The sequence below is a fragment of the Meles meles genome, chromosome 4, assembly GCF_922984935.1.
Source record: "Meles meles chromosome 4, mMelMel3.1 paternal haplotype, whole genome shotgun sequence".
In the NCBI taxonomy this organism is placed as follows: domain Eukaryota; kingdom Metazoa; phylum Chordata; class Mammalia; order Carnivora; family Mustelidae; genus Meles; species Meles meles.
This window is the reverse complement of record NC_060069.1, coordinates 69667782-69811960: the sequence shown is the minus strand read 5'-3', so window position 1 is coordinate 69811960 and position 144179 is coordinate 69667782. Positions and strand designations below refer to the sequence as shown.

The window sequence follows — 144179 nt, the reverse complement described above, 5'->3', positions numbered from 1 at the left end:
GTTCCTGTTTCTCTACATTCTCATCAGCATTTGCTGTTGTCAGGGTCCAAATTTTGGCCCTTCTAATAGGCAAGTAGTGGTATCTCATTGTTGTTTTAATTTGCATTTCCCTGATGACACATGATGTCAATGGTTTTTCCATATGCCTACTTGCCATGTGTATATCTTTGGTGAGGTTGTCTGTTATGGACTTTGGCCCATTTTTAAAACCAGGTTGTTTGTTTTCTTATTATTGAGTTTTAAGAGTTCTTTGTATATTTTGGATAATAATTCTTTATCAGATGTGTCTTTCGTAAATATTTTCTACCAGTCTGGGGCTTGTCTTCCACTTTTCTTCATATTATCTTTCACAGAGCAGAAGTTTTACAATTTAATGAAGTCCAGATTATCAATTATTTCTTTAACGGATTGCTCTTTTGGTATCTCATCATTTTAGTTATGCCCTTCCTCCATGCTCTTGTTGTTATCCGTTTACACGTAGCATAGACACACACATTTTTCATGCAATATTTTTAGTTTTTTTTTTTTAATTTATGCACTGCTATTTGTACATTTCTATCCTGGTAGGATTGCTATTCACCTCCACTAAGAAGATTAACTTCAATCAAAAGATTTAGGCACTGGGTGTTGTGCAAAAAGAATGAATACTGTTACGCTGAAAAAATAAATAAAATGGAAAAAAAAATTAAAAAAAAAAAAAGATTTAGGCTTTCCCTTACAAGAGTGAGGGGCAAGTGGATGGAGGAAGCTGGGGACAGAGAAACATATTTCTCATTGAATATTTGTGAAAATGAAGTAACATAACAGACATAAAATGCTTACCATGTTTTCTAGCACACAGGAATTATATAACTAATTATTACTTATCTAAAGGTATCTTCGCAAACTGGAAAAATGAGTAAATTAATACAATCAGATATGGTAGTAGTAAATATAAGTTTATATACCTAAATTTAAAAAGTGACAGGATAACTCAGCTGTCATATCGGTTTAATGATAAAAATGTAACTGATTTATTAAATGTAAGGTCATTAGTATGATGTGTCTATCAAAAAAACCCCCAAATATGGCCTGTGGCTGCATTAGTAGAAACATCATATTTATAATAGGGGAGGTGATAGTACTGTCTTACTCTGTGCTGATCATACCATGCCTGAAGCACTGTGTTCAGTTCTTGACACAAGGTTTTAAGGAGACTGGGGTCAGGGATTGGGATTAAATTCTATTTTAAAAAATTTGTTTGTTTAGATGGTTGGGATTTTTCTTCCCTAGCAAAATGATTTTAAAGAAAGAATTAATAGGTACGTTTCATGTGGAAAGGAAGTTTAGAGGGATATGATAACTATCCTTAAGTATTTGAAAAGATACCATCTGGACAAGTTATAAATTTCCTTTGGATACAGGTGATAGAAATTAGGAAAGGATGGGGAATTCACAGGAACTAAGGAGGATGTGGACCACGAGGCTTTCGTGAGCCAGGAATCAAGGCAGTTCTGGTGTTTACGCTCAGTAGTGGAGCTTGAATCTCCTTTTTCTGGGTGCTACTCTTGATACATCTGAACACCAACATCCCAGGGCCTTCCCAGTTCTCTGGAGATAGAATCTGATCATCTAATCCATATCAAGTCTACTCTTGGACCAAGCAGGTTCAGCCAGGTAGTAAAGTCAGCTTCAAATTTAGGCTTGAGAATGGACATCTTTTGCATGGTCACAGCTCAGATTGCCTCCCTCCGCCTGCATTTTCTACCTTCTCTGAAGTCCAAGCTGTTGGAAAGACTTTTAAAGAAGCTTTATTGACATCCATGTCCTTTTTTTGCAATGCATTGCCCTGAATCCATTACATGATAGTTATTGTTGATCTGGACTTAAGACAGAGCAGGAGGAAATATTCTTTATCGAGAGATTGCTTTTCCTTTGAAATTAATGATTACCGTGATGCACCCTAAATCGTAGAAGACTATGTTTACAAATCCCTGTGTAAAAGATGACTGTTAGGTAATGGATTTATTTTAGATAGGGGCCTTGCAGGCAGTTCCTTTTTAGATTCATAAGTTAGGAAAGTGGGAGTATATCGTATTTAACTCATGCAAGAGATGAGCTTTGGCAAACCAAAGTTGGAAATGCAACTTAACTCAGCTAATCTATTACTATGGCAATATAAACACAAATTTGATGCAAAAATATCATATCCATTTTGATAAAGATAAACATTTTAATCAATATCAATGCCTTTTAATAACTAAAAGCAGTTGTATTTTTTTAAAAAACTCACCGAGCCAGTGAATTTTTAAAAATCTTTTAGATGCTGTAACATTGTAACTCTGGATTTGGCAAACTTTTCCCTTCCGGTCATACAGTCTCTGTTGTAACTACTCAATCCTTCTGTTGTAACCCACAAACAGCTATAGACAATATAGAAGCAAATGAGCATGGCTGTGTTCCAGTGAAACTGTTTACAAAACTAGGTGGCAGATGGGATTTGGCCCACGGGCCATAGTTTGCCACCCCCGTTGTGAAGCATTTGTGTTTATTTTGGCTGTTAGAAAGCTTATCAGCAACTTTGCGGTCTACTCCTAGCATGACCACACAGCCTGCAGACTATACACCATGATATCCACGATGTCTTTTCTTTATGCCAATGTGCTCAGTCACATTTAAAAGATTCTATTGTGTTGTTTGTGTCTTAAGCCATTGTGTGAATTTATTTTTGACAGAAGATTAATATAATTAAATTAAATTAAACATAGCTTTTATTTTATTTTTAAATTCTAAAGATTTTTATCTTTGAATAGGGATTTGAGAAAGGGAGCACAAGCAGGGTGAGACGCAGAAGGAGAAGGAGACTCCCCACCCAGCAGGGAGCCCCAGACTCTGGGATCATGACCTGAACCAAAGGCAGATGCTTAACCGACTGAGCCTCCCAGGTGCCCCTAAACATAGCTTTTAATTGGGATTGATTTTGTATTACTGTAGGTGTAGTTCTCAATTTATAAGGTGTAAATGTGTCAAGCAAATACCAAAATGTCTGTATTTCACATGGGTTGCTGACTTTTATCACATCTTTTTCTAGCTCACATTTAAAGTTGTCGTAGTTGGACTGATGTTTTCTGATTCTTTGTATTATTCATCTTCATTTTGGATATTGGAGAAATGATATCTTTTTCTGTTTATTATCTGTTAGACTATTTTACAGGACTTAAAAATTTAAATATACAAAGGTAAAAATTAAAATCCAGACACACACCCACCACCAAATCCAATTTCTGACAGGTCTCAGGATGTCAATTCACATGCCCAGTGCCTCCTAGGATTAGATGTATTTCAATTTAAAAAGCTATCTGCCTTTTTAACTGAAATGAATGAATGTTTCACAAACCAGTCATTCATACAAGCTTCGTAATTTTTGGCATGTTTCATGAAACTTCACCATTTTTTAAAAACATTTTTAATTTAAATTCAATTAATTAACATATAATGTATTATTGGTTTCAGTGGTACAGGACTGTGATTCATCAGTCTTTTTAGTTTTTAAGTAGTTTTTATTTTCTTTAAAGATTTTATTTATTTGTCAGAGAAAGAGAAAGGGAGAGAGAGAGGCAGGCGGAGGGAAAAGCAGACTCCCTGCTGAGCTAGGAACCCAATGTGGGACTCAGTCCTGGGATCCTGGGGTCATAACCTGAGCCAAAGGCAGGTGCTTAACTGACTGAGCCACCCAGGTATCCCTCATCAGTCTTATATAATACCCAGTGTTCATTATATCACAAACTTTTCCACTTTTTAAAATTAAAAGTTTTTTCATTTGACCAAATAAACGTAAACAAATCATATGTTGTCAATATAAATAGAAAGTCAGTATAAATTAACATAGAAAATATCATTAAAATATTAATATATCATATATACGTAACCTAAATTCATCTGTTTAACACTAGTAGTAACTACTGTATTTGGAAATACTAGTTTAAATAATTTCTGCCTCCTGCTCTCCTGCTACATCATAGCTTAATCAATCAGTAACTAGGACCTCACTCCCCACAATTTTGTTTCTACCCCTGTTGAATCAATAGCTTTATTAATTTCTTGAGTCTCAGGATCTAACAAAAACTGGCTCATCTTAAGTTTCCTGCTTCCTAAAACTACTGGGTCCAAATCTGTTCTGTAGATCCACATCCTTCTTGTCAACATTACACCTACTTCCACCCAAGTCAATGATCACTGAAAACCCCAAGAAACAGATTTAACATGGCAAACCCACGCATCTCATTTATTAAGAGAGAAATGACAGTGTCAGAGTTTATTTTCTTTTCTTGGGTAGACTGAGTTCTAAAAATCAGACTTTATTCTTCTTAACTAATTCAAGTCAATTGTTTAAATAGAAATACATTTAACTTCTGGAAATGAAGTTAGAATTTTATCATTAATGTACATAGAGCTAATCAGAAAGTAGAATTTTAAGGAGCTAAAGACGCTCCCACTCCTTATTTCACATTATACAGAACACATTGCATCTCAAAAACATGGAGATTATTTAAGATTATAAAACAGCTAGGACTTGGGGTCATATCTTTAAATCTTTCTTTATGATGCAAAATTCATTTTAAATAGACCAAAACATTGTTTGGATTATGGAGGTATTGGTATAATTCCCTATTGGTCTTAAATGCTCAGACAATTACCAAAAATATTTGAAAAAGTTTAATCTAAATTCTGTCAAATCAACAGGCGCTCCTGAATTTTCACCCTCTGCTTGGCAGAGGACTTTATGGAAGAGGCACAAAAATTTGACCTACTTAGTCTGACACAGAGATTGTCCTTCTCAGTTTGAGATCTGTCCAGTTGGCAGTGTGACACCGACAGGCTTAATCCCTCCACTAACTGCCATTTCCACAACTAAAAAGGATTACAGGGGGTCACACTATCCATCTGTCATCCTTTCCAATGAGTAAAATTATTTAGATTCAATTTAAAAGTCCGCGACCATTCCTCTAAACTAGTGGTAAAGCTGCTTCGGATACTCTTGTGAAACACACCTCTCGCCTTCTATCTAGGGTCTACTAAACCATTTGAGGCTCTGCTCTACCAGATTGTGGTGTTCTACCTGCACCAGCAAGGAACAGAAAGACAGGCCAGAGAGCAAATGTCTTTCCTAGGAGTATTGACTTAAACTTCTGAAAATGAAAACAAAGACAAAAAATAACTCTGTTGATACCGGTCTCATTATTATAATAATTCATACTTAATAATTTTTATTTTGTGCCAGATATTATATAAAGAATATCTATCATCCTAACTCCAATCCAGCACAATGGGTAATTATACTCATTTTCTCATGGAGAACCTGAGAGTAAAATGTTAAGCATCAAAGCAAAGCTGTCTTTCCACTGAGTTCCAATGGGCATCATCTCTATCATTATTCTACTTTACTCCGTAACTTTCTTTTCTCTTCTTTTTTTTTAATCTTCCATGTTTTGTAAGTCTGCAGTCTACCTGATTGCCACTTTTGGAGTTCTCTATTCTTTACTCTCTAGGACTTTCTAGACACTGGGCTTAGCTTTCTTATTGAAACCATGATTCTAACAGGTTCTCTCTACAGGGTTCTGTGTCCTTGACTGGGTTTATGAATATAGTGATCTAGTTCAATTGCTTGTCTTCCTAGAAAACATCTTTCCAGGCCCCATCTTTTAGTTAAATTCCATCTATAGCCTCTTCTGTCTTTTCATATCAGAATATTAATAATATCAGCTATTAATTAGTGACTGGTTGGCCATACCTACCCTAATATGTTAATCTAACCCAGTATTGTTGTTCACTCGTTCTTTTAGCATTTTGACCACATTTAAAATGGAGAGATTTCAGAAGCCAGGCATAAAAGATCACATATTGTGTCATTTCATTCACATGAACTGCCCAGAATAGGTAAATCCATACAAATAGAAAGTAGATTGGTGACTTTTAGTTGCTGGAAGGAAGGAGGAGTGGGAAGAGCTGTGTAATTTTATTCTGGAATGATGGAAATGGTTTGGAACTAGATAGAGGTGCTGATTGAATAACATAGTGAGTGTACTAAATGCTACTGAATTTTTCACCTTAAAATTGTTAATTTTATTCTATGTGACTTTCACACAAATGAAATGAATGGAGTGATTTCAGATTATCTACCTTTCCTAGGAAACTATTCTCTTATTCTCACCATGTGAGAACTAGAACTGAGCTAGAACTGAGTGGACACTGTTCCTTTAGATGAGAAGATGTGTTTTAAGGACCGCCATTACCAGACTCTATTGTTGACTTAAGTCTGAGAAGAAGAGTTGGGGCCAAGTTTCTACATGCTCTGGCTGTTAGTTTTACTGTATCAGAGAACCATTTCCCTGCATGCTCCATCAACATCAGGAAAAGAAAAGATTTGCCGAAAGATCTATACCTTTAAAGAAAAAACCAAACAAACGGGGTTCAGCGGAGAAGTAAGGAAACAGATTTCCTTTCTGGAAAAAAAAGGATATTCTTTTATGTGTAATGTGCAAACAGAGCATAACAATGTTGAAACAACATCCCATCCCCTATTCTGACCTTTAACCTTGGCTCCTTGGGGGTAAACACTAAGCCTTTGGAATGACAGGTCAGAAAGGAGTGTCTTTGTTTTCCCGAGCGTTGGTTCACCAGATGGTCTAACAATATGTTGCAGGAGCCAGCCACACCACACAACCCAGCAATGTCATGTAGGATCATGCTGGGTCAGACAACCTGGAGACTGAGTTCAAAGAGTGGGCGATGAGCCTATCAATCATACCTACGTAATAGAGGCCCAATAAAAACTTTGAGCACAGGGGCATGGGTGAATTTCCTTTGTTGGCAATATTCCATGTATATTGTTACACACATGTATATTGTTACACAAGTGTCCTAACACTCTAGGGGGGAGGACAATGGGAGCTCTATGTCTGGTACTTCCCTGAACTCTGCCCTATGTACTTCCTTTATCAGGCGATTTTCATTTGTATCCTTTCCCTGAAATAAACTGTAACCATAAGTATAATAGCTTTCAGGGAGTTCTGAGTCCCAGAAAAGTTTCAAATCTGAAGTTGCCTTTGGGATCCCCACAAACTTATAGTTGGTGTCAAAAGTGAGAGCAGTCTTGTGTGGACTATGTGTCTACTAATTTTGCAGTTGGCTAAAACTCTTCACAAAGTCCCACTCTTTATTTAAAATACACACATGCATGTGTGTGCACACACACAGACACATACACGTCATATTTTGATTACTTCATGGGAGTAGAATTCATGGTTTCACCTCTTATTTCACCTCTTATAAGTTTCACCTCTTATTTTACCCACTTTGTGCTGTCTTAAATTTTTCTAAGTATACATTGTTTTTAAAATAAAAACATTTAAAAATTTAGAATCTCATCTTTTTGCCATTACCCTTTGTCAAGCAAGAAATACCACGGAGTATACACTATGGAGTATTATGCCTCTATCAGAAAGGATGAATACCCAACTTTTGTAGCAACATGGATGGGACTGAAAGAGACTATGCTGAGTGAAATAAGTCAAGCAGAGAGAGTCAATTATCATATGGTTTCACTTATTTGTGGAGCATAACAAATAACATGGAGGACATGGGGAGATGGAGAGAAGGGAGTTGAGGGAAATTGGAAGGGGAGGTGAACCATGAGAGACTATGGACTCTGAAAAACAACCTGAGGGTCTTGAAGGGGTGGGGGGGTGGGAGGTTGGGGGAACAAGGTGGTGGGTATTAGGGAGGGCGCATATTGCATGGAGCACTGGGTGTGGTGCAAAAACAATGAATACTGTTACGCTGAAAAGAAATTAAAAAAAAAAAAAAAGAAACACCATGGAGAAGAAAGATGGTTTACAAAGAAAACAGAAATCGTAGAAACTGAAAACCAGTCATAGAAATACATAATTAAGGTGAAATTACAGAGTATACATGATTATTTTAATCCCTTGGAATGTTTTAAAGAAGTCTATTGAATTGGGTATATGAAGTGTTGTTTTTGAATAATAATTAAATCATTTAAACTATAATTAGAACTTTAAAGAATTCATAATTTATCTAAAAATGCATACTGAGTCATAATATTGCTTTATGGGAACTATATCAAAGATTTTTTTAATACCATTTTAATAAAACTTGGAAAGTTTCATGAATTTATGTCCATGCATGTATTGGACAAAATAGAGATCAGTTGGGGAAAAAAAACAAACCAAACCTGAACTCTAAGAGTAAAATTTGAAGGTCAAGTGAAATAAGTATTTGGAAATAGTATTGAGAGATAGTAGATTTTAAGAAGCAAAAAAGATACAAAATAAAATAAAGTAATAAATAAATAAACAAAAACATTGATGATTTCTCCCTCTTCTCTTCCCTCTCCATTTCAGGAGCTGGGGAAAGGGAGGGCCTGTATTTAGGCCAAATGTGAAGTCAAAGACAGAACTGTGTCAAAGACAAAATGAGCAAAGGCTGCTTCTCCCTAAACGCCGCAAGGGAACCCGTCTGTCAGCAGGTTTGTTTTAGCAGGGTTTCTAACGTGGTAGAAAGTAGAGTACGTTTGTAGTGTACAAAGAGGAAACACATTCTCTGATTGGCAAACATCCTATTCAGGTGGGATTTTTTGGAAGTGGGGGAGAAATTCTATTTGAACTTTAGGAACACAGCATTCCTTGGTTGGCCTCAGGGCAAGTGAACCACCCAGGGAGGTTTCAAAAAGGCCAATTGCTCAGTGCTAGGGATGGGGCTGTACCATAGCTGGTCATTTCCTGGAACAAGTAGGGGGTCCACCGAATCCTTTTTTTGATGTCATACCATCATAATGGTCCTTCAGTGGTAGATGGGAATGGCTACCATGGCAGGCAGTTGCTCAGTGAAGATAGGGTTGGCCAGCTATCGAATATTATTTTAGGTGGGGTCACAGGCCTTTTCCCTTCCTTTCTACCTTTTCTCCTGCCACACTCTACCTCATGCAGTCTGACTTTCCTTTGATCTTTCCTTTGAGCCTTACTTGGGCATTCTTCCTTGCTTTGACCTTACTTCTGATCCTTAAACACATGACAACCGTTCCTGCCTCGGGGTCCCCTGTCTCTCTCTTTCCTCTCGAACATTCTCCTCCTGGATCTGCATATGGCTGTCTTCCTGCTACTCAGGCCTTACATTACCACCCCACTTAAACCAATCTTTTAAAGGAAGGGAAGAGAAAGAATCTATATTCAAATTTGCTTCGGTATGGATAGTGATACTCTGAAAGTTACATGAGAATCTAACAACAATGTTTACTTCTGGAAATGAGCAATAAGGACCATCTGAGATTATGGGCATGAGCACCAGATATACCTTTCTATGTATTCTGATTTTTGAAGCATGTGAATGAATTACTTATTCAAAATATTTTTAAAAATTGAAAATACATGAACATAAACATCAGCCCCTTAGCCAGCCACCATCACGATACCTTGTGTATGCCTATGTATTTTTCTGAAAATGACTTTTTCCATTTTCAGGGTTAGTTAATGTGTCTGAGTACAGAAGGTAAGTTGAAGATAATTTCAGCACAGAATTTTGAATTTGAATTTTTTCTTCCCTGTTATCTAGCATCTGGGGTTTCTGATCAGAAGCTGAATGTTCTTTTTTTGTTTTTGTTTTTCTTTTTTGTGGGTGACCTGTCTTTTGTTTTTTTTCCTCCTCTTTATGGAAACTTGTAGAACCATCCCTTTATCTCTATATTTTTCCCCCAATTTAAAACATTGTGGTAAAATACAAATAGCATGAAATTGACCATTTTAGTCACTTTTAAGTGTACAGTCTGGTGGTATTAAGCACATTCAGATTGTGTACCCATCACCACCATTCACTTCCAGAAACTCTTTTCCTTTTGTTAAACTTACACTCTGTACCTGCTAAATAATGATTCACTATACCCTCCCTGGCAACCACCATTTTCTTTCTGTCTTTATGAATTGGACTACTCCATGTACTTCACATGAGTGGAATCATACAGTTGTGTTTTTTTTTTAAATATCTTGTGGTTTTAGATCACTTTTCAACATTTCTTTCTTTATTCATGTGCTTATTGTTTGCCACCTCCATTGTATTTTAAGTTCCATGGGAGCACGGACAGTGCTTTCCTGATCATCCCTGTATCCTCAGAACTGACAGTGGTACTTGCAACAGAGTCGGAAGTGAGTGGGTGAATGTTGAATGGTACCAAACATGGCAGTTCCTCCTGGGGAGGAATGTTTTACATCACTTTCCCAGAAGAGCTGTGAACCTGGTAGGTATTTAACACGTCACCAAGAGTCAGGGATATGGGTGAGCTTAGGTTTGGTCTCAGTTGCCTGAATTTCTGACTCACTCTCTGTCTACTATCATAATGGAATAACCCAAATAAGTCCCCATTTAGTATAATTAGGGTCCAACTACCACTATAAGACAATTTGGGAAAATTCTTATGATGAATAATCCTTAAGTAGAATTTCTTAGCGGGCAAATAATTGGTCTTTCTTTCTTTCCTTTTTTTTTTTTTTCTCTTGTCTTGAAGCAGAAGATTATTCTACAGTCATCAGATAAATACCAGCTTATCCTCTGCTTAATAGAACCTTGCCTATAATATTGTTAGTGTGCCAATCTTCTGTTCTTTCTGGGATAGATTTAGGCTAGGCTAGATGGGGTTGGGGGGTGGTGTCAGCAATATTTTCTTTAAGGGCTAGATACTAAATATTTTAGGCTTTGTGGGCCATATGATTTCTGTCCTAACTATTGGACTCTGCTGTTGTAGCATAAAAGCAGCCAAGAAAATAGACAATATGTAAGGAAATGAGTATGGTTGTGTTCCAATAACACTTTTTTAAATAGATACTGAAATTTTAACCTCACATAATTTTCACATGTCACAAAATACAATTCTTCTTTAGATTTTTTTCTCTACTCATTTAATCAAAACCATTCTTAGTTCATAGGCCAGCAATAAGCTCAATTTGGCCCATGGGCAGGAGTTTACCTACTTCTGGGCTAGACTATTATCACTTTGAAGGAAGAATTACCTGTGAAAGGTAAAACATAAACCCAGGTCATGCAGGGCACACAGAAGACAATATATAGGAGTTCACATTTCATTGAGTATGAATGTTCTTGAAACCAACAGGAAAAAAAGAGTTTTGTTAACTCACTTGTAGCAATAACCACCATGTGTATAATAAACACACGGGTACACTAAAACGTGCTACTTCAGCTTCACTCCTAAAAGAAATCATTATAAGACTAAATTTAGACAGTAACCGAAAAGCTTACATTGAGCCAAGCTGAATAAACTATTACCTTCTTACTCGAAAGGAAAAATATCATGTCAAATTGGTTGTAGCAAGAGTTCATGCACACGTATGAATTCTTCTGCTGGGTCTCATTATTGCTCTTTATGTTCTTTATTTGTAATCACTCAGCTTAAGGAGAAATAGGCAGCATTCTATGAGAGTTTGTGTGTCTATACCACTGAGTTTAAAGATGAGAAAATTGAAGTACAGAGTCGTTGAGAGACTTGCCTGAAGTCACACAGCTACCACAAGCAGACCCAGGCAGTATGACCCTAGAACTTGCTCTTTTCACCGCTCTGCTATTTTTGAATCATCACACCTTTTAATTTCCATGCTAATAATATTCTTTCTCTCCAAGGGAAATTATTCCCTTAGTAAAGAGAGAGTGAGAGTTAAAAATATTTCACCCACTTCAGTAAATAAACTGTGATATATAAATATTCAAGTCTTAAGTAAAGACTATAATAGTCTCATCGGCCTGGCAAAGTATACTACCCAAGCCCTACTCAGGGAAACCACCTGGGTTATACACATTAAACCAAAATAGCCTTTTTGGAAGGAAGCATGTGTGTGTGTAAAAAAAAATAGGATAAGAATACATTTGTCTGTAGAAATGCTCACTTTGCCAGGTTTCAGTATATATGCAAAGCATAATTAAATAAATACAATTTCAAATTGGTGCTTGTAAAATACCTGTAGATGGAAACGTTTCCATCAATATAAAAAACTAAGCAAAGTCCTTGTTATTTAAAGATACTAATTGCAATATATACACTGCAGGCACCATTGTCTCTTTTGAAGGAAGGCTTTTGGTGAAAGTCTGTTTAGAATACTACATATTGGGTCTGGCAGGGAAAATCTTATGGTGGTGTAGGTGATTTTTCTCTTCATTAAATTTACCTGGGAAGACAAACGATAGAGATATGAGACCCTCTGATGATTATAGTTCCTTCTTTCCCAATTTCCCAATGAGATTTTAATCTCATAATTGATCATTGCTGTCGATAAGTTAAAATAAAAAAGTGGTGTAGTTTGACCTTAAGTAAAAAGGATAAAATTACACAGAAAGTGCCACTTTTTGATGAGGCAGTTAGTCAGTGTTCTTTATTTAAAACTACATCCTGTATCTTCACACCCTTCTGTCCCAAAAAAAAAGAAATAAAAATATCTTGAACTTAATTGCATCATGTAATTTTTAAAAGAAGATTTATTGGGGGAGGTGGGAAAGCATGAGCAGGGGGTGGAGCAGAGGAAGAGGGAGAGAGAGAATCTCAAGCAGGTTCCATACCCAGCAAGGAGCCCCATGCGGGGGGCTGATCTCACCACCCTGAGATCATGACCTGTAGCTGGAATCAAGAGTGGACTCCTAACCAACTGAGCCACCCACATGCCCCTGCATCATGTAATTTTTAAGTATTTTCACATATAGAAACTGAGTTTATCTGTACAACACTGATAAGTGTTGTTGCTCCTTTTTATAGATGAGGAAATTGAGATATGTTAGATGAACTTGTTAGGATAACTTTCTTTCTATCCTCTCGTTTTTTTGAAGTGAATCATTTTATTACCCAAGGTCACATAAGAAGACATTGTGGAGAAATGAGACAATGATGAGTATTCTATAATTCTTCCTGGTAAGTGGTTAAAGATATTTAACTCTTGGTGGGAAAAGAGAAAAACTGCTGTTTGTCCTTTGAATTACTTTTCTTAATAATATTAGGCACCATCTGCTGAGTTTTTGCTCTATGGTGGTCTGTATAAGAAGCATTTGATGGACATTAACATTTTAATCGTCATAATACCTTAAGTGGTGGGTACATACAGATGTGGAACTGAGATTCAGAGATACTAATTTAGCCAAGATTATACATCCAGTAAATGGTTAAACAGGGTTCAACCCAGGTCAGCTGATCACAAATCCCAAGCTGTTCTATGCTCTTTACTAATTCTTTAGAATTATAATATATAATAATATATTCTATATTTTGCTTAGCTGTATCATTTCATGGCCCTTGTATAGAACTAAGTTTCCTGTATCTTATAAAAAAAATTAAGTAACTTGAAAAAATCTGAGGTTGGCTGTTTTTGTTTTTTTTTTTGTTTTTTTGTTTCTGATAACATTCTATACTGTGGAGTTTGGAGAGATGAGTCAATGAAAAGCCACAGAAGCTTCTTCTACTTGCTGCTGTCCATTCTGGGACATAGACCTGGGGTGACAGCGCCCACAGTGGTCTGTCTGGGTACTCCTTATACCTGTTGTGGGTTCTGCGGGGGCAGTCCTAGTGTAGACAGGTGCCCAAGTTCTTCAGCTGCAAGGGGAATTTCTCGAACCTCTGATCACAGTAGACGATTTCCCCTAAAGACTTCTTCATCTTCTTCTGAAGTGGGACTTGGTGACAACATGATTCAATAGAAAGATTTGCATGCGATGTGTTGGGGGGGAGTGCTGCATTTGGGGGTATGCGGGAGGTGCCACACCACCTTGGGGTACTCTCGCAGTGTGGCAGGGTGCCCATGGCCTTCGCAGCGTGCTCTCGGCTCTCACAGTCACCCACAAGACGTCCAAGTTTTCTAAACACGGGTTTGAAAGTAGAACATCGCTTTAATGCAACCAGTACCAACTGGAGGCAAATCACAGGGGGTGCATTTACAGATTAACATTATTACCGCTACCTGCCACCGGCAGCCCCGCTTTCCTGGATCCTAGGCACTCAGGACCCACCAACTTCCTTTTCTGAGTAAGAGGGCTGTGCTCTGCCACCCTTCCTTCCAGTGTCTGCCTTGTCAGGCACTTTGGTTGATCTAGTTCAGCTAGTTGTACACGATGGGCAGGCAACTCAGGCACAGTTAGCTCTGAAGGACTGGCAGCCAGCGTTACCTGCCTAGCTGTGCTCTCGAGCAAAGGGAGAACTCTGATGTTTGATTAGCAATCCCTCTCCCCACAGAAAAGAATTCTAGATGGGATTACCATTGTGGCTTCGGGCTTAGAGTGAGAAATGGGGTATGAGAAATGGAGAAGGGAGAAATCATTTTTTCCAAGGAGATTCATCTTCAGGCTGGAATCGGCAGAACTAGATTTGAACGGAGGCTGTGCAGTCCCTTAGGCTATGTGTTCTTATGCAAGTGATTTAACTTCTCCAATTCCTAGCTTCTCAACCTGTAGAATGGGACCAGTAATGAAATCTGTCTCAAAGGGTTGTTGTGTGTGATTAGGTGAGGCCGATTAAGTACTTTAGATAATTAGACAAAAAGGCCTACGTACACTTCCAGCTCTCAATAATGCGGCCACAGCCAAGGGTGTGCCTTGAGGCTAATGGCTCAAAGGTTTTGTGTGTGTGTGTGTGTGTGTGTGTGTGTATGTGTGTGTGTGTGTATTGAATCCTCAGGATCTTACATTTCTGATTTCATTTCGTCCCCCAAGCAAATACAAGAACAAAGCATCTTCCTATCTCTTACTCAAAAGTCATAATGCCATGACCCTTCTCTGCACCTCCCTGGAGTGTTTTAAAGGCACCAACAAGGCCTGGGGTTTAGGGATACATTGTGAATTGAACCATGAGTTAAAAGCAGATGAGATGCTTTTAACTCCCAGTTCAATAACTGTGTGACTTGCAACAGGTCACTTCACCTTTGTGAACTTTGATTCCACCTTTATAAAACATGGGTTGTAAGAATTGATGAGAGAATATTTAAAACACATGCAAAATATTTAGCAATCGATGGCTAATCCCTGGATGCTGTTGCTACTATTACCTACCATTGGGTTCCCTGAGCCCCGCTGGTCAGCCGGTCAATGTCTACGGTAAGGGATCCCAGCTTCCAAACAGCAAATGAAGTCTGAAAATATAATGGCTCCAGCATTTGTTCTTATAAGCTACCTATGATTCAATCCTTGAAGTATTTTGTCCTGTGGAAAAAGCAAAAAAGCTAGAAGGAAGGTGGTTTGGAAAGTTGACAGTAGGTCACTTTGCTGAGCTACACTAGTAGGAAAAGCCAGCATTAGAGAGAATTCTTGGAGAAGCTGCCTATAATTAACTGTGAGGGCAAAAAATCCTTTCAAACATCTTATTTTACAGAGTGCGCCTTGATTTTGGCACTTCCCTGCTCTCCTTTGCTCTTTCTTGGGTCCAGATATACACACGATGAATTACTTTGAACAGTTAGCCAAAGAGCATGGACACGTCTTTTCTTGATAAGTCGGGAGCATTGTTACCCAGAGGAAATCCCAGGTTACTGAATTTATCCAGCTCACTTTTCAGAAGCCTTTGTTACTTTATGTAGGTCTGAACCCATACAGATGGCACATCTGGGATAAAGTGACAGCTTTCTAAAGATTCCCTTTTAAATAATGTTCTAGGGCCCAGAGAACTAATTACTTAGCCAGCAATCAAAGACATCATTCTCACTTGTATGCTTTGCAACTCCAAAGGATAACAGTTGGCAAATTTCTTAGTGCATGTGAATCTAGATGGAATTAAAATTCCTAGAACAAATTCTTGTTTGTGTTTAGGCATGGATGCTGAACTTTACTATTTTTGTGCTAATCTACTGGGGAATAGTCAAACAACTTGATTCAATAAATATTTATTAAAGGCCTACTTGGTTCATTGCAGAATGTTGAATATAGCCATTAGATCTCAGTAGGAGCAGGTGTGCATTTCAGACAACCAACTCAGGTGCAGGAGAATGGAAATATATTTTCTTTACTAGGGAGAAGTAGCAAATCAAATTTGGAGGTTCCCCCTGCCCCTGAATTTTTTCTTCCTGTCATCCAGAAAGGTAGCTTGTTTTGCTTAATCCCTTACAGGGAGGATTATGACACTTTCCAAAGAAGAAGTCACAACAAACCTTTCTGGATTTGGTCTGCAAAAACCCAAGCCAAAGTTAACAAATCCAAACGCTTAGAAGGGTCTGGCAGATAAAATGATGGGAGGAGTGCGCTGGAAGGGTCTGTGGTGAGCTGGAGGGCATGTGGTTTGGATAAAGAAGGCAGCTGCTACACCGTCCCAGCTTTTGTTTTGTGGGATGTGTGCCCAGAAAGTCCAGACTTCCAATTTTTTAAAGGGAAACTGAAAACCCAACTTTTTTAATACAAAGAAATTCTAGCCCCAGCCTTCTTGGGAGAAGAGAATTAGACAAAGAGATAGGTTCTCTAAGACTAAAAATGGAATTTCCTGGGTTCAGAAAGATATATAATTTTGTGACTTCCATAGAAACAGAGACCTTTAGCCAGAGCCCCGTGGCAGCCCCTCCATGGACTGAGAAGAGACCCCAGGCATTGGGATTTCCAGGGAAGCCTCGGAAAATTTCAGCAAACCAATAAAATGAGTTTTTGGTGTAGGATTCCATTTTAAGGAAAGAAAAGAAACTATGGATATAAAAAATTAACTTAAAATGTTTAATGTGATTGCATAAGATAATATTATTGCTATGAGTTTAACTACTTATCGCAGAGTAGTTTAACATAACCTTGGTTCAAATACAGAGTTCAAATCTTGAGTCTCAAATTTACTTGCTGAGTGAGCATCTTGAGGAAACTTATGTAAGCTCTCAATGTATCAGTTTCCTCATCTTATTATTATTATTTTTAAATTTATTTATTTGAGAGACAGCGAGAGAGAGCGCAATAGCAGGAGAGGCAGAGGGAGAGGGAGCGAGAATCCCAAACAGTCTCCGCACTGAGCGTGGAGCCTGACATGGGGCTCCATCCCACGACCCTGAGATCAGGACCTGAGCCAAAACCAAGAGTCAGATGCTTAACTGAGTGAGCCACCCAGATGCTCCTCAGTTTCCTCAACTTCAAAGATTCTTATTTATTTATTTGACAGAAAGAGACACACAGAGAGAGGGAACTCAAGCAGGAGGAGTGGGGGAAGGAGAAGGAGGTTTCCAGCCCAACAGAGAGCTGGATGCGGGGCTTGATCCCAGAACCCCAGGATCATGACCAGAGTCAAAGGCAGATGCTTAACGACTGAGCCACCCGCGCACCCGTTTCCTCAACTTTAAAATGGAAATGGTGCTTAATAATACTAGGCTTATCCTCACAGTATTATGAGAATTAAGGCAAATAATAGTCTATATCTGATATCTAAACAAGCAAGACTTGAAATATAATCAGAAATCATCTTTATTTTAAACTCCCGTTGTACTTTTAAAATTTATTTGGCAGGAAAGTACTTCCTCGGCTGCTGGTTGAAAATACAGATTGATCAGTGAATTTTTCGCTTCATTTTAGAGATTAAGAGATTTTTCAGATATTCAAAATCACAAGTGCTATTTCAATTCTGAAAATGGTCTGATCCCAAATAAAAATAAAAGGTCCAAATTTGATTTATTTATTTATTTTTTTTTAAAGATTTTATTTATTTATTTGACAGACAGAGATCACAAGTAGGGAGAGACGCAGGCATAGAGAGAGAGAGAGAGAGAGGAGGAAGCAGGCTCCCCGCCAAGCAGAGAGCCCGATGCGGGGCTCGATCCCAGGACGCTGGGATCACGACCTGAGCGAAAGGCAGAGGCTTAACCCACTGAGCCACCCAGGCGCCCCTCCAAATTTGATTTAAAGTTGGATCTTCTCCCTCATCTGGGAGGATGGGAAAGGGAAAGGAAAGCTCTTGGTCGTTTGGCACTGCTGTGAGATGGCATTGTGCCCATGGGGCCTGCAGGCAGCTAAATATGGACTGTTTCTTGGCCATTTTTGTATGTCCCTCAGGGGCTTCCATTGAGAGAATCTCCTAGAGATGCAGGTGATGATCTCTCTTTCTTCTCTCCTTCTCCTTCTCCTTCTCCTTCTCCTTCTCCTTCTCCTTCTCCTTCTCCTTCTCCTTCTCCTTCTCCTTCTCCTTCTCCTTCTTCTTCTTCTTCTTCTTCTTCTTCTTCTTCTTCTTCTTCTTCTTCTTCTTCTTCTCCTTCTTCTTCTCCTCCTCCTCCTCCTCCTTCTTCTTCTTCTTCTTCTTCTTCTTCTTCTTCTTCTTCTTCTTCTTCTTCCCGCCCCCCCACAGGGCAGACTATATTTCTTGCTGTCCTGTTGCTTCCCCTCCACAGTCCTCTGAGGTAGGTTTTACAACAGTCCCATGATGGCACAGGGGAAGGGTTTTAAAAACGCCATTATTATTATTACTGTTTGGAAAGAACAGTTTAAAAGAATTGCACAGAAAGAAATGTTTACCTAGTTGCAAATTAGACACCTTTTATTATAGATACATTTTAGGTATTTTTCAAATAAAAGTTCACCAGTTGGGTGTTTTCCCCTTGTACCTGTTGTAAGCGCCATGCAAGAGTTTACAAAGTGTGAATGGGCCAACATAGGATACATTCACTGAATATAAGTGGATTTTTTTGAAAGGGGCATGAGAGACTTTTGAAAGAGGCAGCATTTGAGTTAGGCCTTTGAGGGCGAGGAGGGTTTTGGCATGATGCGCCCAGGTAGCTGGAAGGGGAAGGAGAGGCAAACAGAAGCAAATGAACTGTGTCTATAGCTGAAGCCCATGGGTGACAGCATGTTACAGGAGAATTCAGTTATGGGTGATGGTAAAAGTGGTAAAAAGTGTTGATGAAGGATTTACTGAGTGCTTTACTTGGGCTACCTGATTTCTTCTCAACTCTGTAAGCTAAGTACTGTATTATCTTCCTCTTATGCAGAAGGAAATGGAGCCACAGTGAGGTGAAGGTCATTGCCTCAGATCTCCCAGCTGGGTTTGGAACTCTGGCTTTCTGATCTGAGCAGCACCATGATAATTACTACATTACCCAGGACCCTTAGATTTTAGGGACCACAGGAGGGCATTCATACAATATATACTGGATCATAAAGACATAAAGAAGGTTCAGGATGGCCTGCTTAAGAAAAAATTTTAGTTATATACTTAAATATTAGAAAAACTTTTAGTTTGAATTATAGTAATCATTTTTCTAATTTCCAACCATTCCTTCTTCTTTTCCTTCTTCCCTCCCTTCTTTCTTCCCTTATCAAGTATGTGTTAATTCAGAGATGGTGTTAGTCCCAGGATACACAATGGTGAACCAAAATATATGCCGTCTTTGCCTCCATGGGAATTATATTCTAATGGTGGAGATAGATATTCAAATAATTTCAAAAAGTAAAATTGCAGGCATGATTTTTATCCAGATAAGAGGAATTTGGAGCTATTAGAACTTAACATGAAGGACTTTGATTTGATTCATCCTGGGTTGATTCAGTGACCTAGAACTAAGTTCTGAAAGATAAGAGTTAGCTAGATGAGGGTGGAAGAAAGGAGTGCCCAGGTGGTAGGAGCAGCATATGCAAAGGTCCTGTGGTAGGAAGAAGAATGGGCAGTGAAGAAAGCCTGAGGGGTTAGAGCTGAGCTGTGTGCAGAGTAGACAGTACAGTAGGAGACTGGTCATGCAGAGTTTTGCAGTTTACATTAGAGTTTAATCTTTATCCTAAAAGCAAAGCATTCTGGTTGTAGTATTCTAAGCAAGCAAGGGCGGCATCACGATCCACTTACATTTTGAAAATACAGCTCTAGGCACGCCTGGGTGGCTCAGTCAGTTAAGCGTCTTCCATCTGCCTTTGGCTGAGGTCATGATCCCAGTCCTACATGTGACTCTCAGTTTAGCGGGGAGCCTACTTCTCCCTCTTCCTGTCACTCCTCCTGCTTGTGCACCCTCTCTCTCATTCTCTCTCTCTTTTTCCTCTCTGACAAATAAATAAATAAACAAATCTTTGAAAATACAGTCCTAACTGCACTGTGGAGAGAACATTGGAAGTGAGAGAAGCAAAAGGAGGTGGAAGGGTTAAGAGGTAATCAGTCAACCAGGTGAGAGATTAGTTGCTTGAACCAAATGGTGGGAGTGAGGAAGAGATGGGCAGATTCAAGAGATACACAGAGGGTGAAATCATCAGAACTTTCCAATTGACTGGATATGGGGAGGGATGAAAAATGGGGGCAACATCAAGCAGACTCCGTATTTCTGACTTGGACACTGGATGGTTTGGCATCATTGAAAAGGGTAAACTAGAAATAGGTTTTTGTTTCATTTTTATTTTTTTAAGGATTGAGTTGAGAATGGAGGGAGAAGCATGCAGTTTGAGTTAAGACACCTTTGAGACCTCAAAGATTTTTGGTAATGAAGTTTTATTTTATTATTTTTTAGAGATTTTATTTATTTGTCAGAGAAAAAAGGAAGGAGAGAGAACAAAAGCAGGGGAAGCAGCAGGCCCTCCGCTGACCAAGAAGCCTGATGCAGGACTCGATCCCAGAATGCTGGGATAGGGACCTTAGCCAAAGGCAGACGCTTAACCAACTGAGCCACCCAGAAATCCCAGGAATGAGGTTTTAGCTTTGACTTTTCAAGTCAGTTCCTGCCAACACCTACCTCTGATTTTCCCATTCATGGTTCAGTTTTTATTGTATGGGATAGCTTGATCTTCACAGACCATCAAGGTTGCTCCCTAGCACCATTTACCAGATATGCCCTTGAGCCTCTCAGATGTGACTCCTCCCTCCTGCAGACCCAACAACTAACTAACCATTATGTTGTTGATGATGTATGTATTTTAAGAAACTTTGACCTTTTTTTCCTTAAGCATTATTTCGATGACTTAAAAGAAAACCACACGCCTTATAAATGGACATTTTTACTGGGCGGTCAAGTATGCATTGACAAAACTTCATGTAAGGAAGTAGCTAAAGGAGGCGGTCTTTCCAATTTGGAGATCTGGGTTCCTAAATGATGGCTTGTGGAGATTAACAATTCCTCCCTTCCTCTGGCCCTTCCTTGCGTCCTTCCTCAGAACATAGCAATAAATAGTTCAGTGAAGCTGCTAAACTGTCAATTATCCACCAGATGGCACCAAAACATTATATTCCAAGTGTGAAGCCCTCTCCACACCTTCAGGGAAGAGAGTCCAAACTGCCTAGAAACTCCGAGATGATGAAGCACAGCCCCAGGAGCACGTCCAACAGAATTAAAAGGTCTTACTCCAACTCCTCGGAATATTTGGTGTTGGATTTTATCAGGAGACGGAGAGAGAGAATGAGACTTTCTCAGGAAAAGATCATTACTTCTTAGTTTTTCCTCTTTATATTCTGGCCAACAGGCTGATGGACCTTGTACAAGGAGCATGAATATTCCCAGAGACCTGTCATTTTCACTCACTGTTCGCTTCACGATTCCTTCCCCAGTGCTAAAGCTTGCTTGTTACAGAACTGAGTGTCTCAAAGAATAGAAATACGATGCCTCCCTCTTATCAAAATAACAATTGAGATAAGTGAAAACCAGTCTATGCATCCAGTAACCTAGCTAACCAGAAGAGAAAAACTAACCATTTCCTCCATTTTTAAGAAGTTATTAATCATCTTTTTTCAATTCCGAAATGTAATTATCATTGACATAGCAAAATAGTGTGGGTGACCATTAAAATACATTTGTATTAATTAAGACAATAATTAATAAGACAATAATTAATATAATATAATTAATTATATAATTAAGACAATAAAATTAAAATATATCCTCCTGGTATTATGTTCTAAGTGCGGAGTAGTTGTTTCTTACAGCAACGTAATTAACAATTATGTTGCTGATGATGTGAACAGTTTAAGAAACTTTGTGGGTTTTTTTCCCCTAAACATTATTTCAGTGCCTTAAAAAACACCACACACCTTATAAATTAACACTTTTTACTGGGTGATCAGGTGTCCATTTGGCAAAATTTCACGTGAAGAAGTAGCTAAAAGGAATTGTTCTTTCCCATTTGGAGATCTGGGTACTAAGTGATGAAAGACATTACCAGAGTAATTAAAAATGGATGAAGGAGGGGCGCCTGGGTGGCTCAGTGGTTTGGGCCGCTGCCTTCGGCTCAGGTCATGATCTCAGGGTCTTGGAATCGAGTCCCGCGTCCGGCTCTCTGCTCTGAGGGGAGCCTGCTTCCCTCTCACTCTCTCTGCCTGCCTCTCTGCCTGCTTGTGATCTCTCTCTGTCAAATAAATAAATAAAATCTTTAAAAAAAATGGATAAAGGGGCAGTAGATATTAATTTTTTATTACTTTTCTTCTTCTTTGGGGAAGGGGAAGAAATGAATAAATACACAGGATGAAGTGAATTTTAAGAAGGAAATCATGTTTAAAAGCAATTTGATGTTATTAGTTCTATGTGTGCACTTTTATAATATTTTACCTGTGTACTCTCTTGTAAAATTTTGCCGGCAATGGTAACATGCACATATGTATACACAGAGTACATAAATACGCATTGTTTTACAAAGGTGTGTGTGCACCCGGGTGAGTGCTGTGTTTCTGCACTGTGCAGAGAAGAATGTGTCTCACTTGAGATCTTGGAAGAGTGTTTGACTGTTTTCCTACCCTGGGGAGTCACCTCAATGTCCACAGTTCCTAAAGTGCTTTGGGATCACTTAGGCTAAAAGGTGCTATTTATTGTGGAGCTATCTTTATTCCCAAGGGAATTTCATCATTTTTGTATTTGTGAAAACTGTCAATGTGTCTTTCTCAAAATGCAATTATCTGCAAGAAGCAAACCAACACAGAGTGGACCCCTTGTCTTCAAAGTCATTTTATTAAGAGTAAATTAGACTGGAAAAATGATAGTCTAAAATGCATTTTCAATAGATTGCTGTCTAAAATGCATTTTCAATAGATTGCTGTCAGGCTCGGTACCTGTCAGACAGAGAGGCCTGAAGCTTCATAGTGACATATGGATTAGCCCAGTCTTCCCTGCAGCGTGAAAACAAAAGACAATTGGTGATGCATGGGGCAAACTCATCTTAAAACAGAGATATCAACAAAGGAATATGACAGCATGAAAAGACAGAGTGCAGTCTGCTGTCCACATTTGCAAAGAGATTCCCGTCTGAATCCATAACTTCAATACGCGATGAGACAGAAAAAGAGAAAATACATATTACATGTAATTGTTCATAGGGTGCTTCGTTTTATTAAATACTGAATTTCATTCTCCATCGTGAGGAACATGTGGGAACAATGGATAAAATCGCTGCTGTTATAAAAAGCCATTAAGAGCCATATGGAATTAGAATTATTTGATTTTTAAAAATCATCCATCATAGAGACTTTAAATGAATGTTCAAGTTTCTCTTCTGCTAATCAGCTGAAAAATAAAGCCTGAAGTCACAGAAGAATCTCAAGAGCAAAAACTGCTTCCCCAGTTAGAGCTTTTAACTAGACTGGTGAGGTCACTTCGTTCAGAGTTGGTTCGGAAAAGAAGGGCATATCAAAGTTAAAGAAAACCATACAGATCTGCTTATTGGGAAAATACAGTATAGATTGTTTTAGCATCCCATGTGAACAATTACACAGCACACTTGTCTGACCAGTGGCTTTCAATTAAATAGAAATGAAAGTTTCTCTTATAGCCATTTTAATCCATATATCCTAAGGGACTCTGCAAACAAGTGTAATAACATGATGCAAAAGTTAGTGAAGGAAAATGGTGCATTGAATTATAGAAGCTGCTGAGTTTTTAAGCTTGAGATCAAGCGCTAAGAAAACAAAGCAAGATAGTTTCCCAGTTAGAGTGCCCGCCAGAGAACCATGCCGAGCTCACTAGGAAAAGTTCTGGAAAGGGCACCTTTGGGGTATCCTGAAGGAGTCTGTCTAGAGCACAAGGGTCAGTGATGCCTGCTGTTTTGTCAAGCTATCATCTGTGCGATGGCCTCTTTTTCTGGTGACAGGGCTGGCTCTGCAAATAAGAATGAGCAGGTCCCTACAGAGGGTCATTTAAGGGGAGCTGGAAGGCTTGTTGGGGTACCATGGTATCTGAGACTCCTGTGACTAGCTGTGTCTTAATGGCCTACCAGAAGCATGTGTGTTAAGGGTTCATGGATATTTTATGTAAGCGGGAGAAGGGCATGATTTCTAGTTAACACATTAGGGGACTTTAGCATATCCATGCCCTTTCTGGCAAAGTGCAGGGTCGGGAAGGTTTGAAGAATGGGGCAGATAAGCTTTGATTGTTATCTTTTGCTGAGTCAGAGGACACACATAAAAGGCAGGGAATTGGAAGTCATGACAGGCACCGAGGTGGTTCAGTTGGTTAAGCCTCTGACTGGTGATTTTGGCTCAGGTTATGATCTCATGGATAATGGGATCGAACCCTGTGTCAGGTTCCAGGCTCAGGGCTAGTCTGCTTGAGATTCTCTCCCTCTGCCCCTCCCCCAACTCGTGCACGCACTCTCTCTCTCAAATGAATGAATGAATAAATAAATAAACAAATCTTTAATAAAAAAGAAATCATGAGATTTTGGAGGGGGTTGAGAATATGAAAAGTTGGTAGGGAAGTGCAAAAAATTAGGGGTACCAGTGAAAGCATTTTTGAAATTCATAATTTTGTCTTTATAGAGCTCTGTCTGGATAATTTAGCTTATTGATATTTGCTTTAGTAATACGCAGGGTTAAACCATGTGTAGAAAAATTACATATATAAGTAAAATAAACATGTTTGTTGTCCATTTTAGATCACTTTTTACACTTGTGTTTTCATTTAACGTCTCTTTGTTTTCTCTATTGATTGTATCTCTTGTCAATAAATGTCTCTCTCTCTCTCTCTTTTTCTTTCTCAAGCCCATAGGAACCGGCTTTGATTTCTTATTTTTGGAGGATAAACTCACACCCTCAAAACCATGGTGTGTACTCTTCTGATGAATTGCTGTTGATTTTGTTGCTGTTAGATGTGTTTTTCCTGTTGTTGTACCGGTGTGGTTACACTGATATCTGGACATTAGCACACTGTGTCAGATAAGATTGCTTTCCACTGCATAAAACAAATCACAGCCGTTATCCAAATAAGGGTTTATTTTTCTTGTGCAGAAAATAGACTAGGGTTCAGCCCTCCAGGACTATTACGGTGGCTGTTGTTGGCACCAGAGCTAGGTGCTTTCTCTGCTGTTATTCCATTTTTGGCCCATGACTTACCCACATGTCCACCTCAAGAATCACAGACATTTGATCTCCAGCCTTCCCTGAGCACTGCAGGTGAAAGAAGAAGAAATCTACAAGGTGAAAGAAGAGTAGTGTTCTTCCTTATCAGGAAACCAAACTCCCCCAGATAGCCCCAGTCACCTTACCTACGTCTTGTTAGCCTGACGGCCGCCCGATAACCTTCCTTACTCTAAGAAATAGTATTGAAGTGGGGCATGAAACCAATGTTCTATTTTTTAGAAGGAGAGGCTTAGATACTGGCAGGTAACTGGCAGACTCAATCCCACACTGATCTCTCACAGAATGTGTGTGGAGTGGAATAGGATAATGCATTTTTAAGAAAAAAATTAAATATTTAATTGCTTAGGGTATAGAGGAAATACACTGAAGGGATATGCAGACCAATGGAAGCATGGTTGGAAATTCTAGTTGGGGACATAAAGAGGTTGGTGTGTGGCCCAAGTACATTAAGAAAGTTATTTTTTATTTTAAAAGGATTTGAGGTTGACTTGCGTGGAATGAAGGAAAAGGAGCAGCAAAGAATACTAAAGTAAAGAAATAGAAAAAGAGAGCCGTCTTATTCCTTCCTGATGTTTGGAAACCAAAGATGGGCTGATGAATTTTACCTATCTGCACTGCATCCGGGAGTGTAATGATGAAGAGTGAGGGCAGGTTAAAGCCACTAGTTCTGGCTTCTTGACTCTTTGCTACCTGGGTGAGTTGGCCAAGTTACTCCGCCTCCATCCCCTCGTCTGTGAAGTTGAGGAAATGGCTATTCCTATCCCATTGGTTTGCAAATGTTATAATGCCCAAAATATACCAATCTATCACAATAGATGAAACAATATCATCATTAATTTTGTGACTACAGGATGGGAATTATTTCATTGATTCTGGCCTAGTCTTCATATAGCTGTTTTGTGTAAACTTGGACAAGTGATGTGTCCCTGGGCCCAGATTTTTTTTCTTCAGTAAAATCAACAAAGTAACCCCAATCTCGTGGGCTGTGCCTGTAACAAGCAAATATCAGAATCATGTTAAATATCCTTCAAATAAGAAAGTGTTATATCCAAGTGGGAGATAGTATTAGTGTTATCGTATTGTCTGTATTTCCTGCCTGCCCCCTTTTCTATCTGTTCCTTCTTTTCTTTCCTACTCTGTACTCGCTCTCTCAGATGGAACTAGCACAGGGTGTAGTAGATAGTATTTGGGATCTTTCTAAAAATCAGAGTTGACAAGTATGGATGGTATTCCTTCAGCCTGTAGTCACGAGTGCTCAAATATTTATCTATAAAAAACTGAGCCATGGTCTAAAATTTTCCTTGTGATTTTTTAACTCAAATGGAAAAATTGTGTTTTCAAGCTGTGCATGCCAGAGACCCACATACTGTTCTGACATGTTACAACTTCTAATTGCTTCCTCTCAGCTTTGAAGTATTAAAATCATCTACCTTTATAATAAACAATTCCCATTAAAAACAATCTCAGCTTGGGAGAGTCCCCAGAGGAGAACAGAGCAGATTACCTGCCTCTGAGTGTGGGTTGCCAGGATCTTCTTTACATCGGCCTCAGGCCGGGGCAGTTCCATATGCAGTTGGCCTTAAAGGCACCAAGGTTCTCAAGTAGATTGTCGCTGTAGTCACTTTAAGCAGTCTCTGGTAAGTAGTAAAGAAATGGTTTCAGTAGGATATTCTTAATTTTTAGAGCCTAGGTAGATTCCAACATGTTCCTTTTATGCCTCCTACATAATTTTCTATTTGTGCAGTATATTGAGTTTCTATTCCAATTTTCCATAATTTTACTTAAGGGACACTTAGTACTTGATAACAGCTTTTTCCAAATTGATGCATTAGAACTTTTGCTTTTTTGCCATTAACACTAAACCTTTGAAATGAGACTGAGGAAGAGCTGACATTTTTCCTTTTTATGAGTTGAAAGAAGAGTTCTTTGTATTTGGCTTCGGCTCTCCTTTAGTTTATCCTTCTTTTGTCCTATTCCCTCACACCCTTCTTAAAGATAAGATCCGTGTTGTCCAAGATGCCACCCAGCACGGAGGCAAATTCAGTGGGTGCCACTGTCTTCCTATGGTCCCTGGGGTTTGGATCGCATTCTCAAGGATACAGGATTAGGGAGCTCATTAGAATGCATGATGATAAATTGGTTTATAATCAGGAGACTCACCACAAATTTATTTATAAATAAGAAAGCCAATACACTAATTTATAATAGAAAATCCTTCTTTTTTTTTAAGATTTTATTTTTATATTTGAGAGAGAGAGAGAGAGAGCAAGAGAAGAGGGAGAGTCAGAGGGAGAAGCAGACACCCTGCCAAGCAGGCAGCCCGATGTTGGGATCGATCCTGGGACTCCAGGATCATGACCTGAGCCGAAGGCAGTCACTTAACCAACTGAGCCACCCAAGTGCCCTAGAAAATATTTCTTATCATGACCAGAATATTTATAACTAACCATCCCTGGTATTAGCAGGCCCACCCCTAAATTGTGTGTGGGCCTCACGCAAGAAGACAGATTAAGGCCCACCTCTAAGTGTTTATAAATAATGAACTAATATGTTATTAATTATAACGTGTTCTTTGATAAAGAACTACTTTGATAAATATACATTCATTACTATTTTGATAAATATACATTTATCAAATGTATACTTTGATTACTACTTTGATAAATATACATTCATTGTGATCTAGAAGGCCAGTGTGGGATTAGAATTCTTCACTTTCTTGTGGGAAGGAGTCAGCTTCACGGCTCCCAGCCTCCATCCTATGTTCTTCATCCCTGATTCTGTCCCCAGCTTGTTAAGGGTCTCACATCCATGTTGGGAACGCCTCTGCTGACACGAAGTTCCATCCCCCACCAGCAATCAGTCACCCATTGGTTGTTTCTCTCCCTGTCCTTGGGGCATGAGACCCAAGGAGAACTGGAACAGACTCTGGAGGCAAACTTGGAGCCATTTGGGTAGACGACTCTAGGGTCTTGGGCACTTAGAACATGATGCTACAGCTAACCCAGTTGCCCAGAATAGATTTCAATCGGCTCAGGTACCTTAGGTTTGGAACCTGCCTTCAAACCAGAGTGTGTGACTCCTCCCAGCACTGATTAGGGTCTTGGGCTACTGTGTCCTTGTTTCAGCCTTTGCTGGTTTGGCTGCATCACCACCTGCTTTCTCCCTCTCCAGTCGTGACTGCCACCTCCTCTTCACCTCCTTACCAGGATTCCCAGCTTCCCACACTCTCTCTGCCCCTTTGCCCTGCCTAGAAGTCTTCACATACACAGTAACATTTCGTTCCTAGAAAGGACAAAATTGATTAAATTGAATCAAACGAATGATAAGTCTGCAATCTTGAAATTGCTGAGTCACCTTGCCTGGATTTGGGGTGGGTTTCTCAACTCCTTAGTCACCTGCTTTTAGGAATTTTCTGGGTTTATATATCTATTGTTAATTTCACTTATTATGTATGCTTCCTTAACCATTATCAGAAATCATTAACAGATATTCTACTAGTTATCAAGATACTTTTAATATAATCACTTTCCATATTCTTAAGTAAATACAGCATAAATTCCTCCTCATTATTAAATAAACACCTCAAGTTCATCACAAGAACCAATAGTTCTCAAACTCTAGCAAGCATCAGAGTCATCTGGAAGGCTCATGAAAACCCAGACAGCTGGGGGATATGTGTATATGTGTGAAAATTTGCATTTCTAACAAATTCCCAGGTCATGTTAATGCTGCCTGGTCCGGGGACACACTTTAAGAACCAGAGCTCTCCATGTGCACGGCTCACTTCCTCTCCTAGTTCATCCTTCATGTGGCACAATCCATCTTCCAATCTCGCTGTCCACTGGCATTGCTCTGACCGGAACCACCAATGCTCTCCTATGGCTAAACCAATGGCTAAATCTGAAGAATGCTTTTCATTGTCCATCAGTTTCTTAGAGAATTTCTGGTACATTTGATGGGACTACTCCTTCTATATTCCCTCTTTTTTGAGTTTTATGTCACAACTTTCTGGTTCTTCTACTTCTCTGGATGCTATAGTTCTCCTGCTGTACTCTCTGCTTAGACGCCTCTCCCCACCTGTCTTTTTAGACTAGGGTCTGGGGTCACTTCTTCAAAGAAGCCATTTCTTTTCTTGCCCCAAAACATGGCTGACCTTTTCCCCCTCCCCCACATTCTAATCTACTTGGGCTTCTATCGTTCCATCTCTAACACCTTTAAAGAAATATATATATATATATATATTTTTTTTTTTAAAGATTTTATTTATTTATTTGGCAGAGACACGGCGAGAGAGGGAACACAGCAGAGGGAATAGGAGAGGGAGAAGCAGGCCTCCCATGGAGCAGGGAGCCCGATATGGGGCTCGATCCCAGGACCCTGGGTTCATGACCTGAGCCGAAGGCAGACGCTTAACGACTGAGCTACCCAGGTGCCCCAAGAAATATATTTATTAGTCTCCTTGCTCAGGGAGAATTTTGACCAGATTTTATTGTTGTTGTTCTCATAAGTATTGCTAAATAACAGATGTGAAGATTTTTTTATGGTCCTTCGCAACCCTGCTAGGTATCCGTGCCCATCTCATTCTTTGGGATGTAGCAAAGGTGTGTTTATGTGAGGCACATCAGAAGGGTGAAAGCCAAGTCTCTGGGTTGGGACTGATGTCAGCTGCTGGGTGTCCCCTTGACAAAGTGCTTGTTGCTCACAAAGGGAAACCCTCCATGGATGCAGGGGCCAGTGGCAGTGTTTTGCAGGCCTGGTAGTCTGAGGATGTCAAGTAAGCCCCCACTCACCTCTTGCATGCCTGAACAATGTCATGATTGTCTTTTACTGAAAATAGTTTTCAGTTTACGTGGCTTTCACGGAGTTGGCATTCTCTTCCTTTTCTCATTAAACTCTCTGCCCTCATCTTTTCCCTCTTTCATCTCTCCTTCTTGCTTCGGAAAAGAAGAATCTGTCTCGTATCTTCAGAAAAGAAGCATGTGTTTTATCCATTATAGGAGTTCGCTGTGTCCTCTAGGCTTAAATCTTTGGAAGCGAAGTCAGGAAGAAGAAAGGCTTTTTTTTTCTTCTTTGCTTTTTTCACCCAATTATGTCGCTTTCCTGAGTAATGTGCCAGGTGCTTCTCTGTAGGATGACGTGCAGGTGAGAAGTACTGTCTGCAAAAAGGAAATATGTTGGTTATTATGCTGAGAGATAATGATTATGTTGGTAGCCTATGGTTCAATTCATCATGCTGATAGAGAGCTCGACTACAAGCCCTCTGTGGCCAGGAACTTGGTGCTATTCACCCTCATGGCCACTTGGTCTGTCCCAGCTGTCACGCTGTTCTTGTTTACTAGGAAATCAGGAGACCTCATCATCCTACACAAAATGATAGCCTCTTGCCACATCTTTAGAATTTCAAAGAGTATACAGCTAACCCCTAACATTAATGCACTCTTAGGGATTTTAGGTCCACAGGTCTGAAAAGAGCCCCTTGAATAATGATCCCTCCCCACTCCACAGTCCCGTTTCTCCGCATAATCCAGGGTCAGTTGCAGCAGTCGGAAAGCCAGCAGCAGTCACATATGTGTAAGTCAAGCTTCTCTCCATCTGCCTCCTCCTGAGGGAAAGTCGGAACGCTAAAATGACTTTCTAAGGGGAGGAAGCACAGCTGCTGTCACCACCATCTCTGCAGAGTCGCGGGATAAAAAAACCTGCTTCCTCTCCCCCTAAGCCCTGCTTTCTTTTGGACACGTTCTGAATGGCAGCGGTGATTCACTCTGCTGCTGGCTCCCGCATGCAGCACCTCCCTCGCGGCTCTGGCCTCCACCCATTCGTCTTCTGGCCCTGGGAGCCAGGAAGACAAGACTATTTCTATCTCAGGCATCTGTGTTTCTGATCAGCTGGCGTTGTAGGCCAATCGAAGTGTGAGGAGGAACTGGAACTACCTCACATTTCTCTGAAGTCGTGCTTTCATTCCGGCGAGGGGCGGAGAAGGGTGTGCTGCTCCCGAAATGCCAGAGTCCACGGGGAGGGAATTTAGGGGTGAGGCCACTGACGTCTTTGGGAATTCTGCTGGAGTGCAGGACACTTAGAATGTGGGCTCTGGAGGGCAACTTTGGACAAATCTGGCAAAGTCTTTATGTTTCTCATCAAAAAATGAAACTGTCTAAACAGAATCACTTCTGATTTCTCTGGCCCTGAAAATAAGACTGCCAGCCTGAGGAAATGATCTCAGGTTTGTACTTTAGTTAACCCCTCCATGTGGAAGTCATGATTTTCCAGAAGGGCTCTAACTTTAAATATCAAAATTTTATATTAACAACTCTTAGCTTCTTTCATTTTTTTTTTAAATGTAATGTCATTCTTCTCAAGAAGGAACATTTACTGTGATGTAGTGGGTTTAAACGTAGGACCTGGGCATCTGTATTGTTTCAGCCCTCCCCCAGGTGATTCTATTGAATAGCAAAGACAGAGAACCCCTGATTGAAAATCTCTAAGATTATCTCACTCTAAAATGTTATTTCATGAGTCAAAGATTTACTAATAACATACTGATATAATTTATTGATTGATTTCTTGCCCTATACTGTACCAGTACACAGTCGACATATTTTAACTCCACAACTGGCTTTTGGTACAGAACTATATTGTAATTGGGATATAGGACTACATGAATTGTTCCCTTTGAGACTTAGTAATATGACTATGATATCTTATGTTTTATTGTCATTTACATTTTATCAACAGCTTTTTTGCAATCTCGTTTTCTTCTCAAAACAATTCCAAATGGTCAGTATGCTGACATTTGTAATGGGGTAGGAAAAATATTTCTGTAATTCTTCGTGGGAAATATTATCAGAAAAGTAGCCTTTCTTTCCACACTCAATCTACCGTAGGGTCCCAGAAATAGGTCAAAGTCAGGGATGTGAAATAAGCAAAACATTTGACAAACAAAAAGAAATATAAATCTTGCCCCTTCCACTCCACATGGGAGTGAGGAGGAAAGGCTGAGAGATGAGGGAGGGCAATTAGTCGGACATGATTGCATGTCTTCCTTTCTCTGGGTTGGAAACCCAATAGGGCATCTGGGAGAGTGGTAGTCAGTTTGAGAGGAAATCTAAAGGCAGAGCTGGACACTGGCCTCTACTGAAACATAGAGATGGAATAAAAGTGGAAGCAAGACATAATTATGCAGAGTTCCATGTACATGAAAAAAAAATGCAGATGTTCTCTTGGCCCCCACAGGGAAGCACAAGGTTGAGAGTCATAGGCTTGTTCTGAGGCTATGAGGTGGAGACAGTAGATAAGACTCAAAGAGCTCTGCAGAATCAGTAAGTGCCCCAGTACGGCCAACTCATTGGGGAGGGCAACTCCATATTGAGTTTAGTTGTCGCTTAAACTCATGGAAACTGTTGCAGACTCCTGGATCATCTAACCGCTCTCTCCTCATCAAAACTTACCTGATTGTGTCTCTTCTGTGTGGACACTGGTGGCTGAATGATTTAAGATTGCTGAGTCAAATAGAGAGCCGTGGAATAGAAAGACAGTGTGGTCAGACAGACCTAGTCCAGCTTGAACACTTTCTAGTCTGTTCTCTTTAAACAAGTCACTTAACATCTCTCAGCTGAGAATTCTTGTCAGTGTCAGATGCATACATCTAGCTCTTAGAGTCATAGGAAGCTTTTAGCTACAAGTAGCAGAAATCCTAACTCAAGTTCTCTTCAAAATGAAGAAATACATTGGGTAACATAACTGAGAAAGTCCAGAGGACTGACAATGATCAGGTATGTTTGAATCGATGGCCTCGTTTCTTTGTGATTCTCTAACTTTGCCGTCCTGCCTGTGGAGACTTCTTTCTCATACCAGTGTTCAGATGGTTGCAAGGGTTCTAGACCTTATAATGCACAAGGAAAATTCAGAGAAAAAGAGGCCATTATTGGCAACTCTCTCTTTGGTATGAGGAAATGTCTCTCCCAGAACTGCCATTAAACTGCTTTTCAAGTCTCATTTGGTGAAATGGTACCAAATGCTTATTTGTGAGCCGAAATTTTAATTAATGCTTATCACCAAATGGCTCAATGGATTATGCTTAGAACGGTCAGTCCTAACAATCTTAGAACAATCAGCTCTGCCTGAAGCACATGGTTTATGTGTGGAGGGTGGCTACTTGCACCCAAATTAGAGTACTTTTTGAAAAGAGAAAATGGGAGGTGGCGAGACAACCAGCCATTAATAATTACCACAACTATGTAAACCATAGCCACCATATTTGAAATGCGGTGAGCTTTCAATCAATGCTGCCTCTATTTCTCTTGTAAGCAGTACTTTACAAGATTTAAAGAAAGTAAACAGATTTTAAGTGGCGGACAGTAAATTGTTCAACAGGATTGGGGAAATAATAGAGAGTATATCCATTTGTGTCCCAAGAGCAAACACATAAGACACTAAACTGAAACAACTGAGGAGAATTTTAGTAAAAGCTATTTACAAAAGCAAAGGAACCAGTGATGGAGACAGACCCACTGTGGTGTTAGCAATAAGGAGTATGTCACTACGCCTGGGCCTGAAGCGGAAGAGGGGGGGAACTCTTTTTTTTTTCCCCACTTTTTAAAAATTAAAAAAAAAATTATTAACATATAATGTATTATTAGCCCCAGGGGTACAGGTCTGTGAATCACCAGGCTTACATACTTTACAGCACTCACCATAGCTCATACCTTCCCCAATGTCCATAACCCAATCACCCTCTTCTTACTCCCCTCCCCCGGCAACCCTTAATTTGTTTTGTGAGATTAAGAGTCTCTTATGGTTTGTCTCCCTCCCAATCTCATCGTGTTTCATTTTTTCCTTCCCTACCCCCCAAATCTCCCACTTTTCCTCTCAACTTCCTCATATCAGGGAGATCATATGATAATTGTCTTTCTCTGATTGACTTATTTTGCTCAGCATAATGCCCTCTAGTTCCATCCATGTCATCGCAAATGGCAAGATTTCATTTCTTTTGATGGCTGCATAGTATTCCATTGTGTATATATATATATATATATATATATATATATATATATATACCACATCTTCTTTATCCATTCATCTGTTGATGCACATCTAGGTTCTTTCCATAGTTTGGCTATTGTGGACATTGCTGCTATAAACATTTGGTTGCACGTGCCCCTTCGGATCACTACGTTTGTATCTTTAGGGTAAATACCCAGTAGTGCAATTGCTGGGTCATAAGGTAGCTCTATTTTCAACTTTTTGAGGAACTTCCATGCTGTTTTCCAGAGTGGCTGCACCAGCTTGCATTCCCACCAACAGTGTAGGAGGGTTCAAAAGGGGAGAAATCTTAACAAAACCTGGGGAGAGAAGCTGCCAGTTGTTCTCAATGGTTCTCCTTGGGGGACATTTGACAACATCTGGAAACACTTTGGATTGACTGAAGGGATGCTATTGGCATCTAGTGGATAGAGGCCAGGGATGCTGTTAAACAGATGCATACAGCAAAGTGTTATATCCGGCCCAAGATATCAGTAGCGTTAAGGTTGAAAAACCCTGTACTGGAGAAAGCATTGTGAAAACAGGACTGTGGGAGTGTGGCCTTTGTGTATAATTGAAAGCAATCTGAGACAGGGAGAGAGCTGGGGCAAGAGGTGTTTCTCCCCCCATCCTACCTGCCCATCTTTCAGTGGCTCCCATTGGGCAAACCCAACCTGAAGCTAGAAAGTGAGGAATTTCATCCATGGGGACCATAAATGTCAACCCCACAGGATACAGAGTTAGGTAGAGAAGGGTGGAGAGTACACCTGCAGGAGCAGATGAAAAATATCTAATGCAGAGGACAAGAGTTGGAATGTGGGTCAGAAACATCAAATACGGATCATTTCATATGGTTCAACCTAACGGAATCTGATGGCAGGCGGGCAAGATGCAGGTATAACTGGAGGAAGAGTTTAAGCTCCTGATTCTGCATCCTAAATTGTACTCACAAATCTTTGTAATTTCTGAAAACATAGGCTAAATAAAGTGTTTTTCCCAAAGTGGTTTCAGGGGAATGCTACGTCTCTCAAATGTTTTTAGCTATTGTGGGCAGGGTATGGAATGGCTTTTTATCTAAATAATTTAGGAAGTGCTACACTAAATAAGGTGAAGAAAAACTAACTAATTTGATATTCTAATATTAACATAAATTTTCCAGACAGGGACAGATTTTAAATTGTTCCCCAGACCTATTTGACTCAGTCAAGAATCTGTACCTGATTTATTTCATAAAGCCAGTGTTCCAAGGGTCACACAGTGGGAAATATAAGCATAGATCTTGCTGGAAAAAAATGGATTTTGCTAAAATGTATCTGAAAGAGAAAACAGAGAAAGGCACTATTAAAGAAACACGAAGTAACATGCGAATATTTATTTCAATAATTGTAAGGAGTATTACAAATACTCAATGAGTAATGGACTCTTTTCCTTAAGTACAGCCATTGTTTAACTGTTTTTTTTTTTTTTTTTTTTTTTTTTTTTGTGGTCTTTGAAAGCCTATCAGGGGGTGGGAGACCAAGTCTATTATAAAAAGATTCATCATATGACTTTTATCTTCTTTAGTTTTAGATAGGGAGTAATAGCTTACTTTTTTTTTTTTTTAAGATTTTACTTATTTATTTGACAGAGATGGAGAGCACAAATAGGCAGAAAAGCAGGCAGAGGGAGAAGCAGGCTCCCCAATGAGCAGGGAGCCCTATGCAGGCCTGGATCCCAGGACTGGGATCATTACTGGAGCCGAAGGCAGATGCCCAACCGACTGAGTCACCCAGGTGTCCCAATAGCTTACTTTCATTAGTAAAACACACACTTGACGCAGGCTTTTCTTCCAACTAATGGAGACCTTGTTTTTTGTAGTGACAGATGAATGGGATAGGTGATTCATTTCGTCAGTTCTATTATTACCAAATATTCATGGATTACAACGGATTTGAAACACTCTATAGGGCGTGTATAAATATTAATAGTAAGGACTTTTTCCATTTCTACTGACCAGAAATTCACCTAAAACAGACATAAGTGTAAAAGGAATTCATTGGATGACATAATAGAGAAATTTATATGTTGTTTTGGCTTTGGATGAAGTTTGATTCAGGGGATCAACTGATGCTGTCAATACTCAGTTTGTTCTTTTTTCTTTGCCCAGTTTTCTGCCTAGTGGCTTTATAATCTAGTCCTATATTTCCAGTCTCATATCATCTCTAGAATTGTTTTTCCCAACAGTCTGAAGTATCATTGTATCTATCTTTGGCTTTGATGGATTGTATGACAATGGCTGGAGGAATTCAATGCCCCAGTTGGCCAGGGTTGACCCTATACTAACATGGAAACCAGAGGTAGAGTCAGTTCCATTCAAAACACATAGGAAGGAAAACCCCACATATATGGAAGCTCAGAGACAAATACAACAGAGATGCACTTGAACAAGTAACTTTCCTAAGGATAGCTCATTACATCTTAGCGTAAGAGAGGACCACAGGGCTTATGGATTCTAACCTGTTATTACACAGATAAGACAACTAAGAGGTAAAGAAGTTAGATGTTTTTCTAAGCCCACAAAGCTGTTGATGAAAGGTAGGTTAAGAATCCTAGATTCCTAATTTTTAGTTCTAACTCTGTTCTATCCATCGTTATATTCATCCACATGAAGTGTGCTCATTGTGTGCAAGGCACCGTGGGCAAATGGGATAGGGGCATCACATTTGCAAACATGTGGCAAAGGAGTTGTTATGAAGCTAGCAATAGGCCAGATGTAGTTTCCTTTCCAGTCCTCTTACTCTAAGTTTACAATGGCCCTGTTTCCTCACCCTTATACATTTGGCAATATTGCTCTTCCTGCTGATAATGCTTGAGACATGGATCAGGTAGCTCGATTAGCATCAGGATATGTATGCCATTAAATTAGGTCTTATGTTGTTAATCAATTAGAATGCATGCCTGTGTAAACTAATTACCATAGAAGCCACATAGATGCACTGCCCACTTTATGCGCAAGATCAGTATTTCTTTTTGCCCTTAGAATTACCACAGAGTGTTCATGCTTATATGAGCTTCCTTTAAAATCTTTTATAGTTAAAGCTTAATAGCCAGCTTTGGTCCATCTCCCAGGGAGAAAACAACCCTGATATGATCTTTCATTAGTATAGTACCAAGACTCCAGGTAAAAATGACGAGGAATGGAAGCAGACTTCTCTCTTGGAAAAACTGTAAAGAGAAGAGTATTTTGTGATCACTTGTCTTTCATCTCTCTTGATTCTGTATCTTCCTTCTTCACCTCTTGTGTGACAGTCTTCAATGTCATCTGCATTTGCCGGGCTATCTCTCAAAGCTGAATTTTAAAAAAAACTCTGTCTGAAGTCAAGTGAGCTTTTGAGACTAAGGAAGGCCTATTTCTAATTTACTGTGACAAAACTTACAGTTTGATTCTTTCAAGTGACTATGAGTCACCTTTTGGAGATTCAGATGTGCTAAGTGCAATACTGATAACTGTTGGATGAGCTATTTTAAGCCTAATTTCCTTTGGCCAAAGTAAGAGTCTCTCTTTTCAAATTTTATTCTCATCAAAACCTTGGATCCTTTCTAATATTTGGCAATTTAGAAAAGAGGGAAAGCCCTGAAATTATCTTAAACTAGGGATGTAGACCCAAGGCATGCCCTAAGAATTTGCTATGATTGCATCTTACAGATTCTTTGCAGATACGGGTAATAAATACTGGTGGGTAAAGCTTGATCATAAATGTCAATCGATCGCCTCAAATAAATGAAATTTAAAGAACAAATTATGTCACAGCCATCTTCTCTAATACACATGTGTTTTCTCTACAATCTTACATGGTCCTCCAAGGTTACTAGAAATCAACTTCTCTGTGTCATGTCTGACCAGATTCATCTACTTATCTCTGTCATAGGCAAAGAAAGGAAAGACTTCTCTACACTAATTTTTGCCTCTCTGGCTTCTGAGCAGTGTGTAAAAGAATTAGATTTTTTTTTCCTTCTGATAGAACTTTTTTGTCGTTAAGAAAGTATGGAATAGCCTTTCTCATACTTTATTACAGTTATTGCCTGCCCTTATTATTTAACAATAAACAATGAAAAAAAGTATAAATGGAAAATATTTGCAATGTGTACTCCTTTCTTACATTATGCTTTTTTGAAGGTGTTCACCTTGTTGTACAAGATATTCCACTTCAGGATATTTCACTTAGAGGACAACTTGAAAAAAGATGCTCTAAAACTTAAGCAAATTAAGGTATTTCGAGATCTTGTGGCTTTTTGATAAGTAGTAAAGCAATGCCAGATAGAATTACCTAGGACTGGGCAATGTTAACAGGTTCAGGGCTCGTTTGAGTGAGATTCAAGATAAAAGCATACTTATGAGTTAAGAAGCCTTATTTCATGCTTCTGTTATTTAGCTTCTTTGCTTCTTTTTGGAGTTTTTACTGTCAGATTTATTTTTTGCAGTACATGAACAAAGTCATCTAATATATTGAAAACAAATATGGACATATTTATCAAATTGTCTTTGTGGAATGTTTTGGAGATTTGTAATTATTTTACCTTCAAACTCAAACAAAAACAACTACTCAGTTCATGCTATCCTAGTAAGCCAGTGACAGCATTGAACAGAAGCCCCAGTCTAGAGGAGACCCTTAAAACTCATTTAGGATGTCCCATTATATGTACAGAGTTACGGGAACCACACATGTAGCTCCATGGAAGTAAAGAAATGCACAGACAGAAATATCCTGAACCTGGAAATAACTGGAAATAACTGAACCTGGAAATAACTCTTGTAGCAATTTTTTTTTTCTTTTTGGTTACTTCACCCGAATTTCTGTTGTAGTTTTTTTTTCTTTAAGCAAAATGAATAATAAGTTATTAACTACAGACCACTAAACATCAAGGAAGCATGCAGAGTTCATTTGGCCTGCTTCTTATTGCTCATCTGAAGAAGTATAGTCTTTGTTTTGCTTTTGATATTGCAGGGAATTGAAATTAAGATTTCTATATCAAAAAGAAGCTATAATTTCAGGATATAAACAAGTAACCAAAGCCGCTAAAATCCCGAGAGATAAAAAGAAGTTCTTTTTAAATTTCATTAGTGGCCCTCTGTTTCCACCTTCCCTGCTGTCCAACAACAACAAAATCCTTGAGAAAGTAGTTACATGTAAAAACCAAACACAATGAGCCACACTTTTTTTTTCCCCTAAAGAGAATATACTAAAAATAGTGTTGGAGGTTTTTAACGAAGGGAGACAGATTGTAACAACCTTGATGACTTGCAGTGAGAGTTCAGGGATGGGTTTAGCAAAGAATCCTCTGCAGGGTGCCCACATGAGCCACCCAAGGTGTTTGGTTGGAGGACATTACATTGTGGACATAGATACCAAGTTTTTATCCCTACTCCCCCCCAACCTCTTGCAATGGGGACATTCTTTTGGACAACCATATACACTCAGCCTTAACTCCAGTGTTTTTCAATGAAGTATCTTACCAGTTTTACTCTCAGACACTCTCCCCACCCCTGTAACTCCAGGCCAGTACCTCTGGTGGCAATGTATGACACTCCAATGACTTCTCTACATGCCTATGAATGTATAAGCCATGTGTAATAGATGGTCTTTTTGAGCGGGGATGTTGCTAGGTACTCCCAGTTGTCTAAGGTTATTTTGTGATGAATGAGCTGGTAAGTTTCTGCTATTATTCTTCTCTTTGGCCAGTCTCCTCTCAACATGTCTTCTAGCTCCCATGGCACATCCCATCATCTTATCTCTTAATCATGCATGGTGTTTCAACAGTTTAATCTCTGAAGATACATATTAAAGCAGATTTATCCTCTATTGAAATGTGCTCTTTTGACTCATTTTCATGGACTGGGAATCCTTGAAGTGGCAATCCTGGAAAGCAAGGTATGAATCACAGTTCCTATGACATATCTGCTCTCCCTCTAGACCATATAAAACTACTTGCTATAAAAGCAGCAGATTCCTTAAGCTTGTGGTTCCTTTCCTAGGGCATCTGTATTCCATGTTCAGGTTCTATCCAGTGCTGCATATGGCTCTGTGGAACGTGGAGCTTAGGGAACTGATACAAATATGCACATACTCCTGCTATTGCTATTGTTCTGAGTACTAAAGTTCTCTGTCTCTGACAGAGTCTTGTGTCTTTGGTTAACATCTATGGACCCGTGGAAGGCAACTTATTAGCTGATACAGTTTGATGCTTGTTTCCAGCCTTTCTTCACTCTGTCAAACTTCAAGTAGAGAAAAATTTTCCATAGTTGTGAGCCTATACATCTGCCTAAAGGTATAGACATTTCTTTCCTCCCTTCCTTCTTTCCTTGTTTCTTAGCTTCTTACCAGTATAATCTATCTATCATCTATCTATCTATCTATCCATCATCTATCTATCATCTATCACCCATCTATCTCTAACTACTGATCTGCCATTTACCATTTTTTTTTTAAATTTATTCAACAAAAATTGAGTGCCTTCTATATGTCAGGCTCTGTTTGAGGTTCTGCAAATGCAGTAGCAAGTGAACAAAACAAGCTGGTATCTCTCACTTTTGTCTATATCTTCATTTGAAAAAAAAATTAGAAACAGCTTTCAAGGAATACACACAACTAGCATAATCATATAAGAAATAAGTAAAGAACAGATGAAATACAAGGAGGGAGAGGGGAAAGAAAGAAAATAGTGCTTAGGGATGAGATTAAAGCAAAAATACAAAAAGAGAAAACATTTTGTTTTTGCTGCAAATTTGACACAAAGGTTTATGCTGAAATATTCTAAGTTCTATTGGTATGAAAAGGTCCCTAGAATGGTCATATATTTTAATAAGGCCAGGCACATAAATAGCTTTCCTTGATATTGCTTCACAATTGAAAGTGCTTTACTATTCTAGGGGAGCATCTAATCATGAGGACCACATCTAGAAACCACAGAGTAAGAGCCCATCTAAGCCATGTCCATTTCTGAGCTTTGGTTCCTCATTCACAAACTGCTTCATTGTAAATCTACAGCTTGTGTCTCTCCATGAGTGGGGTATTGTATGTGTTATAATACACAAATGCAGAGACATATAAAGGTGAAAAATGATTATTATTCTAATATGGGACATAAAATATGACCCTTCAGATAAGCTGTGCATGTAGAAAATTCGTATTTATTTCTGCACTTGTCCTTCATTGTATCCAAGTTCTGGCATTTCAGCTCCTTAAGATTCTAATTTGGTCTTTACGATATCTCCCATATATTACACTCTTGCAATAATAGTTGCTCAGCATGTTCCTTGTTAATAAAGGACATCTGCATTTGTTTTAGTGCTTATTTAAAAAGAAATTGGGATTTAGTGCTTGTCGGCACTAATGGAATCAATGGTACTTTAATATGTGTTAATGGCACTTCAGTTCTCTTAACAGCAGAAAACAGTAAGGTTATTAACCAAGCACACTGTTGCTCCAAATAAAGGAGAAAGTTTATGGAATCTAGAAAAGGCAAAGATGGCACATGATTTTGCTAGCGTAAGGTCATTTAAACCCAAATGAAATGTATACATTTTTCTCCTTTGCTGTATTTTAAATCAAAGGGCGAACAAAATCAGAACAGCAGGTGTTGGCAAATCTATCATGCATCTTAACAAAACTGAAGGAAAATGAACATGCTCTGTGCTCCTTCTTATGAAATTTCAGTGAGCTACTAACTGTCACTTGCTAGCTTTAGGAAGGGAATTTTCCTCCCTGTTGATAGAAATATCTTCAAAAGACCAACTGATTAAGAAGGAAGTAAGGGAAGATGTGTTTTGAAGGAAGAGAAAAGGGGGATACATTGAGTTAGGCCTTAAGTCATTGTATTAAACTCAATGAAGCAGGAAGGAAAATTAGTGGTGAGAGCTTTGACTTGTAAACCCTGCTTTTGGACCATCAAGACTGCCTTACACTGAAACTATACAGAGTTTCATTTTTTAATGTTCACTCCTGGGTGCATTCATTACATCTGGGAGAAAATTTTGTAATTTAGGCACTATAGCCTGTCAAGTGAGAGACTAGAAATAAGATTATAAGAAAGTAAGCCATAATTACCCTCCAAAACAAAGAAACTATTCATCCATTTGATATCTTTATCAAAATGATCCTAAATACTTCCTAAAATGGCCAATCCTTAGCTTTTTAAAAGACCAGTGAATATTTTCTGCAGTTTAAAGATTTGTCAACCAGGTGCCTGGGTGGCTCAGTCATTAAGCATCTGCCTTCAGCTCAGGTCATGATCCCAGGGTCCTGGGCTCGAGCCCTGCATTGGGTTTCAGCCCCGCATTGGGTTCCAGCCCTGCAGGAAGCCTGCCTTTCCCTCTCCCACTTCCCTTGCTTGTGTTCCCTCTCTTCCTGCATCTCTCTCTGTCAAATAATTAAATAAAATCCTTTAAAAAATAAAAGATTAGTCAACCACTTTGAATTAGTAAAGATATGTTTAACTTTGGGAATATTTCTGAAGTTACCGGAAAATATCTATTTTATGGATCTTTTCTTACCATTCACTTTATTCTTCTTTAGGTTGAAATAATAGACTTAAATCCTTAGCTAAAAGAAAGTCACTTGAATTCTCAAACAATTGATTTTTAAACCTTTACTTAATGGTTTAGAGACTCTAAAAGAATCTTCTCTGAAATATAACCTTTCTCAAATCTTGTATAGAATGAATAATTTTTGGCATTTTTGGAAACTGGAAGGATGACTAATGATTAAACATTTGAAATACTAGATTAGGAATCAGCAAACTTACGGTATTATCTCAGCTCAGCACATTGTGGTCTCAGACACCGTGCGTTCCTGAGTTGTTATAAAACCCAATAAGACAATTTTAAGGAAGTGCTTTTTACTTTTTGGAAGAAAGGTTTTACATCAATATAAAGCATTAATACAAGTTGGCTTGGAGTGCCGTTGTCTGATATCTGGGAGTTCACACCGTATTCTCTCTTGCTAGTGTCTAGTTACATAAAACACTCTAGAATTATACTGTCAATTTAATAGCCATGCAGGGTTTTTGTTAATGCACACTCTAAAAGGCAACACTAAACAGTCAAATCAATGAACTGTTAGAAATCACTCTGTATGTGGGCAACATTGCTTCCCGTATCATTTCTACTAGTTTCCTAAAGGGGTATTTTCCTATCCTTGAACTTCAACAGGTTATATTTACTTTCCCATCACAAAGTAAAACGTATGGTTTAAATTTTCTCCCTTTTGAAAAACAATGACAAATAAATGGACAAATAAACATCAGTGGTCTTGAATGTGTCACAAAGGAGGGCAATAATTCTACTGTGAATCTACAGCAGATTGCTGGACATGAGTCCAACAGCAATGAATTAAGTCAATAATAATACTGCAGCTTCAATCCAGAAAGAATGGACTGCCTAGAAGGCAAGTTTATGTATAGCACAATTTCTGCCACAAGACTGTAGCTATTTTCAAATCTTTTAAAATGTATTTCAGGTAGCATTCTTAGCACTTTAATATGGGGCCATTTTCTTCAATGTTCTCTTCGGGGTGAATAGCTATCATCCTACGAAATAAGAATGCAGGCCACATGTCAGACTTTCAAGGAGGTGCACTGGGAGGTGATAATGCCCAAAAGATAAATTGGAAAGATACCATGGGTATTAGCTTGTGTAAATGCTGCTTTCAATTTGTGTAGCAGCCACTGTAGTGCTTTCAGAACAAGATAATGAATTAAATGTAATTCTTGGCTGTCCCCTGAAGTCCTAATAAGGACCAAATAGCTGGATTCAAACTGATTTGAAACCTATGCTGGAACCATGCCATGGACACCTCACTTTCAGTCCATAATTGGGCCAAGACAAGCTTTACCACAGCTTCATGTCTACAGTTTTTAAAGTACTGAGAGAATGGCTCTTGAATTCTAGCAAAGCCTCATGTGTATTCTTGCTTATGAAGGACTCACCAAAATGCCAAGACTTTTGTCCTTGGTTCTTATTTCTGAAGTAACATAGTGTTTCTATTTTAGCCAAAGAAGCCCTGCTGTTATCTATGCTTTCCTTTTCTTTTTCCCTGTTAACCCAGGTCATAATGACAATACATATCAGCTCTTTTGTTACATAGTGCTCTAGGTGGCCTTAAAAGAAGCTTAGTTTTAACTAAGGCACTTCAGTCATTCAACATGACCTCACCCAATACAGTTCAGTCGTTTGAATAATATAAATAAATATAAAACATGTTTCCCAGCTTATAGAGCTTAAAATAAATTTGGATGAGGAAGTAGACAGTAAAATCAAAGCACTTGTATATTAATTTGAAACAATCAACTCAGATTTTATCGTATGAAATTCATTTTAAGTGGACAGAAAATGTAGATATTATTTTTGTTGGGCTTCCCGCTGCTGGTAATTGCTAGGAGTATACTGAAAAGGGTTTGCCATAAGGAAGAATTGTGAGGGCAAGTTAAGAAGAACTTATCTCCTTTGGAATATGCAAGTTGATATTTTCTAAACTCAATTTGTATTTTAATTCATGCTTTGCAGGGCTTTTCCAAAATTGGTTCAACCAACCAGTAAATCAAAAAGGATTCATTAAAGCATTTCCCTGTAAGGCACTGTTTTTAAAAAATTAAGCAGATAGCATCATTTAGGTTTGAATGCTATACAAGGCGAATGAAACTATGGCATCAAGGTTTTCTAGAGGAAGAAGCAGGATGACTCAGGGTTCCTTTGTCCACAGCCAAGTGGTTAGAGCAACTTCTCTTCCATGAAAGCATCCTGGTTATTGCCCTGCCCTTGCTTGAAGCTCTCACTGACCTGGGGATCTTATACTTCCTCTGACAGATAGCTTACATCAAACTGCTTTGAAACTTATCTTCTCAAATGCATCTCCACAAAACTCCAGGTTCTACCTGATTCTGTCTTGTTGACCCGTTCCTAGGGTTGTTCCAGTTAATGAATGACCCAGGCTCCCACTAGGATTTCCAAAATGGAAATCTCTGAACAAAAAGTTTTCTTTACATTATAGTATAGCCTTGTTTACCTTCAAACCCTTGGTAAATTACATTCTTCAAAGTACAAGGGGGACCGTTGAGACTTACAAAGTTTAGACTCAGCAGTGTGATTTCTAATGGGTGAGTCTCCCTTTTGAGCAGCGATACTGAGTAGGTGGCCTCAGTGAGTCAAGCTGAGCCACTACCAACCAAGGCAGAGGGGGTGTGGGTCTTGTTTCTTTTCATAGGGGGAAAGAAAGCTGTGTCTGCCTCATTCACCAGAGGGCCTGGAGTGCTCTTGTTTACGTAGTTTCTGTGAAATTAATTTAAATCAGATAGCATTCTTCCTATGGAGGCTCTTACAGCCACATACTCTGACAACCCAGAACTTTTCTGAATTTAGAGAAAAGGAGTAATCTTAAGAAGAAAGAAAATTCTTGCCTCTGGAAAAGCAGGGTAAAAAAAACAAAAAGGCAATGAGATCTGAACAGTAGTGAATTTATTATTTTACTCAACAAGAGGGAAGATAAAGAATTCTTATGTACCTAAAAATTTCCCCCAAACCTAGCTTTTTTAATAAAAAAAAATTGTACTTAGTCTCTACTTGTGGTTTGAGACATTTTGTTTTAAAAATATGTTAAATAAAATGTTCCCTGTTTAAAAAAAGAAGAAGAACGCCTTTGCACTAACAAAAGGCATGCTGCAGAAAAGAACTTGGCAGAGACAGAGTGGAGTCCAGGCAACAGCAGGAGAAATTGGTTAGAAGAAATTGGGGTCAAAATATCTGATTTTTGCATATGGTCTTGAGAGAGGGGCCGCATGAGACAGTAAGTTGAAAATCACACAAGGAAGCACCAAGAGTCCCAGAGGGAGATTCTGGATACTAAAATCAAGGGCCAGAGCTGAGCTAACAACCAAATGGGAATTCAGGTATCATGAAAAGGAATAGGGCTATCAGGCAATAGCTCCTAAAGTTTTGCTGAACAGATTTCTTCAGTAGCAGCCAGCTTTTACTGGTCCAATCTAATTTATAAGCAGATAAACCAGTGGTGTCTTCAGGGTAGCTCAGGCTTCTGACACAATCACGGTGACAAAATTTCATTATGTGAAGATACTAAGAGAAATATGCACATAAAAACTAGCCACATAAGTCCATATATCTAAAAGATATTCTACATTTCTCATAATCTATTCATCACATGTGTGAGAAAGAATCCTTTCAACAAGAAAAAATTATTTTAAATTGGATATCCACTCCAAAGTGCAAACACCCTGTATCTTTTATGCCTTCCTCTTGCATTACCCATCAAATAGCAAATAAAGCCATGTGCAAAGGTTTGGGGAGAGTCCCCAGTGAGGGCTACTGTGAAGACAAATGGTTAATGTCTGCTCTCCCAGCTGCTCAGTTAATTACTGTAATAGAAAACATCTTGAGGGAAAACACTGCATACAGTTATTAGCAATTAACCCACAACTCTAAAAATCACAATTCTTACTAATAATAGAACATTGCCCAGCCAGCCTAATTATAATTTCTACACAAGAGTCTTGTATTTTCAGAAAATGTGAAATCTTGTAGGTTACTACTATTGAAAATGTGAATAGGAAACTGGGATGATGATTATACTGAGAAATGCAAAATGGAGTGGAATAGATAGAAACAGAGGGGGCATGATTTATGTGGTGATAGACGAATTCCCAGACATGCAAAAGACTCAGATATATTAGCCAGAAGAACTTTTCTCTGAGTGTTTACTATAGTACAGGGCCCTGTGGTGTTAGTGGTTGATGGTACTAAAGTGGTGAAGAAAGCAGGATAGAATCATGCAGGGCAGGATAAATCCATGAAATAAAATAAACAGGTGTGGTATTGCTTTGTTTTTCTTTGAATCATATAATCTTCTTAGATACAGCACAATCTTGAAGCTCAAATGATTTTCTCCCATTTGGAAATATCTCTTCTACTGCTCCCAATATGCTGACTTTGCCCAGTGCTTACTGGTCTTCTTGCCTTTCTAGAACACACTAAGTTTAGTGTTGCCTCAAAGTCTTAATAACACTTACTACTTTTGCCTAGAGAATTGGTCCACCAAATATGGCATGACTAGATCCTTCTCGGAATTCAGATAACTGCTCAGAAAGGGCCTGATCACACTACAAAACAGACTGCCTCTCCTTTCTTTCTATTCTAGGACATTCTTTTATTTTTCCATACATACACCACCATCTGATAGATTAACATAGTCTGTTTTTATTTTTTAAGATTTATTTATTTTGGGGGGTGGCAGAAGGAGAGCAAGAGAATATCAAGCAGAATCCCCACTGAGCACAGAGCCCAACATGGGCCTCGACTCCATGACTCTGAGATCATGACCTAAGCTGAAACCAAGAGTCAGACTCTTAACCCACTGAGCCATCCAGGTGTCCCAATTCTGTTATTTCTTAATTTATTATATCAGGCTGTGTTTATTGACTTCCTTATTATTTTGGATCTTTTAACCCCCTACTTTCCCAACCTTCCTTTCCTTTATGCTCTCAGTAGTTTATCACAAATATGCATGAATACTAATATTGTTTTATATGTGGCATATTGTTTACAGCTACACCAAATAACATCTTAAGATATTTCCTTTCTCATTTGAGCTTTGGTTTTTGTTGTCATTTTACAATTTTACAGATAATCATTTTCCTGTGTAGCTTTTTCTCATTTATTGGTAGTTAATTTTCTCCCCAAATGCTCTAATACCTAGAAATAAAATGTATATCTCCCAAACATGTAAAATGACCCCTCCCTTTTATTTTCCAGAGATTTTCACCCTATGCCCCCTACTTATTCCCAGCTGGTAGGATGCTTTTTTAGCTCTGACTCACAGCTTGGGTTGTAAAAATTCCTTTTGTTGGGGTGCCTGGATGGCTCAGGTCGTTAAGCATCCGAATCTTGATTTTGGCTCAGGTCATGATCTCAGGGTTGTGAGACTGAGTGCCCTGTCGGGCGGACTCTGTGTTCAGCAGGGAGTCTGCTTAGAATTCTCTCTCTCTCTTACTCTCCCTCCATGTGTGTGCTCTCTTCTCTCAAAATAAATAAATAAATAATCTTAAAAAAAAATTCCCTCTGTCAACTTCCTGGAGATTCTCTTTGTCTCATAAGTGCCAAAGCCTGTATTTTCTGATTTTCATATCTTTCTTTTTATTTGCTTCTTTCTTTTTTCACTTCCTCATTTTGCTGAGACATTTCTTCCAGTCACTTCCTAAGCAAGGGTATAAGAGTGGGTGAATTTTCTGAGTTTTTGTATGTCTGAAATTGTCTTTGATTAATAGTTTAGTTGAGTATGTAACTCTAGGTTGAAAGCATTTCATAATGTTATAATTGTCATATCACTATGTTGTATACCTGAAACTAATATAATATTGTATATCAACTATATTGCAATTGTAAATCACTGTAAAAGACAATTTCTCATTTTCTGAGTGTTTCTTTTTAATAGCAAAACACTTTTTTGTGTATGTGAATGTGGTATATTCTCTTTCTGAAATTAATAATTATAATTTTAGGGGAAGCACAGTTTTTCCTCCTTTTTTCAGTTTCCTTTTATCTACTTTTTTCCTATAGGTCTCTACATCCTGGAAGCTTTCTTCACACTTCAGTGATCCTCAGCTAATTATGTTTAAGCATAAACATACAAAGATTGTTGAAAGGAAGCTCTGTTTTTGTAAATGGTAATAGCCAAGTGGTAGAATTCACTGGAAAGTTATCAGTCATTGGCCTTTTTATTGGGATCTCCAGAGAACAATCTTCCAACCTCCACATGGTGCATGATATACACTTGGGTACAGGTTTTCTGGGAACTTCAGATGAGAAGGGCCACGAAGGGCCTCCTCTTCATCCTATAAACTTTTACTTAATGTTCCTAACCCTTCCAGAAATAGTTGTGGTCTCCTCTCCCATTTGTCTTGATGGATAAATATCTTGAAACAGTTTTTTATTCTTCATTTAGTGAGGTTTTCTTAGGGAGAAGGGATAAAATAGTGCTAAATAAAACACACTGTCTTTGCTTTTTTTTAAGACTCAATATATATTTTTAAAGTTATTTTCTGTATTTATCTAAAATAGTGGTTTTCAAACTTTAGTGTGCATCAGAAGCACTCGAGGGGCTTGTTAAAACAGATTGCTGTGCCCCACCCCTAGACTGTCTGATTCCTTACTTAGGGTATGGGCCTGAGAATTATTTCTAACAAGTTCCCAAGGAATGCTGGTGCTTCTGGTCTGGGAACCCACCTTGACAAACGTCGGTTTATATGTGTGGCCTTTTAGTTTAATTAACTCTGGTTCTGTTCTTCCATATTCCAAGATGTGTGCCTGTTAAACACCTACTCATGCTTTATGAACCCTCTCATACGCCTCCTCTAGATTTTTCTGACTATATAGAAAGCATGTCCTGCCCCAAAGTAACCACCCCATCCTCTACTATTTTACTGTTACTTCTCTTGCTGTACTCATCACACTGGACAAGTCACATGTTTAACTTCCCAGAGTAAGTTCTTTAAGTACATAGCACCTATCTTATTATTTTAGATTCTTCTCCTTCCTCCTCCACTTTCCCTTCTCCACTTCTCATCCTTCTTCTCTAACTCTTCCTCCTGCCCTCCTCCTTCTGTTACCTCATCCATTGCCTTATATATAGAGGCATGATGAACTGAAGTTATGTTACAATGTACAATCCAATGTAAGACATAAGTTTGGAATGGTTGCTCTCTGAAACTGTGAATGTCTTAATTCATTTATCAGTGTGTCATGTAAGCAAGTCAGGCATGCAGATTATAGCGGCTTTATTCAGAGTAGCTGATCTGTGAACTCTTCATTACCTGTCCCAAGGATGATAAGGAGCTTACCTTAGAAGGAGAATCGATGGACTGCTTACTTCATTGAGAAAGTCTTGCCATTGGAAAAAAAAAAAGTCAGCTGAACTAAATAGAGTGCTTACTGATGTAGTCTGCTTTCATCATGGCATAGACTTCTCATCTTGGGATCAATATAAAACACTTTGCAGTTTGGTACTGATCTGTAAACTCAACTTTTTTTTTTTTTTAAAGATTTATTTATTTATTCGGCACAGAGAGAGAGAGAGAGACAGCAAGAGAAGGAACACAGCAGGGGGAGTGGGAGAGGGAGGACAGGCTTTCCACAGAGCAGGGAGCCCGATGTGGGGTTCGAACCCAGGACCCTGGGATCATAACCCAAGCCGAAGTCAGACGCTTAACCCCCTGAGCCACCCAGGTGCCCCTGTAAACTCAACTTTTAAAAAATTGGGATACAATACACATGTCAGAAAATTCACCGTCTTTTTTTTTTTTAAAGATTTTATTTATTTATTTGACAGAAAGAGACACATCAAGAGAGGGAACACAAAAAAAAAGAGAGAGAGAGAGAGAGAGAGGGAACACAAGCAGGGGGAGAGGAAGAGGGAGAAGCAGGCTTTTGGCCGAGCAGGGAGCCCAACATGGGCCTCAATCCCAGAACCCTGGGATCATGACCTGAGCCGAAGGCAGACACTTAATGACTGAGCCACACAGGTGCCCTGAAAATTCATCCTTTTAAAGTATATATAATTCGATGTTTTTTAGTATTTTCACAATGTTGTACAACTATCACCACTACCTAACCCCAGAACATTTTCATTACCTCTTGAAGGGTCAGGGGTGGGAGGTTGGGGGAACAGGTGGTGGGTAATAGGGAGGGCACGTTTTGCATGGAGCACTGGGTGTTGTGCAAAAACAATGAATACTGTTACGCTGAAAAAATAAATAAAATGGTAAAAAAAAAAAAAGAAAGAAACCCTATGCGCGTTAACAGTCACTCTCTACTTCCCCCTCTCTCCCAGGTCCTGGTAACCACTCATTTATTTTCTGTCTCTATGGATTTATCTGTTCTGTACCTCTCATATAAATGGAATCATAAATTAATAGGTTGCCTTTTGTGTCTGGCTTCTTAGAATCATACTTAGAATATGGTTTTCAAGGTTCATCTATGTTGTACCATATATTAGTACTTCATTCCTTTTTATGGGTGAATGATATTATATTGCATGGATATGCCATATTTTCCTTATGTATTTATCAACTGATGGTCATTTAGTTTGTTTCCACTTTCTGGCTCTTACAAATAATGCTACTATGAATATTCTTTTACAGATTTTTATGCAGACATATATTTTCCATTCTCTTGCAATAGAATTGCTGGGTCATATGGCAATCCAGCATTTGGAAGAACTGTCAATCTATTTTCTAAATTGACTGCACTATTTTACATTCCACCAGCAATGTATGAGTTTCTAATTTCTCTCCACCACTGTCATCATTAGTTAGAGTCTCTCTGAATATAACCATCCTAGTAGATGTGAAGTCGTATCTCATTGTGGTTTCAGATTGCAATTCCCTACTGACTAATGATGCTTAGCATCTTTTCATGTGCTTATCGGCTATTTATATATCTACTTGAAAAGGCTAGTCTATTATTATATTATTATTATTATATATTTTATTATATATAATATATAATTTATATATTAATATATATTATATATAATTTATATTATATATATTTATTATATATTATGTAATAATATATAAATATATTAATTATATATATTATTATATATAGTCTAGGCTATTATTTCCCCCCTTTTTCTTTTTACTGTTGTACTGTAAGCTTTACATATGCTGGATACTAGTCCCTTCCCAGATTTTTGATTTGTAAATATTTTCTCCCATTCTGTGAAATGTTCACTTTTTGATAATATACTGACAGGACTTTTAATACTGATGTTCCACAGCTACATAGTAGGCCGAAACTGCCTTCTCATATGCTACATAAAACAAACAGTCAAAACTATAAAAAATACAGAGTCCAGAAATAAACCTTGCAAATATGGTCAAATTTTTTTTTTTTTAAAGATTTTATTTATTTATTTGACAGAGAGAGATCACAAGTAGATAGAGAGGCAGGCAGAGAGAGAGAGGGAAGCAGGCTCCCTGTTGAGCAGAGAGCCTGATGTGGGACTCCATCCCAGGACCCCGAGATCATGACCTGAGCCGAAGGCAGTGGCTTAACCCACTGAGCCACCCAGGCGCCCTGGTCAAATGTTTTTTAAAAAAAAATTTTACTTATTTCTATGACAGAGAGAGAGAGATCACAAGTAGGTGGGGGGAGGGGGAAAGCAGGTTCCCTGCTGAGCAGAGAGCCAGATTTGGGGCTTGATCCCAGGACCCTGAGAGAGATCATGACCCCACCTGAAGGCAGAGGCTCAACCGACTCAGCAGCCCAGGGACCCCTGGTCAAATGATTTTGACAAGAGTGCCTGACTATACAATGGAGAAAGGACAGTTTCTTCAACAAATTGTGGTGGGTTAACTGTATATCCTCATGCAAACAATTGAAGTTAGGCTCTTACCTTACACCACATGCAAAAGTTAGCCCAAAATAGATTGAAAGACTTAAACATATGACCTGAAACTGTAGGACTGTTAGAAGAAAACATAAGGAAAGACTTTAGGACATTAGACGTGTCTGTGATTTCCTGCAGATGACATCAAACACATAGGCAACAAAAATAAAAATAGACAAAAGAGACAAAAATAGACAAAATAACTACACTGAAATTAAGAACTTCTGAGTATCAAAGGAAACAATCAACAGACTGAAAGGGAACCTATAAGATGGGAGAAAATATTTGTTAATCATATATATGATAAGGGGTTAGTATCTACAATATATAAGGAATTTTTAAAAAGATTTTATTTATTTATTTGAGAGAGAGAGGGGAGGGACAGAGAGAGAGGGAGAAGCAGACTTCCTGCTGAGCAAGAAGTCTAATGTTGAACTTGACCCCAGGACCCCAGGATCCCAAAGAGATATTTACACAACTAGGTGCATTGCAACATTATTCGTAATAGCCAAAAGGTGGAAGTAATCCAAATGTCTATTGACAGATGAATGGATAAACAAAATGTGGTGTATAATACAATGGAATATTATATAGTCTTAAAAAGAAGGGAATCTTGTCACATGTTACAACATAGATGAACCCTAAGGACATTATGCTAAGCAAAATAAGCCATAAAAGAACAAATACTGTATGATTCGATTCATGAAGAATCTAAGTAATCAAAATCATAGAAACAGAAAGTAGAGAGCTATTTGTGAAGGACAGGACAGAAAGGGGGAGGAGGAATTAGTGCTTAATAGAAAATGAGTTTCAGTTCTTCTAGATGAAGAAGTTCTAGAGATCTGTTGAATGACAACGTGAATATATTTAACACTACTGAATTGTGTATTTAAAAATGATTAAGATACTAAATTTAATCTTACATATTTTTACCCCCCCATACACAAAAGAATTAGCTATGCAAGGTAGAGTTTCCAAAAAAGTCCTAGTCAATGTATATTCGGGCTAATCTTCTAATAATGTTCTCATAAAAAAGTATAATTCTGAAGTTGGTAATTGTATCTCACATCTGATTGGCCAAATCTTTATCATTGGTGAGTAGCATACTACTGAGAAATTATGTCTAAATCAGCAGACAGATATCTTAGGAATTTTATGCTGAATTTATCATTTTCCTTAAAAAGGGAGAGAGCTATGGTTCATAGGGACAAAATTTAGTAGCAGATGAAACCAAAGTGAGAACAATTATTCACATCTTGGTGTGACAATCCCAGTTGGTTCCTGGGTGAATTTCATTCTATTTTGCCTGACACCAAGATTTCAATGTACATGGCTCATTAGTGCTTGTAGGCATTTCTATAATGGCAATTTATTACACTTTCAGGTGACAGAAGCTGTCCTTTGAAGAATTGCTTTTTGACCTCCTCCTCTTTCAACCCACAACACCTGCCAAATGAAATGGCCTGCTCTCTTTTCCTGTCCCCGTACAGACACTGGAAGTTTTTGTGTGCAAGAGGAGAGCAGGGCTGAAAAGCAGTGGCAGGAAGGTTTTTGCAGCAGCCTGCCTGTCGAACTGCATGGATCAACAATTTCTCAATTAGAAGGAGATAGACGAGAAGATAAAGTATGTGGTGCCTGTAAAGCTTCAAGCAGCAGCTGAGGAAGATTTTGAGAACATCTGGTCAGAATCTATTTCTTTTTAGGTAAGCATTCTTTTTTACAACCAGCATACATAAAGCATGAAATTGGCTTACCCCGCCTCCTCCTAACAAGGGAAAAGCTGGTTAGATTTATTACTCCTTTGAACCAGGTCTAAAGAGAGTGGGGTAGCATGTGGTATTCCCACTGGAGGTCCCCCCAAATCTTTTGGACGCCTCTCAGAGAGAACATTTGTCTGTTACATCAAATCCGTTTTTAAGAGCCTGTCCAGGTTGACAGTGTAAAAAAATCATTCACAAGAATAAAATCCAATTCATGATGTTTCTATTTTTTGCCCCCCTGAAATTTATGTCTGAGCAAGGGATGCCAACAACACAAAACTTATCTCTCTCTCGTAATTTAAAAAATTGGTTCTTTGTGTATTTGGCTCATTCTTTTGCTTTGTTAATTTTAAAATTTCACTTTAAGCAATAAATGCTGAATGAATTGTTTTGTTTGTATCTGGCTTCACTTATGTGTTCATAGCATCCCCAAGCCACCAAACTACGTCACTCTTTTAGTGTATAAGGCTGTAGCTAACAGGTTTCATGATGTTCCTCTGTTTTAGAGATAAAGCATAACCAAACAATCAAACCAAATCACCAATTATTCTTAAACTGTATGCATAGACTGCAAAAGGAAAGCTGAATTCAAATTAGAATTTCCTAGTTCATGGCAACATTTTAAATCCTTATGCTGGAAGAGTATGTTTTATTTAGTGATAATTGTTTACATGACATTGTGTTCATATTATTACCCATGCTAGATCAATCTGAAATCAGCCTCACTTTACAAAATATACATTAATCATATTTAGCCTATTACCAAGTGCTTAAAATGTTCATTTGTAATAAATATGTTTTTAAACTAATGTACATAAAAGGAAAGTTTCTTAATTTGTGATTTTCAATTTACTGATTTTCTTCTCATGTGCCTAAGCAGTCCTTTACTAACAACCATGCAATCAGATAATTTACATATATTCTAGTATTTTTCCATTATTCTTTAGTTCTTAAAATAGTTCTGAGTTTCAGCTGTGGCTTATATAAAATTTAACCTTGTAATAAAGGAGGTCTATTATTTATGCAAGGATTTCTGTATTATAAAGGAAGAAAATGAGTAGAAACTTTTCACATGCCAGGAAAGAATGAGATTGGTTTAAGATAGAGCCCTGCAAAGTTAAAACTAGTCCAGAAGCAAAGAAAGGCTTATCAAGTCCTGGGAAATTTCAGGGTATAGTTTAATCTATACTGTCATCTTTAGGTATGCTATAAATTTTCATTGAAACAATTAAGATCAACTGTACTGAAATAATCTGGAGTCTTTAGGTTTCACGCAAAAGACAAACTAGAAATTGAACCGATGGAGAGGATTAATCCTTCACCTATACTAAAACCCAGAAGGAGAAAACAAAAGGCCCCCCTTATGTAGTCAATACACTTAGTTCAGGAGCCACCGTCATTGTGAATTGTCTAGGTTCCTTTTCTTCCTTTCCTCCCAGAGTTCCCTGTCTGCCTTTGGTCACTTTACTGTTCATTAGCACCTTACCAGAAGAAGGAGAGGAAAAAAGAAGAGGTAGAGAAATTTAGTAGTGAACTTTTGTTACTTGTTAATAAAGGTGGCACAGAGATTTAGAAGAAATTAAAAGTAAGAGTTTACAATAGATATAAAAATTATCAGTGTGTTTTAGCAACACACGCTAGGCCTGCCATTTTCAGAACTAATAAAGATTTAGCCAAGTGACAATGTATCTCTAGAACAGATACCAACAATATCCCGAAATCCACTTTCTGGGATTGGAGAAGGCCTGGCTCATGTATAATTGCTGTTTAGAAAATGAAGAATGAGGGGCACCTGGGTGGCTCAATGGTTCAGTGTCTGCTTTTGGCTCAGGTCATGATCCCAGGGTCCTAGGATTGAGGCCCATGTTGGGCTTCCTGCTCAGTGGGCAGCCTGCTTGTCCCTCTCCCACTCCCCCTGCTTGTGTTCCCTCTCTGGCTGTGTCTCTCTCTGTCAAATAAGTAAACAATATCTTTAAAAAAACAAAATGAAGAATGAATCCCTCTTATGAAATAAGGAGGTTCAAATAATGATTTCTGGTTTATAAATGACTAAAATTCTATAAAGATATTTATTGGAAGATAGAGATATCATCTTGTTTTGTTTTATATTTGTGGTTTTCACTTCGTTAAGCTTTAAAAAGAAAAACCAAAAATATTTAGATATGATGAAGAGAAATAGAAGATGCTTAAGGTTGGTGTGAATTCCAAATCAAGGAGGACAAAGTCACAGAAGGGTAACGATTTCAGGAGTCCTATGGTTTTAGCTTACCCTCATTTATTTTTTCCCCTTTCTTCTCAGAGAAACTCCAAAAGTTTGCTCCTCAATCCCTCCTTTAAAGGCCCAATTGCTTCTTCAGTTGCAGAAAAAGCAGAAAGAAGGGAGAACAAAGGCTCAGAGGACTGAAACTAAGCCAGATGGTTAATTCAAATATGAAGGGCAAAAGGGATCCCCAAAGACCATTGGGGGATCATTTTAAGGCTCCTAGAACTGAGGAAATCAGATGGTACCACTTTAAGTATTGGACTCTGAATGAGTCATTGGAGAGCCACTTTTGATAAGTTTAGGAATCAAAGAAAAAAGTTGTCCGTCTGCAGACTGATCCGTTTTCTACAGGTCTGAACTGCAGATTATGGCTTCCGAACCTGGATTGTCCTTGTGGGAGGGCATGATGCACCATAGATTTTTATTTTCACGAAGCAGACTCCAGGGGTTTGTGGCCTTCCAGACAGCAGCTGGCGCCGGGCAGAGGCATAGCTCGGGCCGGAGCTGCTGGCGACCACGCCGCGCTTGGCTGTGCGTCCCTTGCGGTCGGGCCAGCACCGCAGCCCCGGCTTCCCGTTCGAGCAGACGCCGTTCCCTTCTGGAAGGGCCGTGGGGACTCGCAACTGGCTGCTCCTCCGTAAATTTTGGGGAAGAGGTTTGAAGGAAAGGAGGGAATAGGTTTGTAAAAGGGTTGGCTCCTCCTTATAACTCTGGTGCCTGAAGGGGGTGAGATGGTGGCCAAATAAATGAAAGGGGATTATCCCATTTTGAGTGACGAGGGGTTTTGGATAAGCCGACGACGTGTCCTGCAACTGTCGATTTGGCAGGAGATTTGACTCAATCAACTGCCGTTTGGTTCCCACTTCAAACATACCTCCCCCAAGCCTGGGTTCTGACGGGCTCCCGAGACTTGGGGTGGGAGCGAGCGGAGCGAGAGAGAATCCAAAGTCAGCCTTCTTTTGGTCTCTGCTCGTGGCTGAGGCACAGCTGGTTGGGTTCTGAGCAGGTTGGTGAACGAGGGGAGAGCCAAGACAGCTTTGCCTGTTTGGCGGGGTTTGGGTGTGTGTGCGCTGGGCGGGGATGTGTGTTGGGTGGGTGGGAGGAGGGGAGCAGAGTTAGGCGGGAGAATTGAGCGAAGCCCCTTATTTTGCGTCTCAGCGGCCTCTGCAGACCCCAGCATCCAGCCCCCGCCGCGCGGGGTGGAGGGGAGGGAGTGGAGGGCGTGGGCGGAGGAGGGGGGACCCAGAGGCTCGCCGAGGCCGCCGTGGCGGCGCGGCTGTCTCTTTAAGCGCTCAGTAGGGGCCGAGGAGGGAGCGCGGCGAGCGCGTTTCCATGGCACCGAGGCTGCGGGGGCTACGGGGCCGCGCTGCTCGCTGGGTTCCAGTCGCTCCCGGCGGAGCAGGGGCGCGCAGCTCAGCGGCCACGGCGCCTCCGGGGGCTCGCCCGCCCGCTCCTCCCGCGCTGCCGGGAGCCAGTGATGCCCAATGCGGTCGAGCTGCTGCCGCGCCCTCCTCAACTAGGAGCACCTCGCCGGCCCCGCGAGCCTCGCACACCAACTTCTGCCCCGCGAGCCCAACTTCTAAGCCGGGCTCGGACTTGCCAGCCGGAGTGGCGCGCCGCGCGTAGCCCCGGCGGCGGCAGGAGCCGCTCCGCCCCGCTCAGGTGACCTGGCGCCCGTGGCTCTGGTGCTTTCGCGCCTGGGTGGCCGCCGGCTGGCCGCCAGGCAGCGCCCTCCAGCTCCGGCCGGGCCTGTAAGTGACGCCCGCGCGCTCCGGGACGCGTAGGGAGAGCGGGTCCCCGTGCGCCTCAGCCCCACTCCGACCCGCAGCGGACCCTGCGGCCGCAGCGCGTTCCCTCAGGGAAGGGACGGAGGGAGGGCAGGAACGGCGGGCAGGCGCAGAGCGCGTTCTGCGGGACGTCCCAGGCGGAGCGCGGCGGGAACGCTATCCCGACCCAGCGCGTCCTCTGGGAGCGCCAGCCCCCGGGCAGAAGCCGGAATCCGGGGCCGCGTGTGCTTTCTACCCGATACGCTTCAGCTCCCCCCCGCCCTCCAGATTTGGGTGTGTGCGTGTGTGTTTCAGTTAATTTATACGAGTAATTGGCTAATGTCAAGTTTCACTTTCTGAAAGGGTTTGAATGAAATCAAGATGAGCAGCTAGTTTCTTGACATGTTCTTTCTAGAGACCAACGAGTTCGCGTACATTTTTTTTTTTTTTTCGAAAGTATCTCTGAGTCGGAAGGAGTGGATTATTCCACAGGTTTGATGAGAAGCGATCCCGGGCTCATCTGCCCAAGTGAGGCGCTGGGGAGATGATATGTCAAGGACTGAATGCGTGGTGACTTAGAAGCTAGCCTCCTTAGAGCTGAAGAGTAGGAAGATGACTGAAAAGCACGGTCTGAGCATGGGGCGTGGTTTTATTTCCAGATTAGAAGTGAGGAAGGCCAGGAGATACTAATTCTTGGTCTTGGACACTGTGCCATGCGTAGCGAGAAGCTCAGGAGAACTCGCTGTCTTCTCAAATTGCCTGATCGTTTTGACTGGCTGGAGAAGTTTTCATTGAATTCTGTAGCATCAGAAAGATCATTATCTAACCGCTTGAAAGAGAAGGAGAAGCCAGATCTAATTCTGCTTTTCCTTTCTGCTCTGGAGCTGTTGTGAATAGACATCAGAGTATTTTGAATATTTTAACATCTTTGCTGCTTCACTACTTCTTTGCTTCATCTGTGATTTTCTGAGATGTGAATATTTTATAATAGAAAAATGATTTAGATAAGTACATAAAGCCATCTATACCTTCCTGGGGCTTTACTTTTTCTTGTAGGAAAAAATACTATTTGGGGGTTCACTTTACATTTCCATATTTCTTCCTTCTCGCTTGAGATTAAATTTGTTACCTGGTTACTGAAAATGTCACTAACTATAAATCTTGAGACATGGGCAGGGTGTTGGTAGCATTGCAGAACAACTTGTTTTCTACATAGTTTGTAAATACGTATTTGGCAAAAATGCAAGGAGTTCCTGGGTAGGTGATTTCTCCTGCATTGATAAAATGTATCTTGTTTATTTTGCAGAGAAGGTTTATTTAGACTTTACCTCTCCAGTTTATCTCAGGAAGCACATCTTTCTTTGGGTATCTTGTGAGTGCATAAGCCTTCATGTCTTAGAAACTGCTTTTTATTTAACAAGCTTGCCAGCTAGTCATGCTTTTACCTTTACAAATGTTATTATTAAAGTGGATTCCAGGTTAGCTCACTAGGTAGCTACAGAGTCATCCACACAACATGAGACTGAATAATCCCTTTGGGGGGCACTGAAAAATAGTAGAAATACCCTATCACTTTTTACATTGCTTAACTGTTTTACCTTATGTTTCAATATTGACAGTTTTTTTGGGAAAAGGCTGGAAGGATGACATTGCATTTTTTTTTTTTTTAAAGGACACTGCTATTGCAGCTCATTTATTTATCAGGTGAGCTGAGATCGGATATTAAAACCAATATAAATTCTTGGGTGTTTAATAGAGATGCTCTTTCTGTGAATTATTGAGATCACTCTGATGACTAAGTATTTTCTGAAATCTAGATGGGAAGAAATCCAATTAAAGTTGTATTTAATCTTCCCTGGTATTAGAGTCAGTTCCCCCCCCCCCCCCCAGCAGGAACCATGTTGTGATTTGGAGGTAGGTTTCTGTAGATACCTTCACAATTGTTGTGGGCATGTGGAATGCAATCATGTATATAGCACATGGCTTCCATATACCTGTCCATCTATTAAATTAAGGAGAATTCTTCCTGAGATTTTTATTGACCTCTGAGGTCCATTATCAGTGAGAGCAGTCTTCTAATGAGGTGAGGACCACTAATGAGAACGCACCATCTTACTGACTGGCACTTATAGGTCATTAACACAAATAAAACTTTTATATAGCTGATCTTGTACTTGAGCAGATTTTGGAGCAGGGGTGACAACTGAAAAAAGGAAATGATTGTGCAACTAAATAATGGCCAGCCTAAACTTAAAGCATTTTTATTTATGACACGTCCCTCCACAGGTAAGCTTTATTAATGAAGCAAAAGATGTATGACAAGTGGATACCCCAACTCTAATGATATTTGATCTTTTTTTATTGACCATGTATTATCATATGTAGGGAACATTGATAAGTAAAGTTAGGCAGATTCTTAAAATCAGTATTGCACAGAGAGTACCAAAGTACCTACTATGTAAGTAGACTGGAAATCACAGGTAATAATTAATCTGTTTGAATTCTTACTTAAATGCCAAACATATTTCTAGATACTGTATATGCATTATTTCACTTTATTCTGGAAATAGTCCTACAAGGTCGGCACTATTGTTGCCTTCATTTTATGATGAAGAGACACAGTCAGGTTAAGTTCACATTCCAAGAATTCACAAGATTTGTATCAAGGTAGTTTGAATTCCAGTGTTGAATTCTTAGCAAATATGCTCCATTTCAGAACACCCAGGACCAGTGTCTGATTTTATGAAATTCTTTTTAATCACTGACAGAGGTTTTTGGTGGGAGTGGGGCTCATGAGTATTGAAAAGCCTTCAAGACCCCAAAAGTGGAGCTTTTTGATTGTTGTAAATGCTACAGGGTTCCATTGGGATTTGATACTGGGTATGGGGAGGAACTGGGGTGCTAGTTGTCTAGAAATGGATAAGATAATTCCTCACAAAGAAGATACTGAGACTTTTCATAAGAAATTCTGCTCTCTCATGGCTGTAAGGTGTTTAAGTATTAAATGATGGGCTAGGTTTAAACTGGGAATTGTGGAATGGGGAAAGCTATCCTTGGCAAGTGCATTATGAATTGGAGAGTTGTCCGGTCATGGCATTTTGATAGAGGGATATTGAAGAGTTTACTTATGTTAATGGTACTCTGCAAATGTTTTCTAAAGGATTAAGTAGAAGGAAATAAACTCTACTCCACATCTTTAAGACATCAAAGGAAAATGACTGGCAGTAACACACTCTATTAAAACTTCTCCTTTGTAATGCTCTCTTGTAAACCTTGCATAATTATTGTATACTACATGATTAAAAGTAGTAAACATGGAAGTATTGCAGGTTTCATGCAAGCAGAAGTGCATAAGGGCAGACTAGTACCTTACGCTCCTGGGACTTGAGATACTTGGATTCCTATGTCACTTGGGGGAAATTTTAAAAAGGTGTGGCCACTGTGTGAGTCAGCAGTCTTCTAAACCATAGGCAGTTTGACACACAAACCCAAAATATGCCTTCTATAATACTGTTTATCCATCCTCCTCCCACCCCCAACCCCCTTAAGGAGAACTGTATTTACCTCAAGCTTCTGTACCTGATACAGAAACCTGTAGTCAGAGTGGCAGAGATTTAGACTGTTGAGGAATCAATAAATTTAGAAGTAGACAAAGGCAAGAAGCTATAATAATCCAAAACCATGAAGGGGAATTGACAAAATTTTCTCTTGCACCACACAACATATTGGAATTTGCTTTGTTTTTTTTTTTTTTTTTTTTTTTAAATTTTCTCATGATGAAATCTGAAATTGAGCTAATTAGAGTTGTCTGGGTCTATTAACAGTTCACTTTTTAAATTTACAAATAATTTAAGCGTGACCTGTGGTCCATCATTTATTCATTACTGTAAATCAGTTCAAAAATATTTTTCCTTCTTATGAGATCAATCACACCAAAAGAGCATAAAGTATACAGAGAAGGCTGTGTGTACTCACTCTGGGCAAGGCATTATTTTCAGCATTTTGTATTTATTAATATCTTGAATCCTAACAACAGTTATATGAGGTAGATAATACTGTCATCTCCTCCAATTTTCAGTGGAGGACATTGAAGTAGAAAGAGGTTAAGTAACTTGCCTGAATTTTCATAACTAAGAAGTGGTGGGATGGGCTTTGGATCCATTCTGTCTAACTCCAAGCTCTGTTCCTAATCACTGTTCTCTGTGGTGGTCCCTCATCCCTTGACCTCTCCTTCCTTGGCTCTCAATTTACCAGCCTCCTTGGTCTTCCTATTTCAGTCTGAATTTGTTTACTCACATTCAACAGTAGCTAAGTCTTTCTCTTATTACTCCAAGGAGACTGAAACTTCAACTTTGCCTTGGAGTTTTAGCAGTCAACTTCGTTCTAGACATTAATTGATGAGATTGAAATTATGTTATATGAATTTTTCAGGCTCCCTGTTTTTGGCCTCAATATATAGTTTTCCTATATTTTTACTTCTTTCTACTGTGTCTCATGGGATTAAGTTTCCCACTCTTTTTTTCAAGGCAATTCCTTCCTTGTGTGTTCCAGATACCATCCGTAAAAATGTTTCTCTGTCAGTTATCTCTTTAGTTTTATTGCCAACTCTTTCCTTTCCATTGTTTCTTTTTCCCTTTTCTCCCCAATGTAACTAAGTCTCCCTTCCTACAACTCTATTTCATGTTTATCTTATGTCTGTATCTATACAGAGATCTATCTTGATCGTGCTTCTCTCCTTCATCTTCAGTTTCTCTTGAAGCAGCTGTTGATGCTGCTTCCTTCTTATTAATGATCATTTAGCTCATTGCAGTCTGGCTTCCTCTGCCAAAATTTCTTCTCAGAAACTGTCTTCTTTTCAAAACTCACCCTACTTTAAATTTTCTGTAGCATATGATATTATTGGCTATTCTTATTTCCTACTTTTCTACTTCCCTGCTTGTGCTTTTTCATTTGTACACTTGGTATCATCTGTAGTTCTCTACTGGCCTCTGTACTCTGCCATCTTCTATCTTTATTCCTCTCCCTATTTTTTACACTTTACCTGGTTTATTTTCTTTCTTCCCACTGGCGTCTATCAACTCCTCTGTTTTAATGAGACTGAGATCCATACATGTAGCCCCAATATCTTTGGAGTCACAGACTCACATTTAGCTATAGATTTGTCATCTCCATTGGCCTGAGACGCCAAATGTCCATAAATCATCTGTAGTCTTCATTTTTTCCTTCTACATTTACTCCTTCTTGGGTATTTTGCTCTTCTTTCCCTTCCTTCATATTTGAAATCTTTTATCTGTCACCTTTCTCCCAGTTTACTTTGTACTTACATGATGAGCTTTTGGTGATTGTGAAAAGGCCTTTGTATCATGTTGACTAGATAACTCTAAGTTAATATTTATATTCCCATTAATTGACAAATTCTATAAACACAAGCAATGAAATATTTCTTGAATTAGTTCTCTTTCCCATTATTGACACTTAAGCCCAGCCTCTTTTTACTCCTAAACTATTACAGTTGTCTCTGGTTGGTCTTCTTTCATATTGTATTGCTTCTCTTTATTTTTATTATATATATGATGTAATTTTCATCAAAGTTGCTTTCCCAAGCAAAAACCTACTAACTTACATCATTTCCTTTCTTAAAATTTTGATTATCCAGGAAATAAAGTTCAAGCATCAGAATATTATTATTAAATAGCACTTATTATATGCCAGAAGCAATTTAAGTACTTTACATATTTTAACTCCTTTAATCCTCACTACAGGATAATATTAGTAACCATATTTCTTGAAAAGGAAATTGAGATCCAAGGGAAGTTAAGGTTTTCTTTGCATGCAAGAGTGTGATGCTCAGGGGAGTTTATGTAGTTAGTAATTATAAAGTTAGGATATGAACCTGAGCTGCTTGTTTGACTCTAGAATCTATGCTCCTTTTTTCCTTTTTAAAAAGATTTTATTTATGTATTTGACACAGACAGAGAGAGAGCTCAAGTAGGCAGAGCCAAAGGCAGAGGGAGAGGGAGAAAGCAGGCTTTCCACTGAGCAGGGAGCCCGACACAGGGCTCGATGCGGGGCTTGGCGCAGGGCTTGATCCCAGGACCCTGGGATCATGATCTGAGCCGAAGCCAGCTGCTTCACCAACTGAGCCACCCAGGCGCCCCTAGAATATGCTCTTAACCACTACATTGTGTTCAAGATCATATCTTTCTGGCATTTTCAATTTTAGAAACATTTATTGAGCACTTTTTAATTGCTTGCCTTTAGCTCCCTTCTCCTTGTCAAGAGCTATAAAGTGTTTAAGATTTTACTCTACTTACAAAGTAACAAGGTACTCTGCCACAGTTCATAGTTGCTGAAGGAAGATATGAGACCCCTGGATCAGAGACAAAGGACTTTAATAGTCATGACCTAACAGGTAGCATAAGCTTTATGTCTGAATTGGTTTCCCTTGCTTCTACTTCCCCCTTTCCCAAATTCCACAGGGGCAATGAAGAATGACCTCAGTGCATACTGTGCACACAGTGGAATTTATGTCACAGCTGCAGAACCTAGGCCTTAAAAAAATCTCTCATCTTATAAGAGGACTGTTAGCAAACTTGGCCAGTTTTTGCCCTTAGAGGGAGACATCATCTTTATTATCCTGCTCATTAAACAACTCTTCTCTCAGCCTTGGCAGGAGATGCTCTCTAAATCTTCCAAGGCTGTTTGCTATACAAACATCTTTCCAGAACAAAAGCCATCTAAGCTTCACAAGATATGTAGAAATGCAAGAGACCTTGAAGAATTGTGTCCCAATACTCCCAACACTTTCCTTCACAGTTTTAGCTGCATGGGCTTTACTAAGGCTCAAATCTAGTTTTGTTCTCCTTTGTTGAATCCAGCGCTTGATTTTCCTGTTTTTTTTTTCCCATAGGTAGGAAGACTCTGGAACTAGATGAACACATTCATTTAGTGAGCTGATCCAAGAGTTATGTTTAAGTCTCAAGTATGTGTCTTTTTTCTACTGAAGCTGAAATAAAATCACTAACCCAGTTGTTTAATACGTAGCTGATTTCTTGTTACTTCCATTCAACAAACACTTATTCAGTCTCAACTACTTTGCTAGGCTTTGGGGATACAGAGAAGATAGGGTGATCCTCTGTCTTGGAGCACCTCATAGGGAGACCAGTGTACAGACAAGAACCTACCAAAAAAACAACTTGGCAGAGGTAGAAGAGGTAACTTAGCTGGAGGAAAGAAAAAATCTAAAGCCTCAGTGTAGGGTTTTAAGAGTTTAATTTTCTTTCTTTTTTTTTCTTAAGATTTTATTTATTTATTTGACAGACAGAGATCTCAAGTAGGGAAAGAGGCAGGCAGAGAAAGAGGGGGAAGCAGGCTCCCTGCCCAGCAGAGAGCCCAATGCAGGGCTTGATCCCAGGACCTTGAGACCATGACCCGAACCGAAGGCAGAGGCCCAACCCACCGAGCCACCCAGGCGCCCAAGAGTTTAATTTTCTTAAGCAGATTCTTTGAGTAGAGGTTAGATGGTTGGTGAAGGTGGTGATGGTGGTGGTGGGTTCCAGTTGATGAGAAGAGCGTGTACAAAAGGGAGGCATAATCTCTCTTAGGAAAACCGTAAGTCATTTCCTTAATGATATGTCTGGAGGAAAGAATATGAAAAGGTTTGCAGTAGAAGGTGAATTTAACGCAGCTGAGAGGGGATAGCTCAGGTAGGGTCTTTCATATCAAGATGAGAATTTTGGACTTTGCGGGGAGCAGCAAGGAGCCGGAAGTGACTGACTGAAAGCAGGGGAGTAACCTAATCATATTTGTGTTTTTGAATGAGGAATGGGCTGAAGAGGGAAGGAGTGAGGCAGGAAGCCCGATTAGAGGGTTCTTTCCATAGTAAAGGGAGAAGTAGTATGAGTCTAATGAACAAAGGAAATAGTGGTGGTGATGAAAAGAAGGAACAGATTTGAAAGATTAATAGCAAAACTGGAGGTTGGCCTTTGGATAATGGAGAAAATCAGAAACACAGGAAAAGAAGGAGTTTTACAGGGGAAGTGGATAAGTACTATGTATTTGTTTATCTCAGATGGAGATGTTCTGGAAGAGCTTCAAATAAGTGTCTGAGGCCAGGACAGTGGTCTGGGCTAGAGCTATTCCTGAATGTTAAAGTAATGAAACACAAGCACATATAAAAATGAGGAGAAAATGTTATTGGAGAAGGAAACCTGGCAAATTTTAATGAGAGAAGAGCAGATAAAGGACCCTAGGAAGAGATTAAGAAACTGCCTGCATGCCTGGGTGGCTCAGGGGGCTAAGCCTCTGCCTTCAACTCAGGTCATGGTCTCAGGGTCCTGGGATTGAGCCCCACATGGGGCTTTCTGCTCGGCAGGGAGCCTGTTCCTCCCTCTCTCTCTGCCTGCTTCTCTGCCTACTTGTGATCTCTCTCTGTGTCAAATAAATAAATAAAATCTTTGAAAAAAAAAAAAAAAGAAAAAAGAAACTGCCTGAGAAGAAGAGAGAGGGAGTGGTAAATGCTATGGAAGGCCTCAGGAATGTTGAATTAAACAAGAACTTGGGAAGTTGAAAGTGTTACTATGGGAAAAAAATATTGGCTTAGCGTTATGTACATTGACCTGATGAAAGAACCTTGTTATAGTTGAGAAGTTAACTGTAGCAGCTATCACTCTTGGTCATGGTGACAAGAAGAGGAAATTTCTACAGAGTGGCTACATATGTTGGCAGTCTGCATTCTTGCATGACTAAACATTTAGTATGTATCTGCCATCATTCTCAGCCTCATTATTCCTATAGCCAGAAATGACAGGAGAAAGAACTTCCTGCTACATTACTCCAGCATAATTAATTACAAATGGGGCACAATTTATGATCAACTCACACTCATCAAGGCATTTTCTGTAGGGATTGTAAAGATAGGGGAAATAAAGCTTCCGCACCTAAGGAGCTTATAATCAAGTACTTTCTTCTTTGTTGTGAATAGTTAAGTACTTAGACCAAGGTAATACTGTAATAAAAAATAAGAACCAAATTCATGAGAGGGAATTATGAAAAGCTTCATGAACATGGTGGCATTTGAAGTGAGTTAGGATTGCAAGCAGAAGAACATTCCTTACTGGAAGAGAGCAGAGACGACCTTGGATGCTGTTGGGGAGGGGGACAGTACTTTCTGGGGATGGTTTACACTACTGTTAACTGGTATTGCCATCCTTGCCTCTGTGTACTTGCAGCTCTACCTTTACCAGGACATCCCAGCGTCCCCAGATGCACTCCATGCATTCCTGCCATGTGATGTTTGTTCTCAGTGAACTTCCTGCCTCCTCTCTTTCTTCCAGGCTAATCTTTAAGATCCAGCACAAAAGTCATCTATTTCATAATTAATTCTAGGTCCTTCAGATAGGATTAATTGCTTGCTTGTCAGTCTCAGCAATCTTTTTTTTTTTTTTTTTTTTAGATTTTATTTATTTATTTGGCAGAGATCACAAGTAGGCAGAGAGGCAGGCAGAGAGAGAGAGTAGGGGAAGCATTCTCCCTGCAGAGCAGAAAGCCTGATGGGGTGCTCCATCCCAGGACCCTGGGATCATGACTGAGCCAAAGGCAGAGGCTTCAACCCACTGAGCCACCCAGGCGCCCCAGTCCCAGCAATCTTAACTGATGTCTTTATTTTACTTAGGTATCTGGAGATCTCTAGTTTCTTTTAAGAAATCTATTTGATAACCATATGATAATGATGGGGACATGTTCAGAATTATTAGTAAAGGCATTTCTAATCAGCTCTTTGTAAATCAGCCCCTTGTGTATAAATTATGTGGCTTGTCAGCTTATGATGTGGGAAGTGTTTTTTTGTCATTCTTCAGTGGACAGTTTTCAGTGGTGTTTAATGTTCCTTCTCACTGATATGGTTAATTAAGAATTGACAGTGACTCTGAACATTAGTGGATTTTGCTCTTGAGGGAAAATGCAATTCTAGGAGATTTGAATTTTGTTTCTCTGAATTATTAAGAAAACTATTTTCATGGTTTAGTGTAGTAGATCCTGACCAGGAGAAAAGCAATTTAATTTTGAATGTTTTTCCTTTTTTGGAGCTCAAAGTACTAATATTCATTTGTAGTACTTCCAGATTTTTGTTACACTGGGAAGAATTTTGTTTATAGTCAAAAGTATGTGACAATAAAATAATACTAAATTATACTGCTTCTTTATTTATTATAGAATTTAAATTTTGGCTATCCCAGCTTCTAAACTCCAAGAGATTAAAAAAAAAAAAACCCTGAAAACAAAAAAACCACAACTATTCTCAGCATGAATAAACTGGGAATGTATCTTGACATCAAAAATTTATTTTCCAATGCATTTCGCAGTTTACTCATGCTGAGAACTACTTCTTATCTTTTGAACTTTTGAACTCTATGTGAATCAGGATGAGCAAAAATGAACATGAGTTTCCTTTCTAGGTACTGGTATACCACATGTAAAATAAAACAAGTAGAAACTCAAGACATAGCAATACACACTGGCCAATTATATGATAACAGAACAGTATTTGTATTGGGCTTTAGGCATGTTATATGCAATACCGAAATGAATTTTGAAATAGGAAACACAGTAAGCAGCAGCCATTAAAAGGTATGTCTTACATCTCTTGTAAAGCACATCTTGCTTGAATTCAATTGACAGTAACTAAGTAGGGGCCAGGAAACAACTCAGTCAGCATTCTCCTTCTTTCATAAATCTATTTGCAGTTGAAACTCCATTAACATTTTAATTGTTTCACAGCTAAAGTTGATCTCCGCGCCACCTTTAAAAGGCTCAGGTTCATTAAAATTTAAGGGACCAGGGAGTCCATAGTCTACACTCATGACCTAGTGACGGTTGTAAAGGCTCTAAATATATTTTTGGCTCAATGAACAGTTGAGGGATTCTTTGTAGCAACTAAGTGTGTTCCCAGGTACATTGTTGCATTGCCTCATTTCAGTCGCTCCAGAAAACTCTCCCCCTCTTTTCCCTCATCTGAATGCTAGGGTCTCCAAGGTCCTGTTGAACATTTCTGCCAACATTTAGTTGATTCTGTTAATTCTACAGCTAGATTTTACTCTCATTGAGGTCAGAGTATGAAGCCAATAATTGTTGAAATAAAACTAGTCATTGATAACTTACTTTCAACCCATATTTCTTTGCCCCTTATATTGTTCCCCTGACCCCAATAAAAAATATATCCAAACTTAAAATTATTTATAACTATTGGGAGTTCTTGTTCTGACTGTGCTACAAATTTGTTGGGTGTAATCTCTCTGATCTCTAGTTTCTCATTTGTTAAAACTTGGGTATATACTTCAGAATATACATCATATGCTTCAAGGATCCACCAGGCTTAACCTATGTTCCTGATGTGATTTGTTATATACAATTATTTAACAGTTAACACTTAAATGTAGGGAACTTTCTGCCCAAGACGACAGTTTTCTGTTTGTGGCTAGTTTGTGTTAAGCCCTCCCTGAAAAGATACAGTTAAAGGATCCTTTTAATCTAACGAACATTTCTGGTTGATAATAATGAAGCCCTCTTGTTTGCTGATAGAATGAAAATATTTGTTTTTTTATGGGAAAACTTGAGGTGGAAAAAGGTAAAAACTAACATCAAAATGACCCCAAAACCTTATGCTATCATTAAAAGTCAGGAATACTTGGGATCCCTGGGTGGCTCATTGGGTTAAGCCTTTTGCTTAGGTCATGATCCCAGGGTCCTGGGATAAAGTCCCACATGGCTTCTTGTTCAGCAGGGAGGCTATCTCTCCCTCTGCCTGCTGTTCCCTCTCTCTCTGACAAATAAATAAAATTTTTATTAAAACAAAACAAAACAAAAATACCTCCAAAACCAGGAATACTCAAGATCATGTTACTATAACTTGGTATTTGGGGTGGTAAGGATCTATTTTAAGCCTGAGATTTGGCAGTGATGATAGGATGTAGGTTATACAGAAACGGTAATAACTGGGAGTATGTGTTCACTTATTCTTTTTACCATGTGATTTCTGTACATTTATAAACCTGAAGAGTGAGGTGAACCATGTTTGTGTGGTTGTCAATTTCTGAAAGTGCCCTGTTGGGCTTTGCCCACACTGCATGTTCAATTTCCAAGTACTCTTTTGCCTTAAAAAACAACAACAACAAAAAAAGTGACTTTAGATTCGTAGATGAATTTTGCTTAGTGGTAGGAAATAATGATCAGAATAGATTTTAAGGTATCTTATGCCAAGATAGTGCTTTTACAGGCCCAATCTGTACTAGAGGCTTTCGAAACCCTTTTATTTTAAGGAGTACATACTTTGGTTTCACCAAGTCTTTTTTGTTTTATAATTTTCATTAAAGTACTTTCTATTTGAGGCAGTGTTTTGTCCAGATGATATCATTTTAAAGCTGTCGTTTTTATTTCTTAATTATTTATCCTTCTTAAATTTACACAGTAGATGGGTTTACCTGATAGTGTGTGGTCATATCAAAAATAGTTTCATAATCTCTTATTCATAGTCTGAAATTAAAAAATCTCTAAACAGTGACAGGTACTTTTTGGTTGCTGTTATTTGTCACAGATTAATTTGGTGGCAAAACCTTCACTGAGCAGACATGAGTCTAATTGTGGACTTTATTTTATTGAATATGAAAATCCTTAAGTTTCCCTGAAGAAATATTAATGTATTTGATTAGGATGTGACTCTTGAGACAGTTCTGGGCACAAATGCATCATATTGCCTTTCTAAAATATGAAAAATTCTGAACTCTAAAACAGTTTGGGCCCTAAACATTCATATACCTCAAAACTGTATTTGTAAATATATTTGGAGAACATATTGAATTTCAAAGGGTTATTTAAACTTCTGAAAGTTGCTTATTTTTATGGATTTTTTAAAAAAGATTTTTGAGAGAGGAAACACAAACAGGGAGAGTGGGAGGGGGAGAAGCAGACTTCCCACTGAGCAGGGAGCCCAATGGGGACCCCGGGATCATGACCTGAGCCAAAGGCAGATGCTTAATGACTGAGCCACCCAAGTGCCCCTGGATTTTTTTTTTTTAAGATTTTATTTATTTATTTGACAGACAGAGATCACAAGTAGGCAGAAGCAGGCAGAGAGAGAGCAAGGTGGGGGAGGGAAGCTGACTCCCTGCTGAGCAGAGAGCCAGATGCAGGGCTCAATCCCAGGACCCTGGGATCATGACCTGAGCTGAAGGCAGAGACTTTAACCCACTGAGCCACCCAGGTGCCTTTTTTTTTTTTTTTTTTAAATAAAATGAAGTTTCCTTTTAAGCAAAGAAGTGCCCACTTATTTTTGTTCAGTTAAATTTTTGTTCAGTTAAATTATTTTGTTCAGTTAAATGGATGTTGCCATTTGCAATGACGTGGATGGAGCTAGAGTTTATTATGCTAAGTGAAAAAGTCAATCAGAGAAAGACAACTATCACATAATCTTACTTACAGGTGAAATTTAAGTAATAAAACAGGATCATTGGGAAGAGAGGAAAAAATAAAACAAGATGAAATCAGAGAGGGAAGCAAACCATAAGAGACTCTTTTACTTTTAAAGACTTTATTTCTTTGAAAGAGAGAGAAAACATGAGAAAGGGAGAAGCAGACTCACAGCTGAGCAGGGAGTCCAACACAGGGCTGGGTCCCGGGACTCTGGGATTATGACCTGAACCTAAGACAGACACCCAACTGACTGAGTTGCTTAGGTGGCTCAGAGACTCTTAATCATTGGAAACAAACTGAAGTTTGCTAGAGGTGGTGGTGGGGGGTGTGAGTGTATGGGATAACTGGGTGATAGACATTAAGGAAGGCACATGACATAATGAGCACTAGGTATTATACAAGACTAATGAATCACTGACCTCTACCTCAGAAACCAATAATACATTATATGTTAATTAATAGAATTTAAGTTAAAAAAATGGAAAAAAATTAGGATGTTGGTTGGTGTAAAACAAAGAAGGGTTTAGCTTCTTGTGTCCTCCCTGCCCCCACCAAAAATGACAGCAACAAGAGAACTGTATCATAAGTGGATTTTTTAAAATCTGAAATCCCAACATTTTATGACACACCTTGTCAAAAGTATAATATATATATGTATAACTTCCCATCTTCATAATCAGAAAATAGAGATTAGATGATCTGCTAAGGGTAATGCATGAAAACAAGTTCTGCTGTTATTCTCTTAAGCCCATTTCTTCTTTATAGAAGAAAAGAATCAGTTGACATCCATTGAACAGGAACTTCATGCCAGGCAACATGGCAAGGGCTTTCTATATTATTTCATCCGAACACTAAACACTGGGCAATTGTATTATGTCTCCAGTGTTGAAAAAAACAATATTTAAGGAAAGTGATAAAGGAATAAAAACCCATTTTCTACAGTCTAGATTTTTTTATGCATTCCAATCCCATTCTCTGTGCAGGAAGGATAAAACTTCTTTGGTCTTTCTCCTGGTTACTTTTTATGATGTTTAATTCCAGAGGGTGTCCTAGTCTTTTGAAGGGTAAGGTGGTCTAGTTAGTATCAGTCTGCTGGATCCCCTTACCACCAGATTCAATGTTAATAGAAGTAGACTTTGAAGTCTTTTGCTCTCCTCTGATTCACAAATTTTCCTATTTAATATTTTTCATAAATTTTATTTTGTTTTGTGAAATCCCTATTTTGACCCCAACAAGCTGTTATATTTTTTTGGATTGCATTTGTGATCAATCTATAGCTGTTTAGACTGTGGTAAGCGATTAGTATCTAAGAAGAATCAACTGAAATTCCTAACTTACTCTGCTGTAGTTCTTGCAATTCATATTAAATATGCTTATAATATTCTCTTTTGTACATGCAATCTGCATGACCACATGTTGCATTATTAATGGACTCCCCAAGGCTTTGCTTCTTGCTGTGACTACTTCAATTATCTCAAAGTTTAAGCTCTTCATCTGGAGGCATAGGTGGGGCATTTATATTTCTGGCTTGATTTTCTAGCATAGCAGGAAAGAGCTTATTCTGAAGGAAATAGAGATCTTTTTAAGGTGAGGTGGAGTCCCTTGATAAGGCTTTCTGGTCCCCATGGAGACAGACACTTCAAGGGAACCTATGGACCTGGGAAGAAAAGTTAATTCTAAAGTACCCAGAAGCCCAAGGAAGACATTTTTGCATCTGACAGACGAGCCAAGAATTGAGCTTGAAGAAGAGGTAAATATTCTCACAAAGGAGGAGAGTTACACATGGGCAGGATTGTAAGTTAGGCCTCCTGCCTCTGTTCAGTGTGGCAACAAGAGATAGTAGGGCTTTTGACCTATAGACAAATTAAATGCCACCTGTCAAAAAGCGAGCTTTATGGCTGATTCTTTGCAATTGTGTGAGATGGAAAACATTTGTGAGAAGCAGCTAGGAATGGAAAGTCTAAATTAAAATGAATTATTGCTTGAAGGAAAGATAAATGCCTATTCTGATTGAACCTGAGGCTACCAGTGAATCTATTACACTAACATATCATCACTGTCTATTTCATTGTGTACTTCATTTGCCTACGAAATAAAACTTGTTTTCTTTTGAAAATAATCTTTGAAATTTCTGTTAGCAAAAAAAAAAGGAAACAGCCTAAATGTTTCCTCAAAAAGGAAACAGTTAGATAAATTATGGTATATCTTTACAATGGAACATTTATGCAGCTATTAAAAACGATGTTTACAAAGAATTTTAATGCTCTATAAAATGCTTACATTATAATAAGTCAAAAAAGAAGCAGGATACAAATGCCTATAGCAGCATGATTTTATATAAAAATGTATAAATATAAAGATAATAAGCACAAAAAGAGGAAAATGCATCAATCAAAATGTTTTAGTAGTGTTTATCTCAGTGATGAATTATAGATAATTTTTAGTCTCTCATCTACAGTTCTCAGTTTTTGCCAACGTCTCTATAATGTACATCTATTACTTTTTTTTTTTTTTCTTAGAAAAATACTTGAAAGGGGTGCCTGGGTCATTCAGTCAGTTAAGCATCTGCCTTCAACTCAGGTGGGCTTGGAATCCAGCCCTGCCCTGGACTCCCTGCTTGGCAGGAAGCCTGCTTTTCCCTTTCCCTCTGCTTGCCATGCCCCCTGCTTGTGCTCTCTCTCCCTCTCTCTCTATCTCTGTGTCAAATAAATAAATAAATTATCTTAAAAAAAAAAAGAAAGAAAAATACTCGAAAAAATTTTATTTGCTTTGGAAATAGTTTTCTGACCCGAGCCACTTGACACCATCTTTGTAAGATCACTATTGGGGCCACCATCACCACCAAATTTTATTTCTGATAAGAACCTTTATGGTTCATTTGTATTTTAGTAAAAGTATCTCATTGTGTACTCTCTATCTGGGATGCTATTCCAGCAATGGTGGAAAAAAAAATATATATATGTATATATACACATGAAGGCAATTTCTTCTGCTTTAAAGGTTCTCGAAGCATCCCAGAGGATGGGGGAAAAGCTAGTCTGATCACATGTGCTCAATCTTGTGGCCTCTAAAGTAACTGACATAGCATATTGAAGAACAAGTTGCCATAAACATGGCTTCTTCAGATCTATAGTGAGTGATTCAATGTTAGTCTTATGTTTAATTTAGTGGACATTAGATATGCTGTAAGGTGCTAATGCTTTAACAGGTTTAACACATTTTTTTCTACTTCTACGGATGAAATTAATCTGATTTGGCTTTTGGGTGACTCATTTCTGTAACCAATTGTTTATATATAGAAATATTTCGCTTCCCTAGAACTCAATTATCTGGACGCCCATATACTTGGAGAATAATTAAGTACCAAGAAGTGAACAATAATAGTAACATAAATCATATACCTAACACTTATTGGGTACTAGCTATTGTTTTCAACTCTCTGTGGAACACTTTACCTCATTGTCTTACTTAGTCTTAATAACAAGCATATTGCAGTTGTTATTGTTCTCCCTATTTACAGAGGAGAAACCTGAGGCCCAGAAAAGTTGAGTAGTTTGTCCAGGGTCATGTAGCTAATTGTCATGAGGCTAGAAGTTGAACTACATTCCAAAGCCTAAACATACTATTATAGTAAATACTATGTGCAAACAGATGTCACAAAGTCTATGTTCAAAAAATGCAGATTTGACACTTCAAGTTCTCAAGAAAGAGTCATTCTATTTTTCAAATGTCTTCAGCAAATTTACAAATAACATACCTTAAAAGAGGAAAAGGGGCTTCTAGAAGCAGGAATTGATAGCAAAAATGAAATTCAGCTGTAGACTAAATGAGAAGGGCTGGAAAATCTAGAATATAGTCCTAAGAACTCTGAAAGCATTATATTTTGGATTGGTGTGTTAAGGGATTTCTTAACTTTATTAGCTTTGAAGTGTACTAGTGGGTAACTATGGAACTTGATTGTGATGATTTATCTTGTCAATAAAATCTCAAATTCAATATAGTACTAACTTTTTATACATTTGTATCTTTATTATATAATTTATGTATTTATTGTGAAAAGATTCAAATATAAAGATAAAATAACAAAATAAAAATCTGTCATAATTTCACACCAGAGATATCCACTGTTAATATTTTGGAAGATCTAAATAATACAAATACAGATGTAAGTATAAATGTAAATATGTATGTTTCTATTTTAACAAAATGGGACTATGCATACTTTTAAAAATCATATTTACTATGGTATGAGTGTATTTAAAACAGTCTTTGATTCTAAAAGTAGATAAGTTTATGATACATTTGAGAATGATTTACTTCCAGAAAGGATTAAAAATACCCATTTATTTGATGCTTTAAGGAAAAATACAATTAACCTAGAAAATTATTTTATGTGAATCAGTTTCTTTCTTTCTTTTTTTTTTTTTTTAAAGATTTTATTTATTTGACAGAGAGAGATCACAACTAGGCAGAGAGGCAGGCGGGGGGGGGGGGGAGCAGGCTCTCCACTGATCAGAGAGCCTGATACAGGGCTCGATCCCAGGACCCTGGGATCATGCCCTGAGCCAAAGGCAGAGGCTTTAACCTACTGAGCCACCCAGGCACCCTGAATCAGTTTCTTTCTTAACGACACTTGTATCAGTGAAGAAGTACTGTACTTTATTATCTTCATCCTGTAGAGCGGTCATTACCCTCCTGTATTTAGATTAAACATGTTAAAGTAATCTTTTCTTTCTTGCTTGCTTGCTTTCTTGCTTTTTCTTTCCTCTTCTTCTTTCTTTTTTTTTTTTTTAATAAAGAAAAAGGAATCAATAATGAAAGTGATAATTTAAGGATGTTTTGAATGGAAAAGAGTATACATTCTCTGGCTGGAGTTGATGTGATTTAAAACCATCTGCTTCTTTTGCTTGAAGTGCAGTTAGCATTGTATCCATCTGCCTACATAATTCGGAAGGACTGGCAGAACCAGATTCCAAAAGCTGTGTTTCCATTTGCTGTTTCATCTGACAAAGATTTATTGAGCACGTACTTCGTGTGAGTCCTGTGTAAGATGCTTATTTAACGCAAAGAGGTTTAAGATGTGCCCTTTGTACTCAGAGAAGTCCCATAAGAAAATGAAGAAGAAGGGGCGCCTGGGTGGCTTAGTGGGTTAAAGCCTCTGCCTTCAGCTCAGGTCATGATCCCAGGGTCCTGGGATTGAGACCTGCATCAGGCTCTCTGCTCAGCAGGGAGCATGCTTCCCCCCTCTCTGCCTCTCTGCCTACTTGTGATCTCTCTCTCTGACAAATAAATATGTAAAATCTTAAAAAAAAGAAAACGAGGAACACAATTATAATTCAATATGGTGGGCAACAGGGGAGAAGGGAGCTTAGAGGGGTATAGGGCAGGAAAGGCTCTTTTGGGCATGGTCACTTGAGTGGGGAAGCAGACTGCAAGTGAGCGCAGGATGATAGGTGAGTGGCAAGGGGAAGAGGGGTGTTTCAAGATGAGGGACCACATGTATACAATTGTGGGGACAAGAGTTTAAGACATAAGGTGAAACAAGGTTTGAGAAGTAGCCATGACCTAGTAGGGAGGCATTGTGTGCTGTACTGGGGAGTTGGAATTTTATCCTGAGGGAACTGGGAGTCGGACAGTCATCAGTGGAGATAGGAGAACAGCTGTGGTTTTAAGAAATCATTCTGGCAGCTGTGTGAAGAGGCTGTAAGTTGTGCTAAGCAATGATCAGCATCTGAACTAAGGCGTTGGACAGGAAGTAACTGAACTGATGAACTTGCTGATTGGTGTATGTGGGGGGCAAGGCAGTGGATGGCAAAGGATGACATCAATATTTTCATGCTAGGTGACTGTGTGCACTGTGGTATCTTCTACAAATGAAAAATGCTCTGAATCAGGCACATTGACAGGGTAGGTCAAAGATGATGAGTTTGTTTGGATGTGTTCAGCAGGCAGTTGGATGTGTGGATCTTGAGTTGAGAGATCTTGAGCTATAGACTAGTACAACACATTGGTGTTGTCTGGGAACACAAGCATGAAATCAGGGAAGGGCAGGATCACTCGGGTAATATTTGTGGATTCAGAGGGCTCCTTGAGGACCACCATCATTTAAAGGATAAGCACAGAATAGTAGTTAAGGGTGTGGGCTCTGCTGTCTAGTTTCAAATCCTGTTCTACTAGTTACTGGGCAAGTTCCTTACTCTCTCTGTCCCTCAGTTTTCTCACCCATAATATGGAGATAATATATAATTGAGTGATAGGTTAGTTGTGAACCCTAAAATGAGTTAATATATTAAGGTATATTTAATAGGACTGGTTCATAGTAAAAATTCAATGGATTTAGCTTTACTATAGTATATAATGATTAAAGGCAATTTGGCCAATACTCACCCCCTCCTTTTTTTCAGTGAAGAATGCAGGATAGTTGTTGTTAAAAGGATAGAGGAGAAATCTATGAGAGGAGTCGTAAGAATTAAAGTGGGCCAGAAGGAAATTGAGTTGTATTAAACGTTATAGGAAAGACAAACCAAGTAAGAGCAGGGAAGTATCCTTTGTTTTTTTTGCTACAAGTTTGTTGGTGACATTGGTGGGATGGGCCTCAGATCCTGATCCAGTGGTCTGAGGGATGACCAGCAGGTGAGAGTGGAGTGAGCAGATGGAAACTACTTTGACAGCTTGATTGAAATGTGAGTTAGGATGGTAGTTAGAGGGAGATGTGGGGTTGAGTGAGTGTTTGTGGTTGTTGTAAAGTAGGGGTGAATCGGAAGCATTTTATATTAGCGAGAGAAGAGCTAGCTAGTACAGGCAGACAACGAAGCATTGAGTTAAAAGAGCCCCTCATTTATTTATCATATTTCCCTCAGTGTATCCTGTGTTTGGCACTGAGCCAGGAGCCGAGTGAACTCTCAAGGAACTATAGTCTGAGGCTGTGTGTGAAGGGAGATGGCCATGACTTGTATTTTGGTTCAACAGGAAGTATGCTTTTGGGAGGGACTCTTCCTCCTGTAGCTGCTACACTCTCCTGAGAGTACTGGTCTGGGTTAGGGATGGTAGGACACTTGCCTTAGAGTCAAGGGATGATATTGGCCTGAAGTATATGAGGTCATTTCAGTTTCTTCAGTAGGTCAGACCGGTCAGGGGGCCTCTGGAGGGAGGGAATACCCTACAAGTTGACTATTCTGCAGTCATGCTGACCAAGCTATTCCCTGGGTGACCACTGATAACACCTTGTATTTGAATTTGTTCTCTTTCGAAGTAGAACAGTGCATTGGAAAGAACATGGGAGTAGATAACAGAAAACATATTTGTTTCATTCATTCAAAAATATTTCTTGAGCACCTACTGTGTGCCAGATGACATGCTATAGGCTGGAATTACGATGGAGTCAAGAGAGGAAATGTGCCTGCCCAAAAGACCTTGCATTTCAGAGAGGAAGATCAGCAATTAAACAAGCAATCATAGTTGCATAGGGAGAGTAGAGGTCCACAACTCTGTGCAGAGAGGTCAGGGCATCTTCCTGGGGGAAGTGATGGTAAAACCTAACTGGAGGGTAGATTGGCAGTAGCCAGGTGCCAGGCACAGGGCAGAAGAGCATTTTAAGTAGAGGAAACAGCATGTGTGGAGGCTGCGGAGTTAGAAGTCTGGTGCTTTTCAGAATCTGAAAGAGGTTTGTTTAGGTTATAATATGGACAGTGGTGTCCCTCCAAATAGGTAAGTGATAGTAGACAACAATGACTGATCTTCCGTCTCTTCGTTAAGGCCAGAAGTGGGTTGAGGTTGCCTCTGTAGGCTGCTGTTCTCAGAAGTGGAGATGAAAATGGGATATGAGGAAAACAAGTCTGAGGCCCATAGGTAGGATGGATTAGGGCACAGGGAGGGCAGGAAAGAAACTAGAATCAGGGTGGTCCTTTGGGAAGTTAGCTATTGATGAGACCATTGCCCTGGAAACAGAAATGGAGAAATGAGTGGCTAGAAGAAACCCATTTGTTAAAGAAAGTTGATGGACTGAACAATTCCTTGAAAGTTCCTGGAAGGGTGCTCATTTGAGAAGGATCACCATGAAATGGTGAAAATAAAATGAATTTACAGAGGGAGAGATTTTATTTTTATTTACATATTTATTTGTTTAAAGATTTTTACCTTTTTAAGTCATCTCTGTACCCAGTGTGAGGCTGGAAACCACCACCCCAAGATCAAGAGTTGCATGCTCCACTGACCCAGCCAGCTAGGTGCCCCCAAAGGGAGAAACTTTATTTATTTTTAAAATTTCTAATCTATTTTATTCATAAATTTTTGTATTTACATTAGATCATTTTTCTTTTTTCTCGTTCCCAAATTTTTATTTAAATTCTAGATAGTTAACATATAGTATAATATTGGTTCAAGGAGTAGAATTTAGTGATTCACCACTTAACATATAACACCCAGTGCTCATCATAACAAGTGCTCTCCTTAATGTCCATCCCCCACTTAGCTCATCCCTCACCCATTTCCCTCCATCAACCAAAGAAATTTCAGGGGATGGAAGCTGGGAAGTCAATGAAGAGACACAAAATGTATACAGCACCAAAAAAAGCTCAATTGAATCTGTGTTAAGGAATGTTAGAAGGTAGTGTTTTAAAAAAAGTACGTTGAACTCTAAGTTTCCCTGGATAAATGCTTTTTTAAATCCAAATAATTGGGTACATTTTAGGCTTAAACAATAAAGAACTTCAAAGTGTTGCTTGTGGCTAGCAAAAGCATACCTGCTAAGTCATAGATGTTATTTTTTAAGCAACTTTAAAGTTGATTTCATCTATTTCATTTTATCACCAGTTTGTGAATATGAACAGAGGCTTGAAGTTTCTAATATTCTGCTTAAGGTAACACCTTAAAAAGGTGTCTTTAAAAAAAGACATTCACGTTCCTTAGTAGAGTAGTTCACAAGGAAATCGGGGGAGACTTAGGGAAGGCTTTCTGGCAATGATTTCAAGTGGAGTGTGTGGACATTTAGCTCTGTTGATACACGCTTCAATTCTGAAAGAGATGAGATACAGTGGAAATGCTCGCGCTGTGCATATTAGGAAATGGGGTTGCCCAAAAGAGCACAGCCAAAGCCTGGTACAAGTTCTCTACTGACCTAAGGAGGGCGGGCAGGAGGCAGGGCGCAGCCCAGATCGATAGGCAATCACCGGCGCCGCGGGGAGGCTCCCGGGCGGCCGGCCAGGCGGCGCCTCTGCGCGTTTGCTCTCCCCTTGGAATTCAAGGTTTCCTTAGCATGCGGATGTCGCGTCTACTTTAGCATTAATACTGTCGAAGAGAAGAAACTTGGGACCTTTAAAATAATCCTATCTTGGGTTACTATAATTTGGCTTTGGTTTCATTTTTCTCAGTGGTCAAAGAATGTTGTTTCCAGCCAGAATATCCTTCCTATGTGCCCTTCAAAAGACTGATTTATGGTTGCTATGGGAACTGGATTATCAAATTTTGAAAATTAGTATATTTTAGGCCCTGGAGACTACAACACTGTATGTGTGTGTGTGTGTGTGTGTGTGTATGTGTGTGTGTTTCTTCCATTTGGGAAAGGAAGGAATGTATTCTTTTTCATGTACTGTTATTAAATAAAGCGAAACGTACACCTTTGTTAGTTGAATTGTGCAGTGTATGGTTAACATTTCATTCACTCATTCATTCATATTTATAGCATGTCTTCATTATCTCATTCCCCTAGACACAAAGCAACTAAAATGCTGAGGAAGAAGGAGGTTACTTTGATGTGGTTATAGCTCTTCAAAGTCTCCCTTTTTACCTCTTTTAATGAGAAGTTAACTGTTTTCCTATGGTCACAGGATAAGTAGGTTCTCTCTGTCTCTTTCGCTTTTGCTCTTTTTCTCCATATATAAATGGAAAGATATATTGTTTATACATATGCATGTATCACTTTATGGGGACTTTTGAGGATTTGATTACATACAATTTTATTTTCCATCCCTCACTCTGGAATGTTGTATGCTAGGGTGTGGGGTTGGTGGAGGGGACTAGGCAGGTATGTATGGATGCCAGCTTCCCTGAGATTCTCCTAAAAGTAATATAAGACTTTTTGCTTCCAAAGTGCTGTCATTGGTCTTCCTTCCAAGGATGAGGACATTTTGCCTTTGCGTAGTGTTTCTTCCTGCCCTTACTACCACAGAGCATTGTGCCCAGCAACCATAGTGAACTGTGGGTTTCCATTCTGTGATTGATTGGGATCTTTCCTTCCAGTTGTCCCCTTCACACCCTGACTCCTTGTATTGTCCCTCCCAACACCCTTCATCTGAGTATGAGTGTCTTCTTACATACAGTCTTAGGAAGGTGGGGACACCACACTCTGAATATACCCTCCATTTTATGCCTTAATGTTTTTTTAAGCTGTGTGCCAAAGGTTATTTCTCCAAAGCAGTTGCTGTGTTTTGTCCATTTAGGTCCTTGCCAGTAGTCAGTAGTCATTCTTCATTCTTCAGAAGTTACTATCTGCATTTTAATTTCAGAACCTTGTACTTTTCATTCACCTCATTCTCTGTCTTTCAAAGTGCTTAGGCATCATCTTAGACTCCTCTACAGTTTGCACATTATACGCAAACCTGTGAGCTCTGCCTCAAAATGTTTCTAGACTTTGACTTCTGCTTGCCATCTTCACTGTGGTTACCCTGGCCCAAACCATCATCATATCCTAGCTGGGTTATTAATGTAGCCCCCCAGTTGGACTCCCTATTTATATCCTTGGCCTTTTTCTCTACCCTGTCCCTGGAGTGAATCTGTTAAAGTATAAGTTGGATAATGCTAGTTCTCTGTTGAAAACCTCTCCTCGATTCCCACTTCACCGAGAGTAAAAGCCCGTGTCTTCACTGTGGCCCAGCAGGCCTTAAGTGATCAAGCACCCACCCACTCCCCACAGCCTATTTCTCTGAACTCCTCTCTTCCATGTCCACCCTACTCTACTGTACACTTGCAAGGAATTCTGCCTCAGGGATTTGGAAATTGTTCTTCCTTCTGTCTGGAATGCTTTTCTCCTTGACATATATACTGCTTGCTCCCTCATCAGGTCTTTGCTCAAATGTCATTTTCTCAGTAAAGCTTTCCTAGATCTTGACCTTTCCCCTGTCCTTTCCTATTCCATGTTTTCCATAGCACTTACAATGATCTCATATACTGGGCTCTTGGGTGGCTCATTTGGTTAAGCATCTGCCTTTTGCTCAGGTCATGATCCCAGCATCCTGGGATTGCTCCCTCTGCTTCTCCCTCTCCCACTCCCCCCTTCTTGTGTTCTCTCTGTCAAATAAATAAATAAAATCTTTAAAAACAAAACAAAGCAAAAAACAGTGATCTCATATATTACATATTTTGCTTACCATGTATTTATTGTCCATTTCCTGCATTAGGATGTAAGCTCGATTAGGGTAGGATGTTTTATCCATTTTGTTTACTGCTGTATCCCCAGCATTTGGGAAAGTACCTAGCACGCAGTATTTGCTAATAAATACTGTTGTTGAATAAGTTGTTGAATAAATAAATGAATTTCATGTTGCCATATTAACATGGATTATATTGCTATATTGCTTTGCATATCCTCCACAATGGAATCTATTTCTTTTGGAAACAGCTATTCCATTCCTATGCAAGTGTTGATGATGTATTAATCTACAAATAGTGGCACCTAACACCAGGCATTAGAATACAAAGATAAAAAAGAAGCAGGCACTGTCCACAGGGAGCTTGCAGTGGAGGAAGGAGTCAGGTGATTACAGAACTTGGTGGTAAGTGCTTTAGTGGAGGAGAGCTCAGGTGGCCTTGGGAGAAAGGTACAGATGTTTAGCCAGAATCCATGATATGCCAGACACCTTGCTATTCCCTCGCCATTTCTCTCTTGGTTTTCTAATGAGGAAACTCAGTTTCAGTGAGGTAACAAATTTCCCAAGATCCTATAAGATGAAGGTTAGAAAATTCAGACTGGCTCTGTCTGGCTCTAAAGCTCCAGCTATAATAGATGCCAATCTGCCTCTTTATGGAGAGGCGTGTTGATCTCTGCACAAATGCCAGTTTTCTTTTTTCCTGGAGGTCCTGGATGCAGGTGACAATGTGTGATTTTAGGAGACTTAAGCTGAAAGCCCTTTAACCTTTAAGAGGGAAGAGACTATGTAAATTGGGATGTTTGGATAAATGTATGTTTATTTAAATACTCCTTTATCAGATGGGGTAACACCTTAAAGTGTTTTTGTCTTGATTATATTTCTGTACCGAGTGTCTCTGGTACTGAAAGACTGAAAATGTTTGAGGAAACAAATCCATAGGAAAAAATCCACAATGCAACTTATAAATCTATAGAAAGTATGCTCTGTATGAATGAAACTGATCTCTTTTAATCTCTAGCTAACATTGCAGGAGTTGGGGACAAAGAAAAATTGTGTGATATTTGTGAAACATCCATGCAGAACTGGACAGCAACAAGATACAGGAAAAAAATTGATTTCTAAAACGAAAATGCTGATGACATGTAAGGAAAGAAAAAGAAAAATGATTCAGTTAGAATCCATAGATTATAATTGACCAAGGGTTTTCACAAACATTAATTATCACAAAACTCAGTGAGGTAGAGAGTTATAATCCCATTTTACAGATGAGGAATCTATGGGAGAGGTTAGGATAACGGTAAACTTAATCACATTACACAGTTAAATCTCTCAGTCTACCATATTCTTTCCAGAATACCAGACTCTTTGTCATTAAGAATATGTAGGACTCGGGGCACCTGGGTGGCTCAGTTGGGTAAGCATCTGCCTTGGGCTCAGGTTGTGATGCCAGGGTCCTAGTGTTGAGCCCCATGGCAGGCTCCCTGCTCAGCAGGGAGTCTGCTTCTCCCTCTCACTCTCCCTTTGTGCTCGCTCTCTGTCTCTCTGTCAAATAAATAAATAAATAAAATCTTAAAAAAAAAAGAATATCTAGGATTCTGACTTCTGTTCTCCATTCATATTATCTGCAAAAATAGTTGTATATTGTTTGTTTCATATCTTTTCTTTTCTTGTTCCAAAATACTTTAGGTATGTGATTTAATAAGATTCTGAAATATGTTAAACCACATTTTATATTTTATTCTTTCATCTGTAAGATTGTGTTATAGTTCTCTATCTCACTGAGTAACTTGAAGTGCTATTGAAGAGATAATCTCATGCAAAATCCAGATGGGCACCAACTATTTTATGAATTTAGAAAAGGTTTTATTTATTTATTTATTTATGTGTTCTGTCTTGCATATCATGACCTTTCAAAGGTTTGTGGTTAAATCCAGAGTAATACACTCCTAATGTTATTTGCCCCAGAAGCTATCAGTATGAGATTTATAGATGACAGGAAATAGATGTAATCTTTGTGGATAAATATTAGTAATATGAAGTAGCAGATATTAATATTAAAATGACAGTTTCTTTAAAAAATATCAAGCAAACTTTTGACTTAAAGTTAATACAGCAGGCCTCCAGGGACAGGAGAGAATAGACAGGAATTCATGTTTCACACCAGCATACTTAAAACATCCAAGTCTGACTTCCCTCCAGCATTACCAATTACATTGATTATAGTTCTTATTTTTCTTTGCACTTCAACCAAGTTTACAGACAATTCAAAGTAGTTAGATGATCGATCTGTGTATATTTGCTGATTGATTGCATTTATCACAAACCACAATGGAAAAAGTTGTCATAAAGGTCTCGATTAAATAATATACAAGCTGCCATGGACAAACGTCTCCTAGTTGAGTTTTGGCTGAATACACCCGGCTGCAGTTTTTCATTTCATATTGATTGGATAGCCTGGTGATTGCAGATAGGGGCTGAAAATCGCTCTCTAGAGAAACTCTATCCATACTGTGTATGTGCAAGTGTGTTTATCTGGGAAGCAGGGGTGAGAGTGCTGGGAAGGTTCATGAATTAACTATTGATCTAGAATCTGGGATTCACTCAAGATGATCTTTGAAGAGCACAAGAGCCTCTGCAGAGATGACAAAATGACATAACCTGAAACACTGGTTACAGATCATCGTAATTAGTAACACTGGAGTGACCACACACTCTTGATCAGTGAGGGCAGAACTAGATTTTTACTTCTGGTTGTTAAAAGACAAGAGCAATGTTCAGGCCCTTTATGGAGTCAGCATTCCTCCGTAGGGAGGCTCTTTGCATGTAAAGGAATCATTCAAAATATGAAGAAACAACTCCAGCATGATGATACTTCATAACTGCCTTATTTACAAAAAGGAGAAACTGAAAACAATGGTGTAGGAACGTGATGCATCCACTAGACCGAAATTTTGCAGGTGTTGGAAGTTACGCTTCCGAAGCCTTGGCAACATGGAAACAGCTTCAGTACGACGCAAGGTGAAAAATAATGCTCTGCAGTTAAAATTGTAGATAACTTACTGTTGTATTTTGTAAATATACTTTGAAAGTAGATTTATGGAGAAATAGTAATCGTTTGCTAACTTTTGTTGACAACATGCCACAGATGAGAAAACCAAGGTTCAGTGCAGTGAAATAACTTGTTCGGTTCCCATGGCTGCTCAGGGACAGTGTGGACTTGGTCCCAGGGTTGTTTGCCTCCAAAACCATGCCTTTAACATTTTGCTAAACTTGTAATAGTGCTTTTACATTTAAAATATGCATATATATTATAAGGAAGATTAAGGAAAAATCCAGAATGGTACCATAGAAATGGTTTTGAGTTAATTTGTTCAGCTTTGATTTTCTTTCCACTGTCATCTTGCCTCTATAGTTCTTCATTATTTTTTCCCCTTCCTTCTCCTCCTTTCCTATTCTCTTCTCTGTCCCATACTTTTATATGAGAGGGAAAGGTTTTCTTCAACTCTCTTAGGGTCCTTGGCTGGGTCTGAAAATTAGACTGACAAAGATAACCAGAAGGAAATCATATGTATTTATTTATTTATTATCAGTTTTATGTGGTAATGGGTACTTTCATAAGGAGAAGTCCCAGAAAATGGTTAAAGCTGAGTTTTTATGCTAGCTTTGGTTAAAAAATAGACATTTGTAGAAAGAAAAGATAGAACAAGGAGTATGAGGTAAATGTAGTAAATTGAGGGAAACTTAATAAGGACCATATGTGTGGATTCTTCTTGGTTTCCTGCATCTAGGAGATGCTCCTTTTCTGTGGATATAGGAAGGGTGTCTCCCACATGAAGATCCTAAGAGCTGCTTCAGGGGTGAAGGGATGGGGGGATATAAGGTCAGAAAGACCTTCCTGCTTCTGCTGTTTTCTCAAACTCTTTCAGCTTAAAATAGTCAAATGCCAAGGTGCCGTATTTGGGGGTAATGTGTTCTAAACCCCATCACTTCCAGTTTTCAATCAGCAAGAATCATATTTCTAAATACAACTGTTCTTTGGTGCATAAGCAAATCACCACTTCATGTAGTCTCCTCCTACTCCTGACTGGTCTTCTTCCAACTTTGACATTCCCTCTTGGATATCCCAACTGTCTTAGTTTATTTCTTTTCGGTTGAGACTGTTGGAAACATCCAAGGGAACTTAAGAGCCTCTTTGGGGGTGATACTCCTTGTATCTCAAGTATTTTAAATTGGAGCAATTGGAAATTTCTACTCCTGCTCTTTATCTCTGATTTTAGGAGTTGCGTTTCTTGGGGGTAAGGACTGTATGGAGCAAACGTTAACCGTTTCTGAGAATTCATACTAATTTGGCCCTTTAAGAGTTTAAAGCAGGAAGACTATTTTCCCCCAGCCTCCCAGGAGTAGTGGGTAGAGGTGGAAGATGCTGGTGTTTATCTCATGTTTTTAATTAACATGTTTGTTTTTAGGGTGTCTTTTCTTCTCTGACATTTCTCCCTCTGGACTCAGCAAGTTTTTGAATTGCTGGTTCTCCTGCCATGAGAACATCCTTTGAGAGAGGCCCTAGAGATGTTAAGAGACCCTGGAGATCTCAAGAGATGTTAATTAGTAGAAGTAAATAAATGGCCTGTTTATTTGTATGCGCATTTTAATGCTGTCCTTTCCTTTTTTAAATTAAGAAGTAGAAAATGTGCTTGTGCTTAAATGTAGTGTAAAGTTTCTCATATTCCTTTGGGTGCTGGTGTATTTTCCCTGGTTGCAGAAAATATGTTCAAAAGAATTTTATCTCTTGAGAATGTCACTCCTCCATTTTATTGCCTTATAATGGTACCCCTAATGGTACCCCTGCCCTTGCATAAAATTGTGTCTGAATAATAATAATAATTTCTAATCTGTTATAGTAACCATACTTACTGATTTTCAACAATTTCAAAGGGCTAGACTTGGAGAAACAGAGGTTTGGGAATTGCCCGTGATTTGCATAAAACTCTTTTCACCCGAAATTGTAAAAGTTAGAGTGACTGAGCAGGAAGAAACCTTGACAATGTCTTCCTCATTCTTATCTTCAGGCAACCTCACACTTAAATAACTCAAGAAAATGAAATGCTGCCGTATTTCGGAAGCCATTAAAATTGTTTTCAAAACTTTACCTGGTATCCTTCTTTTAAAATATAAGTCATGCTATTATAACTTTATTATTATTTTACTTAATCTCTTGCAGCAGAATTTAAGCTTCTTATTTTATATACTATTCCAAAGGAGCAATATTGAATAGTAAGTAAAGAGCCAGGACCCTAAAGTTAGACCATCTGGGGTGAAATTGTGGCTTTGCCACGTATTATCATGTGACCGAGTAAGATAGTTAACTTCATTTGGCTGTAGTGTTCTCATCTGTAAGAATGGGTGATACTAGTTATGAGAATTTAGTGAGGCTTTGCATACTCTAAGACTTAGGACTTAGTGCCCAATGTATACACTAAATGATTGTTGTTAGATTAGATTTACTATTAAAAGAGGAAAATGATCTTCAGAATGAGATGGGTAGAACAATAGTTGAGAAGGAATTAAATCTCAAGATATCAGGGGATAGTAAGAAAACCTCAATGAGGTTTTTAATCCTAGACTAATTACAGTCCAGATTACTGACATAATGTATATATGTTATGATAAAACTGTTTTTGGTAATCTTTCCAAAAGCTTGGAGATATTTCCTAAGACAGACCAAAAAAATAATATTTTCAAAGGGCATCCAACAAAAGCTAGTGATAATGTGGGCATAATGGGACAGTCCTGACTTGATTATAATACTATTAGCTGGGATTACAGATTTGTACCAATACAATTAAAGTGTTAGTTAATGGCTCATGAAGAGTTAATTATTCCATCGGGAATCTGAAGGAGTTTACAATTAATATCTATAATGAAAGAAATAAGATGTATATAAAAGTAGAAATTGGTCCTGTGGTGCAACAGAACTCAAGTATGAGATCCAAGGTCTAACATACATGTTGTCATTAACTTTAGATTTAGCTCTGAGGTTCTTGCAGCCAAGATAACAAAGGAAATCTAGTCCTAGTACTGATTTTTAAAAGAGATTTACCACTTGAGACCATAAATAATGAGCATTGATTTAATAGGCAATTTTTTCAACAATATTTCTTGAAACAAATGCTCTTTTTAAAAGCAATCTTAGATAAAAAAAATCTAAAGGTTATTTATTAAGTGTCAGTTCAGCAAAGGCACTGTTACGAAAAGCTAAGCTAATTTGGTCTGTATATGTAAACTTCATGTGGCCTCACTTGATCCAAAGTACAATTTAGAGACTATTATGTCCTTCAACAACATTCTTTAAGGTCACTTCTCTCAGACTGAGTTTTAGAGGAACTGAATAGCAGGTTCTAGTTCAAAAAGGGGCACAAGTAGGAATATGTTTAGTTGGGTAGTGTTTTTGTTTTGTTTTGTTTTATTTTGTTTTTAGCAGGACCAGTATGCTTTAGAAATCAGCTAGGAAGCTAGTGAAGTCACCTTCCTATGAGAAAAATTACAGCATCTTTCTGTACTGAGTTATGAAGCTGAGTTCATTAGAGGTATCTTGAGGCACTTGGGTGGGGGAGGAGCAGAGAAGGGAAAGACTCAAGCGGTAAGATTAAGCAGTTCAGCCTTACTTATTTTTATACATTGGGGCTCTGCAAAGGACTATGTGACAAGCAGTAAAACAAATTATTTTGCTCAAAATTTTGAAAAACTACTACCATTTTGCACGGTCATAATGATTTTGGTCTAATTATTCATCATGGTAATATAACATCCACAATAAACTCTCATAGATTGATTTCTTTTGACAAGAGCTTTTTCTGAGAATCTAGTTGAATGAATTAGTTGCACAGTGTATCACCTGGAAGAGGTATGGAAATGGGCAAATAAATTCCCATTGTCTTTTAAAGAAAAATTTCCAAAGATCCTGATTTTAGAGTAATTAATATTAATTTATATTCTATTACTTTTGACTTTGGCTAGAAAACAGAACAAATTATATATTCCTAGACCAACCTAGGATTCTAAGTTTAGGCCATCCTAAGAAAATGAAAATAAAGTAATATATTAGCATATAGGAAAGTAATTATTTTTAAAATTTGTATGGAAATGGAGAATGCATCCGATTCATCCAATTATTTACTACAAACTTAGGATACTAAAACACAGTCTTGCTCCATGCACCTACAGAGATTATAGTTGACATTGAACAATGCAAGGGTTAGGGTCATCTCTTCCAGCTCCGACCCACAGTCAAAAATCCATGTATAACTTTTTGATTTTCTGAAAACCTCATTACTAATAGCCTGCTGTTGACTAGAAGCCTTGCCTGTACATAAACAGTTGATTGACACATATTTTGTAAGTCATATGTGTAATGTACTATAGTTTTAGGATAAATTAAGCTAGAGAAAAGAAAGTGTTAAAATCATAAGGAAGAGAAAATACGTGTATAGTACTATACTGTATTTACTGAAAATAATCCACGTATAAGTGGACTCATGCAATTCAAACCTTTTGTTTAGGGGTGGACTGTATTTGTTTTGCTTTGATAACCCTCTTTCTTCCAATATTATAAAAATGCAAGTTTTGCAAGAGGATCAATAATGGGTCTCCATATTGATACCATGCATCTTAGGCCATACTTGGTTCCCGTCCCTAGAATTCAAGATGATTCAAGGTGGATAAAAAGTGATCTTTGAACTGTTCTGAAATGGCAAAATATAGGTAAGTAGGGATGAGACGTCTCTCTCAATCCCTCCTCTGTTCTTACAATAAAGCTTTAACACGTCTTTAGATAGAAGACTGTCATATTTTAGAGAGTGTTTTACCCCTCCTCTAAATTTTATATACCTAATTCTACAAATTCAGTTAGGATAGGTCTGCCATTAGTTTATTATATAAACCAGGACACCTGGGAGTATGGAAGTGGGTCACGACAGGGCAACAAGCAAAAATCAAAGGGACTCTCCTGGGCAAACTTCACGTATAGTCTCCCAAACCCTGGGTATAAAATAGATACAGAAATCCTGTGTGTGGAAGGCTAGGGAGATGGAAACATTGTTAACTAAAATTAAGGCATAAAACACATTCACTAGTGATCAGTTGGAATATATAAAAATATAAATAATAAAATATAAATCACCTGTAAACCTAGATTACCGTTGTTAATATTTGGGTCGGTGACTTTGCACAGAGAATCTTTGTGCAGAAGAACATAAATCTTACATTCTTTTTAAAAAAAATCAAGATCCTATTTAACCACTGTTTTGTATCTGTTGCTTTTACTTAACTTTAATCATAAACATTCCCCCCCATGTGAAATATTATTTAAAAATATGCTCTTTTAGGGTTGCAAAGTATTTTATCTTGTAGTGGTACTATAATTTATTAACGTTTCCCTATCATTGATATTTTCACTTATTTATTTTTTTAGCATTATAAAATACGATAAACACCTTTGTATCTCAATTTTTAAGTGGAATTCTCATAATTTCTTAAGAATAAATTGCGGGGGGGGCGCCTGGGTGGTTCAGTGGTTTAAGCTGCTGCCTTCGGCTCAGGTCATGATCTCAGGGTCCTGGGATCGAGTCCCACATCAGGCTCTCTGCTCAGCAGGGAGCCTGCTTCCCTCTCACTCTCTCTGTCTGCCTCTCTGCCTACTTATGATCTCTCTCTGTCAAATAAATAAATAAAATCTTTAAAAAAAAAAAAGAATAAATTGCGGGGAAGTAGAATTATTGAGTCGCATTTTAGGGGCTCTGGATGTGTGTGTGTGTGTGTGTGTGTGTGTGTAATTAAAATGTTCTTTCTTTCTCTCTTACATTCTGTCTCTCTCCCTTTCTTTCTTCCTTCCTTTCTCCCTCCTCCTTTCCTTCCTTTTTTTCCTCTCTCCTCTCTTTCTCATTCTCTCTTTCTAAATTGTCCTTTAAAAGTACAGCAACCTAAAATAACACCAGCAATATATTAGATTGCTCTGAAAAGTTGATTTTTTTTTAACATAACATCTATAACACCGGTACCTAAAATGGAAAAAATAAATGTGTGTGTGTACACATGTGTATGTGTGTTTGTGTGTGTGTGTGTGTGTGTGCACTTTCCCCCAGACAGATATATCTCACAAATTGCTATGTGGCAATTATTACTTACTAGTAGAAAATAATTACTTTGCTGAGATAAACTTTGCTTTATTAACTTTGGAGAAATCATAAAGTCTTTTATTTTTATGTCCGTATTTTTACAAAAGGACAAGTAGTGTGTCTGGGGTTAGCTATGAAAATACGAAAATGCACAGATTTTTTTACATATCCAAGCAGGTTGAAAAATGAAGGGGAATTAGGCTTCTAAGTAAGTGTTCAGTTGGTACTTTAGAGTTAAGTGCCAATCAGGTGGAGTCTGTGGCATGGGGGTCAGAAGATCAGGGCTTCTAACTTGCATGAAGCTTCTAACAGGGTAAATGAGCAGTCTGAGGTATGAAAGGAACATTAAGTTGAGAGTGTTCTTTTGCTTAGTTGCATAAGGTAAATCAGGTTAGTTTTTAGGAGCTTGATCTATATTGACTGGCATTGTTCTTTATTAAGAAGATGGACAGACAATATAGGAGCTCATCTCAGGGACCACTGTGATCCAGACTTAGCAAGTGAATAAGACATGTACTCCACTCTAACGGATTGCAGGAGCCCTAAGCAGATCTCCAACTGCCCATGAATGATTACTGTTTGTTTTTTAAATTTATGGGTGTCTTCAGCCAAATTTCTTTTCACTCTATTCTAAATAATCTGCTGAGAAAGATTCCAGTTCTAGGTAGCTTTTTCTTGTTTCTCCAATTGAAGGAAGAGAGCTGGATAGTCCACTGTTCTAAAAGGATCCTTGCATAGCCATGTCATGTTGGAGGCACAAAAGCAAGGGAGTTTCTAGATATGGTTATAGATCCTCCGTAGTGCTTTTCAGGGACGTCTCTGAGTGCATCCTCTAACCTTCTCTCCATCTTATGTGTACATTTCATGGGGTCTGTATAGTGTCCAGGGTATTGTGGAGCAGAACCTCTTGACTCAGGTGAGTGAACTCTTTATTAGGGCTTGGTTGGTAAGAACACAATAATAATTGGACACTTCAAGTGTGTTACTAATATATGCAAATCCTCTAAGCTAATAAGCTCTTTTGGATTTCTCCATTAAAACCATGCATATCTTAAGGTGAGTTGGCCACCCTACCATAGTACGTGGAAGTTGGATTAGCAACCACAGTTCTCCAGGCTTAAAGCTGAGTCTTTCAGTCCTTCATAGACTTTCACAACAAGAGCCAACAAGATAACTACACAGACAGCGTAAAAAAATAGGATGTCATTGGCAGAGACAAAATTTGACGTACTCTGTATTTCTACCAGATAAGTAATATAGAAGGCAATATGGTCTACAAGAAAAAGCAAAATAATACCAAAAGAGCTTCTTGGTCATCCCTTGAAGTTTTTTTTCCCCCTAATTATACAGAGGAAAATTATTGTACTCCACATGCACTAAGGTTAGAACAAGAAGAGAAAACTGCAGTGTGAGAAATTTAGGTTGGGTATAAGGAATTATGATCTGGTAGAGAATGAGTTACAAGAGAGATAGTGCAGGCCTAAGCGTGGGCTGGAGGAGTTGTGAGCGTACCTGGCCTCTGATTGTAGCATAGTACAGGTCTTTAGAGAGTTGCCGGCAAAGGTGACGTGAAAGAGTGAACAGGCCGTGGCTGTACTTGTTAGAAAGCAAGAGGAAGAGCAGACAATCACTCCTAAGCAAAGCAAAACAAAACAAAAAACAAACAAACAAAAAAAACCCCATCATCTCAGGGACAGCTAGAGTGGAGGCCCTAGTGCACATCAAAATATAAAGGAGGCACCAAAGGACAGGTCTACACAAGCAAGAGGACTGTGGGCAAAGAATAAAGAAGGGAGAGGGATTAGCACGCTGGCGTGCTGTGTTTACAGAAAAGAGTTAGTGTTTGTAGAGATGCTTTAGTTTGGTGGCTGGAAAATACAGATAGCATGTAAAATCTTTTGACTTATTCTCTTAGAACAGTACTAAATATTGATAAATTCTAAATTGGCCAAATTATTTATGTGCTTTAAGATAGAAAGAATCAGTTGTTTCCTAGAATCAATTCTTAAATTATGATTCCCTCAATGTTACAGAGATTGTTGGTGCTGAGTGTGTGATGTAAGGTTCTGAGGGAATTAGGGGATCATTAAACAAATGTTTACTAAGCAACTACTGTGGAAAAGGCATGGGATACAAAGTTTAATGAGATGCGGTGGCATTTTTTTTTTTCTTTTACAAGGAGCTTGCCATATCCTCAGGTGGATTTGGCAGTAACAGATACCATAAAAGGCCACCTGAGAGGTACAGGGCATTTCTATAAAGGTAGAGAGCTGCCAGAAGGGAGTTTGGGCAAGATTTGAACAATACAGGGCTTTCCTGGAGGCATGTCCTTTGGGCTGGGCCTTGAAGGGGAGATGGAACACGATGGAGATTTGGAGGCAGTGACTGCACAGAGAACAGTAGGTGGTAGGACATAGAAGCTACATGTGTAATGTGTGGTTTTCCAAAAGCCACTGAAGTCTTTGGAGGAGGCAAGAGTACCAGTAGAGTTAGGTGATAATTGTGAGGGAAGAGTTAAGACAAGAAGGCCAGGTGGGCAGGCACTGCAGTAGCTTAGGCAGGAGGAATGACTGCGTGTGTTAGGAAAGAGGCTGACGAAGCAAAAATGATGGAGTCATGAGGAAGAAATCGTGAAGAAAGCCCTGGATAGGTGAGAAGGGGGAAGTCGTAGAACCAAAGACTGTAGGATGATCGGCAGAACATTGAGGCCACTGACAAAAACTAGAGAGAGAGAAAGTATCCTGGTAAGCTTGGAACCAAAGCTTGCTTCTCTTCTGGCTGCTTTTCTTTTTTCCTTCCCAGCCTTCCTTCCATCCCTCACACACAGCCTCTGCTTCATGCTTGACGCTGTGCAATGTGAAGTAATGAAGGGGAAAAACATGCAGAACACATCCTCTTACCCTTTAGATGCTCACTGTCTGGTTTGGGGAATAGGACCTACCCATACTTAGGAAATAATCAGCGCAGAGTTATAGATAATACAGCTACTGTGCGAATGCAAAAGAGAAAAATGATGGGTCGGAATCTCTGCTCTGCAGAAGCTAAACTTAGAAACCAATACACAGAGTGCACTGTATTTCAGTTGTGCATCAGGTAATAAACGGGGTCAAGCTCATCAGTTCTGGCTACAGTTTGCTACTAGCAAATTTCTTTTTCAGGTATCCTTGAAGATGTTAGCATGTCCCCATGTGTTGTCACCCTCATATTCAGAGATCAGAAGAATATTAAATAAGTTTATGACAAGCTATTCCTGCCCTCTTGTTATTTATGGAGATTTCTTTCCCCTAGGAATTACTTTGCAGATGCTTCTTTTTGAAAGCTTTCCTGTATTTCATAAATATTTGTTGAATGAATGAACAGAGTGACTTTTTAAATTAACTTAACCCCAACTTTCAAATACGGCATGCCAGATGAAGTGAAGCCTTCAAATGACTTTAGGGTCAGATTTGTCATGGTTAACGTCTTAGCATAGGATTCAGGCGTTGGATTTCACATCTGGAAGTTGTGAACTTAGATACTTAAACGCCACCTAACCACCCTCTATCTTTAAAGGCCTTGTGACTTCAGTAGAAGCTGTAAGAATTTACTTTATTCAGAACTCTTAATTAAAAGAATCCAAAATGGGCCGGTTATTTTACACTTCCCTCAATAAGATCCACGGATAAATACCGGTATCTTTTGTTGCCATCTGTTTTCTAGTTTCTAGGACTATTTTTATGTCCTCTTTCTATTCTGTTAAAAATTCTATTCTATTTATAAAAAGGACATATAGTTGGCAATAAGATTTTTTTGCATCTTCTTGTCTCTGATGAGACAAACTACTAGATCATTTTGGAAGACATAGTGGTTTGTGAAATTCGAATATGAAAACCAGTAGCAAAGGGAAGAAAAGCAGTCTGGGTATGGGAGATGCCTCACTGCTCTTTTGAAGGCTGGTCAGGGCCACTGGATAGGAAGAGGCTCACGGTATCTAATCTTTTGGTATTCACTCGTGGCAGCCATGGACTTGAGACAGGTATTGCCTAGAGAAGGAGTAGATAAGGATCCCTGTGGACACTAGAAGGTATTTTTTCCCTCTATTTCTACTCTTTGGGGTCTCTGTTCTCTAATTAAAATCGGTGTTTTGGAAAAAGAGAACATGAATTCTGAATACGGTAATAAATTATATCCTTGCCTCAGATGGAATTAAAATGACTACAGACCTGAGATTTCCCTGCCTCTGAAAACTTAATTTGATATTTTCTGTTACACACCAAGTAGTGATTTGCAGAGGCACAGGCTGTAAGATTAATTGAGGCAGCCATCTCTTCTGGCGCATCTAATCTTACATCTAATTATCTGATCATCTGAATCGCAAATACAGTATTTAAAGGGTGTCTGTTTAAAGGGCAGCCACAAAATGTAAATATTAAAAAGGAGCTCTCTGGTTTTTAGGAAGCAGACGTGGGGAATTACAAGAGTCGTTATGTTCTTCATGGTATTAGGTCAGCAGGTCACATAAAAATGTGGTTATGTTGTTCTATCACTAAAATGTGAAGATAATTCTGAAGTCTTACTAGGCTTGTTTTGACAATTAACCTCCATTAGTATTCTAGACCATATAAGAGCAAAAAAGGCTCTCTTTTTCATGAATGTACTGTCAAATTGACTTCATCATTTAAAGAGGACTGTAGTCACAATCAATGATGAGTTGATATTTATACAAAGCATAACCTTAATTAAAATATTATGAACAATTAAACCCCGTGTTCACAGAATTATTGTACATTTATATGTAATAGAGTAAAAACACTGCACAGGACTGTTAAGCTTTTTGTATGAATCTAATTAACTTTGACAGGCTTTGGGCTTTGCTTTTCTTCCCCTTATCTTTAGAAGTGCTGTAGATAAATGTACTTGCATCTGGAAAACTTCAAACAGTTTTGATCAGCAATTCAGCTCTGATTTAAAATGTGTGTATTGAGGTGCCCTCTTAAATACAGAGTTGATAGGCATGCAGTGCACACCTTGTAACAGGAAGGCAGATGTGGAAGGGAGAACAGCTGTACTCTGGAGTTGCCAGTGGGTATTGTTTTTGTCACAATTTAATGTCAGGCTGCTACTGCTGTGAGGTCTTTGTATATTTGGCTCTGGTTAATGAAAAGGTGAACTCACACTGCTGGCTCCCTGGAAGGCAATTAGGAGGGAGATACTTCTCCTCACCCTTACACTTCTATAACCCCATGGGAACAGAGGCACTAAGAGCAAATTCAAGTTTCCACGGAGTCCCAGGGACTTCCTGTGTTTTGTAAGTGAGGGAATGAAGTCCTCCTGCAAACAGTGATTACAACATTGAGGCTGCTGTAGCTCTTCTACTGTTGATTTCCTAAAATCCCACAAAGGCTCGGAAGCCTGAGAGGAAGCTAGGAATTTGCCGGTGTAACAATTTCTGGGGTTTAGAGGTAATAGCGATAACAACAATGGTGACATTTTGTTCACTACCAATCGTTTAGGAGATTTGCATGCATTATTTTACTTAATCTTCACCCAACTTTTTGAAGCAGATACCATTTTCAATTTAAACTGGTACCCAGAGAGCATTTATGTCCTTCTCAAAGACACATAGCTACAAAGTGTTGGAGCTGTTGAAGTGCAAGATAAAGCATATATATATATATACACACACATATATATATATACACATATACACACATATGTACATATGCATATATATACACACACACATATATACCTAAATTGCCATATAAATATATATGTATATGTAAACAAATTGATGTTAGTGAATGAGAACAATAAATTAAGTGAAAAATGTGACAAAGCAATATGTATATAATATAGATCTAGTTATGTAAAAAATGCAAAAAGAAAGTAAGGTGGCTCCATCTACTTGTCTATCCATCTGTCTATACACACAGTCACGCATGTGTAAATGCAGATAAAGAGAACCAGAACTGAGCACATTGGACGGGTCACTGTGGTTATTTGAGGTAGCTGAGCAGGGGGAAGGACAGGCAAATGATTTTTTTCTTTTTTTTCAGTAATTTTTTTATGTTTTTTAAATCTTTAATTCATGTGTTGCTTAGGTAATTACAAACTTAAAAACTGAGAAAGGACTTTGGCTGCCCAGGTGAATATTTGAAAGTGAAAATAGCTTAAAAAAAAGAAAGTGGTGGCAGCTCTGATTTCAGGTAGAGCTGTTTAGCCCCAACATTTGTGTTTTTTTTCCATGTGGCCTTTTAAAATGTGTGATTAATGTTTAAAGAATCCCATGAAAGGAGATGGTGGATCTCCTGACTCCCCTTGGTCCTTAGAAGACCCTGCTTATGTGTAGCTGAGTTGGGGATACATCAGAATTCCATCTTTAATCTCTTTGAACCAGTCAATATATATTGAGTACCTATCATGTGAAGGTAGGTAAGTAAGGTAACGACTCTGTCTTTAGGGTGTTTCCAGCATCATGAGCAGACACACGGGTATCCAGACCACTGACAGAGTTCAGTGTTACACCTGTGGTGGCAGTGGGAGGAACAGTGTGCCATGGGAGATCCAAGAGGGACAATGGTCAGACTGGGGCTCCCGTTACAATTTATTGGGTACCTAGGTCACTGTCCAGGACCTGGACCTGTGCATGTTGGAAGTTACTAAGATGCAGCTGTGACCTTCAAGACTATAGACTATTGCAGGAAAGAGAACATTAAAACATGGAAAAATAATAGAGAGCAAGAAAAGCCAGAAATAATATATAATGGACTGCTAATTAATGTGAGGTAGACCCTAAGTGACATAGGATTTCAAAAAAGGAAGTGATCACTGTGGCTAAGAATTGTAGAAGGTTTCATAAAGAAAAACAACAACAACAACAACTATAGTACCAGTATTTTTTCTGCTTGCAGTTGCCCTATAAAAGAGGAGTGGACACTGTTGAAATTTACACTTTGAGATTAGCCTTTGAATAGACTGTCTGCATTCTCTGACCCTTGTTCAAAAAACAAAACAAAAAAAAAAACAAAACAACAACAACAAAAAACCCGAAGAGAATAACAATTAAATGTATCCATAGCTTCACTTGATTTTATATATATACATATCAGGCATCACAGATGTCTCCCTTCCCTTTTTTCTTCTCCCTCCTCCCTTGCTGTCTCCATCCCACCCCTCCCTCTCTTCCTCTCCACCTTCCCTTTTTTTCCTGTTGGTATTTCTGACATTGGGCATGGAATCAGGCACACTTGACTTAAAAGAAAAAAAAAAGAGGTTTCTACTCTGAAGAATAGGAGAATAGAAGTGCAGAGAAACTAGCTGTTTGAGTTTTCCTTTAAGAGACCGTTAACCCATGTATCTAAGTACCTAGCCCAGTGCTGGATCCTACGAGATGCTTAGTAAGCATTGCTTCTCTTCTGTACCCTCTTCTCTTACCTCTTCCATAAGCCTTTAGTGATCCAGTTTGGGGAGAAGAGAGAAAAACCTATGTGGGAGGGACTGTAAAAAATAATCTGGGACTGAGGGCTGTGTATTTGGAACAAATTTGATTTTCAGCAGTCAATTCCTGCCAGTGTCTCAATATTACAGGGACTGGGTCAATTATTACTGAACTACTCTGAACTTCTTAGAGGGAAGATAATGCAAGCATATTAAAAAATGCATATGGATCTAGAGAAACCACGTACACTGTTAAGTAATTGGGATGGCTATTTTTGAAAAAGATATTTCTATCATATCAACTTTTTTCTTTTTTTTGTTTTTAATCATTTTAAAACAGATAAAAATCTTCCACAGCCAGTCTGACTCATACTTATTTAATTAAAGACTGAACTCAAAACTCAGCCCCTCCATGCATTTTTGAAAAATGATAATTTTTAAAATTATATAAGTGTGCACTCTCACCACAGAAATTCTGTAAAATAGAGGGAGTATAAACGAACAAACAAACAAAAAGGCATAATCTTACAAACTGGAGAAAGCTGTTAGTGTTTGGGTCCAAGTTCTAGTCTTTGTTATGCTTTCCTGTAACATAAGTATTCCATGTACTTAGTTGGGATCATACTTTTTGGATTTGGTTAGATAGTTCTTTTTTTTTTTTTTTTTTTTTTGTTAGATAGTTCTTAGTGTGACCCAGTTTATAATCTTTATTTCACGATAGTCCTGAGGTGGCCCTAGAGAAGAGGCCCGTCTTTGAACCTGGTTGTACAGTCCATGCCAAAGCCAATCTCTCTATTGTCCAGAGTGTGGAAGGCCAGGGAGGGGCCCTAGAAGAGCTTCTGCTCTGTTCCTGGCAGGGCAGACTGTGCGAGCATTTGCTTAGTCTGGGAATGGATCATGGCAGCTGGCTGCTACAGAGGTTCTTGGAGGGCTGACTGGATGGTTTCAGAAACAAGAAACACTTGAGTTAATTGGCACATGTCCTGGGATCCAAATTAAAGCAAGGTAACAAGTTAGGACTTGATGTGATCTGAAGGTGATGGACCACTGGACCAAGAGCAGGGAGGGGGAGAGAAAACATTCCAAGAGCATTATTAGACAGACAGAAGACTTTTACCATTAGCCCTCTTTGTTCTTCCCTGGGTGACTGAATGTATTTATGCCAGGCTTTGGTGGCCCAGAGCTTTTATGTATGAAGGGGTAGGATGGCAGCATGTTTGGAAAAGGAGACAAGGTCTTCATACTAGAATTTTTGCACGTATATATTTATTTGGGATAAATATATATAATTATTGGGGATCTGCTAGAGATTGTGGGAGCAGGAGTGTTAAAAGATCCCTCTCCTAACCACCATTTACTGAATATTGCCCTTACTGATTATTTCTCTGGAGCCCAAAAATGACCCTTAGTCCAGGAGAACACTTAGAGCCTGTTTGAGGGGATTCCTTATCATCTGAACTGACTAAGGATACCATGCAATGTCCCTAGTCCCATGGTAGTTTAGGGAATCTATGTCCTTCTATGTTGGATAGCTGATAGCAATACTTTTTAATTCAGTATGTATTTATTAAGCACCCACCATGTGTCAGATATTGTGCAGAATACTGAGGATATAGAGACTAGTAAAAATGGTCCTTGTGCCCAGGAAACAATATATACAGAGGCAGATTTATAAAAACATTAATATGAGTCCTAGAGTTAGTGGTAGAATCATGCTCTTTGTCCCGTAGTGAGAGTTGAATAGTGAGTGGTCCTAATGGATGATTGTTGAACGATTATACATTGTAGTTACCTACCTACCACAGCCTTTTATTGGAAGCCGAGCTTTGCATATGACCTCTGTCATGCGGAGCTTGTCATGCTCAAAACTTGTGTTCTGAATCCTGAGCAAATACATGACTGTCATTTTTTTCCTGCTGTCTTTACAATGTGCTTTCTTTGGAATAGTCCTTTTGACGTATAGCTTTCTCCTTAATTCAACATTTTACCTCATTTGTAATCCAGCAAGCTAGGAATTTGTGAGAAGTTGCCAAGTTGTTTATTCTTCCAGTGATCTTTAGAGGTGGGTTCAGGATTGTAGCAGCATTTCCTGGGACTCAGATGGGATAGGCTCACTGAGCGATGGTTCTACCCTTTGGTATTTGACAGTGCCCTGAGATGGTCAGATCTTTGTCACAGCTGGAGAATCACTGGGGACTTTGAGCTACAACTTCAGATTTTCCTGGGGCTGTGTCAATAAGATGTTTATTTCATGACTGCTAATGGTAAAACGGTGTGAATGTGCCTTTTAGACAAAACCAGATCTGACTTTTGATCTTTTTAGAGTAAAATAAAAAATTTAAATTTATAGAAGTTAGCAAGTTCTCTTACAACCATAGGCAGAGGCTGTGTATGCTATTGACTGGGTTCATCTTCCGTAGACCTCTAGGGTTATGGCTCTCAAGCTCTAGCATGTATAAGAATGGGGGCAGGTTAAAACACAGATTGGTGGGCTCCCTCTCCACGATTTCTGATTTAGTACATCCAGATGGGGCCCAGGAAATTGCATTTCTAGGAAGTCCCTGGTGTTGCTTCTGCTGATGTAGAGACCACACTTTGAGAACCACTGATCTAGGAGACCCCCTTACCTTGTAAAACTGTTATTACTTTCTAAAATGTAAATTTGAAAACAAAACCTACTGCAAGTTGAATTCTCATTTGGAATAGACACAGTTGTGTGGAGATTAGAAAATGTGCTGTGTTTAAGTGTTTTCAGGGAAGGAGACAACAACTTTCCTCAACTTACTCAAATAGTTTTTCAGCGGAAAAAAACGCTTATAAAGCCTTTACCTGAAACTTACCTCATCTTTGTTGTAAATTTTCTGACCTTGGAAAGGTGGCATCATGTAGTAATTAAAGACCATTATTAGTCTTCTCTATTTCCTCCCACTTCATGTTCCCAGTCTAAGTAATATATTGCTTTAGCATCCTGAGACTGACCTTAATTTAATTTTGATAAACAAAAAGATGTTGAATAGTAAGGCCAATTATCTTTGATGAAAGAAGGCTGATCTCCTTTAACCTGTACAAGAAAAATTTAACAGAAGGCATCCAAGTTACTGGAAGGAAATTTATCTGACCCAGGCATGACAAGCAGAAGTGACTTAACTTAGCATGCTTTTTTGAATAAGGCTTTATATTAGATTTATTGAGATGCACTTTGATGCCATTTGTGTCTTCTAGTTAGTAAGTTGATACCCCATATAACACCATCCTTATGAAATAGTTATGCAACTTTTCTGTGGATATCAGGCCTAAGTCCCGTTCTTAGGTACCTGAGATTTCTAATATCTGGAGTGCCCTCTTCAAGAGTACATATATATCTTATATTTGCAAATTTTATAAAAATATATGCTAATATGAAAATATCATTTAACTTCTTCTAGGGCTGGAAGTGACCCTTGCTAGTGGGGGGCCCTGAGGGTTAAGTTTCATTAGCCTCAAGGATAGTTCACTTCTGACTGTATTCCCGGCCTCTGACACAATTGCTGATACATTGTTATTGCTTAGGGAAATGTTGTGGAATGAATTTATGAATTCTTCATCATAGTATCTTTAAGGCAATATGACTTCCAGTATTTTTGTGCTATTGATATCACTATGGCTTAATGTTGAATATATACTAGCACTAAGGCTTTGTTTTGTTTTGTTTTTAGATAAAGAAAATACAGGATCTAAATCAACCAGTATTTTTCTATGTAGAATCAATTATATATTCATAAGGGGCTGCTTATCATAAGCTAAAGAGATGAGCAATGAAGATAAAATGGCGATGACTGACCTAGGCCAAGGGTGTCAGTTGGATGGATCTGACAAACATCGAAAGATTGGTTAGGTTGGAATTCTGAAGATTCTATTGTTCTATCTTCTAACTTTTTAGAGGAAACAGGGCTGGAAGGTTTTGAATCATGGTGAATTTGCACTAGTGAAATCCTCAAGTCAGAGTGATTTTAGTAGAGCTTTGGTTACCACAGGGCATTAGGTATGGGATGCCAGGTTTTGCTGAGGATGGACTGTAATAGAATACATGCAGTCTGACCCTGGAGCTTGGTCAGAGTGAGCAGAGCTGTTTGTCTCCTTTGTTCTTGGGTATGTGTGTTCAGGTGAAGATTCATGAGTGTTTCTGCTTTGACATGAGATGAGATGAAATGAGGTGGCAGTACAGAATAAGTGAAGAAGTCAGAGTTGTAGCTTTCTCTTCATTAAGGTCAATGCAGTGGCCCAGGTTTTCCCAGATATCATTCATGTATGTATGTGTGTGTGTATATATATTCCCAGATATTTTATATATATATATATCCCAGAAATATATATTTCCCAGGGATATACTAAAAGTAGAGGATTAATGAGTATGCAAAACAATTTTAAGATAGTCGTGAACGTGGAGAAAGTTTCTCTTAATGATTTGGTTGGAGTTGTGAGGGGATCATTTAAAAGGAAAGAGGACCACATTATTAGCTCATTATATCCCTGATCAATATAGACCACCCATTTCTTTTAAATAGTTTATGCATAACAGCTAATAGATTGCTCAGGGAAAACAAAGTATCATTTATAATTGCTATTTGAATATTTTATGTAAAAGCTAATCTTCTGAAGACTTAGAGAAATCATTGTAGATTAAAATAAGAAATAAAGATTTGCATTTATAAGAAATTAATGATCGCTCTGAAATTGAAGAACCATTTAGTGCTGGGAGAAATAAATACAAATTGTAACATCTATCTGATGGAGTTTTGTTTAGATTGCTTCTGGTGATAAACCATCTATAATAATATAAATCAAGGGCTGGTGTTTGCCATAAATTTGCAATGTTTAGCATAATTTTCATTTGCATTTCATACTAAAGTGACACCAAGAAATATGAGATTAATAGTTAGTTATTAAGTGAAAATGACTTTCATGTCTGTAGTCATTTTTAGAAATAGTTACGTGTAATTCATTTAGGGAGCAGAGAAAATTAATTTGCAGCTGTGGTGGGATCCAGTACATTAAAACAACGAGGGAAGTGGCAGATAGTAATACACTTCTGGAACATAAGGATGGATTCATTTTTAACCTCTCATTTTGATTTCCCTCTAACTTCTCAATACCTATACTGCCCTACAGGTCACCACACTTTTGTTTGTTGACTCCAGAACATTATACTAATAGCTTAAGGAACAAGAGAGTTGGTACTTGTTCTCAGATTATGTCTTAACATTGGAGAGCACAGGCTTATCTATACCTAGGGGGATAGAGGGTCAGATGGTAACAGCAGCAGTATGGTGTCTTTTATTAATTTTAATTAGTGTTTTCATTAGGAAGTGTCATATTAAATTCTGATTTTTAAAAAAATGACACATTATCTACTTTCATTTGTTTCACTGCATTACAAATTGGCAGTGGTGTTGAAGTTATATTCTATAAATAATTTTTCTTTGAGAAATCTAGCCTCAGACTTTATGATCTTAAAAAATATATAGCTAATATTTCCTAAACATTTACCATGTTTCAGACACTATGCTAAATGCTTTATATGTGTTAATACATTTGTTTTATTGTGATTATTGGAGCCCTTTTTTGAACAAAGTCATGCATTTGCTCATTTAGATACTATTTATTGAACATCATCTTTGAGCCAGTCACTGAATCACTAATATTTTAGAAGAAAGTGGAGGGAAAAAAGATCATATTTAAGAGTCTATAAAAAATAAGTCCAGCTTCTGGTCAATATGGTATTATAAGTTCATATTTTGAGGTCCCTCTGCTCAAAGTATCTATCAAAGCTAGATAAGATATTTTTTAAACACTTTAATAAAAAACAATATTATATGAAAATTGAAACTCAAACCCCTAGGTGGACCAGAGAGGTTAGAAAAGTTAGCCAGTGGTGAGTTGAAGTACCTTGTGGACTTGCTGGGCTCTGGGTCTGGAAACATTTGGAGGTAGCTTAGAGGCTTGGTATAGCAGCTTGTTCTCCCATTTCCTCAACAACCCTAGCCGTTTTGGGATTGGGAAGGTTAGGGAGAAGGGGTGAGGAAGGCTAGCATCCTTACAGTGATGGAAGCAGTGCCTGCTGTGACTTAAATTTGGCTTGGCTCTGTCTGAAATTGGTGCTGTCTGTTTTAGATGGTGTACGCTGTGTTCTTAGGGGAAGAATTTATCTTCAACCCAGTCTGTCTTAAAGGATCATCATACAGAGGGGCTGCAAGGGTTCTCTTTGGGTCTTTCCAGTCATCCACATGCCCAACAGCTTCTTGGGTTGAATGTGTGATCACTTGACCTAGTAGCCACATGAAGCCTGACTTCTTCCTCTCTTCTCATTTCGATGCTTCTTGCATGAAGCCGAAATAACTCTCCTGAATTTGTGGAGAGAGGGGGTTGGCTTACTGAAGCTTGGTTCCTGCAAGGCCTACTTTATAAACTCCTCCATCAGGGCCTCTTAACTTGGTTCACACATCTGTGGACCAGAATCAGGCACTCGTTTACATAAGACTCCAAAAACAGCCGGGGACTCATGATAAGTACTTCCAAGAAGTACCTACTAATGTAAAGGTAACCATTAAAATCTTAGGAATATAATTTAGAACTCGGCCAAATATAACACAGAGAACAGTGAATATAGAAAACATTTCCATCCAACTGACATAAGAAAGAGCAGAAAAGAATAAACGCAAATGGCTGATATATAGAAGCCACAAAATAAGATGGAAGAAATAAGTACAGTAATGCTTGTAATGAAAATGTGTGTAACTATATTTACTTTACCTATTGAAAGACAGAAACTAACAAATTAGAGTTTTAAACAATGCAGCTGTATATATAAAAGAATGCATAGTAAAGTAACGGAACAAGACATGAATAAGAAAATGCTAACCAAATGAAAGTAGTTCTAAAAATGTTAACATCAGACAAACAATTTTAAGGTAAAACAAAACATATTAGCATGGATTAGAAGACATACTACATAACAATAAAAGGATTGATAATATATGAAGTATACACAATAATCATCAACTTGTAAACTCTTAACAATATAGCAACAATAAAGAACTAAATTGTCAAAATTGTAATGAGTAATGTCCAAGATAACTAATGGGAGATTTCAGTATACATCTTTTATGGTCCAGTACCTAGCCGAGAAAAAGATGTAGTAAGTACAGAGATTTGATTAACAAAATGCACAAGCTTGAATATGTGTGTGTACGTACACATGAATTTGTCCATGTTTCATTACCAAAGAATGCATATTATTGAGTGTAGAGGTACACAAAACTTTTAAACACAACTGCACAAAATTTTCCAGATACTAAATGATATTTAATGTCATGTTTTTGAGGAATTCATATTTTTAAAGATTCACTATTATCCAGATGATAGTCTTTGACATCTGTATAATTTAATTAGAAATCAGCAACACTCAGTTCTTTCATGTGTTGGGAGGAAAAACTTGTCCTCTACCAACTTAAATTTGTGGCTGGGGGCCTGCTAATTAACTGACAACATTCATATTAACCAGAAAAGTTCACTGTTCATGCATGCAGAAGTACTCTACAGGGAGTAGCTCACCAAACAGCTAGGGGTAGGTTTATATACTAGCTTATTAAGAGGGAGGAGGCATTTAAGGCTTGAAAAGATGAAAGATTCTGATGATGTTTCTTTACACTTTTTTTTTTTTTTTTTTTTGAAATTCCTGATACCCAAGGTCTGTTGCATCCCTGATTGGAGATCTCTTTGGAGTAGAGGGGCTGGGGTTTGTGACAGATGACTCTTGTCAATCTCTGGTTTAGTTATATAGGACTAGTTCATAAATGATTTTTTTTCCTTTGCATCTTTAGCTCAGATGTTTGTGCCTTGAAGTAATCTTTACACCATTCTAGTAGGTTGCTGGGTGCTTTATTTCCCCCATGTGAAACTTCTTGGAAAGAAGTTGGGTTGGGGAAAAAAAAAAAAGGAATCAAACCATCAGAGACTCTTAATCTCAGGAAACAAACTGAAGGTTGCTGGAGGGGAGGAAGACTGGAGGGAAGGGGTAGCTGGGTGAAGGACATTGGGAAGGGTATGTGCTATGGTGAGTGCTGTGAAATGTGTAAGCCTGATGAATCACAGATCTGTACCCTGAAACAAACAATACATTATATGTTAATTAAAAAAAAAGAAGAAGAAGCTGGGTTGAATGCTTTGGAGAGTAGACTGAGCCTAGACATTATGAAGAGGTCTACAAAAGGAGAGAAGAACATAGATTAAACTGATGGGAAAATAAAGAAAAATCAACCATCAATGGTGGGAGCAGACTATAAGCTTGGTTTTTGAGTCTACAGAGCAGCCAGTTGAGAAGATTTTAAACATTAGGTTTGAAGTATTTTTAGATGGTAGAGTGAGAATATCGGTATCAATTCAATGGATTTCCTGGTTTGAAGGTTGAATGTCTCTGGTGATGGCATAGACATCAGTGTCATTGTCATGGTTAATTCCTGGAGCAAAGCATGAAAGAATGAAAGCTTTGGTCCCTGTGAATTTCCTGAGTAGTCCCTGCAGCAGCAGCTCCAGGCACAAAGGTTGCTGATCTGTTGTGGTGATGAGCTCTTTGAAGTCTATAGCAAGTCATTGGGCTTTACCTGAAGGACTTCTTTAGATCCTGATGGAAGGGGCAGCGATGCTTCTCAATGGTATCCAGTCAGGAGGGTGAGAAAAAAACTGAATTTGTTAACTTAGAGGGATGTAGCCAGATATTGAAGGAAACTAGAATTGAGAATTTGGTAAGGACTGACCAAATGTGTAAGATGGCAGGATCCTGTTCAGCTTACAGATAGATAGTAAAACCTCAGACAGTGATCAGATCTAGACTCTGATAATCTACAATAAGGAGATGTAGCTTTCCATTGAAACATAAAATTTTTCTCCATAATAATTCCCATTTCAAAAAAAAGTACTGTAAGATTGGTCTTGATTAGAGAATCAATTCCATTTACTATAGCACCGAGAACCATAAGATACCTGGAAATAAACCTAACCAAAGAGGTAAAGGATCTGTACTCGAGGAACTACAGAATACTCATGAAAGAAATTGAAGAAGACACAAAAAGATGGAAGACCATTCCATGCTCTTGGATCGGAAGAATAAACATTGTTAAAATGTCTATACTGTCTACAGCAATCTATACTTTTAATGCCATTCCGATCAAAATTCCACCGGTATTTTTCAAAGAACTGGAGCAAATAATCCTAAAATTTGTATGGAATCAGAAGAGACCCCGAATTGCTAAGGAAATGTTGAAAAACAAAAACAAAACTGACGGCATCACATTACCTGATTTCAAGCTTTACTACAAAGCTGTGATCACCAAGACAGCATGGTACTGGCATAAAAACAGACACATAGACCAGTGGAACAGAGTAGAGAGCCCAGATATGGACCCTCAACTCTATGGTCAAATAATCTTCGATAAAACAGGAAAAAACATACAGTGGAAAAAAGACAGTCTCTTCAATAAATGGTGCTGGGAAAACTGGACAGCTATAAGTAGAAGAATGAAACTCGACCATTCTCTTACACCGTACACAAAGATAAACTCAAAATGGATAAAACACCTCAACGTGAGACAGGAATCCATCAGAATCCTAGAGGAGAACATAGGCAGTAACCTCTTCGATACCAGCTACAGCAACTTCTTTCAAGCTATGTCTCTAAAGGCAAAGGAAACAAAAGCGAAAATTAACTTTTGGTCTTGTTTATAAAATAAATCTTCTCACATTACATTTGGCCTGATTATTTATGTAAGTGCTTCAAGGATGGTGATTGACCACACAGGCCTTTTAAAAATTTACTTTCCTGGAACTTTTATAAGGAGTCTCAGATTGGACTTTAAAAGCCTCTCTAGTTAGGAAACCAAGCCAAAAACCTGTCATTAGATTTTACCTGCAGTATAGATTTAAATAAATTCCTCTGTTCTCAAGGTCCCTCAAATATCCTGATTCCTGAGCCAAGAAGTGACCTTTCTTATTCATCTACAAGGCTGGGAACCCTATATGCCAGGTACCAGGCTAATTTTCCCAAGAGGGCTTTGTAAGCATTGCTCTGTAAAGTCAACCTTAGTTTCTTTAAACTGTCTGATCATATGTGACTTGCGCATCATTTAAAAATATGACATTCTAGTCAAAGCCTTGGTTATGTAACCAATGTTTCCTATCATGTCCTATAACAAGGAGGACAGATTTTTATCAAATTTATACAAATAACTATATTGCCACAAGAATAAGAATACCTAATAAGAGTTTTTAAATTCTGGAGGAATCAGGCAGGGAGAAAATGATAAATGTTTATATGTTTCATTTCTGCTTACAAAAGTATAGTTCACAAAAATTTTTGTAAGTTGTAGATAGCTTAAGAGAAAAGAGAAAGGGGTTCTCTTAATCTAGCAGCAATATCCCAAATGAAAACCATAACCATCCTTTATCAGTTCATTCAGTCTCAGGTAATTAATTCTTGTTCTGCTTGATCTTGGATTAGCAATTTCATGAAATCTATCAGCTTTTTTACTAGAGTTTTGGAAATCCTGACTTAGTTCAATGGCAAGATGTTGAAGTTTTTCAGCAATGCACTTAGAAGGCTGTACCCTAAAGTCCCTGGCATAGTCCTTTTTTATGGGTCTTCCACAGAGTTCCTTTTCATTGAAGATAAGCACTCTGGCTCATTGCTGATTGCCAGCCTTTCAGGAAAGCATCAGAGTAGAACAATGACTGTGGCTGACAAAAGACTTAAAAGAGCTGTTGTCAAAGATCTGGTAAGAGTTTCTTATGAAAGTAACACAATTGATGAAGGCATTTGTGTTTTTTTTTTCTGTGGCATACAATATTTTAAAAATAAAAACTGGAGATATGACTGATGACAGGTACTGTTGTTTTCTAATATCAGTCAAAAGTACCGGGACATATCATGGGTAGCTCAGACGGTACTGACAGATTTTTAGGAATGTCATACAATTTCTGAATACTTGTCTTAATAATATTTACCTGTAAAGTATAATCGAGGGAAGGTTAAGCATCTCTTCCTTTCTGACAATGCTTTTCATGCAATTCAACATATCTAATTAATTTTTAACATCTCTCTTTTTACAAGGTGAAAGAACAAATCATTTGAGATTTTCCAGGGATGCGCTAAGAAGTTTCAAAGTCAGTTCAAGATCAAGATTTTATTTAGGATTTGACTTTGAGAAGGCAAAATATGTATCAAAGGTGTCAAAATGTCAAAAGGTTTGAACACTTGATTAGGTAGGATCACAGGTCACTGTGAAAAAAATGCTTAGTTATCTATTCAACAATGTGACAATGAAAGATTGTAAAAGTAATTATAGGGAGTGACATTATTATAAAAAAGAGCTTAGCTCTTTCAATTGTGAGAAGACTCCGTTCTCTTAAATAGTCAAGAACATGATTTAGACAACACAGGAGCTTATTCTAAGACACAGAGTCTTTGTTTTTTAGGCAGATTACTTAAAAGATAAAGCAAAACCTTTGGTAATCCCTTACCAAGAACAGACCAATAGCCCTCCAAAAACTTTGTTGTTTTAATAGAAGGAGAAAACCAGACTCTAGTTTTGCATTCAGGAACTATTAATGCATAGCTCATTAAAAACCAAACCAAACCAAACCAACAACCTTTTAAATAAACCCATCCAACCTTAGCCAGCTCTGATCATGAAGCATAAAATTCTTTTTCTGCAAACGTTTTACAACTTCATATATCCAATCAGGTTTTATCCTATTCTTTTCTTCTTAACAACAGTCATTTTACTTGAGGACAAAATTACTCTTATTTTTCCTTTAGCAGTAACACTTCTTAAATGCCTTCTGTGCTTTTAATATAAAGTTGTCTCTCTTCATCCTTATTACTTATAGTATTTTCATCTACTAATTTTTATTATAATTTATTTTGTCATTAGTAACTGCTGTGGAGCTCCCTCAAATGCATATATTGAAACCCTAACTCTGAATGTGACTGTATTTGGAGATAGGTCATAAAGGAAGTTTTTCAGATTAAACAGGGTTATAAAGGTGAGACCCTAATCTTATAGACCCAAGTCCTTCTAAGAAGAGGAAGAGATATCAGAGACCTCTCTCTGTGCATGGACACAGAGGAAGAGCTATGCGAAGACATTGTGAGAAGGCAGCTGTCTAAGTCAGGAAGAGCGTTCTCACCAGAAACTAGAATTGCTGGCACCTTGATCTTGGACTTCCAGCCTCCAAAACTGTGACAAAATAAATGGATATTGTTTAAACTGCCCAGTCTGTGGTTTCTTGTTATGACAGCCTGGATGACTAATACAGGACTCTTTTACAGAGAAAATTAGAAGTAGATGATTATGAATAATATGTCATATACCAGCATTTTGTAGCAGATTAGCAAAATTGATGAATATACCATCTCAAATTTTAAAGATATATGCTTCTTAGTAGTACAATTTCTCAATGTGGCAAAAAAGAGTATGTTTATTTATAGCCTATATCTTTAACCTTTCTGTACCACTTAAAAGTAAGAAGCCAAAGTATATATACTCTAACTTATGCTTAATAATGAATGTGTCAGCATTTGATCTTATTTAAGAATAATGTATCTATTTAATGAATATTACTTTGCATCTTTAGCAAACAGATGGTAGAAACTATCTTTAGGCAGACTTTATAAAATGTCATTGTTATTGAAATAAACTTTTCAAAATAATAACTCAATTTGATTAAATCAAATTCATTATTTTTATAATTTGAAATATTTAGTAGATACAATACTAGTAGATACAATTTGACTAGTAAACCCAGGTAAAATAAAATTTATGCTTGTATTATACTTAATGCTGATCAATCAGAAGACATAAATGTTTTTATTAAGCCAAAAATAATATTATACTAGTCTTATTTACCAGAGATTTACCCAAATCACACACATCTGAAAAAACATTTGGGTTAGTTCCTGTACTTCTGAGAGATTTAGGTCTATGTAATATCTGTAAGAACTTATTTTTCTCTAAGCCAATTACAATAGAGCTGTTTTAAGGGATTTTATAAATTAATTTGGTAATATCTCCAGAGGTAGAAAAAAATACAACAAGCAAACAGAGACAGATGCAAATAGATCTCTTATGGTTTTCACTCTGAAATTTTAGCCATGAGTTAGGCATACGTGGTAGTGCAAAATTCACTAGTTTATGTAAGAGTTGGTTCTTGTCTTTGCCCCACTTTGTATTTTTATCCTAATTGTGTTTCTGGCAGATGGAACAAGTTGCTATATGTTCAATATGAGAGCAAAAGCTTTCCACCAATATTTACGGAGAAGATTTTTAAAGATTTTCTTTTGCCCTGACATATCTTATGGAGGCTGTAGACGAAAATTTTGGGTGAAGGATTGGAAAGACATCACGTAGCCATCTGGGTGTCTCCAAATTTATCTGAGTGGGTAAAATATCTAGTCTGTTCCAATCAGCCCCCTTTTCTTCCTTATCAGCCTCAAATGGCTGCTTTTGGGAGTTCTTTGAGAACCTCTGAAGGGGGTAAGGGACCTAAAGTTTGAATGATCTCTGTTTTTTAATTTTATGAAGGGAATATTTTAGGCTAGCCATGATACTTTTTTTTTGTCCATTTCAACTTGTTCTTCTTATGGGTATCATTTGTTCATGATGAAAGCTCTCTAAAAATCTTTTAAATATGAGAATTTTTTCTGAATCAAAGACTCCATCATCTAGCCATTGGTGTTTAGGATTTGCATAGGTAACCCCATTCCAATTGTAACTCACATCAATAAGCCATTTTATGGCTCAGTCATGAATGTACTAATGAATGAATGAGTGAAGAGGGTGCATAAGATGAAACTCTCATAATCCAAAATCACTCCCAACTGTAGCTGAAAAGAAGGAACCCTAGTTCCATTGGTGGAAGTGGCCATTGGCAGAAAGAATGGTTAGTTCCAACCCTCCCACAAAAGTAAGGCACCTCTAGTCACTGAGCCACTCGTCTCTGATGCCAGCAAGGCAATACTGAGATGGGAAGTCTCAGCATCATAAGGGCAATGGAGAAAGAGATGACAAGGGTCCTTACAGTCTGAGACCCTTTAAGATTTAGACCTAGATGACCTTTACCAAGAGATGGTAATGGTTGACCGATAGCTTTGCTTGTGTACATCCTATCTCAGGCCTTAAACTAATGGCTGGCCACTTCTGAGCAAAGACCTGACAATTTGTACTCACTGACTTGCAGAAAATCAGAGAGAGTGCTCTCTCTGGTTCGAAGCCAAGCTCTCAGGATACGAAAGTGGGATTGAAGGAGAAACTCATCTGGTTTTATTGGTGACCAACTAAATTTGTTTCAAGCAGCATTAGTCTGGTGAGAACCACAGAGTCACCAGTCCGTGTGAGGCTGGCTTGAATAACAGGCTTATGGGACCTATGCCTGTGTTCTAGCCTGTGATTCTTCTTATGACAAGCAACATTCTTAGACAGCACAACACAAAATAGCAGCACAAAAGGGAGTGACAAACAGAACACAATGGCTATTCTGGGAGATCCAAACCAAGAGTCCCAATACCCAGAGAACTGGATAAGTTTTAACCAAAATGTTTTCTCCTGTAAAACTAAATTTTGGAAAATTCTGTTTGAAAATATGAGAGGCTCTTGCCACCTTTACCCAACTGTACCATGAATAGTGACCTGAGGTCTGACTGCTAAGAAAGCTGACTTTGGCCAGCTTGGTCAGAGATCCCAAGAATCATCCCATTCTTGCTGCAGAAACTACTGGAAGGAAAATCTTTTCCTCTACCAACTTAGGTCAAGAGTTCGAGGGCCTGCAAATTAATTGACAACAGAAAGATTAATAAGAGTAAAATTTATTACTCATACATGTCAGAGTATTCTGTAGAGAGGAGCTCTCTGAACAGCTAGGGATAAGGGGTTTTTATACCAGCTTAATAAAGGGCAAAGGTTTAGGGCTTCAAATGATGGATGGTTCTGATGAAGTTTGCTTACATAAATGTGCTTTGAAATGTCCCAGTGTCCCAGTTCAGTCTCCCTGACTGGAGACTTCCCTGGAGTGGGGTTTGTGGGATAGGGTGGAGGTAGCAGATGACTTTTTTTTTTTTTTCATTTTATTTATTTTTTCAGTGTAACAGTATTCATTCTTTTTGCACAACACCCGTGCTCCATGCAAAACGTACCCTCCCCATTACCCACCACCTGTTCCCCCAACCTCCCACCCCTGACCCTTCAAAACCCTCAGGTTGCCCCAACCTCCCACCCCTGACCCTTCAAAACCCTCAGGTTGTTTTTCAGAGTACATAGTCTCTTATGGTTCGCCTCCCCTCCCCAATGTCCATAGCCCGCTCCCCCTCTCCCAATCCCACTTCCCCCCAGCAACCCCCAGTTTGTTTTGTGACTCGGCATCAGGGAAATACAAATCAAAACCACAATGAGATATCACCTCACACCAGTCAGAATGGCTAAAATTAACAAGTCAGGAAATGACAGATGCTGGAGAGGATGTGGAGAAAGGGGAACCCTCCTCCACTGTTGGTGGGAATGCAAGCTGGTGCAACCACTCTGGAAAACAGCATGGAGGTTCCTCAAAATGTTGAAAATAGAACTACCCTATGACCCAGCAATTGCACTACTGGGTATTTACCCTAAAGATACAAACATAGTGATCCAAAGGGGCACGTGTACCCGAATGTTTATAGCAGCAATGTCTACAATAGCCAGACTATGGAAAGAACCTAGATGTCCATCAACAGATGAATGGATAAAGAAGAAGTGGTATATATACACAATGGAATACTATGCAGCCATCAAAAGAAATGAAATCATGCCATTTGCGACGACGTGGATGGAACTAGAGCGTATCATGCTTAGTGAAATAAGTCAATCAGAGAAAGACAACTATCATTTGATCTCCCTGATATGAGGACATGGAGAAGCAACATGGGGGGGTAGGGGGATAGGAGAAGAGTAAATGAAACAAGATGGGATTGGGAGGGAGACAAATCATAAATGACTCTTAATCTCGCAGATGACTTTTAAATCTTGGTTTGAATCACACAGGGGAAGTTCAGGTAAGATTTCTTTCTGTTTCTGTAACTCAGATATTTTCAGTTTGATGTAATCTTTACACCGTTTTGGTTGGTTGTTGGTCTCTTCATATGCAACCCTGGAGATGGTCAACATTTACCATTTAGAATGAAGGCAAGGAGTGCACAGGGGAGATGTGTGGGGCAGGATGGAGGAGTTCTATGAAAGACTGTACGTAAAGCTGTTGAAATCTCCAGGCCCCCTCCTCCAAACTGTAGGGCTGGACAATTAGCCCTGTTCAATTCCCACTCAGCTACAATGTCTGCTTCCCCAGGCAGAAGATTAGGATTCTTTTCTGGGGGGAAAAAATGGCTCTAGAAATCAGATTTTCATATGCTGACATTTAAGATCTTCTTAAAAAAAAAAAAGAAGAAGAAGAAGATTCACCCCTAATCACCTGCCGGTGAGCCCACCAAGTATAAACCCTTCTTATCATTCATAGCTTCCAATCAACTTCTGGTGCCTCAAGCTTCAAAATAGAGAGTCTGATAACCTGATGCTTGATTAGAGCATAACAAATATGGGAGAAGGCTAAAAAAAGAAAACCTGAGCTAAGAGGACACAGGGGAAACTAATATTTCATAAAAAGATCTAAGAAGAAAAAAGATTTGTACTTCAGTTGTTTGCATAGGGGGCTGACATCCAAGTTCTTTATAGTTACAAACTATTACAAACAGTTAAATGTCAATATGATGTTGGTTAAATTCTGATATATTATTCTGATAAGTCCATATACTGCAAAAAAACAAAAAGGTTAAAGTAATTCTATATTTTTCAAAATAAAAACATCATACCATGTTGTTTGCTAATTAAAAAAAATACTTGCTGCACAATTGAAACAGTAGTAAGTAAATGTAATCCCATTTGTGCAAAAATTTGTTTGTGTGTGCCTACAATAAAAAGTATTGCATATGAATACATCAGACTGTCAGCAGTGGTTATATCTGGGAACACCTTGGGGGCACTTTTGACTTTCTATATTTATCCATATAGGCTTTTTTACTAGTAGCATTTATAGATTTCATAGTTAAGAAAGATTAATTTTTTTAAAAAATTGGAATATACTCAGGACACATGCAGGATAACCAAGTGGCTGACTTTCTTTAGCTACATGTACTTGGGAGTCAAGAATGATACTGTTTTACCAAACAGTCCCCAGTATGAGTTAACCTGAAATAAAAACTCACCTTAACCATAACTATGCTGCTTGTTAACTAAGGTTCAGTAATAAAATGTGAAGTTTTGAAGTCACATTAACATTTCCGATGATGTCATCGGAAAAATTACTTCGTCATAACCTGGATTACAGATAGTTTCCTGGAAACTTTGTTTAGTCAAATGCAATTTCCTTGTGATGCATAAAATGTTTTCTGCGCCTTCCCATGTTCACTGGTGCTGCTGGCTTTGGGTTTCTCCGGAAGTACAGATTTCCTTAGAGGACTTCTTTCTTTGTAGGAATCAGGAAGACCCTGAGGGGAGTGTGGGGGGATTCCTGGGATTTGGGGCTGGGCTGGATTGGGCTAAACTGTCCCATGTATTGCCCGGAAGCAGGTATAGCTTAAGTCATTGTCAAGGAAGGTATACAATTGGTATTGCAGATCCTGGCTGTGAGAAAGGAGGCTAGAAATCAGAATTCTAAAAACACTTTGTGGCTTCCAGTGTCCTGAGGAAAAAAAAATCAAAACTTTTCAGCCTGAAAGTCCCTGTCTACCCTACCAAGCATCTCTTTATTTTAGCCAATTTGGCCTTCTTTCAGATCCTCTGGAGGCCAAACCTTTTCACCTTTAGAGCCTCTGCTCATTCTGTTTCTTCTAACTGAATGGCACTTGGGGCCTCCTCTATGACTGGCTTCTCTTTACCCTTTCAGGTCACAATGTCACCTCCTCAGTGAGACTTTTCTTAATTAATGAATGTTAGTAAGCTTCCCCATCTGCATTTCAGCTCCCTGAGGCTCCCAGCTTAGCACTTCACATTTTGTATTTATTTAGGTCCTTTTACTTTCTTTCTTTTCTCTCTTTGGATCCTATCAATCCGAAGTGAATAAGGACTTTCTTTCTGCACCACCTGCAGCTGAAACCATCAATGCAGCACCCATGTCCCCTCTGCTTTACTATCACACACGTGGCAGGCCTTCAACTGCCAGCATTTGCATTTCTTTGCCTGAAGACTTCTTTGGCTTCTGGAAGCTGATTTTGCCTACCTGTGTTTCTGCCTAAAATGTTAGAGAGGAAATAGCCTTCAATTAATCACTGACAGGAATTAGTATACAAATGCCCATGCCCCCTTATGCATTTGGGGTGCTGGTTATCAGAAGCATTTGTTGACTCCATAATGCTTTCTTTTTTTTTTTTAAGTTAACTAACTCTTTTTCCCTGTCTCTCTTCACCGCTCACTTACCAGTGTATTTTGCACCTCCCGAATAAGTACTGATACTCAAATCCTTGTGTGGGACAATGCTTCTGACACATGTAGATGACAGCATTTGTTGGATGGAGAGGGACTGGTGGATGGATGGATGGATGGATGGAAGGATGGATAATAGATGAAGGGTAGGTCACGAAATGGAGTTCAAGGCTGGATAAGGTATAAGGTTTCAAACCATGAAAAAACAAAGGTATGGTGAGCTCATTCTAACTGGAGTTGATTGGGAGCTATGAAAACCCACATAAAGATGTGGGTATAGGTAGAGAATCTGATATAGAATTTTTGAAAAGTAAGGTTTTCTTTAGGCCCACTACCCAATTTTTGATGACATTATGGATGCCCAAATTATGTGTGGTTTTTACATTTATTGCCTTATTACATTATTTACTCAAAGCATTTAAATGGGTTATGCAAGCTCATAAGTAAAGTTCAACATGAATTTTGTTCAATTTAGATGAAATTAATACTCCAAAGAGTCTCCTTTCAGAAATATCTCTGGAAGAGAGAGTTGGGCTATAAGTAAAGTTAGATGGTGAGATTTGGTCAGAGCCCTGGAGAGAAGTGATCCCAGAAAGAGACCACAGCTGTACAGGGTGGGATAACTGATTCCAGTGTGGGCAGAACTGTTTAGATGTTCTTATCAGCATCATTATTGTGCTGCTGGACAAGTTCCCAGCATTAGCTAGGGGCTGACGAGGATTCCTGAATCAGAAATCATTTTGATTTTTAACAGATTATGAGCATGGAGACTTAGCTAGGTGGTGAGTTTTCTGAAGGCAAGAACATCAAAGTCTGATCCCAGTGAGGTCAGTACATGGAATTTAGGTGACTTTGAATGCATGAAAAGTATTAGCATGGTTGAGCCAACTTGCTTTTATGATTGGTATTGTTTTCATATATAAAATAGTTGATATGGAATAGGAAATCATTCATCACTAAGTAAAGCATTTCTCCATTTAAAAAAGATTTTAGGGGTGCCTGGGTGGCTTAGTTGGTTAAGCGACTGATTCTTGGTTTTGGCTCAGGTCATGATTCCAGAATTGTGAGATTGAGTCCCATGCTGGGCTGTTGGGCTCCATGCTTCTTGGAGTCTGCTTAAGATTCTCTCCCTCTCCCATTCCCTCCCCTTCCTTTCCTCTGTGCATCCCACATGTATATGCTCTCTCTCCTCTCTCTCTCTCTCAAATAAATAAATAAATACAATCTTAAAAAAAAATTAACTCTGACATTCCACACTGTCAGTTTTATTTAGCTCCACATATTTAAAAATTAATGTGTTTAAAATCTTGTAAATTTGTATAAACTTTCTGTGAGGAAATATGAATATAATAGTGCCAGTTGAAAAACATTTGTGCTTAAACAAACATTATGTGTGAAACTGAACTAAACATGCCGATGGAAAATATGGTTCAGAAATAATTTCCAGGAAACATTTAACTTCTTCTGTTAAATTAGACTGATTTTTTTTTTCATGGATGGTAAGAATCGTGCAACTGGGGACACCTGGGAGGCTCAGTTAGTTAAGTCTCTGACTGTAGCGCAGGTCATGATCCCGGAGTCTGGGGATCAAGGCTCCCACATAGGGCTCCCTGTTCAGTGGGGAGCCTGCTTCTCCCTCTCCCTCTGTTGCTCCCCCTGCTTGTGCCCTCTCTCTCTCTCTCTCTCAAATGTATAAATAAAATCTTCTAGAAAGAAAAGAAAGAAAAAAAAAAAAGAAGCATGCAATTATTTCTTTTTTTAATTTTAGCTACCAAAGAGGTCAGAACTTAATTCACAACTCAGTTTTTCTAAGTATAAGATAACTCATGATATTTATATTTATCTTCTAAATGTCTCCTTATTTTTATTTTTATTATCTTTTAAAAGATTTTATTCATTTATTCATCAGAGAGAGAGTACACACAAGTTGGGGACCAGCAATGTGGGGGGAGCAGCAGGCAGAGGGAGAAGCAGGCTCCCATCTGAGCAAAGAGTCCCATATGGGACTCGATCCCAGGTCCCTGGATCATGACCTCTGAGCCGAAAGAAATGTTTACCAAACATGGTGCCACCCAGACACCCCTGTCTCCTTGTTTTTAAAATTTATTTTGATTATTCTTTTTCCTGGCCCGAGTTTTTTTTTTTTTTTTATATTGACTTTATTTTTCTTTCTTACTTAATGTATTTATGTCCGTCACCAATAGCTTTTGTGGAAAATGGAGGAATAAATGATTCATGTGTAATACACAGAGAAACAATCTACTTTTATCACATTACTACTTTTTTTCCCCCCAAGGCCAAATGTTTGTGAAGAACAGCGGTTGAATGTGGTGGAACTCCCACACCTGTATGCGCGTGTGTTCATGCATGCTGTCGAATCTGGAGGCAGGGCTCTGCTGGCATCACAAGATATGTGGTTATGAAAGAAGGTAAGGGTGCTTCCACTATTTCTTTTCGATTACTAAAAATCAAAATTCTAAGGCTCAACTGCATCTAAAGTTTTCATCCGGTAAGTTTTAGAAAATAATTATATAATGAAGTAAAGGAGAACAAGATATACCCACCAGGAACTTTCAGATTTATTACATACTTTCTTTCAGAGACAAGATGTATCGTTATTTCACTTTAAGCCTCATTTATGTGTAAGTTATTTTGGGTAGATGCCACTAATTTTACCTCATGACATGAGAGACTGTTGAAAGCTGAAGATCAGAAGACTGAGAAACAAGGAATATTGTGTTGGTTTGCTAAATTTAGCACGACTTGGAGCCAGGGGATCTCAGGGTGTGAACCACTCACTGACCTGCCCTTGGTTCTCCTGTAATTCTTTGAAACCTAGAGCTTCTTTAACTTTATTATGGCCTTTGAATTAGGATTAACTCAGCAGGCTGAAAGAAGAGAGAAAAAGCCAGTACAGTGCTTTCAGAGTCAAGCCTTCATATGGACTTTTTTTTAAATCAAAGTGTTACAATAGTTTTACAAAACATCTGAGTACCTCTTAATGCAAATAGTTGCTCATGGATTAATTTTTATGTAAATGAATCAACTGGGTCTGAATGCACTATATTTAAAGTTAAAAAATATGGTTTAGGTTAATGAATTTATCACATCATTTCTATCACTATTATTATATCGTCAAGGAAAGTTGGGAACATTTATAAATAACTGGATTTGTCATTGTATAGAAATAGCAGAACACTGGCAATACAGGACTAAATAAAATAAGACTATGTGAATATGGACATGTATATATTGTGTGTGTGTGTTTAAACTTCAGATAGATAGCCTTTTTTTTTTTTTTTGGTCTGCACTCAGGAAATTTAAATCAAGTTTAAATCAGAAAACTTCCCCTGGCTCGTACTAACTGTTTGGTCCTAGGCAAATTTTTTACATTTCTTTGGGCCTTAGTGTGTAAAATTAGAAAAAGAATACCGTGCATGGAACTGTGAGGGTTAACTGAAAACATATTTAATATAGGTGATACCATGCTTGGTACACAGTAGGTACTCAATATGTTTGTTCTTAGAGGACTTGTTTTTGAAAATGACTTTTCATTTAGATTTTCTGTTCTGCCTCATGGGGTTTAATCATTGTTGATATTAGATTGAACCAAAGAAAGTCTGCCACCACATAGACATTCAGACTTGGGAATACAAACACGAATAAGTAAAACATGTTTTATATTTTTATTCTCAAGAGCATAGTAGTTTTCTTTTTTGCTTTTGTTTTTGTTTTTTAAGCAAATGCTTATGACACTGGGTCTGGAGGTGAAGCAGTGTTCAGAGAATTTTGGCATCTTTGCCAAACTAATATCCCTTTTGTTTGTATATATTATGCAAATCTGTACTTATATCCCTATTGCAGACATACGCATATAAAAATATGAGATTACACTTCAAGATGGTGAAAAGTTGTGTCATAAAAAAAAATGATATGTCTAGGGGCGCCTGGGTGGCTCAGTGGGTTAAGCCGCTGCCTTCGGCTTGGGTCATGATCTCAGGGTCCTGGGATCGAGTCCCACATCGGGCTCTCTGCTCAGCAGTGAGCCTGCTTCCCTCTCTCTCTCTCTGCCTGCCTCTCTGTCTACTTGTGATCTCTCTCTCTGTCAAATAAAAAAAATGATATGTCTAATAGGTTCCATTTTTGAGAGAGGAGAAAGATATTGTCATATTGGGGAAAGGAAGAATGGAGGGAGTGGAACTTGGACTTGGCCTTGAATAATGATCATTTGGGCTGGGATATGAGGAAAGGTATGTGAAGGGAAGAAAATAGGTTAATACTTTGGGGATAAAGAATATATATGACATAGACTCGCTGGGAAAAAAATTAGCCTGTTTAGAGATATTTGGTATTTTGATTTATTGAGAGGTCATTATTGAAGAGTGTAATCTTTTCAACTTTATTTATTTCATTGTTTTATTTATTTTGTTTGTTTATTTCAACTTTGTTTATTATTGCCTCCTTAAGGAGCTTTTGTAAACTCTTTTATTTTATTTTTTTTTAATTTTAGAGATTGTCCCCTTCCCCTGTGAAGTTTTAATACCACAGATATACTTTTATCTGTTTGTATACAGTGCTCCTTTATAGGACCCAAAACCACTGCATTAGCTAAGATCTTTTTTCAACCCTCCCACCCAAGAACCAATTTCCATTCCCTTATGGATGATGTCACCACTGCTAAGAAAGTGTGCTATACTGGGTCCAATAGCTCAGGGGCCTTCCATGTTCAGTTGAAAAGCATGTACCTTATTAACCTTCAGGATTTTGTTATTCTCTTCATAATTTTGGATTTCATTCTTGATAGCTTGAGTGACCCTTCAGATAGTTTATACCACAGGACACGGGATCTTTCTTAATTTTCATTATCCTATACCGATTTTGAATCTTAGTTATATAATCTTGTTGCATATGTAATGAGTGATGAGTGTGTCTGTGTACATGTATAGTATAAACAAATAATATATTTGTGTGTGTATAAATGGTAGGATTTGGGTTGGAGGGAAAATGTTTTAATGGTCTCAAAATAACAGCTTTGCCTTAAGAGGAAGCATTATTGAGCTCGATTCTTGTATTTCACAGGATTCGGAACTATACCGTGTACAGACGAGCATACAGCACGCAGCCCATCTGCAAGTGCTGCCCGGGTCGGAGCCGGTGGGACCATGAACCTGGCTGCCCACGCTGTAAGTTCTCATTCTTCCAGTTCAACACTCTGTCGTGAGAACTAATGGTTTCCCTGTTTTGGTCTCCAATCACACCATGCCTGTCAGGTTTTAGGCATCTTTAGAATCACCACAGATTCAGAATAACCCTTTGGACTGAAAATTCACACTTGACATGTGCAAAAAATGCACAAAAAGCTTTTCCGTTAAGCATTCCTAATGATAGGTCAGCACTCAGAACCCAGAGAACTGTTGCTTTATATTCTGTCTCTTTATTTAAAAGACAGTTTATTTAAAGCCAGACAGGTTACACCTTGACTTTTATCTCCTTTTTTTGTTTGCCCCTTTCCATATCATCAAATTTGTAATCCACAGTTGATTCAAAAGTCTGGAGGGAAATCACTGTACTAAATCTAAATGGGATTTCTCAACCTGTGCTTGTCATGATTAATTGCAGAACTCTGGAGGCAGTTTACTTTTTAAGATGAGGTATGCAGTCCTTTTGCAAACCTCTGGTGAGGGTATTCCAGAACCTTTGGAGTATGTTTGACAGCACTCAAACAGCCACACTCGTGGCATTATAGAGTCCATTCATGCCCAGAGAAATGGCTCTGTTTAGCTACTCCCTTCCCTATGTGTTTACGGTTATTGTGAAGTCACTTAAAATGCTTCAGTGTGTTGCAATCAATGCAGCACCACAGCACAACCATTCATCTCTCCTGCTATCCTGTACCCTAGGGAGTTTGTAGGCATCCTGCTTCCTTCCCCACCGTGCTTCCTGCTCTTGAAATATCTTAGTGAAGTTGCCGCAGGCTTCCCATGTTAAGTAGGCTTAGTGTTGAGTGGTGCACCAAGGGTCAGGTGTATTTGCATGCTGTGTGAGACCACTGCAGCTGACTGGTTTAAGCTCAGTTGAAAACATCTGCCCACAATGTCATCTCGACAATGCTGTAAACTCCTGGAAATTAATGACTGTGAGATGACTGCTTTATATTGTAGATGACACCTGTCATAGTCTTTTGCCTCTGGTAAGTATTAGTATTTCTCACTTGACTTTTAGATTGTTTTGGTCACATGGTCATCTTCTCCATGGTAATTCTTCATCCTAGTGCTATCCAAACTTGGAAATGAATACAAATCGCCTAGTATCCAGTTAAAATGTGGATTCTGATTCAGTAGGTCTGGGTAGAGTCTGAGAATCTGCATTGGTACAAGCTTCTAGGAGATGTGGATGATATTACATACAGAGGTCCACATGGCTTTAAACAGTAAGGCCTTATCTTACTATGAAAACATTGTGTGATCTCGCCTTGGAGGGGCTGGTGGGAATTTCTACATTGTATTTACATTAGTGACGTTCTGGTGAAGATTTTCTTTTTCTCCCTCAACTCCATTTGTTCTCTCACCCTCCTTGTCTACACTGGTTTTAGCCGTCTCTGCAGTGGGGACATGTTTCAATGGAAAGAGGTGCTCAGACAGTGAGGCCCAGTGGTGCCGGTGCTCAGAGGGTTTCCAAGGCCCGCACGGTCAATATGGTGAGTCGCCAACAAGACTATTTGATTAAGATTTGGAGTTGTCTGCTTTGCTTTTAGGGGCCAGCCAATTTTGTCGATTCAGACTAATGGCAGGGTTATTCCTCCAGAGACTGGTGAACATTTAAAATGAGCCACTAAGCAAAAACCTACAACCTACAGGGTACTCAGCCTCACAAAATATGCTTTGCAGTTTAGTTTTAATTATTCACTATAAGAGTTCAAAGGGTAGCTGTAAGTACAAAATAGTCTGTTTTGTAAAGGAAACGGCAGCTTAATAAGAAAACCTCATTCTGACCTCAGATGTTAAATCTTTAACAGTGCAATGGTTTGAAAGTGCTGGTACAGTATTTTTCTGTGAGGTATCTGTGTTTTGTGGATGAAGTGGGGATTAGCACAAATTCAATATGATGTGATATTTGCTACTTTTGTGCTCTTTATTAAAAACACAACAAAACCAAAAACCCAACACTTGCTTGATTCTCAGAGTAGCAAAACTTAGTAACCTCATTTTCAAGGCTGGAGCTCTATCAACTGTCCATTTTGAACATGTGCATTTGAAATATTTCTTGGATAGGAAATTTTCAGAATGGCCAATGATTTCTCTTTTACTGCATCTGCCATGAGATCGGGTGCTTTCAAAAGGATTTGTTTTGACTTGATCATCTGATTCTAATCTCCAGAGAACGTGACTGCACCTGCATTTATCTCTTCAGGGAAGAAAAAAAACCCAAAATAAAACCTATCTTCTAGAAGCTAAAGAAATAGGTGTAAAAAGCTAACAAAAATATTGTAGTCATTATCTTTTGCTGACTCTTTTGCCTTTTCTTATCTGTTATTTGGATCTTTGTGAATGAAATTGGAAGGTGGCTGAGAGCTCATCACTGGTGCCCATTTTTCTGGTCTGCTTTTGGCATAAGGTTAAGGCTCATGTTTTTCATGGGTCACCTGGAAGCCGTTCTTACAAATTAATCTGATACTCTTTTCTGGGCTGTTTGCTTTTCTTTTTCTTTTCTTCTTTTTTCTTTCTTTCTTTTTTTTTTTTTTTGACAAATTTGTGAATTAATGTGAAGCTGATTCTCAACCCCAATTTATTCCTTCACTATGGAATATTGATTCTGAAACAAGGGTTAGTGTATTCTTTGAGGTCTAGTGTATATCTTTTACTATTCTCATCATTTTTCAGAAGCTAACAAATTATACATTGTTCCATGATAACAAGTTATTTTCCTTTAAAGAAATTGTTTCAACAACATCGGTAAAGCTGGTTTCCTCATCTTGATCAATAGCTGTGATGGGCTAATTACACATGTCATTGATTCATTAAGAATTTAAAAAAAAATTATTACTTTATTAATTCATTTTAGTAGAACAAATCTTATAAAACATCAAATCCCTGAGGAGAAAGGTAATTAAAGAGACATATGGTAATGATAATGACCTAGAAATTACACCTGGGTTAATTTATTCTTTGTTTTCTACATCAGTACTTGGATATTTTGATTATTTTAATTTCTTTTTTTTTTTAAAGATTTTTTATTTATTCATTTGACAGAGAGAGAGAGATCACAAGTAGGCAGAGAGGCAGGCAGAGAGAGAGGCAGAGAGAGAGGAGGAAGCAGGCTCCCCGCGAAGCAGAGAGCCCAATGCGGGGCTCGATCCCAGGACCCTGGGATCATGACCCGAGCCGAAGGCAGCGGCTCAATCCACTGAGCCACCCAGGCGCCCCTTAATTTCTTAACTTTTATATACCAAAGTAATGAAAATTCTTTCTGAAATTCATGTTATAAATATTTTTTTATTTTTCAATTTTGGGTTGATGAGAGTACTGGATTATCTTAAATGTAGGCAGAATCAGTGTATTTTTGCCACAGGTTTATTGATATACCAGAAAGTTCTGGAAGTCATGAGAGACCAACCATACAAAATACCTTTGCAAAGTCTGCATTTCATTTTTTGACATTATTGTCCAATTGTGTTTATCTTTAGATTTTGACACATTTCTTCTCTCACTGCAGAACTGCTCTGTTGAATTTAAAAAGAGAAAGGATGAATTCTGAGAGATATACAACCTGAAGTAGGAGTTCAGACGTCTCCTACATGGTATCACATTTATCTAGCAAAATGAGATGTCACAAAGTATGTAAATTTAAAAGGGTCTCATAGAGGAATTCTAAAAGCCTCCTAGGAAATCAGATATTTGGGTAAACAAATGGAGACGCCAATTAAGAAAGAATGACATTAACTGAGTCTTGAAGTAGATTAAACATGAAAATCAGAAAAGAATGTTTTTTTGAAAGACTATAGTTGATAGGACATATAGCCTATCAAATGGTTAAATGTAGTCTGGTGGTACTGCCTATAACTATCTCTTATTCATCTGAATTTGCATTCTGTTGTTTGAGTACATAATCATTGGTCTGATTGACACTAAACTTTCTCTGTATAGTATATATATCACAGTGAAAGTAATTTTAATGTTTCTAAATTATATAAATAACAATTCAAATGATAAAAAAATTAATTCAAATTTTTAGAAATATCAAGTTATAAAACATTACCATATATACAATAAAGTAAAAATGCAGCTCTATTGCCTTCAGGTCATTCTTTTATATTTATTAATATTCATACACATATATGCAATTTTACATAAAGGAGATTATATCCTATATACTGTTTGGCATGAATGCTCCTCTTTTTTTTTTTTTTTTAAACCTGCTCCTTTTTCCTCCCTCTTTCCTTCCAGCTTCTCTCCTCCCCAGTAGCATCCTCTTTTATATCTTTGTCTATGCTCATGTACTCATATACAAACAACTGCATAATATTTCATGGTATAAATGTACCATACATTTTCAACCACCCATTTATTGATGAGCATTCACTTTGTTTCCAAGTTTTTGGCACAATAATATGGCGCTTTTATTTCTGTGATACAGATTTCCAGAAGTAAGATTGTTAGGGTCAAGAATATGTGTATTTTTAATTTTAATATATTTAAGGATAAAAATATTCATTTAAATTATTTGTAAAATGTTTTGTGGGCCATGGCACTGACTTTATAAACTTATTTGGTTGGGATGCATTAAAATCTAAATAAATGCTAATTATTTACTTATTTTTTTGACATGTTAACAAATAAGGAATCACTTGTATCTTCATCCAAAACCAGAGATACGATAAAGTTTCTAGGATCAGGATTATAGTAAAGATGGATTCGTTTTAGGATACGGTAATGTTGAGTTTATTAGAGATATATAGAGGGGGAAAAGTCTAGAAAATGAACCAGATGGCCTATTAAAAATGGAGAAAATAATCTAGTCTTGGAGAGAGAAGGGACATGCTAATAACTGAGAGAAATGCTTGAAGTTAATAATGATTCTAAAATTACTGATCTACTTAACTCATTTGAAAAATCTGCCTCTAATAAGGAAAAATGAAGAAAATGAATTTGGACAGTTAGGAAGTAATGAAGAGCTTTCTAAAATAGCTATTGATTAAAGGAATCAAAGGGAATACTTTGAAGATTTGAACACATGCAAATCGGGCTAGATAGACGGTGGCAGAATTTTCTTTCTTTTTTAATTCTCTGAATCCAGGAAGAACAACTTGGAGCTTCATTAACAGATTAATATCCCATACAGAGTCATACCTTTTCTCCTCATCTCTGTCTCTGGTCAGAAGTCAAGTTGAATTATAATGTGCCTAATGGTTGGATGCTCAGATTCTGAGGTCTTCTTGTCTCTTTTATTCATATATTAATTAATGAATTAATTAATTCTTCCAGTTAATAAATATTCATGCTCTGTGCAAGATACTGTAGATACCAAAACAAATATGGTATCCTGAATGTGGTGGGGAATGGAGACCAGGAAATCAGGGATTGTAATGTAGCTCACAAGTGCTATGATGGAGTATGATTCTGTCCTAAAAGAAAAGAGGGGGAGGGTCCATCTGTATCATGCTAGGCAGTGAGGAAAGTTTTCTCAGAAGAGTTGAAAATAAAAAATACAACTCATTGTTAAAGATAAACAGAACAGTGATATGAAATTGGACATAAGATATAGAATATTTCCCAGAGACATGAAAAACGCAGCAAATTTAAGAAATAGTAATACTAATACAAGAAGTTCTCTTGGCTGCAATAAGTCATGTGTGTGGGATATGGCAAAAAATAGGCTTTATTTAGGTTCAGGGCAGCAGTTCCTTAACTTTCCTTGCTCCAGCCAAACCAGCTATTTCAGAACTGTCCACGCAAGTGGCCAACTGAGGGGGTTCTGCAGAGACTTTAGCATCTGAGCAGGCAGTCCAGCTGCTGGGATTTCTTCTCGTCTCTCTCATTCTCCTTTCTCTTTTCTTTCTTTCTCTCTCTCTTTCTTTCTTTCTTTCATCCTTCCTTTTTCCTTCCTTTCTTTTTTTAAAGATTTATTTATTTGTTTTTGAGGGAGGGAGACAGAGTGCACATGTGTACATGGGTGGGGAGGGACAGAGGGAGAGGGAGAGAGAGAATCTCAAGTAGACTCCCTGCTGAGCACGGAGCCCAACATGGGGCTGGATCCTCAGGACCCCGAGATCATGACCTGAGCCAAAATCAAGAGTTGGGTGCTTAACCGACTGAGCCACCCAAGTGCCCTGGGCATTTGGGATTTCTTGAGCATAAAACAGTATTTAGTGTTCTTCTACTCCTATATCAGAGTCCCCAGTGTCTTCTTCATTACTTCAGAGTGTGATGTTTATGCTCTTTAAAGATGAAGTGTTTTAGGAATGCTGTCTGGGGACATGGAAGGCCGCAGAAGTTCTGGGGTTGAGGTTGGGGCTCATCACTGACTTCTCTTGAAGAAGTTATTTTGTATCCTTGATCTGTCATCATTTGTAAAATAATAGCTCACATTTTCCTGAACACATTTCATATACCAGATACCATTCTAAACAATTTATATGGATTAAGTTATTAACCCTTACAAGCTGATGAAGTGAGGATTCTTATTTGTCCCATTTTTGTACCTGACAGAGGTACACAGTGAAACAACCAGGAAGCAAAGAGATATGGGATCCATATCCATTTGTTCTCGCTTCAGAGCCTGTAAGCTTAACCTTCAAATTGTGGTTCCTTTATAAAAATACTTGACGTAGTTGCCTGTCTGCTAGGTTGTTATTTGTGAGAGTCACATGGGATAATGCTTGTGATCTGTCATTTGGAAAACATTATCCAAGCATTATTTCCTTTGATTGACTGAAAATTCTCTGAGTTTTTGTTTTGTTTTGTTTTCTGAGAAGGAAGGAGAAGGGGCAGAGGGAGAGGGGGAGAGACATCTTAGCAGCCTCCATGCCCAGTGCAGAGCCTGATGCAGGGCTTGATCTCACAGCCCTGAGATCATGACCTGAGCTGAAATCGAGAGTCAGACATTTAACTGACTGAGCCACCCAGGTGCCCTAATTATCTGAGAATCTTAGAGGAAATGCACAAAGTGAAGAGGAAAAGGCTCCTGTTGTTCTTTTGTTTCCCATCCTGTGGGAAATCTGAGTAAACCTTAGGTGTTGAGTCACAGGTATTATTTAGAGTGAACCAGTACGTTTCTCAAGAAATCCAGTGAGCGCTCTGCATGATGTATCTGTTCTATTTGAACAAGAGGTTGGACCAAGGAATTTTCAAAATGACTTGTCTATAAGAGCATTTTCGATCTGGGAAGTGGTGTAGGTTGGTATAGATGCCAATTCGTATGTTGCAATCCTAACCCCCAGTAGTTCAGAATGTGACTTTATTTGGAAGTAAGGTTGTTGTGGATATCATTAGTTAAGGTGCGATTGTACTGGACTGTACTGTAGGGCAGTTCCCTCGTCCAGTATGATTGGTGTCCTCATAAAAAGGGGAAATTTGTGCATAGAGGCACACGCATAGGGAGAATGTTATGGGAAGATGATGAGGCTGATGCATCTACACGTAAAGGAAAGCCGAGGACTGCTAGTAAACTAGAAGCTAGAAGAGGGGCAGGAAGAGAGTTTTTCTCACAGCGCTCAAACAGCGGCAACCCTGCTGACAACTCGATCTCAGACTTCTAGCTTCCAGAACTGTGAGACGATAAAAGCCAGGGCCAAAGCCTCTCAGTTTGTGGCACTTTGTTACAGCAGCCCTGGCACAGTAATATAGGAAGTTTAGAAAACATTTTCTTTTTATCCACAGCTTCATTCCAGCAGTAGGCCTACTAAAACAATGACAGTGGAGAAAAAATGGCAGGGGGTTTATAAAGAGCAAATCATTCTAAGAAATCTTGATGGCCTATTCTAATTGAATTATAAAATTAGTGTGGGAAGAAGATTTAATTTGGAAAAATGCAAAATCATTCATTGAACACACTTAATAATCTGCGGTCCTAAATGAGCATTGTAAGACAATCGTATGAAATGGAGCAGGTTATATTATGGAGATAAATTGATATGGGTTCTTAGCATGAGCTGACAGTGTAAAATCCAGTTTCAATTTGTTTGCCCCATAAAGATGCATTGCGTTAGAGCCTTAAGCCCTCAAAAAGGTTCTGGCAAGTTCATATTAAGGTGACTGCATTCTGCTTTACAGAACTTGGCAGAAGATAGACAGTATTGACAGGAATTGGGACAAGTGCAGTGAAGGGATGGGTAGACCATTTATGAGGAAAATAAAGCAATAACTATCTGACATCTTCCTCTGAGCCTGCTAAAGGCACATTCTACTCTTTGGAATCCACTTGGAAAATTTACTGCCAGGCACTGATTTGAAAGCAGCAACTTTAAAAATACTTTTACTAATACACCCTCACAGGTATGATTTTCATGGCCGGTGTGAGTAAAAATAAGATGCAATTTTAAAAAGGCTGCATGAGAATTGCCTGACACTGCAAATATGACAACCTTAGAGGAGAATGACCTAGCACCACTGAGGCTTATATGATTCATGCCAAATGTCCTAAGTGCTTTAAGCATGTTGGTTCATTTAATACAACAGTCCTGAAAGGTAAGTGTCATGAATAGTTACGTATTAGAGGTGACACCCCTGTACGTAAAGAGAGGTTAAGTAACTTAGCTGCGATCATACATACAGTAAATGATGGGGCCTGGGTGTGGACTCAGGCAGGATAGCTCTCCAGTTTGTCCTTTCAACCACTGGGCAAGGCTGTTTCTTTAAAGTATGTACACTTTCTTGTCTATGAAAAATGTAGTTGATGGCATATTTCTAAAAGGGAGTCATACTTTTTAATGTTCAAACCTGGTCAGTATGCTGAGAAAGGAGTCTTCCTACAAAAAATGTGAGCTTAATGATTCTCTTCCTTTAAAGTTTTGCTCATTATACACATATGTATTGAGTGTTTCTGACTTGTGTAAGAAATATGTAGCTTTGCTATCAAAAAGCTTATACTCCAGTTACAGAGATAGGAAGACAAATCATTATAATATGATGAACAGTGTTCTCAGAAACACATTAAAGGGGCACAGGAATGAGGTCATGCTGGGGAGTTGGACTTGGGGATTGTGGCAAATAAAACTGTAGATTAATGCCATGACACTCATTATTGCCAAGCTAAATAGTTTGGATTGCGACTCCTCAGATATGTAATGCCACTTGAGTTTTTAAGAGGAGCATTTCATATATGAAATGTTTTTTTAAAGATACAGCTACATGAAGGTATCTCAATCCCAGATTTCAATATATACTACAGAGCTAAAGTAATAAAAAGAAAAACTGTCTGATACTGGTTCAACAATAGACACACAGATGAATGGAACAGCATAGAGAGCCCAGAGATAAACCCATACCCATATGGTCAGTTAATTTATGACAAAGGAGATAATAATAGACAATGGAGAAAAGACAGTCTCTTCAATATGGAGTGGGAAAACTGAACAGCTACATGGAGAAGAATGAAACTAGACCACTTTCTTATGCTACATATAAAAATAAATTTAAATGGTTTGAAGATCTAAATGTAAGACCTGAAACCTCTTCCCTAAAACAGAACATAGGCAGTAATCTCTTTTACATTGCCATTAGCATATATTTTTGGATATGTGTTTTGAAATCAGGGAGAGAAAAACAAAAATAAACTATTGGGACTACATCAAAATAAAAGGCTTTTTCACAATGGAGGAAGAAATCAACAAAACTAAGCAACCTATCAAATGGGAGAAGATATTAGCAAATCATTTATCCAATAAGTGGATAATATAAAAAATGTATAAAGAACTTATACAACTCAATGCAAAAAAACAAGCAATCTGATTAAAAATGGGCAGATGACCTGAATAGACACTTTCCCAAAGAAGACATATAGATGGCTAATAGACAAAAATCACCCATCATCTGGGAAATGCAAATCAAAACCACAATAAAGTATCACCTTACACAAATCAGAATGACTAGTGTAAAAATACAAGAAATAGTAGTGTTGGCAAGGATGTGGAGAAAAGGAAACTTTTGTATATTGTTGATGGAAATGTAATCTGGTGCAGCCACTTTGGAAAACAGCGTGACGCTTCCTTAAAAAAGGAAAAATAGAAATACCATATGATCCAGTAATCCCACTACTGGGTATTTAGTGAAAGAAAACAAAAACACTAATTCAAAATACATATGCACCTATATGTTTACTGCAATATTATTTCCAACAGCCAAGATATAGAAGCAACCCAAGTGTCCTTTGATAGATGAATGGATAAAGAAGAGTGGTGTATGTATACAATGGAATATTATTTAACCATAAAAAAATAAGATCTTGCCATTTGAGACAGCATGGCTAGACCTAGAGGGCAGTATGCTAAGTGAAATAAGTCAAACAGAGAAAGACAAATACCATAAGATTTAAGTTATATGTAGAATATAAAAAACAAAACAAACTAAAAAACAGACTCTTAAATACAGAGAACAATCTGGTGGTTGCCAGAAGGAAGGTGGGAGTGGGAATGAGTGAAATAGATGAAGGGATTAAAAGTTTCCAGCTTCCAGTTATAAAATAAATCATGGAGATGAAAAGTACAACATTGGAAATATAATCAATAATACTGTAATAATGTTTTATGGTGATAGATGGTAGCTATAGTTATCATGGTGAGCATCAAGTAACGTATAGAAATGTTGAATCAATGTTGTATACCTGAAACTAATATAACATTATATGTTAATTATACTTAAAAAAGATAAAAATATAAACATATAACTGAAACAATAGAAAGGTTGAAACCCAAAGGAAAAGAAAATGTTATATCATTGAAATGGTCAAATCTTGCATGCACTCATTCCTTATTTTTCATTTCTTGCTGCCAGAAGTGGTTTGTTTGTTTTTTTAATTAATTAATTAATTTTTTTAAATATCAGACTTCTCTTATTCTAGTAGGTACAAGGTAAGTTATAAAACTGTCTCTTGTTTTTTTTTCACTACAAGTTCACGTCTTATTTTTTCTTAAGGAACCTAATGAACATAGTTTGAAGACAGAAATCCTGGATAAAAAAAATTTAACATGCTCTACTGCAGAATACCGTTCATTTTTTTTTTTTAAAGAATAGTGTAGATGAGTTTTTGCTTGTCATTTGAATTTGAAATATAGTGTGTGTGTGTGTGTTATGAATTTTACTCAGGCTTATTTATATGTAGGTATAGTGAACTAGAAATGCACTAACAACATCGTTGCCAACAGAGGCTTTGGGGATGTATCAGTTTGGTTTGGGTAGTGCAATTTCATTTTTTAGTTATTTTTGAAAACATTAAATTCTTTAATTGATAATAAAAGTCTTCTAATAATAGATATCAATGGAATGGAGCATTCCACTCTGTTCTGTAAGAGTTTAGGCTGGTCAGTGTTAGAAACTACTAATATGATAATCAATTATTAAAATGCCCTTAACTGATTAGGATGTTTTATGTCTTCTAAAGAAAAATGAAACTTCTCTTCAAGATTCTTGCTGTCAGGGCAGTTGGGTGAGTCTGCATTTGGAAGGTGGGGATAGGAGACAGGAGGAAGTGCCTGGAGGGCCTGCTACCTCAGTGGTGTTCTCCAGACAAGACAGTACTAGCACCCAGTGAAATGGTGACAGACTTTTTTGATGGTGATTTAAAGGTGCATTTCCTAAAAGAGACAAAATAGAAGAGCATAGAATAATGCCAAACAAAAAATCAAATTCTAGATAAAACAAAGAGAGGAGAATAGTGATCATCAAGAGAATTGAGAGACTGGGTGATATTGAAGGTAGAGATTCAGCGGCACAAATCCAGACCTTGTTCTCAACAGAAACATCTGCCCAGAGCACTCTCTTCCCTCCCAGTCAAGCATAGTAAAAAGCTGGATGTGCAGAACATGATGCTTTAAGAGTATATATTTTTAAACATGAATAGTCTGCTTTACTGTATTTCTCAAAAAAATTTTTTTTGAGATTTGCCATCTGATTTTATTTATTTGTTACTCTTAGAAAATCTCATTGTTGATTGGATTCAGACATAGAGGTAGACACTCTCTTAGAAGACAACCTCTAACTCTTGGCAATCTGTTGCTGGTGTGTTTCTTCAGCCTCCTTCATTCTCTTGGCTAAAAGTTTAGCATATTCTGCAGCCTCTTCCTTATTTTTCTTAGTACACTGTTTCTTCAGAGCAATGTACCAACATTTGTGTTGGAGGGACATGTGGAGTAACAAGATGCGGAATCTTGGGCACTTTGCTTCTAGGTTTCTGACCTTCTTTTTTTAAGGGCTTTCTCATGACATATTGGTGGGCATCATCTTCTTTAGAGAGACTGAAAAGTTTGCAGATTCTGCAGGCTCTTTTGGGCCCCAGGAGGCAAGGCACAGTAGTATCAGTGAGTTCAGGAATATCCTTCTGCCATTATTTTAAAGTGACAAAGTTGGAAACAGTGAGATTGGTATCCACAATACGACCCCGAAGAGATTTGAGCTTTCTTTTTTCAGTCCTCCTTGGTCTGTTGTTGGAGTGCTCCATACTCAGCAGCAGGTGAACACCCTGCTTCATTGGGAAGGGAAGCCTTGTTTGTCATTACCACCACTGTCTTTCACCATGTGAACTTTCCATTCTTCACTGAGAGTATCAGCAGCAACTTCTGTGATCATATGCTTTTCATAAGAGGTAAAAAGTTTATGTTCACCATCTACTTCAATGAGTTTCTGGCAGCCAGTAGCTGGGAGAGAGATGTTCAGTTTCATCTTAAAGCAGCCTACTACCCCGAAGGTGCCATGTAAAAAAACTCAAAATGTACTCTCTGGATCACTGTTTCCATTGGATTTTAAGAAATGTTAGAGGAAAGGAAGTTTCTTTGTTCCAAATGGTTTGGAAAATTCTATATAAATTAACCTTATATTGGGTTCATTCTTACAGGACTCTCCAGAGCCTTCAGTGTGCTAATGTATATTATGATTCTCTCAGAAGAGTATCTAGAGTCCTGTATATTCCAGATCCAGGTGTCTATATAGCCCTTTTTCTGGGGCTGTCTTGTAATATTTTTTTATAATATTCTTGAAGTATTATTATTTTATAGAAATCAGTTGTTCTGAGGGAATATATATATATATATATATAAAATCTCAAAATTGGAAATCAAAAAGCTACAGTTATTTTTCCAATCTGCTCAACTAATAATAATGATAACATATTTATATAGTAGTTAAAAAAAAACACATTTAACAAGGTGCTTTCCCATATGTCATCTTACTTAAGCCTCACACCCACTCTATGAGGGAATTCACATTAATCCCAAATTAGAATCGAGGGGACAGAGACTTAGAAAGTTTAACTGGTGTGCCCAAGTCACAGCTTGTTAATAGCTGAGCCAAGATTTCAACGCAGATCTTTACTCTGGTGTTTTATGGTTTTGTCACACAGCTACCTGAGGGTAAGCAGGGCTTGCTATGGGCCCCTGATGACACTGTGTACTATGCTGGGCTAAGAAAGGGAGAGGGCAGAGTGAGGTTGTGGAATTCTTTCTCACCTCTCTCCATTCAGGGCCTTATGCAGATTTCATAATTCATATTTTTCTCTTTTCTCTCTTTCATCCATCGGATGGATTTAGTTCCATTACATTTCTCAGCAAACAACTTCAAACTAAAGAATTCATGGATACTACTGGCTTAACATATTTTAACAGTGAAAACACAATGTTTAACCTAATAGTGACAGAGCCCTGGCAGTTAGCAGATAGGAAGCTCTTGTAGGGGGAGTTTTGAGGACCCCCTCCAAATGTACTGTTCATGGTCTTTCCACCTAGAGATGCAGAGCTAGCTGTGTTTGTTGCCTCTCAGGCAAGTAGAAGTAGTTGTTGGTAGTCCACTCCTTCATTATTGCCAGTGAGGGAAAGAACTCTTGCTATGTTTCTTCAAGCTCATAATGCCAAGATCTGTGTTTCTGACCCTGCTTTTTTTACACCCACCATCCTCCCTTCTCTCATCTGCAGGCATATTCCACTATAAATTAGCTTCCTTAATCTCTAGTTTATTATATAAATCTTCCTTGACCTTCAGAATGCCTAAGGGCATAGTTACAACCATAGCAAGTATGTGTACCATTGAGATAAATGCCCCAAATCAAAGGCTAATTAGAAAGTGAAGATGTACTGTAAAGAATTTAACCTTATGTGAAAAGAGTTTGCTCTTTGACTTCAGCTTCTGGAAGGTAATCTCTCAGCTCTTGTAATGTGGTATCTGATAGGGGCTTTCGGTCACTGGATAGTCTGACAATATGACTTAGGGTAAGGGCTGGACACACTTGGATAGTCTTAGGTTGGGGCCCTTGCCACAGCAGAAAGCCCAATGACATTGGTAGGGGCCTTGGGTCATTCCCAAAGGGGCTGGAAACTGGAGATTGAAATCATCTAAGTTGGCAATCAGTCAGTCAATCACATCTATGTAATGGATTCTCAATAAAATCTATATATGGGGGGGGGTGCCTGGGTGGCTCAGTGGGTTAAGCCGCTGCCTTCGGCTCAGGTCATGATCTCAGGGTCCTGGGATCGAGTCCCGCATCGGGCTCTCTGCTCGGCGGCGAGCCTTTCCCTCTCTCTCTCTCTCTGCCTGCCTCTCTGTCTACTTGTGGTCTCTCTCTGTCAAAAAAAAAAAACAAAAACCAAAAAAACAAAAAAAAAACTATATATGGGACTCAGCTGAGCTTCTCTGACTGGCAGCAGTCTATGTGTGTTGTCACATGCTGATGCCAGGGAAGTGACATGCTCTGATTTCACTGAGGACAATGGAAACTCTGCTTGTGGTACTTCCCATCTCTGCCCTATGCCCTTCTTTCCTTGGCTGATTTTAATGCAGTAGCTTTTAGTGATTATTGTGAGTCCCTCTAACAAGTCATCGCACATAAGCGTGGTTTTGGGAACCCCCTGAACTTGCAGTTGCTTTCAGAAGTGAGGATAATCGCTTATGGGGACTGTTCCCTGTAACATCTTAGCTGGCTAATCCCTGTCAGAGGAACAGTCTCCTTTAGAAATAAAGTACTTTGAATCTGTGTTCTGTTTCCTAGTAAGTGTGCGGCACAGGGAGAATTAAGTAGCATTCTGTGGCTGCCCAGTTGTATAGGATGGTACTGGATGAGGGCTTTCCTCATTGTTGATGAAGAACAATGGTGTCTGAATTGCCTAAGTGGGTTAAAAGTAATGGCTTAACTCACCCATTTATTGAATCAGATGGCAAGCTGCAGAAGGCAAGTACAAAAATAACATTTTTGTAATCTGTTAGTTCTGAACAATGCTGGAGACAAGGGGATGTGGGGGAGTAGGAGAATAAAGTAAAAGAGACCTGAAGCTTTATGAAACTGCCTGCATTTTGAATGACTATTTGTTGAAGTTATTGTAATGGTTTTAAAGACAAATGCTAAGGAATATTTAACAACTGGAGATTTAGTTGTGTAACTCAAATAAAGGCTATTTTTCCATTTTGACAGAAGAGATGATATGTTTTGTTCTGGTGTGAGTTCTAGTGACCCCTGCTTAGCTTTCATTTATCACAAATAATCTTCTCCAGGATACTGCAATTGCTGCAATGTTGAGATGCTTATGTTACATCTGACCTTGGAGAAGGGTCAAAATAAATCTGTGAATTAAACAAGAATATATTACAGCTGGCTGAAGAGCGTGTCAGGAATACCTGAAGAGAAAACTAAAACTATTTTTTCCCTGCAGTCTACATATAAGTTGTGTGGCTTCTTTTCCATTTACTTGGAGTTTAGTAGAGAAATATTTTTCTTTGTTTTGGTTCTAGTGCAAATAAATGCTCACTGTAGACTGAGTACAGCTCATAGAATAGAGAAACATGTGGTTGCTGGCCTTGAGTTACTCACATATACAAGAAGGAAGTACTCAGGTAAGACATCAGTTGTGATAATCTCCACTTAACTAGAAACAAAAAAAGTACAATGAAATGTATGGTTAGCAGTAGGTTAGAGAAGTTCTGAATGTGGGAAAATCTCAATGGTAACTTCTTTGCTAACTTAGAGAATTGCGTATAAATGCTGATGGCTCTGTAGAAGAAGCCACATTGCAAAAAGAAGAAAAGGAGTGAGCAAGATGGATATTACAACTGAAAGGAAGCAACTCATACTAATGCTGGAGGAAATGGAAATTAAGACTAATGTTCTATTGTAAGAAATATAAAAGTATATATTGAGTATCTCTTCAAAAATGTGATTCAAGATCTTTTTTCCTTTTTAAATTTTCTTTTTCTCATTTAGATAATCCTACTTTATGACTATGGCACAATTAAAGAAGGAAACATGTTTTTCAAATGTCACTTGAAAAAAATATTTATTACAAACGGCGATTTAATTTTTATAAATACATTAGGGCAAATATACGTTAGGGTGAGGAAGGCCTTTCATAGCCAATTAACAAATAAGAAAAGTTAGTTAGGTAATAAAGAAATTAAAACTGAACAAGACTAATAGTTTCATAAACAGGAAATGAAAGCTGATGTTTTGCCTGAACTGAAAAAAAATTGAAGTCTAATGAGTTCACTGACGTGATGGTTCTTAAAGGCTAGCTCTGCTACTCTGTTGGAAATGTTATATATTCATTCACTCAACCATTCATGCATGGATTTATTCAGGTAGTCATTAATTCAACAAATCATTGTACCAGACATTTGTACCAGGTCTTTTTTTTTTTTTTTTTTTTTTTCTAAGTACCAGATCTTTGACCATAAGAGTGAAATGTTCCAAATGGCTGAGAAATTTTCTTGGTGGTTAAGAGAAATGGTTAAGTCCCCTTTGAAGCTTTAACCAATATGTTCTTTGGTGTAAGCTAGTAATGAATGTTTTATTGCCTTTTTTTTTCCTCCCATTTTATTTATTTTTTTCAGCATAACAGTATTCATTGTTTTTGCACAACACCCAGTGCTCCATGCAAAACGTGCCCTCCCTATTACCCACCACCTGTTCCCCCAACCTCCCACCCCTGACCCTTCAAAACCCTCAGGTTGTTTTTCAGAGTCCATAGTCTCTTATGGTTCGCCTCCCCTCCCCAATGTCCATAGCCCCCTCCCCCTCTCCCAATCCCACCTCCCCCCAGCAACCCCCAGTTTGTTTTCTGAGATTAAGAGTCATTTATGGTTTGTCTCCCTCCCAATCCCATCTTGTTTCATTTATTCTTCTCCTATCCCCCTAACCCATGTTGCTTCTCCATGTCCTCATATCAGGGAGATCATATGATAGTTGTCTTTCTCCGATTGACTTATTTCACTAAGCATGATACGCTCTAGTTCCATCCACGTCGTCGCAAATGGCAAGATTTCATTTCTTTTGATGGCTGCATAGTATTCCATTGTGTATATAGACCACATCTTCTTTATCCATTCATCTGTTGATGGACATCTAGGTTCTTTCCATAGTTTGGCTATTGTAGACATTGCTGCTATAAACATTCGGGTACACGTGCCCCTTCGGATCACTACGTCTGTATCTTTAGGGTAAATACCCAGTAGTGCAATTGCTGGGTCATAGGGTAGTTCTATTTTCAACATTTTGAGGAACCTCCATGCTGTTTTCCAGAGTGGTTGCACCAGCTTGCATTCCCACCAACAGTGGAGGAGGGTTCCCCTTTCTCCGCATCCTCGCCAGCATCTGTCATTTCCTGACTTGTTAATTTTAGCCATTCTGACTGGTGTGAGGTGATATCTCATTGTGGTTTTGATTTGTATTTTTAAATATTTTGAAATCCTTCTAAAAGGTATGTGACCTTAAGGTAATCAGATTGTTCAGAGAATGAGAACTGTCTTCAACTATTCTGGATCAATTGTATTTTACTATAATGGGGGATAGTAAAGATTGCGTTCAAGAAAAAGATTGGCAACAATAGCAATCATACAGCGTTTCAAAAATCAGGAAAGGTGGCCCCCATCATACCCAAAGGTCTACTGTTACAATACTAAAAATATTCCCTCTTTGTTTATAAAGATATTTTCTGACTTCCCTACCCTGTTCTGTAGAAATATAAGCCATGTTGAGTCCTGGCAGAAGGAAGGTCAGACAGAAAACAGACTTTCGGGAGATTTCTTTGTGGCTTTAAATTACATCATGCTTCTTCTGGCTTCAGCTTATCTCTGTTGTAATTTGTGACCTATAGGAACCATCTGGGAATCAGTAGGTGAGATTCAGTACTGTGATTCTAAATAGGCCTTCCAATTAAAGACAGTCTTTTGATATCTGATCATTAACAAAGATAATGCATTTGTGTCATTTGCCAAGTAATACATTTTTGCTAAGCAAAAAGAAAATGCATGAGATCCAATTCCAGAGGCTTTATTAAAATGATTATTTCTTCCATTTGTTTGTTGTTTATTTACCTAGTGGTGTGACTTTGAGCCCAACTCTATGTTTTTTTTCAACTTTTCTTTTTTTAAAACGTAAAAGGGAATAACATTTAGCTGGGGAAATAGAAAGTTTCCTCTTGCTGAAGATACAGAACTAGATTATGAATGACCACATGGTACAGTAGGTGTAAAGGACACAGCAAAGTTATGCTAGTGAAGGAGATCAACCTTAAGATCACTTCAAAGTCTCAGGTTCTGTGATCTCTAGATGGCAGTTTTGAGGGCCGGACTGAATGTTAACATCTTTATTATCAGGCTCCCAGTAAAGGGCCTGAAACAAACTGAGCTTTAAATGTGTATATTGAATGTGTAAATTAATAGAGGGATCAGAATTTTATTTACCTTGCCATGTGACTCAATGTTTGAGTCTGGAAAATCAGACTTGAAAGGCGGTTTCTTTTTCTTTGAGTCATTATGCCAGCAGTTTGGGTCCTCATCTCAGGACGAACAGTACAGCAAGGCTGTGGCTGTCTGATCAGTCCCAGCTGAGCTTTTCCCAGGATAGGTACCTTCATCTCTCTTTAGACCACATGACCCAATCAATAATGTTCTCTTTTGGGAAATAAACTTTTTATTCAGATAAAACTTTCATATCAACTAATCACCACCATTGGCATAGGTTTTTAAAGATGTAAAAACTCTAGAGCCAAATCTAAAGAAATAAAAAATACCTAGCTTCAAATTAAATGGCATCACTAAAATTGAGAAGCAGCTAATCACTACCTAATCCTACTTCTGTATCCTCCCAGGGATTAAGTAACCAATTCATTCCACACTTTTTTTTGGAGTTAACAATCTTCCTGGCTGCACTCCTGGCTCCACAGTGCTTTGGGGCTGCAGAGCAACCTGGGCATCAAAGCTTTTATTTCCGTCTTTGATCCTTCTCTTCAGGTTAGACCTTTTTCTGCCTGCTTGCAATTTCTCAAAGAGAAGGTATTAATAATTTGCCATTGGAAGACTTCCAATTTCATTCTCGTGCGTCTTTGTCTACTCCGCAAGTTTCTTTCTTTCTTTTTTTTTTTTTTCCCCCTCACAGTGAGAGACAGCCTTTTTTGACACCATGTGCTTGGCTTCAGTAACTCAGAGGATTGGAGAAGCATTCCTATGGCTGTCTCAAGTACGACTCCCCTGTGTTAGCAGTCTCACACCCCTGACCTGTTTCTCTTGCCTAATTCCTATTACCCAGCAGTTGTAAAGTTACTATGCGTTGAACTAAGAATCCATTTTCACTACTCTTGCAGGTTTATAGCAGTTATAATGGACAGTTTCAAGCCAGAATCTTAAAAAAAAAAAAAAAATCTGATCTCCCTTTTGCCTGTAAACATTTAAGCAGAATATAACTAAGTTTTAAAATGTAGACCTAGTGGATCATGCCACAATAATGCTGACTAATTCCTCTCCCACTGTAGGAATTCAGTGTATATTTATTTATTGCATATACAAGAATGAGAAACTCAGGAGCTTGCCTTATGTTTCTTTATTGATTTCAGAGTGAAACTGTTGGGTTAAAAGAGAAAAATATGCATTTATGGCTTATGCTTCTTTTGTATTTCTCTAGAGGTGATCTTAGTACTTAGAGGAAATTGTAATGGACATTTGAAAATGAAATCTTTTTCCACATTGGCTTATTTTAGACTGAAACTAGTTGGATGCAAATCTGCCTATCTAATCTTCTTAGTATAAATTTGCCTTTGATGTTGTGGTTTCATAGTCTAGATCTGCCTCTTTCTCATTATGTCTTCTGGCACACTGGTACTTGGGGAGACATTTTCATTTCCTGTGCTAGCTTGACTAGAATTGGGGGAGGGAGGGATGATCTACCAGATGCCCCTGCTTGATAGTTCCTCACAAATGCCTGTGTGTATTGGATGTGCATGTCTGTATCTGTGGGCATATATTTTTGGAAAGTATCTCTTCTAGGCTGCCCTAGTGGCATCTTTTATCTTTAGTTCTGCCCATTTAGGAGGCTTTTCCTCAAAGAGTTATAAGTCTAAAACACTTGCTAGTACTGTTGGCAATTTAAATCCATGTCAAATTTCTGAGAAGTATTTCTTATCAGTTCCTATGACTTAATGACATTATTGTTGTATTTGCTGACATTTTTCAGGTTAAGATGTGAATGTTAAAGACTGAGATTATAATTATTCAGATTCTCTACAGTACTAAGATACCAGTTTAAACA

The 144179-nt window shown here is 38.4% G+C and overlaps 1 pseudogene; it reads right to left on the bottom strand.

Annotated features, from left to right (window-relative positions):
• Positions 1 to 135604: 135604 nt before the first annotated feature.
• LOC123940376 lies at positions 135605 to 136342 on the bottom strand (annotated as a pseudogene).
• Between the last annotated feature and the right edge of the window lie 7837 nt (positions 136343 to 144179).